We start from the raw sequence: 126,702 nt of genomic DNA on the forward strand, positions 1-126,702 counted from the left end.
ATGAATCACGACAAAAGGCGTCGGTTCAATGCCTTTCTCACGACAAGAATTGAAGCATTTGGCCAATATTAAAAGAGACACGGACACCGTCTTCAGCCATTTAGCTGCACAGACTGTAACTTAACACTAGACAACGGACAAGCATGCTCCAGTGGCACAGCCGCGAAACATTTCTGACGAAAGGTTTCAATGGCTGAAGTGGGAATCGAACCCATACCCCGTGACACGATGCGTTCACTGCCTGACGACACTAACCGCTCGGCCACGAAGCCCACAAATATTGTCCGTAGTTCCGTCAAACTATCAATCTGGATTATCACGCTATCACGAGACTCTACGATTGACGGCTCCCAACGTCGCTTTTGTGACAACGTCAAAACAGGACTTGGGAGTATGTGGGCCAACAATAATACTGTTATGAAGCCTTGACCATCTAGAAAAATATGTTATTTGCATTTGTTGTTAGTCGAATGTTCATAAAATATATCACAAGTCGTTTCCGGAGTTTTCAGCTGATTGATGAGCGCCTTCCCCTCTGAATCGTTGACTTCAATCTCCAGTATTGGAAGAAGACCCGAAACGAACTGCTCCCAACGATCAAAGAGTAATTTTTCCTTGTCTGGATATCGTTGCTGGAAGTCTATCTGTACCAGCTGATAAGCTTGTTGATTACGGAATACAGAATAATCCGAAAGAATAGATGCTGTAGTCTTACTGTTGTTCTTTGATAGTTCAAATGCTCTCAATCTGGATGTTTGCTTCCACTTATTTTTCAGCTCCTCCCATTCATCCTGATTATGAACGATCCACTTTTTGATCTGCTGATAATCTGCAACTAAAATAAAACTATTTAATATTAGTTTGTTTTAACAAATGAAGCCACGTACTATGTTCGTCAGATATATCTGCTGCAGATTGAGTCGCTACGCTTCCGGATGCTGTTGGTTGAAGATCATATACAACCGCCGGTTTGTAATTGATGTTACGATCGTACAATTTTCCTCTAGCCTGCTTCCTGAGCTTGATCTTTTGTCCAACGCTATTAGTACTCCACGGTGATTGATACCATACTTCCTGTTGAAAAATGAAATCGTATCTATCGTATATTCCGCGCTGTATTGAAAATAACTACCTTCGGCTCACTTGGAAATAACTTGGACAACTCGATCGATCTTTGTTCCAATTCCGATGAGGTTAGTTTCGAAAATCGGTCTTTAAACTATCTATCTGCGTGATAGTTTTTTTGTCAGTTCTGGTCAGAAACGGCGTTTTATCGTATTTATTCAATATCGCTTGGCCTTGGGCTGACCCCTGAAGCAAGTACGTGGCTGTACACTTGTCTCTAGATATTTCGACGAAACTGGCTGGTTGAGCTAGCGCTGGGGAACTTTCAGTTGTCGACAAGAGTGGGAGATTCTGTGAAGGAAAAATTTAGTTAGTATTATTAAAAATTTACAAGACACCGAGGAAATTACCTGCTGTTTTCCCCAAATGTTCAAACCGTGGATGAATTTCGTCCTTTCTGCTAGGAATGGCTGGGGAATCAGCTCTTCCACCTCCTTCCGCTCAATAATTTGTAGCGTTTCTATCGTATACTGATTAGCTGAAAAACACTTAAATGTGAGGTAAAACCTAATTTAAATACTCTAAGCTTACCTAAAAACGCGTTAATAACTGCATCCGATAATCCAAAACTCTCAAGAATTCGCAAAAACTCGGCTGTTTCCTCGTCGAGGCTTTCAACCTCCAGCTCTTCAATTTTTTCTTCCGCGTTCGACATTTCTCATTTATTTCGCAAACACAAAATGGCTGCTCTCGTGAGTTAGTCAGACACACCGAAACAAAATTTTAGATTCAATGCATCAACATTTTTGGAACAAAAAAGGAATTTGTAGAATCTACAATATTATATTGTAGAAGCGATTTTTTTTTCGATAAAGGAATTTGTTGATTCAAAAATATTATTATATAGAAGTTAATAAATATTTAGTTTGATTCAATATGGATAAAAAAGGTTGATTCTAATCTTCGCGTTTTTTATTTCGACCTAGCATAATTATTCTGCGTGTTTTCTAAACTGAAGTCAAACATATTCAACCAATCTGTCCACCAATGTCTCTGTTTATTTTATCCTCATTCAGATCTATCTGTTGTCTCTCTTGCTCTGCCTTTTTCTAGCCACACAAGTTTAAGGGGGCAGGATCCGTCATTGATTTTGGAATTTTCAAAAGCAGTTTTCTCGTTCAAAATCAAGAAAATTTACAGGAAAATGCGTTCACTGCATTCTATTCTCCAACCGAAACACAGTGAACACATTTTCATAGCATAATTTTCAGTTTTGAAAAGAAAAACTGCTTTTGAAGTTTCGATGATGACGATGATTACGATGACAGAGCGTTGATCGTTAACGTAGCTCAATCCGTGTCCACCAACGTCTCTTCTGTTTCTTTTCGCTCCATTCACGTCCATCTGTTGTCTCTCTTGTTCTGCCTTTTTCTAGCCATCCGAATTTGAGGAAGCTCAATGAACTAATTTACAATGACATCACACTGCTTCTTCCATCGGGAAGAACACCTTTTACTGCGGGCCGTGTTTACAAAAAATGAACGATTTCGTTGTGCATTCATCCACTTCATGTTCATCCGGTAAACATTCGTCGTCCGGATGTTGGTCCGGATGTCATTTTATGTAAACATTGCCCGCATTTAGAGAAGAAAAGAAAAAGAAAGTCGAGGATAAAAGAAGACCGTGGATAAGTCCATCCGTGTCGTCACGCCGCATCATCATTATCTGCAGAATCCTACTCTTTGTTCGTTTCGTAAATCCTGTAAATACTGTCATAAATTTTCATTCACGGTTTTCAACATTTTATTTTATTTTATTTAAATTCAACATTTATTCCTACACCCACGACTTCCTATTTCCTATTGTGCACAAAATAAAGTGTTTGTTAGAGACTCAGAAAATGTTCCAAGTGTTTCTAAAGGAATCTGCTGAACACTACCCAGGTAACCAATAAGCATTGAGATTAGCCTCGCAGTGGACTGCTTACAGCATTAGATCTGCTTGCTGTCCTATGAAAGCAAGTTCATAGCTTAGCTGACATAAACCAGCACAACCACTGCTATTTAATTCCTTTCGGCTCTTAATAAGCATTTCCACTGCACGTGCTATTTTCGATTCTTAGCAAACGAAATGCTTTTTCATTGCAGTAAGAATGCAACGAAAGAGCAGTACAGGTTGAACGTTACATATCTGACTCTATGTTTTGTCTCTTTCACACCTATGTCTCGATTCTTGCATCTGATGGAAACGATCTCAAAGGCAATTACTATCAAACATGATTGCCGGGGGAGAAACCAATTATCGCAAATTTCGAATGCTTGTTTAATTGGAATGATAGCACTTGTTCCAAAATATCACCAGATAATCCTTCCTGCATGAGGATAATAATTTACCTACCCTTATTAGCTTCAATAAAATCCAATTGCATCCATGCATTCTTGCACTACAAATCAAGAATCATTACCTCCTATTGAGACATTTATAATTAGCTCGTAGATAATTGAATGTACCTTCGAGCAAAGCGTGCCTTATATTGGGCAAAAAATCAATGCCCGACCAACATCAACTGCAGCATACTCTGTAGCGTGGAGCATCACCATCGTTCACAATCACCAGACTGTCAGTTCGTATCGCAAAACGTCAAAAATCAGCAAAATATTATCCGCAACGAGAAATATCCATAACAATACAAGCAGCCACCATCATTGGAGAGATGCGAGAGAGGGTGGAAAAATATTTTGTTTTGGTTTGCTCTTCGCTGAGGCGTTACGTTTTGACGTAGAAGTACGTCTCTCTTCTCTATACAGGAGTGAAATTGGAATTTCAAAACCAAGAGCGTTACGTTGGCATGAAATATTTTAAACGTTTATAACTTTTCGCTGGCTTAACGAAATTTCTTGATTAGCATCTCAATCGAAAGCCAAGACATCAAAGCTTCATGTCGTTTACTTACTGAATCCCACATACCTGTCCAAATAGTTTAATAACTGTTTTAAAAGAGAACGTTGATTTCAAGCAAATCTATAAATAGGGGTGGCTAGAGAAAATTTGACGTCATTTGCTTTTCACTCTCCGATTGGCTCGCATCTCAGCAGGCGACAGATCGGCTTGTTCTGACCGGGCGTGCTTCTCAGGCACAGACATCGATAGCGAAGGACGCCCCCGTTTGTCTTGCTTCGCTCAAATCAAACTGTCGAGCGAGCGAGAGAAGATGCCGTCCGAAGATAAAACCATCACCGCTGCCGCCGCCAAGAAGAAGAAGAGGAAGCAGTCCACAGGAGAAATTGCGGTCGAACTGTGAACACGGTCGGGCGAGTCATTCTCGCTTTGTGGTTCACCGCTTGTTTGCGTTCACCCAGCCATCGTCATCGCCGCCGCAAATTTCATCGGCCGAGGAGCTGTTGACTCGCGCTTCAAAATTTCGACTCGTGATGAAATCATCATTGGTGGTCAAGAAGCAATCCCGTTAGGAGCAAATACCAGAAGCCCCCTGAGTTTTGCTGGTCCGAGCAGTGTTATTTATCCGTAACAACATCGAAGCTAACAAAGCCATCGGTTCTTTTCAGAGCCATCAAATTTGTGGAAAAGAGTTAAAAGAGAAATATTTGCGACTTTATTTATAACTTCTAGTATTCCTAAATCAATTTCACGGCCTCATACAAAATTTCATTTGTCGTGAATAATTTATGACTCAACCATTTGAGATTGTACTCGCGGACGCTGCTGCAGTGCTGTCGGGGTGAGTGCACAACATTTCACAACGATTGCAAAATAGAGTGGCTTTTCCAACAGCGCCTTTTATGTTCCATATTTTATGGGAACACTTTGATTAGGAAAATTATCCCATGTGACAAAATTGCGACATATTTAGAATGCTTTTGAAAAGACATTCTCATTGAACAATTGTAATAATTTTGGCACCCATGGATCAGAAATTTACCGTCATAATAAAGAAAACTATTAATTATCAATAGCTCGTATTGAATATTTAGGGAATGCCAATCATTCCAACAATTCATGTTCGACCAATTTCTCACGTATTAGTATTCTCCGCAATTTTCAAATAATTCCAAGCAAAACACATTATTGGCACATACCCATTTCCCAGATTGGTCGATCAGAAAGCGAAGAGCACAAAAGGGAGGAGCATCATCTGCTATTCCAAGGTTATAAAACATGCTGCCTTCGTTGGATTCAGTTTCATTCCATTTCCGCTTTCGAGCTGGTAAGAGCTCTTGCTTAGCGAGAAGTACCTCGCTGCTAGAAGCCTGCTGAGCTGTTAATCCAGAATCTGGTTTGTGAAATCGCTCAAGATTTCAAAATTGAGCTACGTTTCCAGATTTCAACTAAATCCCTGTGATCCGCTACCCTGTTGCTGTTGTGCACCCATGAAATATTTAGCTGGTTTGTCGAATAAACTGAGAACTTATTCACATTTTTTTCTTCTTCTTGGCATTAACGTCCTCACTGGGACAGAGCCTGCTTCTTAGCTTAGTGTTCTTATGACACTTCCACAGTTATTAACTGAAAGCTTTCTTTGCCAAAGTTTCCATTTTTGCATTCGTATATCGTGTGGCAGGTACGATTATACTCTATGCCCAGGGAAGTAAAGAAAATTTCCATTACGAAAAGATCCTGGACCGACCCGGAATCGAACCCAGACACCTTCAGCATGGCTTTGCTTTGTAGCCGCGGACTCTAACCACTCGGCTAAGGAAGGCCCCAACTTATTCGCATGCATTTGCAACTTTTTCGATTTTCCATACAAAATGACCAACTTTGGAAAGTTAGATCTCAGTTATTTATGGAAATATTTTCGAATGAAACATTCACAGAACATCAGATGTAACTTGAATTTTAACATATATTTTTGAAATTTTTTCCAATCACAAATTTATAAGTAATAACGGTTTGACTAAACTGTAATTTTCGACGAAAAATTCAAAACTTTTTATCTTAAAATCTGATAGCCTTACACAAAAACTGTCTCCAACAAACTTATTCATCTCGTCAAAATCTACAACGTTTCTGAAGATTCCATGAAGCTATTCCTTCAATATGTTTAGTTATGTCAACCATAAAAAATCGTCAAAAAATTCTTTTTAGTCAAACCGTTATTGCTTTTCAACGTGTGATTGGAAAAATCACTCAAAAACATATGTTAAAATTTAAGTTATTTCTGATATTCTGTGAAAATTTCATTCAAATCGGTCCATAAATAACTGACATATAGTTTATCAAAGTCGGTCATTTTGCATGAAAAATCAATAGAGTTGCCTTTTTTTCTCAGCGAAGAATCACACCATCAACGAAAATAGCGCGAAAGCAATAACCAATCGCGTGCGAGTAGCGAACGAAGTGACGAAACAACCAAGCGAGAGCCCCACCACTCGCCATCGGTGAACGGAGCTCGAGCAAATAAAACCACTGGTTGTTCTGTTCCCAGCTCATTCACAAATCGAACGGCATAACGAACGGATCAAGCAGCGGAGCAGCAAAGAAGAGCGCGTGAAAGCCACAGCAGTGTGCGAGTAGCGAACGGAACCAGAGAGCAAAAGCAACAACTGAAAATCATTCAGTGGACGGATTAGTAGTCAGCGCCAACCGGCGACCTGTTGGAAAGTAACGCCAGCAAAATATACACCATCTGCCTCTCCTTACCATTCATATTCTTGTACTTGATGAATTCAATGAAATGGTTTGGTTTGGCGATGGAGCAAAGAGTTATTTAGGATGATTTTACTTAACAAAGAGTTGTTGATTAATATTCCAATCAATAAGAGTTGTTTTGAAAAAGTTCACTTTTATCAGAAATTTCTGCTTTACCAAAGAGTTGTTAATGAAATTCCAGCAGCAAAGGGTCGAGTTTCTCCCCACGAATATTTCCAGCCAGGACCAGTCATGGAGGACAATCCATCCCGAGCATCACGGCCCCCGCTTCTAAAATTCTCGAGTACGGAAATTGGAAAATTAATGCATAATGCTCATCTTGTACATCCCTTGCCAAGACATCAATTTCATATAGCCTATTTCTCATATTAACGCAATAGACTAACATGTAGAAAAATTTCAGATCAATAGTTGCTTATTACAATTGGTCAGGAAACAGTTTATTGAACAGTATTTAAACTCTGTCGCAATTTTAATACATTTTCCAATATAATACTCGAGAATTTAGGAAGTGTTCCCCCATTATATGATAAATCAACGATGCTGTTAGAAATATTGCTGTTTGCGTTTGACGTGCAAATCCAGTCTAGCTGAACTTAAAATGCGGTAACACCAAGTAACCAAAGGATTCTTAGCAACCATGATGCATATCACCGCCAACCTAGCAAAGAAAATCAAATTTTGACTTCGCCTTCCTTGTTGAAAATCTTACCGCATTTGGTGTTCCCGCATTTGGTATTTGCATTTCAAATGCACACAGCAATACCATACAATGCTGAGTAGCATGATGTTATTACGGTCCGACGGCGCTGCAGTGGTAAATTCTCAAATTCATATAATTATGTGGGGTAAATTATGTGAAACAAATTATAGTATACCGCGATATTTAGATCATTATAGATAAATCAGTAAATATCATCCAATAAACCCTTTTATGAACGTATGTTGGCCCAGAAAAGGGCCGATTGAGCTTGGATGCTGTGACCACGAGTTTACCACGAGGCGAAATCTAGAAGCGCGGATCGGTCAACCTAGAAATCTTGAGCGATTTCACAGACCAGATGCTGGATTGGCAGCTTAAAGAATGACAGCTCAGCAGATTTCTAGCAGCGAGGTATTTCTCGCTGAGCAAGTTCGGAGGAGCTCTTACCAGCTCGAAAGCGGAATTAGAATGAAACTGAATCCGACGAAGGAAGCATGTTTTATAACCTCAGAATAGCAGATGATGCTCCTCCCTTTTGTGCTCTTCGCTTTCTGATCGACCAATCTGGGAAATGGGTATGTGCCAATAATGAGTTGGGCTTAGAAATTGCGCAAACCACAGAACGACAAATGGTTCTTTTCAGGACTACCAAAATGAGTCCAAAAAGAGTTAACTTCTGAAAACTTCATCCGATCAATAACAACACAAAACTAGTACACTTACAAATTCATACACATGACAAATCAAATTATTAATCATCGTAGTTCTACGTCAACCCCGCGGTAATGTAATAGACATTACCCACCCCAAATTTTTTTGACAGTGAAATGCGACGTTCCTGAAGGCGCAGCATTGAAGCAGCCCGATATTTCGCCAAAACCAGCTTTTAAGAAGCACTACTGGCAGCTATACGTTCAATAAACATTTATTGCTCTGTCGTACTAACGCATATAATGCTAATTGAATGCTGTTTTAAGTGCTTACCGGTTACTTGGGTATTGAATGATTAATTTTTGCGTTATATTTTAGTCTGTTTCTACAATTTGCCAGTAGAAATCATCAGTTGATCCTATCAATAAAATTCTCGGCATAAATTTATTCATTGAGTAAAATACGAGGCTCTGAAAATTTTAATGAAAGTAATCTCTTTTTTAATAGAATCGCCAAGATTCACACAAATCAATTTAATAAAGTTGTTGGAAGGTCCTATTAGAAAATAGCATTAATTTGAAAACATTGTCGGGCAGAAACGAAAAGAAACTTGTTAGTCATTTGAATTAAATTTTGGTTTAGTTAAACAAAACCATTCTTCCTATTCTAAAAACTGTTTGTCAGTTAATATAAAATATTTTGCTTTTGATTCTAAGAGCTATTATGTAACAAATGTATCTAGGATTCCGTAAGAATCTATCAGAAATTAATATTTCATTAAGTTTATTTATTTGTAGTCAAACGAATTTGCAAAAATAAAAATATTTTTGCACAAAAGTCTATTTTTGAATCAAACATAAGGAGACTTTACCTGCAAAGACTAGCATTACTAAGAGGAAAAAAACTGCCTGAAATTCAGACGTTTTCCTATGTCCTGGATTGTGCGCGAATCCACTCTATAAATCTGTGGAATCCTACTGAGCATCTCGCGAAAATACTTTCAAAAATTTTGTAGGAGTGTTGCGTAAGATAATGTAAGATTTATGCTCAATATTTTGCCAACTATGCCCAAGGTACGATTACATTTCTTTCCGTCTAGGATTGCATGAGATCATCAAATTTTGGTAATTGTTTTCATAACTATAAAGGAACATATTGTGATACTCAAATGGAAAATATGTTTTGTCGTTTCTATATAAACCAGGGGTGGCACACCTGCCCCAAATTCTGCTACCCCTTTTTATGGTATTGTCGCACCGCCACCAAACCGGATCACGCTAGGAGACTCGCGACGCGCCTCAACTCGCCGCATTTTGAAATCAGTTTTTTAGTGTGGCGCTGCATTCTTACGATTTTTATGAACACAGCGACGCACGGAGCCCGAGAAAACAATAATTAAAAATAAATGTTGGTCTTGATTTCTACCGGATACATAATAATTAAAAGCAAGCGGACACTTTGTTTTGGTAGCAGAAACGGCTTAAGAAAACACGCCTGAATGTATGTAGAAAAATTATGATAATGCACATCCCTCCATATTTCAATAAGACTCACTTCTCATCTCATCCGTGAGAAACCAGCGATTTTCCTCACAAGGACTCACACCGAGGGAAAACTCGAAAAATTCCTTCCCCCAAACAGTGAGAAGGAAAAGTCTCGCTTTCCGCACGCGAAGCGATTCGACGACCGTGGTCTGGTTTCTGCTACTGGTCTGGTCGTCATTCTTCTTTCTTTCGGCGTTTCGGGTGGTGTTGTGTGGTGTGTATGTGGAAAATTCGATCCCGCTGCAATTTTCGTGAAAAGTGTTCAATTCCGGCGGCCAGAACTGGACTGGAAAATTGTTCTCGGATTCGCGGATCGATTGAGGAAGTCACTTTTCGGATACTCACTGACGGAATGCTGAATTGGTGAATCCCCTGACCCAATCGTGGTGGCGTGATCCTAATCCATTAGGATTAGGATTAGGACGAAAGGAGCAGCAGAAAATACCCGCAGTGTCCTTTTTTTCCCCGAAGAAAATCGGATTGGATTCTGTGCGAAGAACTGTGGGGGTGGACAAGGATTCCAAAGTCCAACCCTTCATTAAGTGCCATCGCGCGGAAGTTCAGAATCAGCAGCAGCAGTTGATTGGAATTTATTGCATTTTTTCGTGCAACGAAAGGTTGACACACAAAAAGGTGGAAGAAAATTGTGACCCGTTTTCCTGCGAGCTGAAAAGCGAAGAAAAAAAGTGCCCTAATCGCGCAATAGTATTTGCCTGCCTGCCTACACGGAGGGAATAGAGAAGGCGAGCGGAGGAAGGCATCATCGCGTGTGTGTGAATCGAACGACGACTAGTGAGTGAGTGTCAGAGAGTGGGTGGGTGGCGTCGCGACGCGAAGTGGAGGAACATTTTCCTCGTTCATTTTCGCACACTGTGCATGAGCAAGCGGACGAAGTGAAGGAACAAACGACGCACACACGCTTATCCTCTCATCTCGTAGCTCTAGGTAAGGGTATGCGATATGCATAACGATTTTCTAGCATTATTAAAGACGAAACGAAATGCAACAAATTTTTCGTGATAGATGGACTACAATTTCCACAATTTTTAATCAATTTTAAAATAACTTTTTGATACAACACTACAAAATTATACAACTTTTGTAAACTGTACTGAGATTAGGCACGTAATCAAAACTAAAATGGCAACAAATTGCTCCTTTTCAGTGGTAGTTAAATCGAGAATTGGAAGCAAAGAATGCACTATGTAAGGTTAAACAAACACACAATGTTAATGTCTGCACTTCTTGACATATGGACCGAATTATTTCACTTATCAAAACTCAAAATCAAAAGATCCTGAAAACCAATAATCAAACGTGCCTTTCTTGAACCAATGCGTGGTTAGCGCGTTGTATGTTCAGATCTTCGTTTCTTTATCTTAATCTTAAATGTATTGACTCATATATTGAGATGTTCGGTAATCCAATCCGCATGGTTATAAAATGAATTAACTCATTACTCGTGGTAAAGATGGATAAATTATGAAAAAAAAAAAAAAAAATCAACGAGCTCGGCTGGGATTCGAACCCAGGACTCTTGTATGCTAGACGAGCGCTTAATCAACTAAGCTACCGAGCCACTTGGCGACCCATCAACTCAGAAGCAGTGTTGTAAGCAATCACGGTAGTCGACACGTTTTCGCTGATATTCGGCAATGCTTCTCCTAAACATGCACAATACGAGCGATCAAACGAATGTCGAAAAGAAAAATGTCAATAGAATGGCGCTTCGCTAGGAAATATACGGTTTTGTTTGTTTCTGTTCTGTTTTCATTGTATGTGTGTCATATTCAACATAACAGGCAAGATCAAACTATTCATGTTGTTTATGATCCAATGTCTGAATTCTATGTAAAACTTATGATTTCTGCGAGTGTCATCGTGTCAGACGACATTCAATTGACTGTTTAACGATAAACTTGCGACGATCGACGCGCCACCATATTTCATATAACGGAGGTTATTAGAACTAACTTGAAGGTGATGTTTTGGAGGTTATTTGGCAATTTGGAGGTTAAAATCACTTCCAAACACTAGCGATTTTGCGGTGGGATGTTGACGTTTGATCACGAATTGACACTTTTTGTGTTTGTCGACGTTCATTCTGAAGCTCTTGCTGTGACTGCCAACCATGGCAACGAAACGAACGTCGCGCAAAGTGTCGAATGTTTACAGCACTGCTCAGAAGGTTACAAGTTTCGAATTCAAATCCCCACAGATTACGCATACTTTTTTCATAACCCATGTCCATTCATCTCTCGCGTAACAATTTTAAAGGGCCAATGATCAAATTGTAAACAAATCGGGTTTTTATATCATTCGATAGCATCTCCCAACACCCACAAACTATGCAAAAATTGTCAACATAATCGTAAAATTTACCGTTAGAAACTCGATTTTCAAAACGACCAATAACCACTTTTTTTTCCAAATCATTCATTGGCCCCCTGCATGAAACGGCCAATGATCGGTTCTCGCTCTATCAAGAGGGCCTACAACCGGAAAATTTCGCAAACTGTCATTGGGCTTAGCATGGTGAGAGGCCAATGACTCTCTCTTGCTCATTCATTGAAAATCGAAAAGGTCTAGCCTTGGGTCAAGCACGCTAATAAAATTCCATTTTGGCCAATAAAAAAGGCCCATGCCTTGTTGAAAATCTAAAATGGGCCAAGCATTTAAACTCATCATTTTTTCCACATTTTTGTCAGTTTTCAAAATAAAATCGATTATTAGCGTGTAGTAATAGTAAGTCGTAACTTAACTAGCAAGAAATCACATTGATTGATTTGATTGTGCGATGATGAAATAAAAAAAGACATCATCATCCAGTATAATAACTCTGGCAGGTCGTCGTCTCGTCATCGACGAAAGAATGCACGACGAACGTCAGTCCAAAATCGTCAACGAACAACTTTGTCTTCATTCCGTTCGCTCCCCTTTCTCAAACAAAGGAGTTTATTGTATATTCGCTTGCTATCCACAAAACGGCGAATGCCATCCAAGAATTGGTTGTATTAGCAATTTAACCCGTACTCCTCAAGTTTCAACAATAGCTCTGTCGGTAAGTTCGTGACGTTGACGATTCAGAGATCGTTTGTTCAATTCCGTACACGTTTTGTTTCTTTTATTTTTTCAAAAAAGGCTCATAATCTATCGACGCCACGGTTTATATTTTTAATCAGCTCAGAGCTCCCGAACGAAGATTCGACCATAACGAAGGAGGCTTATTTGTTCGTCATGACGCCGAGCCTTTGTGGCTGACCACTGCAGCAAATCGTCATCCAACGCTGGTTGAGTGACTATGACGTTTCTTTTTTTAGTTTCGTCGACGACTTTTTCCATTTGATGGTGACGATTGTCCACCCTGAATTAGATGATGCATTACAGAGTCAGAATTAGGGCAAATGTGAAAACTAATATATTCTCTGTAAAATCAATTTGAAATTTAGTGGATATAATTTCAATTCTTTATTATTTTCCCGATCGATTTAATTGCATGATGCATTTTTGTAGGAACCATTATAATATTACTTTTGTAGCAAAACATTTAATTTATTTTTATATTATGAACAACATGTTAAAATAAATAAACATTCATCATACGCCATTCATCAACATTTAGAACTGTTGCGCCCCCCGATGTTTTATCTCCTTCAGTTTGACAGCAGCCATTATGACCTCGTCCTTCTGGTTTGACTATCATCAGCTTCGCCGTTTTGCTACGCTCTTTCACAAGAACCTTCATCACTATCGCCCTTCTGTCACACTCTGTTTCAAATGCGCCCGGTTACCGAAAGGGGGACGATGGGTGAAATTGACATCATAGTCCGTATCGAAAGAGAATATTTGCCTTTATGTTTTTCTTACTTACATAGGGGAACTTACGTATTGTCGGCAGTCTAAGCAGCTGAGCTTTTAAGAGGGCAATTTCACGCAACAATAGAGCACAACAATTAGCAGCAGACGCCTTAACTACACTTGAGCACTCTTTATTTGTTAATTATAATACACAAAACACTATTTTATTCTCTTAATCTTCTATTTTTCCTCACCAAAGTCGCGAGGCACTTGTTCTTTTATCGGCAATGCAATTACTATTGTCGGCAACAAAAATGTTCACTTCGGCAATCCAAAACTGCGCTAAAACTAGTTTATGTATTGGTAACATTTTGTTTTTGTTGACAAATCCTGAAATTAAACGTCACTCATCATGTTCGACTCGTTGAAAGGGCCAATGCAGAAAAAATACAGACTACACTGAGAACAGAATTGCAGTTATAAATAGAATAGCAGAGAGTCAAGTTGAATATACAACGCCATTAAATTTATGGAGACTAAGGCACCGTCCACAAATTGCGTAACGCTCTAGGGGGAGGGGAAGTAGGCTCAAACGTTGCGGCTCAAACATAAAATTTATTTTTTTCATGCAAGGACCGTTGCGGAGGGGGTAATGGTCGAAAATTGTACATTTTAACGTTATGTCATAAATGGACGCTGCCTAATTTCGTTTTCATTTATTTTATCGAATATTTTTTGTATTCAATCTCACTATGGCAGCATTTCGACTGTAAAAATTACTTTGTGATGGTCTTGCAGCAAGTGCGAATCAAGCCTAGAAGTTGCAGCGTGACGTCATAGTTAATTGATTCATAATATTGTGCTCTGCAAGAAAAATCCACGGAACATGTTTATCGGATTTCAGACTTGCGTTTGAATGGGTTACATGTATGCCCCTATTCGCTACTCACACCACTGTTTATTAAGGTGCGGCTTATTTTTCAAAAGCCCTTAAAACCAAAAATTCTTGTACTCTTATGAACTCGAATCATATTAGAAGAGAAACCTCTAAGTTTGAGCCAAAAATATTAAGATTTAGAGGGGGGGGGGGGGTGCTCAGCGTCTTGCAGGCAAATTTTCAAGTTATAAAAAATAGCCTTCAGTGACGTCACCATAATTTATGAAAACTTTGTAGAATATCAAATTTGTGTAAAATCAAAATTAGTTTCAATAAAAAGTAGTTTACTCCAAACGTTTCCTCATTTTACTAAAATAATATCTTTGTTTGACCATAACTTCATGACTACTCAACCGATTCCAAATCTGTCTGCATGGTTAAGAAGCTTACTTACATTTCATACGCCATATTCCACTAAAAAAATATTTGACAAAGTTATTCAACAAAAACTGCACAAAACCATGATTTTTTAACGAAAAACGCCAGTTTTTTATTTAATTTTTGTCAGTTAAACAATATTTTTAAAGCTCAAACTGGTTTTCGTCATTTGTTAAACCTTTGAAGAAGACTTGTCAACAATTTTTTAAATAATTTTGAAGCAATAATATTTTTCCTCATGTTAAAAAATATATGCCCCATTCAACTCGTAATTAAAACAAAATGCTTTATAATCACAAGTTTTATAGGAAAAATGTAATTTTTGGCAAAAAAAAACATAAATAATCCAAATAAATAATAAAATGTTTTTGGGTAGTTTTTGTTACAAAACTAAGCCAAAACCATTTTTTAGAAAAATGTGTTGCATGAACAGGATGGTAACAACTATTTTTTGTTTCAAAAACATGTACAGTCGAAGCTCGTTATAACGACCTTTTTTATAGCGACATTCTCTATAGTCACATTTTTCGGTCCCTTGAAAAAGATTTTAATGTTATCACTATTCTCTATAACGAAATTTCTCTATTACGACGGTCCCTTGCCATGCACTGTGGTTTTTTTTTCTCGTTTTCACGCGCTTTTTGAATAGCGCCCTAACCGCTGATTCTTGCGATATAGTTTGTTCGGAGAAGTTTCTTGGTATATTAAAGCGCAACTTTTGACGAAAAAAGTTTTGTGATCAATCCACCTAGCAGTGAGATAGAAAAACTATTTTTTCAAAACATTTAGATAGACATATGGTGTCTTCGGCAAAGTTGTAGAATTGGCAATTAGAAACAACATTGTCGAAGACACAATTTTTCTATCTTTTATACTTTTTGAGATATATGCCGTTGTATGTGAATGACCCCTAAAAATCATATTTTTTTTCATAACTTGTTTCCAAGATTTTTAACATTTTTTGTGTTTCCTACAAAGTTGTTTGTCATAGAAAAACCCGTGTTTTTGCTGAACATCTATCTTTTGAAATAACTAAGTTATTCATGAATTACTCTTTTTCAAGGGGTAGTTTAGGCCTCTATAGTGGCTTCGGCGGAAAATGGCGCAGACAACCCTTACAAATCATGAAAGTACCATATCTCCCCTTTCGGCAGTTGATAAAAACTTTTGTCTATAAGCGTCTTTGCATGGGTTTTTACTATCAAACAAATAAGCCTTATTAAAACGAATTCGACTGATAATTCTTTAACTTTAAGAGATAGAGAGGTGCAATGTTCAGCAAAAACACGCGTTTTAAGATGTTTAACAATTTTGTAGAAGACATGAAAAATGTTAAAAATCTTGTAAAAGAGTTACGAATTTTTTAACACAAAGTACACAAATTTGTATGAAAAAAATCGTTTAAAATCATTTTCGTTTACAACTTTTTACTTAAATTTTTAACATTTTCCATGTCTTCTACAAACACAGTGCCATGTCGTTATAACAAGCTTCAACTGTACTAATATTTGAAATAGGTTGAGTATTTATGAAGTTATGGTCAAACAAATATGAATTTTCCAGTCAAATGAAGAAAAATTTCGAGAAAACTACTTTAACAAAGACCTGTTTCGATTTAAGACAAATTTGATGTTCTACAAAGTTTTCATAAAATTAATTTTGAAAATAATGATGCTAAAAGTTTTAAAATTGGTAAGAAATAATCGAAGTTATGGTGACTTCACTGAAGGCCATTTTTTATAACTTGGAAATTCACCGTCAAGACGCATGCGCCACCCCTAAATTCTTAATAGGATAAGAAATAGAATTTAAGTAAAGTACATAATATTAAGTTTTCAGTCTGTGTGACCTATAGTCAAAGACGGCAAATAAATAAATAAATAAATCTTAATATTTTTGGCTCAAACTTTGAGGTTTCTCTTTTTATATGATTTGAATTCATAGGAGCACACGAGTTTTTGGTTTTGAGAACTTTTTGAAAATAAGCCGCACCCTAGTGTCTATGCGCAAAAAATCGCTAAAAGGTAACGCGAAATTGAAAATTCTACAGGCTATTTTTACATTTTTTTACGTTCATATTACCCGGTCAACCATCCTATGCGCTACTTTAAATATCTTTATCCAACAATATAGATTTCTGTCGTTTTTACTTTACTGTTAATTCTGTTACGTATACTTATGTATCTTCATCGATCCATAAAACTTCATAAGTAACTTCATTTATCAAGCATACGATATAAATCTTCAACGAAATGGTAATAAATTTCGTTCAATCATCTTTTATCGGTAGAACTTTAGTTACCTTTATTAATATTCATCGGAAAATGTGTCACGAATGATGCCAAAATAACGTTATATATTGACAACGAAAAATGAAGCTTGGTATCGAGGCACCTTTATCACTCTTTTCAATATCATTTCGTAAAGCAGCGTAAAGATATTCTAGTACATCGTATGACAGGTTTCGATGTTTTGATTTTGCAAAGATCAAACTATTTGAGACCAATAATGATTCTCCTCGACTCTTTTGAATCATTCTCTTCAGATCCAAAGCATTACGGATTATCGCCTTTCGCAGGACAAGAAGGATGTTATTTAACCAGTAGGTATTATTACAAATATTTTTCGGCAGTAACCATGCCTGCAGCTAGAGTTCTGGCTATTCTTGAGGCCAACTCTTCCCCTGTATTGAACTGCAAATGAATCACAATAGTTTATGAATACTTTTTGCCACCCTTAATTATATAAGGAAGCATGGCTTATTTGGTAAGTATCCTCCGATTTCCCATATCATTAGAGTTCAAATCCCAATTTAAAAAAGTGACAAAAGAGTTCATGATAAACATAAACAAATTGACAAGGTGCGTATAGAACCCCACAAATGTTTTGGTTCACGATCGATTTTATTGCAAGTCGATAAAGTAGGAGATTTTGGTTTCGAAATTTTGATAAAAATCTGTATCAACATTTCACGATACTACTTAATGAGCGTTGAATTTCTTTATGAATCGATGACGATCGCTATCGATTTGTTATATGAGCGTCTTTAAAGCTCGACATAAAGAAATGTGAAGAAAATTGAAGAAATGGTTGACCGGGATTCTCAGTGTATGAGAAAATCAGAATAGGCCCTTTGCAAATCAATGCACTTATGACTTGACACAAAAACATCATCTTCTGATTGCCTGTAGAACAACAGGAGTGTTGCCAAAATAGTTAACCTATTGAAAGACGTATATTTTATATGTTTCTCAGTATATTGAAGATTATGCACTACAATCTTCAAGTAAGAAAGTATTAAAAGGCTCAATTGTTACCAGTGCATGCTATGTTGCCTGATTGCAATAAATTAATTAGTCATGTTCGTTTTTTTTTTCTGTCAATTTAAATCGTGAATAATAAATACACCGCAATTGAATATGGTTTTCTGGCAACCTGGTCCCGTAATAAAAAGTGATTGCCGCGGAAATCAAAGTACATTAATTTTAATTTGTGATTTAAAGCATAAAAATTAAGTATTTTCGAGTGCTTTATGAACAAATCAAAAGTACAATAGTGCATTAAGTGATCGGTGTGAAGCTTTTGTGAAAAAATTGGCATTGGAGCGGAGAATTGAACCTATTAAAGTGGTGAGTTTTTGTAAGCTGTTCTTGTGTTGCTTTATTCGGCAGCTCACGAATGACGATAATTTCGTAAGCATTTATTTTATTTAATGATAAAACCCATGTTATATAATATTTTTTTGTGAAAAATGTGATTTACATGGAAGATTGTAGTTCAAGGAATATGTTGAGTACATTGAAGTTAACTCTGGCTCCGTAGATAAATTCAAACAAGGACGATAAGTTAGTGCTGCCGAAAACACCCTCACTGTGCCGAAGCCATCATTTACCCTATATGGTGAAAAACGTTATTGTTAATAGGGTCCTAAAGCCCTGTCCCAATTTTGATACCAAACGCTTAAATTTAGGCCAAAAACACATGTTTAAACTCAAATTTTCGGATATATTTTGTTTTCCGTGTCCTTTCCGAAATGTCAGATAGGAACAACCAGAGAATATGATTATAGTAGAGAAACGCGGAGAGGGTTTTGACTTTGTTTATAAACAATATTTGCAATGACTAGCAATAATTGAGGTCATTCAAACAATATTTGAGTATGCGTGGCATCCTGTTAGTCGCCATTAGAAACCAAGCTTATCAATGACGTCACATACGTATCGCTTTTCACTAACACACATCCATCGTCTCTTTTGCATAACATCTTTTTGAGTCTCATTGATTTTGCTCGATTGGAACCATGTTTGACGGTTCAATTGGAACCTTTGGTTTCAGAATTCGTTCTTCTCTATATAAACAAATTCTCTGGGAACAACCCCAGTGTTGAAACTAAAAGCTCTGTGGCATTTTTGTCGACAAAGTGAACGTCAAACATGATCAAAAGTGTCAAGGTTCATGTTTGGAACAATTTTTAAAATTAAATTTTAAATATGTTATAGCCGTTATTTGAGCTGGAAAAATTGCTAAAATAGTTACAAGAACACGCTCTTCCGTAGTATTTAATGAAAACAAAAATTTATTAAACATTTTAGGACTCAATTGAGTTATTGTGCATTAAAGGGTCCAAAATGTATTGGTGTGTCCAAAATAATGAAAAATGGTGCTTCATAATTACATTATTTTCGACTTTTTTTTATGGATCTTAAATGACCGTATGCGCATTTTATTCTCGTAGAGGAAGTTTTTCTCTACATTTTGGCATGTTATTTGACTTGGTTACGCTGTGCAATTAATTAATTGGAACAAAACACTAAAAAAACTTCATTTGAGGGTCTAAAATACGACCGTTACCCTATCATCTGCCTGTATGAGCCTCTGTACATGCCATGCATTATTTTGTTCTTTTGACTTTTACTGTCCGCCTTGTGTTGGTGCTCTCTCGTTTTCTCTCATGGCTAACTTGAAAACAGGGCGCACAGTAAGAGTCATACGTTTTATAGCATGCAATGGCTCATGCAAGTGAATGGAGAAAATTTGTCTGTCTATGCTGTGAGTACGGAGCAGCAGAAAACTGTACTTACATGGGTGGTGTTGCGCGCAAAGTGAGGCACGTGACAAGCGTCATAATAAACCGAAAAACGAAAGAAGGAGGATAGGGGAATGAAGCGGTTCATGCTTTTTCCGGGTCATTTTTTATCTGATCCGTGCTGATCAAATGAACCCACTCTCGCCAAGAGTCATCTTTATGCACTAAAAAAGGTGAACTTTCATTCTTTGGATAAATTCCCCATCCTTGTCGCCAATATGTGGTATGATCTGCCTGCACTTCTTGACAAATAAATCGAATTACTTTACTTATCAAAACAGCGCCTATTCGGTTAACACTTCAGTCGTCGCGCTGTTGTGTTTTGTACAACACTGTTGAAAAAAGCTCGCTTTTCGCTCACAACAGCAGCGTGATGGCTCTGACGGTATCAAACCGCGCGACGACTGGAAGGTTAAATATAATTTACCACAACTACATATTTGTAAATGAACTATGAATTAGTTTATTCCGACTCTTTCCAATCATTTCAAGGTTCTTTGAACCGGTTCCAGGGGCATCAATTGGAGATCAAAATTATCATCAGACACATAAATCTTCAAGTTATTTTTTCCACCGGAAGTAAAATATGATGCAAACTGAGTAACTGAATGAAACATATGATCATCATATATGATCATATGTACTGCACATAAATCTTCAAGTTTCCAGTCCTATAGTATAATATGATGCATGTTGATTTACTGTACCTTTTCAAGGTCCAGGAATCATCTCTGGAAGTACTTGTGAATATTGTATAGTATTGTATATATATTTATTTGGTTACTCGAAATGCATAATGCCATATTCTTGGTGCAAAAACTTTATGATTTATGTATCTCGTCATCATCTGATTGATGTCCTTTTCCAGGGTCTAGGAATCGCCTCAAAGACATCACGTAACGAATGATGAATTATCATATACCGGGTACCCCCGTTAGTTTGACCACATTTAATTTGAACAAATTTTAATTTGCACCCTGCTAATTTGCACATCGTTCAAAATAAAAGTAATTCAAACGTCATTTAGCTCATGGAATAAAGCTAAATGGTACACCGCGAAATGAAACGCAGAATCAAAACAAAACAGGCAAAGGGGTGATAGAAACACGGCGCTAGGGTGACTAAAAGTTCAAATTGAAAAAGGTTTGCATGAGGTATCGTTCAAATTAGCGGGGGTGCACTGTATTGCATTTAGTATCTCAATATGCAGCATGTTACACTATCGTTCATGAAATCTTGTGGAGTGATAAGGTTTGCCTTTATTGAATCGATGTCCACAATCGATACCCCTGGATGAGATTCCAGAAAATCCGGAAAAATTCGAAATATACTATAAATTTTAAATTCAGTTATAAACAATGTAGTATTGTTTGACCCTGCAAAATAATTATAGAAATGTATCAAATGATTATCCTACATGAGCCTTAATTTCAGCCCATTTATACGCCTGCATTCATACAACACATATGATATTTATCGATCGTGGAAGGTATTGTGAATTTTCTTGGAAGATGGATTTAAAGGGATATTGCTTCAGCTGGTTTGAAATCAGCGGTAAATTTCAAGGGGCACTCCAATACATTCAGGCGGTATGAATATCCTCTAACTCAATAGGATTGTGGATCGCAGTTACTCACAATTCACATAAAACATCTGTGAATAAACGATTCTAGATATATCCATTACATTGAAGTCCAGTTTCGAACACATTTCTAAATATTTGATTGAAATTTAAGTAATCCAGCTTGTAGCATAAGCAACATAAAAAAATTGTCAAAAGGAATCAAAACAAACCACACAAAAATCGTGGTAGTGAAAAGGCAATCTAACGTACGTGTTGCACCAACGGCAACGGTGTATACAAAAATGTCAGTGAATCAGTCGATTTCGAATACATCTCTCTCTTTCATCGACCGACAATTTGGACGGCGATTTGAGGAACGGCGGTTTAGAACCGCCGTGTCCAATCTGGAAATCTCCGTACAATAATGAGCCATGAACTAAAACAAGACAGACACACACCACCCACTGTTTGGCCGCGATTTCTGTGTGTCAATACTTGTAACATTCGCTGACCCACTCTCATTCTGATCAAGAAACAGAGGCAAAATTTTTTTTAATTTCTGTGCTATGTTTGCAACCAAAGGGGTGTTCAATGGTCCAATAGATTATAGTTAGGTTGTTAAAGGCTGCATTATCAGAAAATATGAAAGTTATCGATCGAACGTCACGTCCCTGGAATTGCTCCTGACTGAGTTGAAGATTTCGATTGTTTTTTAAGTTGTTTGTACGATGTGAATTAACCCGTTCAACCGTTTGAAAACATTGATCTGTATATTTCGGTGAAGTTTGTCTTGGCGTCGGAGTATTCCTTAGTAATTGATATTAGTGTCGGTTAAAATTAAAGTGGACTCTATTGGCATTCTAAAATGGATCAACAAAGAGTTTGCAAAAAGTGCTCTCTGAGTATTGACTTCAAAGCCGACCCCTATACGGTTTGTGAAGGTGCATGTGCCGGCTTCTTCCATGCGAGCTGTGTTGGAGTGAGCGAAGATGCGTTGTGCATGTTGTCGTGCAACATTATCTGGATGTGTAACGAATGTTTGAACAATTTTCGAAGATGGAGAGACAATATTCATTGCGACAGTGCCGATGCGATCAATACGCAAAAGTGTTTAGACGAAGAAGTGAACCTGCTGAAAAAAGCCGTCTTTGAAATTCAGCAAAGATTATCCAATGTCGTTAGGGTAACTCCCACGAAAAACGCGTTACTATTGCATTCAACTCCAATACCAATCTCACCACGCATACTTTTCGATGGAACTGGTGCAAACGGTCTACATGCGGAGAGTGATGAAAATGGAAGCACAACAAACGAGGATGAGTTCTCGTTATTTCTAACGAACATCGATATGAGTGCTACCGAACGGGATATTCGTTTGATGGTTTGTCGCGCGTTGGATGCTCCCGAACCCGAGCACATCGAAGTTGTAAAGCTAGTGTCAAAATGGAATCAACGTTCACGAGACTATGTTTCGTTTAAAGTGATTTTAAACGGAAAATGGAAATCCCGAGTTTTGGATCCGGTTACCTGGCCGAAAAAAAATTAAATTCAGAGAATTTGTAAATACGAGTCAAAACGTAACTTGGAAACCCGTTTGATTATAATTCTATAAATGTTTAAGATTTGTGTTCACTCTTTGGTAATGTTTTTAAGTTATTTATTGTTTGATTTAGATTGATGTGGAAATATAAAGAACTGCAAAGTGAGACAAATTGTTCAACCCAATGTTCCTTTTTTTTTACTTTGAATGCTTGTTTTTTTCGATGATTGTGAAATTTCTGAATTGATTTGTAATGTATGTGTTATTGTTCACTTAGTATTAAGCCATTCAATGAGACTAAGATAGTCAGTTGAATTACACAAGAAATAAATAAATAAATAAATAAATAAATTACCAATTTTATGCAAAACATAAATCACCCGAATGGCTCGATACTGTTGCAGTCTGTGAGAGTTGCTGCTCTTGAACGCTCTCGTGCCGCGTACCAAATGAGAGAGTAAATGCGATGTGCCACGAACTGCTATGGTTCGCGAACTGTTACACTCTCCGAATATGGTTCGATCGGCTTATTCTGATCGAAATCCAAACACTGCTACAGACTTTACGGGACATGCGCATAAATCCGAATCCAAACGTCCAAACGACGTATATTACAACCTCTTAAGGGCTCGTTATGAACTACATGCACCTTTTGGAGAACTGCCTAGGGTTCTAAACTATACCTATAATTCGTTTCATTTTTCGAATTTTTTACTCCGGAAACTTACGGAATAAATACGGAGGTTCGTAAAGTGAATCCATTCGAGGACATTAGGTTCATTTAAGAAGGGTTGAAATAATATGTCGAAATGGCCTAATGATTAAAAGTGTTACCATTAACTTCCAAAAGGTTTACATGGGATCCCAAGGTTAAACAACAGATCCTCGAATATTATCATGGATTCCTGAGGGCTTCTCAAGCGTCCCCTACAAAATCAATGAAACCAACTCAGAAATATGAACCTCGGATAACTGACATACAGGAAAAATGTTGAAAGACACTTTGAAACTCCAGAAACCTCTAGTATCCTGTGATGGCCAACTTCTAGGAAACTTGAAAACCTCATTTGGAAGCCTAAAAAACTGTATCTTGGGAAGCTCTCCGAAATATAATGGATCAGGAACCTTGAAAAACATCCACTATAAGCCCTTGGAACCTCTTGGCAATTTTTCAGAAACCTTTGGGAACTTCTGTGAATACTTTACTGCAGGCCCGCAATTGGGGGGGTGCCGAGGGGGCAAATGCCCCGGTCCCCCCGATTAAGGGGCCCCCCCGAGGAATCAAAATTATGAACAAATAACATTTCGAAATTGGTACCTTTCAATATTTTCTCTTTAGACATTTGAACATATAACTAACACGTGTTAGCCAACTTTCTAATATTAAAGTAAATTGTTTTTCTTCACCTAATATCTGAATCACACAGTTTGATTTGATCAATAAATATATTTCAAGAAAATACGAATATTAAGCCAAAATCTTCAAAATTCTTCTCCAAGTAGTTTAAAAAAATATTGGAATTTAAAATACGCTCAAAGTTTTTGTATGATCTTAAAAAATACGGCTAAACCTGTAAATCACTGTTCAATTCAAATAGTTTATTAGGTTCCTATCAGAAATTTAAAATTTAAACATATTTGCAATTCTATCAGAAACTTGAAGTGTAAGAGAAATTCGTTTGTAACGCAGTAGTCAGTATTTTTAAATATCTATTCTATTTTTAATTTATGAATTCAGTATAAGCTTCAATAATATATAGTTTATAATTCATAGAATATACATACGATGTTCATACAAAATGTTAAAGTTTAGGGAGCTGTATAACAGCTTCTAACGAATCGACTGACCTGAAATTTGCCAGAAAGTTTAAATTGGAATGTTTTTGTTTTGATTTGATATTTAGAAGTAGGCATGCTTTTGCATTTTTTTTTCACTTAGATGAAGTGCAAAACTTGGTAGAAAATTATACTTATCGTAAATTGTTTTTTTTTCCAAAATAACTGAGTATCAAAATATGAGCATTTTTCGGCAAAATGTTTAAAAACCTAAGAACTTAGACGCTTTTGCATATAATTTGATGATTTATTCACAGATCAAATTTGAAGTTATTTCCAATATACAGTTCAAATTTCAGGTCAATCAGTTTGCTACAAGCAGAAGTCTCCAGACTTGACCTCCCTTGAAAATCAGCCTAAAGTACACAATGTATACTTGCCAGTACTGTAAATACTTTTTTTTCAACCGGATACAAACTTTTTTTACTATTTTGTTTATTTGAGGCTCAATTGCGTTTAACGCTTTACGGAGCCGAAATTCATTTTAAGTGTATACAATTCATTGACTTTTGCAGTATGCAATTAATATGGGATGGAGCCATGGTACTCGTGGCAACTCGAGGTAAGTGGTCACAATTTTTGAAGGAAGAACTTGGTAGGGATTGGGATCAGGCTTCTTTGCTGCCATCCGGGAGGTATATTGTGGTAGCTCAATTTCCGTTTAATGGCGCTGGTAACGGAATCAAATTGGCACTTTTCATTTGGGCTCCTCATAGTTTTGGACCGACCATCTCGTTCAAAACTCAAATTCAATAGGTTGGTTTGTGGAATTACAAAACGTGCTGAATTTTGTATAAAAGGGCCCCCTTTATGAGATCTGACCCGGGCCCCCCGAAGGCCAAATCTGGCACTGCTTTACTGCCCATACTCGTGATACAGTCCCATTAGGAAAATCATAATGTTCAGAAAAACGCATCTGAACCATATCGCAAAAGTTTTTGTTATGCCACTAGCGGCAACAGAACATTCTGGTGGCATTACTCAACACATTATCGTTACAGTGTTACATAATACTTCGCAACTTAAATATTTTAATGTACAAATCAAAAATAATACCGTGATGAATCAAAATCCGGACGGGACCAATATCCGGACACTCTAGTGAAATTCATTTATTTCAATGTTAAATATCTGTATGAAGGAAAGAATATTATTTCTACGATGAATTTTAACAACCGTTGTCGATTGTAACGTGGAATACCATCAAGTTAGCCTTGTGAAATACTGTTAAATACGAAAACAGAAGTCAGTTTCACTCAGACGCGTTTGTTTCGTAAATTATCAAAAACCGGAAGAATTCTACGCACTATACTATCGCAATTTAGCAATGCATTAGATATTTGTTACGTAATAATTTAATGTGAAACATGCTTTGATGTGAAATGTTGGAGTTTACTGCTCGTTTAATGGAATAGTTTTGTGAAAATAATGAAAAAACCACCTTTCTCAATTAAAACAAGACTGTCCGGCTACTGATACGTGTGGTTTAATATCCGGACACAGTACTCAAGCATCAAATTTAACTAGTTTTAACAAGAGAAACAGCACTTTAATTACTGGAAAAGCTAGAAGGAATGTTTAAAAGTGATATTATTGTGATTTTGAAATGATGAACTATAAATGAGTGTAAATTATGTGTTATCAATGGGGGAACGATGCGCACATCATATTATCTTTTGAAGGCTTCAAAAAACAGTGTATAATGCTGTTGCAGGACCCTTTAACAAATGAGCAACAATTGTTATCACAAATCCATTAATTTATGTCTTGTAACATCAAGGTAAGTTTCATTATTTATGGTTTTATGTAAAATAAAGCTTAGGAAGTGAACCCTTCCTAAGCTGACTGTAGCTGCCGGTGATGGACCGTGAGTTACAACCTTGACGATTTATAGCATAAATCAGAGTGTTCGAGTTGATACGTAGGTCAATTGAAGTGAAAATATCAACGAAAACTAAGATTTTGGAAAATCACGTTTGAAAATTAGAACTGACGTAACTTTTAGCTCGGAAGACTTGAGGTTTTTCAGTGAGGTAAATATCGTTATGATATGAGGTCAAATCTGATACCTTTAGAATTCTTTTTGAATGGGTTACAATCATTAATGGATATATTTTCTGTAAGGCAATACAAATTTTCAGAAATATTTGTTTTACTCACGTTTTTTGCATGATGTTCATTTTACCACCAACAGCTGTTCATTTTACCCACATAGTGCAGCTAAAATGAACATTTACATCGTTTTTTGCTAGCGACAAAAATGTGTGAAAATTCAGTTATTTTAGTCTGAATTCATGTCGCTACTATACATAACATCCCTGTTTTTGATGTTGTGGTATAGAACTATACAAATTCCTCATTTTTCCAACAGAAACAAGATGATTTCCTTAAGGTGTTCATTTTACCACCCTTTCCCCTACATCAAAGAATCTCACTGTTTCTCCATAGGCTTCTTTCCCCAAAACATCTGATTGCTAGAACTATGGAATAATATCTCGCGGAACATTACTAAAGGACCTATCTAACATTGAGAGGCTCTCTTTGTTTACTTTCTCTTTCATTAATAACTGAGTCACATTAACCTCTTCTGTTGCGTTTTTTGTATGAAACGCTAGTCAAGGAAATTGACTTTCGATCTATAGTGAAAAACTTCCAAAAATCTTTAGTATTCCACTGTTATTATGGAAAGAGAACGAGAGAGAAGAGAATCTCTCATTTGTACATTGGTCCTTTAGTAATGTTCCGCGAGATATCCTTAGTACCTGAGAGAGACTCGCGAAGAGGAAAAATATCAACGTCATATGCAGCCCAGATTCCCCTCTCACGAAACGTCAAATGCAGCCCACCGTTTTTATGGCTGAAAAAGTCGAAAGTATTGTGCTCAAAGTTAACTGTTATTAAAAACCTCAGTCAGCGGAGCAGTTTTTTCCAAAGTTGCTGATAAATCCAAGCAGAAGATTAATTATTTCTAATGTCTGCTACGTTTGCTGGCATGAAGTTTCACTCAAACGGCTATTTATGATTCGATGTGATGCAAACTCAATCATTTTTTGCTGAGAGGTTCATGTGAGGGATTGAACGGCTTGTGCATAATTGGTATAAACACAAAGTGGAATAAGAAAAAAAAAAACTCAGCAATCACAGAAAAAGAAGACCGTTTTCGCGAGTCTCGTCTCCGCTTAGTACCATTCGAGGGATCGAAGCAAACCAATCCTGCAGAAGAACGAATTAGTCTTGAACCGTTTTAGTTACTGTCAAAAGCTGACTACAAACGCAATGCTGACAGCTATTACCGCTATCAGAGAAGTGAAAATTGCTGACATTTAGGAAGTTCTCCTTTTAACCATGACTGTTTCTTGAATTAACACTAAATAAACTAAACTATTTATAAATCAATGATGATTTATCCTTCTTCAAGAATAAGCTGATTTAGTTCTATGAAATTCAGCTTTGAAATTAATTACAAATGCATACTAACTATAGTTAACTATTGTTTTAAATTTCGGCCAAACGGCATTCGACCAAATGAAAGGGTCAAATGACCCGGAACCATACTGGATTGAATCATTCTAAATATCGCATACCCTTACCTATAGGAAAGAAACAGTCAGTCAGTCGCACTGGAAGCTTGAAGGGAACATCGAGTGAGGAAGAGTGAAGTGAGAGCAGTGCTCACTGGTGAGAGCGGTCCGGTGGAAACGGTGAGGAAGGTAAGAAATTAAAACTCACTCGCGTGTGGCTTTTTCACAGGCTACTTGATGGATGGAAAATGTTGATTGAGTATTCGGGGGGATGATATCAATGTGTGGAAAACCTAGGGCAACGTGTTTTTGGGTACGAGCATCTTCGTTGAAGCGTTCATTGCATACATTCGTTAAGAATGTTTTTTTCGGTTGATTATATGAACCCTCTACAATAAATGGTAAACTAACTTTGATGCCCATGCATAATCAAATAGGTACCAAATGATCTAATTCGAGAGAAAGAATTCCGTTGACAACAGGCGATGATACGATTTATAACACGAGTTCTACATTCAACGAAACATGACAATCTGATTTTTTTTAATTGGCGTTGAAAGTGGAAAACGTATAGTAGTGATACGTGTACATGTTATCTCTGACATTCATATTTGTTGGTGCAATAGGATTCATGGACTATATATATGATTCGGATGTACTTTGTAAAAGTCAACGTCTATTTTAAAGTAAATTCTTCGTCGGTACAATGTAATGATTCTAACCCAACAGCAACTAAAATGTCACTTGGATTCAGTGACGTTATTTCCAGTTATGAATATCAGATTGATGGCCCAAATTATCGTGGTAGTAAACGCGCTGGTATTCAGGAACTGTGTGAGTTCAAATCCCGCCGGTCGTGGATCTTGTAGAGGAGGAAATTTTATCAACTTCCCAGAACATAGAGTGTTTTGTGCTTGAAACACGAAATATAAACACAAATGGCAAAAAAACATAGTTCCTGGCCATCCGGATGTCGAAAATCCTCAAGAAGTAAGTATACGCCACGATACAATAAACGAGCTACCACGTATAGGTCTACTTGTTCCCGCATTTATATCTAAATTAGGTTGTGCCCCTGTTAATTCAATCGACAGGAAATAAATTTGGAATCGAATCGATGAAGTCATTGAAATTTCCACGTGATGGCATTTCCTATTCCTTCTTAAAATTTACATCAATAAGTACATATCTGCTTCCACCGACTTCCACCCAACAGAACTGTGTGTCTTGAAAAACATTTCCTATTGACATAGAAAACTTGGCAGCACGCGACACGATAAAGCAACGACGTGACGACAGTTGTAAGACATAGACATATCCATAATAGAACTCTGGTAGCATCCCAAAGAGTTATTAGAATTCCACATCTGCTCCCCTCAAAATTGATTATCGATTGTGGCCCGTCCGTCTGAAGTTGACCTTTTGCACCATCAATAATTCCGTTTCAGACGCGGTTGTGGGACGACGACGACGACACCGCAGATGGAATCCGTCAGCATGGTTGACGCCAACGGTGCCGGACCCGATTCCGATGGGACACCCCTGTTGATAAAGGTGGCCCGAACCGATCCGCAGTTGCCACAGCCACAGCCGCCACCTGTTCCGGGACCGAGACCGGATCCGGTGGAGCAGCAGACGGTAGACGGTGAATCCAACCACTCGGATAAGGTGAGTCATGGTGGGTGGTGGGGTGGATGACGATTCCCGGATAAAAAATACAATACAAAAACAATATAACGTATTGAAACAGTACCATTCAATATATTGGAAATACAATACAGTGTTTTGTGAAATGACAATACAATTACAGTACAATATATTGTTTTCAACAGTTCACTGTATGGTATATGAGATTTTTGCAATATAATGTATGGGTGGTTAAGTATCGTAACAATACAAATATAGATATTTTCTCATACAAATATTTTGAAAACACAATATGATATATTGTTCATGTATTGTCTTGATAAGCAATTCGTGTATTGTTGTACAATACAAAAACAATTCAACAAACTGTATCATGGTTGCATGTCAGCTAATGTCAAGTGACTTCTAAAAAACTACTTATTTTGACTTTTTGAATATTTTCCACCCAACATTTCTTGCTTTTTGAACTAGTTTTGTTTATTTCTTTCAGCAAAGCTACATAGAAAAAAGCAACAGTTGTTTTACGCGAAAATAGGAATTTGACCAAAATTGTAAGGTATAAAACCAATTAAAAGCAATACAATGTTCTGTTACAACATATTATATTGTTTTTGAATTGTATATCCAAACATGAATAATATTGCTTCGACATTCAATTACAATACACTGTATTGTATCCAATACGTTATATTGTACATTAATGGTTTATTCCATTCACTGAATGATACGTTTTTATCCGGGTTAGGGTGGCCCATAATGATTGAACTACAACTAATCTTAGGTTACACCCAATTTAAAAGACCTGCGGAAGCTATTGTGAAAAATTTTAGCGGGATCCGTTAAAAATAAGGAGGGCTCAACAAGCTTGAAGTTTGTATGGAGAAAATCGACCAAATATTTGGGACAAACAATTCTATTAGGGGTCATCCAAATATGGCGTCCATCATTTGGGGAAAGGGGGTGTCTATGAAAGTGTGACAGTGCATGTATTAGATATTGGGAAAACGTAACATAGGGATAGGGGGTGAGTGTGGTGTATCAAATGTGCATTATAAAAATATGTTTAAAAATTGCACACACAATTCTCTCAGTGTATCTTCACAAGGCAGAATGCGCACGCACAAGCTTGTACGCATGCGCGCGAGCTTTTCTTTTGACATTCAAGCTGACAAAAGCTTTATCCCTTGCACGATGGTAGCCTTCGGTTGTGTTGGTGAATGTGAGAATAGGATAAGCGTTTGATGAAACGCTCAATCACAGACACATCGAGACATCATCGAAGGGGATGCGTTCTTGATAGAAGAAAGATGATGCCTTGAATGAAAGAAAGAGTGAGAAAGAGATAAAATTTGAGCACAATACGCGAATTGAATGATGAAGATGAGCGGAACCATCGGAAGTTTGCTTCAGTTTGTCAACGGCTTTTGGGGTGAACGATCACCTTAAATTTAATTTTGCAATTTCTTGCAAAATTGAGTTCGGCTAGTGCCGGTTACCACAATGGCGCTTATCGGTAGGTATGTAGTGATGGAAACTAGGGAATGTGCTTTTGTTGAAGACTTCCGGATCAATAGTTTTCAATAATTACAAGGACGCTGCTGGCTGCTTGGTCGTTCATAGAAGTTAATATTCAATGTTATCTTCTTTTCCAAGCAGCCTAGATAGCCGTGTAGTGTCGGTAGTGGTTGTCTCAACTGGCTAAGAATAACACTACGGATTGCCTGATCCTGTAGTAAAAATCTACTAATCAGGTAACCCCAATCCCAAGGTGTGATGCGACCCGTGCTGATGGATGAATGGTTGAGGGGGTTTAAAATATGCTCAATCGCTAACGGAGCCTGGAGAGCACCAGGGCGAACTCTCCAGTATGTAGCTCTTACTGCATTAGGGCGGGGCAATGATGCAGCGGACCGTCTTTCCCCAGCGACTCGTGGGACCAAAAAATGAGTGCAAATAATCAAACCAAAATAAAAGGTGTCGACTGCCTCCCTCAGTTCGAAAAAGGTGACGACTGCCTCTCCCAGTCGGACGAAACGGAAACAGAGAATGCTTTTGGTAAGCTTGGACTGACCGAAGATGAGCTTCTCAGTAGTTCGCATGAAAACATGGAAACCGACCTCCCTCTGACACTCCCGAACGACCCAGGACTCCATCCTTCGGTTGAACCAATGGACGACGAAGAGGATGGAATTACAGTCACAATAAACTTGTCAGGATCGCAGCCATCAATCACAGGATCGAACGTCACCTCGGGTCCTATTGATGGGAAGACCGATCAACATCCAACAGATGACGCGAACAAACAAAAACCTACTGGCACCAAAAAGATCACTCGGAGCCAAAGGAAGCAGCTAAAAGCACTCCGACAAAGTGGCTTAAGCCGCCCTGAGGCCCTATCCAGAATCACGGGGGGTGAGACTATGGTGTCAACTCCTTCGAAACGCACTCGGCAGGACCTTGACAAGTCTACAAATGCTGAAGAAGAACATAAGCAGAAACGGATGAAACAACACCTGAATCCGAGAAAGCGCGTTGGGCAACAGGAAACCAACAGCTCAACAGCCTCGACGATCAACAAACCCCCACCAGAAGATAAAAAACAGACTAGTCTAAGCTACGGTGAAATTACCAGTCGCAGGAGAGTCGGAATAATCCCAAAAGACTTCCCCACGACCCAACTTTCAACGACTCAGCTGGACGTTCTCCAGGAGGCACTGCTGCTTCGGGTTGAACAACAACGGAACGCGACAATGAAGCCCAAGTTCTCTAACCTTATCTACAAGTCTGGCCATATGGTTCTTATTTGTAAGGATCAGGAGACTGCGGAATGGGTAAAGGAGATAACACCTGCATTAAATCCCCTGGAAGGCGTTGAGGTGGTTGCAATGGATGAGGATAAGATTCAACGTCCAGAACTGATTCGAGCCTTCTTCCCTCAAAGCGCACAATACACCGATGATCGTATCAAAGCTCTCATCGAGAGTCAGAACGATCTGATAACCAACAACTGGCGTGTCATGCAACGGCTCACTCCTAACAACAAGCATGTGGTGTGGGTCTTTAATGTAGATGGACCGTCCATGGAAAAACTCGTTCAATCCAAGTTCATCCTCAACTTCCGCTTTGGAGAAATACAGTTGAGGAAAGTAAAGAGCACAACCCCAAACTCCAATGACAATCCAACTGGACAGCCGACCCAAGAGAAATCTGAGGAGGCCTCTAGTAGCATCCCACAACCAACTCCCACCATACAGGCTAGCTTGTCTTCCTCTGATGGAAAAGATGCATATTTGACCTCACTTCCTGGCCCAAGCGGTGTCACCTCAATGGCTCCCAATAAGGGCAGTGGAAATGTCAAAAGTGTAAAATTGACCACAGGGGATAAGCCAGCAGGCCTAGGTAAGGGAAAGGACAAAAACCAAAATCTAAGACATCCCCCAAAATCAAAAGTTGATGATCCGCAACATCCAAAGAAGGACGGCAAACGTCCGGAAAATGCGGAACGCCTCAGCAATGATTAAAATCCTCCAAGTGAATCTCCATCATGCTCAGTGCGCAACAGATGTGCTTTGCAGGAGATTCACAAAAGAACACCTTTCCGTGGCACTGATTCAAGAGCCATGGGTCAACAAAACTCGAATACAAGGTATTCAACTAAACTCGTGTAGGTTGGTATATGATGACAGCCAGCTCTCTCCCAGAGCAGCTATTCTAATACGCAATGATACTAAATGTTTTCCAATTACAGAATTCATCAAAAGGGACATCGTAGCGGTCAGGATGGAGGTTTCTACTGCTAGGGGCAGTACTGAGATCATTATGGTTTCGGCGTATTTCCCTGGCGACGCAGAAGACATTCCTCCTCCAGAGATGGCTGCTCTTGTCTCTTACAGTCAAAAACACAACATCCCCTTCGTCATCGGTTGTGACGCCAATGCTCATCACCTTGTATGGGGAAGTACAAACACAAATATCAGAGGTGAGCATCTTTTGCAGTTTCTTTCCTCCAAAAATATTGACATATGCAATGTCGGTGATAAGCCTACATTTGAAAACATCTTACGACAAGAAGTCCTTGATCTGACTTTATGCAGTCAATCCATCTCGGATAAAATAAAAAACTGGCATGTTTCTAATGAAATATCTATGTCAGACCATAAACATATAGTCTTCGAGTGGGAAGGGGGTCTAATGATTCAAAAGTCGTTTAAAGATCCCAAGAAAACTGATTGGGAAACCTACTCAGCTATTCTCCGTTCTGAAGACTATATAATAGAGCCGAATATTCAGACTATTATACAGTTAGAAGCAGCTTCGGATTCTATTAAAAACAAAATTCTAAATGCTTATCAAGAGAGCTGTCCGATCAAAACAGTTAGTTCGAACAGAGATGTTCCATGGTGGAACTTCAACCTTGATAAACTCAGGAAAACTGCTCGGAAGGAATTCAACCGAGCCAAACGCACTTCTGATTGGAGTCTATACCGAAAGGCTCTGACAGAGTATAACAAAGAAATGAGACGAGCAAAACGGAAATCATGGGTTCTCATGTGTGAAAGCATTGAGAAAACTCCCGTGGCTGCTCGACTTCATAAAACTCTTTCGAAGGATCACTCCAATGGTTTGGGAAGTCTTCAAAGGACTGACGGTTCACTCACTGTGGAACCTCGTGAAACACTGAGTGAAATGCTAAGAGTTCACTTTCCTGATTCAATCCCACAAACGAGTCTAAATGCTGAAGGTGCCAGACTTGACGTCTCAGTTCCACACGGGTTCCTATCAGGGGACTCAGGAGCAAAAAGGGACGCAATAAAGGTTGCCAAAGAAGCTTTTACTCGCGATAGGGTTGTTAGGGCAGTGAGATCTTTCGAGCCATTCAAATCTGCTGGCATGGATGGAATCTTCCCAGCGCTTATCCAAAAAGAGGAAGAGACACTGATTCCACACATGGTAGAGATTTTTAAGGCAAGTTTAGTTCTGGGACACATTCCAAATGATTGGCGTCAAGTTCGAGTTGTCTTTATTCCAAAAGCAGGAAAAAAGGACAAAACCAACCCTAAAGCATTCCGACCGATAAGCCTATCCTCGGTAATGCTTAAAATCATGGAGAAGGTATTATGCGAGTATATAGATTCTAAATTTATGAAAACTATGCCTCTTTCTAAATCCCAATTTGCTTATCAAAGCGGAAAATCAACGGTCTCAGCACTGCACACGCTAGTGAACAAGATCGAGAAAACTTTTAATGCAAAAGAAATCGCTCTTATAGCATTTCTTGATATTGAGGGCGCGTTCGATAACGCTTCTTATTCGTCTATAGGTTCGGCAATGTTGAGGAGAAACTTCGACCCATGCATTGCAACCTGGGTACATGCTATGCTAGCAAATCGACAGATCTCATCTGAGCTGAGTGATTCGCGCATTACTGTAATAGCTACAAGGGGATGCCCTCAAGGGGGAGTACTATCTCCCTTATTGTGGTCATTAGTGGTGGACGAACTGCTAGATAGCTTAGAAAGAAGGGGTTTTGAAGTTGTTGGATACGCAGATGACGTAGTCATTATTGTACGAGGCAAATTTGACAGCGTTATTTCATCAAGGATGCAAATTGCTCTCAATCACACACTCTCCTGGTGTCAAAAAGAGAAACTAGGAATAAACCCTTCAAAAACAACAATTGTACCGTTCACAAAAAGACGAAAGGTACAACTCCACCCTCTTTTCTTGAACCAAATACAATTAGTTTACTCAAATGAGGTCAAGTATCTTGGCATCACACTTGACGCAAAACTAAATTGGAACACCCATCTTCAAACAATCATAAATAAAGGTCTCAATTCACTCTGGGTTTGCTCAAAGACCTGTGGTAAAACATGGGGTCTAAAACCCAGTATGATCATGTGGATCTATAAAACAATCGTTCGGCCTAGAATAACCTATGCGTCCCTTGTTTGGTGGCCTAAGACAAAGGAAGCTACGGCTAGAGCTAAGCTGAACAAAATTCAACGTACTGCCTGTATTGCCATAACCGGTGCAGTTCGTAGTACCCCCTCGTTTGCCCTAGATGCTATACTCAATCTGCCCCGGCTGGATCAATTCATAAAGCTGGATGCTGAGAAAAGTGCCCTTCGGCTAAAACGATCAACAGTCCTACTGTCAGGGGACTTAACAGGTCACCTCAGTATATTAAACGAATTTTCGATAAATCCTATTGTTGAAAAATGTAGTGACTGGATGGAAAAAGTGGTAAACTATGACTCGCCATTCACGGTGGTCTTTCCTTCTCGTGAGGAATGGGAAGGAGGTGGACCCACCATTTCACCGGGATCTATTAAATTCTACACAGATGGTTCAAAAATGAATAATTTGACAGGGTCTGGAGTATACGGACCGAAAACCAAAATCTCTGTCTCTCTTGGACAGTGGCCTACAGTATTTCAAGCAGAAGTCTATGCAATCAAGGAATGTGCGCAGCTGTGTCTGAAAAGAAATTACAGACATGCCACCATATGTATTTTCTCTGATAGTCAAGCAGCGCTTCAATCTTTGAAGGCTTTCACTTGCAACTCAAAACTTGTGTGGGAATGCATTCTTGCACTGAAATCCCTAGCTGAACGCAATCGAGTTAAACTATATTGGATCCCAGGACATACGGGTCTAGAGGGTAACGAAATTGCCGATCAGCTAGCAAGGAATGGATCAACCAATATGTTCATTGGTCCAGAGCCATTCCTTGGCATTTCAAACTCTGCACTAAACACGGAATTGAACAACTGGTTGTTCGGTCAAATTCAATCAAATTGGAATACAGTTTCCAATGCGAATCAGTCCAAAAGGTTCGTAACAATAAACACGACACAAACACAAAAACTTATAGGTCTCAACAAAAGGGATTTCAGAACATACATCGGTCTAATAACTGGTCACTGCCCAAGCAGATACCACTTATACAAGATCGGTGTCGTCCAAAACACAAATTGCCGTTTCTGTGACGAGACGGACGAAACCTCACAACACCTTCTCTGCTCTTGCAGTGCACACATCCATCGTAGGTTCAAAATATTTGGCAAGCACTACTTACAGCCAGCTGATATTTGGAACGTATCCCCCACGGAGGTGGTTAGCTTTATTAGGCTGATTACGCCAGATTGGGGGAACTACAACACTGCAACCTAGGACTTCTGCCCATCAATGGCAGATGGTTCAAAGTTCAGTCAAATGCGCAAAGTATTCCGGAGGCACATTTGCTACTGGAAAACATTGTGTACATAGAGTAATAGGGTATATCACAATAGTCCTAAAAAATGGACGCAGTGATCCCACACCCGACAGAAGAAGAAGAAGGACGATAAGTTCTTGCAATTACGGATTTTGAAGCGACAGGTCTTCAACACTATATTTTGTGGAGCGACAGGTCTCCTTGTTTGTATTCCGGAGCGACAAGATTCCGATACTATATTTCCCAGAGCGACAGGTCTCTGAGAACAAATTATAAGGAGCGACAGGTCTTCAACGGAATGCTTTGTGGAGCGACAGGTCTCCTTGCCTATTTTGCGGAACGACAGGATTCCGCTGCTGAATTTTCCAGAGCGAGAGGTCTCTGAGAACATATTATAAGGAGCGACAGGTCTTCAACGGAATGCTTTGTGGAGCGTCAGGGCTCCTTGCCTATTTTCCGGAACGACAAGTTTCCGCTGTTGAATTTTCTAGAGCGACAGGTCTCTGAGAACGTATTTGAGGAGCGACAGATCTCCAACGGAAAGTTTTCTGGAGCGACAGTTCTTCTAGTTTACTTTCAACTGAACGGCAGGTCTCTGAGATTATAATCTCCAGAGTAACAGGTCTCCGAAGTAGGATTGTCCGGGGCGACAGGCCTCCAAGTTTATGTTTTGTGATGATTCTGAATAGAAGTGATTGATTTTGAAGTTTTTTTTTCTGTCGATTGTTCCCAAAAAAAAGTTTCTGAAAAATTATGTCAAAAGAATCTTCCGAAACTTGGAAAAATATCAGAACAGAAAATCCCAAGATTAGAAAAAATTAGCATGAAAAAAAAACTGATTTTACTTATTAAGTTCAATGAACACTTTTCCCATTCATTGATGGTTGAGTAGAAATCGGTCCAATCAAACAATGAAATATCTGTGTATGAATAGAAAACGTTAATATATCCATTGAAGATTCGAAGATAGTTTGGTCAAAAACAAAGATAGTATTCAGAGGATTGTATTTTTGGATTTGAAATGAATTGAAACGGATTTGATACTTTTTCGGTTTACATGGTATTGCATTTAAATTGTAATTGTTTTGTATTTAAATCGGATTTTGATTGCGTTTGAATTGGAACATGATTGATTTTGAATGTGAATTGAATTAAATTTGATACAGATTTGACCCAAATTTGGTTTGGAACTGTATTTGATTTGTTTTTGGATCGGATTGAATTTGGATTTTGATCAGATTAAATTGTATTGAGTGTGGGTTGAACTAAAATTTAGATGAGTTCTGAACAGTATTTTGATTGGATTTGATAAGATTTCTATTGGATTTGAATTAAATGTTGATTACATTTAGGTTCGACTTCAATTTTATTTGGATTTGGATTGCATTGGATTCAAACTGATTTGGATATTGATTGAGTTGGATTTGGATCGGAATTAGATCGAAATCGGGTCAGATTTGAATTGCATTTAAATTGAAATTGGATTGGGTTTTTATTGGATTGGATTTGAATTAGATTGGGTTGGATTGGATCAGGATTGGAGTTGGATTTGATTCGAGTTTAGATTGTACTGGATTTGGATTGGATTTGAATTTGAATTGGAATTGAATCAATTTGGATTTGAATTGGAGTTGGATTATATTTAGATTGGAATTGGATCGTATTTGTATAGGATTTGCATTGGCTTTGAATTGGATTGGATTTTATTTGTATTCCGATTGGATGTGAAATAGGTTTGAATTGAACTTGCATTAGATTTGGATTAGATTTGGAATGTATTGGAAAGCATTGAATTTGATTTGGAATGGATATGATTTGGACTGGAGAATTGGATTCGATTTTAATTGGATAGAATTTTATATTGGATTTTGATTTTAATTGGATTGGAATTGGTTTGGATTTGATATGGATTGGATTTGAGTTGAAGTTTATTGAATTTGGATTTGATTCAGATTTGGATTGGGTTGGATATATATTGAATTTGGATTGGATTTGATTTGGAGTTCATTTGCATTATACTTGAATAGATTTGGATTGGATTTAATTTGGATAGAATTGTATATTGGATTTTGATTTGATTGGATTTTAATTGGTTTGGAAAAGGTTTGGATTCGATATGGATTGGATTGGATTTGTATTGAAATTTGATTGGATTTAGATAGCATTTGGATTTGAATCGGAGTTGATTCGAATTTGGATTGGTTAAGATTTAGATTGGATTTGGATTAGTTTGGGATTGGATATGATTTGTATTTGATTTGGATTATATTTGAATTGGATTTCGAATGGATATGGTTTGGACTGGATTTGGATCGGTTTGAATTGGATTTAGATCGAATTTGGATTGGATTTGGATTGCATATTGATTGGATAAAATTTTATATTGCATTTGATTTGATTGGAATTCAATAGGATTGGAATGGGTTTGAATTGAAATTTTATTGATTTAGATTTGGATTTGATTCGAATTTGGATTGGATTGGATTTGGATTTGGACTTGTTTTGAATTGGATTTGATAGGATGTGGATTTGATTGGATGTGGACTATATTTGGATTTGAATTGGATCTGTTTGGATTTGGATTGGACTCGGGTTGGATTTGGTTTGGATTGGATTTATTTTGAATTGGATTGAATTGAACCAAATTTAATTTGGATTGGATTTAAATTTGGATTCGCATTGGAATCAAAAGGGATTTGGATCTAATTAGATTTGAATTGGACTGGATTTGATTTTAGATTGATAATTGATTTGATTTGAATTTAAATTGATAATGGACTGGATTTGGATTTGATTATATTAGATTTGGATCGGATTGGAATGGATTTGGATTGGATGTCGATTGAATTTGGATTGTTTTGCATTTGAATTGAATGGAATTAGACGCATTTGAGAATGGATTGGATAAAATTGTATTAAATTTGGATTGGATTTGAATTGAACTAGGATTGTACTTTTATTGACATTAGGATTAGGCTCGGATTGGATTGCATTGGGTTCGAATGACACTTAGCATGGGTTTGAATATGTTTAAATTGGATTCAGAACGGTTTTACGTTGGGTTTGAATGAGATTTGATTTAAACTGATTTAAGATTGAATTTAAATTATACTGGGTAGTACTGTACGGTGTTGTGTTTGATTTTGATATGAATTGAATTTTGTCTATATTTGATTTGAATTTGATACGGAATGGTTTTGGATTATATTTGTAATTGAATTGTATTGGAATTGGAGTGAAATAGATTTAGAATAAATTTAAATGACATTAGAGAGGATATTAATTTATAAGGATTGCAATCCAAAACGGGTTTGGATTTGATTTGTAATTGAATTTTGTTCAGATTCAAGAGTAGTGAGTAGCATTGTATATTGAGTTTGGATGGCATTAGATGTGAATTGGATTTGGATTAGATTTGATTTAGATATGGTTTAGATTTATTCAAGATTTTGAATCGAATTTGGATTAGATTCGATTGGACTTGAATATGATTTTGGACCATCTTCAAATAATCAGTTTCGACATTGAAGTTTTAGTAATGATCTCTTACGGAATTTGATCCGAGATGAACTAGCTAAAAATCACGTTAAGAAAGATAAAAAAGACTTTGGAGTAGTTATTATTTCAAAAAAAAAATGGATTGTATTTATGTGAGGCTTGATTTTAATTTGATATGGAACGGTTTTGGATTTTATTTGAAATTTGAATAATATATGGAATGAATGGGATTTGGCTCTTGTTTGAATTTAACTTGTTTTTAGGTAATGAGTATCCCAAAGGTACATAGACGACTAAATCCTGAAATAATTTGCTTTTCCAGAGTAGAGAAGGGAGCGATTGTGGTGTATCAAATGTGCATTATAAAAATATGTTTAAAAATTGCAGTTCTGAAATACGTTGGACGTCATATTTGAATCTTCCCTTATCATTTTTAAGCATTGGGTGCGTTTTATTTTAAGAATTTCTTCCACAATCGATTTGATTTTTTAAATCTTTATAGAAGAGAGCCTCTAATTGAATTCTCAGGATTGAGTTCTGAGAAAATTGAGAGAATCTTTCAAGTATCGCTCTCTGCAACTATCATAATATGCAGCACATTATAAGAGACTGTTTATCGTATACTGTTACAACTTTGATAAGATCGGGAGGATAGCAGCGCATGATAAAACCCCTCTAAACAAGCTCCAAATCTGAGAGACACTATTGCTATCAAATGTTCGGGGATTGTTTATCGTGTCAGTAAAATAAAACGCCTACCCCTAATGGTAAACAAGCGAGAAAAAACGATTTTATCATCGTTCTCTTTTAGAGGCTCTCGGTTGGCTGCTCTTATTTATCAAACTTGTTACAACTTGCGATACATTGCCGATCATTAACCCCTATAGATGGGATGTTTTTAATCGTTTGCTTTGATCGTGCTACAAAATCAAACGAGAAATAATTGTACAATGCTTGGAGCAGACTGAAATAAATCCGAAGTCTTTGCGATAACCTTCCTTGTCCAAATCAGCACCATAGATCCACATAGGCATTATAATAGCACTGAAATTGCAGATATGCCTCATAACAGCACTTTCATCGCATAGAAAACCCTATCACTGCATCATTAATGCTTCTATGCCTGATGCAATGATGCATACAGGCGTTAAAAAAGCACTATATTGGCTCTATATTCGTATAAGTTCCAATGGTTCCAATGCAATGTCGTATATGACAGGTCTGGGTTTTAGTACGAGTTTGCTTGTATTTGTCACGAAAAAGATGTAAACAAAACGATCAGTTCATGGTGAAGACAAGCCTGCCAAAAATTTTGTTTGCGGCTTGCCATACATGACATCATCTTCAGCATCATCCTGAACTTTCGGCTCGCCGATGTTTGCATTGCACAACTACCACTTCTAATCTGAAGTTATCACAAATACCAATTTTATGCTTCGACCGCACCTCTCAAAGCCCCACATCGATTTTAATGCTATCCAGTGTTTTGACTGATATACCACGTAGGGTAAATGATGGCTTCGGCACCCTGAGGGTATTTTCGGCAACACTAACTTATCGTCCTTGTTTAAATTTATCTATGGAACAAGAGTTAGCTTCAATGTACTCAACATATTCCTTGAACTATAATTATATAACATGGGTTTTATCATTAAATCAAATAAATGCTTACGAAATTATCGTCATTCGTGAGCTGCCGAATAAAACAACACAAGAACAGCTTACAAAAACTCACCACTTTAAAAGGTCCAATTCTCAGCTCCAATGCCATTTTTTTCACACAAACTACGCACCGATCACTTATGCACTATTGAACTTTTGATTTGTATATAAACCACTCAAAAATACTTAATTTTTATGCTTTAAATCACAAATTGAAATTAATGCACTTTGATTTCCTCGGCAATCAATTTTTATTGCTGGACTAGGTTGCCAGAAAACCATATTCAATTGCGGTGTATTTATTATTCACGATTTAAATTCACCGAAAAAATAGAACACAACTAATTCATATTTTTGAATTAGCCAACAAAGCATGCATTGGTAACAATTGGGCCTTTTAATACTATCTTAGGATATAAAACTTATTAGTAGATTGTAGGGCATAATCTTCAATATACTGAGAAACATTTAAAAGATACGTCTTCTAATAGTTGAACTATTTTGGCAACACTCCTGTTGTTCTACAGGCAATCAGAGGATGATGTTTTTGTGTCAAGTCATAAGTGAATTGATTTGCAAAGGGCCAATTCTGATTTTCTCATACACTGAGAATAATAGGAACGCAAATCAATTTTACTGGCAAAGTTGATCCGAATGGATCGAACAATATTCATAAACCAGAAGAAAATCGTGGAACATTGAAAACAAATGTGCAAGTATCGACGCCAAAAATGCGTAAGTCCTCATTTATTTTTGAACAAATTTCGCAATTTGACTTGATGTGTTCGGCTAAAAAAAATGTATTCTCATTGCAAAAATATATTTCACGGGCAGGCATCAAAATTATCAGATAGACGATGAAACTATCATCTATCTGATAGACAACTGATTCTACCAGTTCAGCCAGATGATACTATCACTTCTTGTCCATCCTGAGAGAATGGTTCTTATCAGAGAAAGAGGATAGAGTGAGTATCCCTATCCCAAAAAAATCTTGTGATGATACTATCAGTACAACATCTCTCAAATAACAATGATAGAGGTTCTATCTTTATCAATTGATAAAAATAGAATAAAAATTGTTGGACGATGGGTATAGAAAATTAACTAAATTCCATATTTAGCAATCCAATGTGGCGGCTTCAGGAGTGTAAGAATTGTTGGAAACCCATGCAATATGGGTATTTTCGGAACGGGCACGATGAGGGGATGACGAAAATCGATGCTCGACGCCATTTTGAAATCCAAGATGGCGGCATCTGGTCAAGGAAAATTGTTGAAAACCCATGCAATATGGGTATTTTCGTAACGGGCACGACGAGGGGATGATGAAAATCGATGTTCGACGCCATTTTGAAATCCAAGATAACGGCCTCCGGCTTGATCCAACAGTGATAAAAATGCTGATAGTATCTCCACAGACAAACAGACGTCACACTCTGATCATTGCCCATCGATCACCTTTTTAACGGTCGATTCAAAAATATAGTAGGTGGCCAATCCGCCACCCACAGCGCTCGCATCGTTTTTGTTCGTGTTTGACGTTTACACACTACAAGGCAAAATGTATGAATTTCTATAGTCCAGATCGCCGCATGTATAATTGATATGCAATTGACTGTTTAACGATAAACTTGCGACGAGCGACGCGCCACCATATTTCATATAACGGAGGTTATTGGAACTAACTTGGAGGTGATGTTTTGGAGGTTATTTGGAAATTTGGAGGTTAAAATCACCTCCAAACACTAGCGATTTTGCGGTGGGATGTTGACGTTTGATCACAAATAAGAACAAATCAAGAGAACCGTGGTCGACCATTCTTTCTCCGCAACGGTCCTTGTATGAAAAAGTTGATTTTGTGTTTGAGCCGCAACGTTTGAGCCTACTCCCCCTCCCCCTAAAGCGTTACGTAATTTGAGGACGGCGCCTTAGTCTGCACAAATTTAGTGACTGTGGGGTGTCAGTGTAACAACGTCCTACCCCTGGTGTTATTGGATTGACAACTCGTAACTCGAGATCGATTAACCAGTCGAGCGTCATGATCGATTCAGCGTCCGGATATATCGACAGCCGGTACGTGTGAGCACATCGACCGGACTCGGCCTCTTTCCTCAGTCAGCAGTGAACGAAGCAAGTCGCGTAGAGCTCCCGCTTGCGAGTAGGACGGCAAATAGTCAGATTCCACAATGGCGATCCATGCCACGAGTTATTTTTCTTCGCGTTTATTTGAATGCCATCTGACTCGCAAGCGGGAGACTTTGCAAAGTGAGATTTGTGTGCGTAGTTTAGTGCTAAATAGAAGATTATTTATATCCTTAGGTAACAAGTGTGACAGACATTTCGTTGAAACTATTTTTGTGACCGCGTGTGAAGTGAGTGGTGGTTCGAGCAAGTGAAACCGGCGTCAGGAGCCGGATAGTGATTGCCTTGGGGATCCGTCGGCGCAGAAACCTTGTGGTTTCGAGGTTAGTAAAAATTGAAAAAAATTGAAAGATTTGGTGGATTGATGGCCGTTAAACGTAAAGCAATCAAAGGAATTTAATTTGGCTCAATTTTTTTTAGTATATTAACGCCGTAAAGAACAGGTGTTTTTGGGTAAAATTTGAGGCTGTTTTTATGAAAGATCAACGATTTCTTCATACATAATCATTAGCAATATCGTATATGGACGGTTCGAAACCGCCATTCCTTAAATTGCCGTCGGAATCGGCAGTCCATGAAAGAGATAGATATATGAGCCTCTCAACGTGCCATAAATTCTCGTTGCCTTTCAATTCTACTGTGCGCCGTGTGTTGGTGCTGTATCGCTCTCTCTCTTTTCGTTCGCTCATGCAGAGAACAGCGGATACACTAATACTTCTGATATACCTCCACCATTGATGCGAGAGATTCAATCTTCTGTGGAAAAACACGATTTGTGTGGTTTGTTTGATTCATTTGACATTTGTTTTATGCTAGCAGCTGATGGCGCACATGGCGAAGCATACACGGGGGGCGTTTTGATGCATGTTTGGATAAGCTTTCGACAACTGAGATTAATAGTAGAATTATATTGGATTTCGTGAATTGTTTGAAAATTAGCTTCGTACCGTTTTTTCGTGAAAATAAAATCCGGAATCGTTGGTTTATTATATACAATAAACGCATTGAGTCAAACGATATTGATGACAACGGAGTGTCCTTTGATATTGAGCGCTGAGTTCGAACCAGCCCAAGCCAAATTGCTTGGAATTCATCTTTTATGAAAATCAACACTACCCAACATTCGCACTAGGAGCTAGTGGAAATCTAATCATCCAGTGTTTATTTTGTTTGGCCGGATTAATCGATTCATTGATTATTAGTTCAAATTACTTATTTCATGAAACAGCTTGATTTGGGAATTTATACAGCGTTATTTAATTTATTTTCACAACCGTTTGATAGTCTACAAAATACTGGTTTGCCCCGAATTGAGCAAGACGTGGCCTACAATTTTCTTGGTTATTTTTTAGTTAAGGTATACGGCGTTATCGATACTACGATTTATGTGTCAATTTTAATTATTGCAAACAACAGTTTCAAGTCCAGATTTTTGTTTGACTGTACTACACATTGTGAGAAATTGTCTTTAACAATAGATTACTTATTTTTAAGTTGAATTACCAAATTTACAGAAGCCGAATAAAACAGAGAACATAGTGTCTATTCAAAATCAGTTTTCCAATCCCATTTTTCACAAATACCCAAGAATATGAAACTGATTGTCAGTTATGATTCATTGGCTCGATATTTTCTAGACGTTCATGAAAATTTTGTAACATCAGTTACATAAGCATTGAATTAAATAGATTACAGGATTTATAAGTTAGGAATCTTATAACTAATTCTTGTAGATGTGTTGTGAATTCTTCAGCAGCTTGTATTTTGGTGTCATTTTCTAAGTAAAACAAAATGAATCAAGACATTTCTTGTCCAACGATCTCAAAGATGAGATCTCCGACTCTGCACGACAAGACAACCTGAGAGAGAGAGAAATCAACGTTTCGGCTATGGTTTTTGTTCAGTTAGCCTGTATACGCTATCTAATTCGAATTAGGGTCGTACAATGCGCCCAGATTGAAAAGATTGATCAAGAATAATAACAGATAAATTTAGTGTCAGATTAGCTACTGTTAGATCTTAACGAAGCCCCGTAGAAGAAGCTTTCATTTCAGATATTTTATGCGCTGGTTCAGGATGGCCAGTAGGATGATTGTTCAATTTGGATAATTATCAATATAATACTAGCTCGAGATGTCTAGTCGTTCATATTGTGGAACGAATCCTTTAACTATGCTTGGTAGGGACTGCCAATTCGAACATTTGTAGGCGCTGGATCAGGATGACCAGTAGGATGATTGTTCATGTTGAATAATTATAAATATAATACTAGATCGAGACGACTAGTAACTAGTAATTTGGAATGAATCCATTAATTGAGTTTGGTAGGGACTGCCAACTCAAACATTTGTATGCGCTGGAACAGGATGACCAGTAGGATGATTGTTCATGTTGAATAATTACAAATATAATACTAGCTCGAGACGACTAGTAACTCGTAAATTGGAATGAATCCATTAAATGAGTTTGGTAGGGACTGCCAACTCAAACATTTGTAGGCGCTGGATCAGGATGACCAGTAGGATGATTGTTCATGTTGAATAATTACAAATATAATACTAGCTCGAGACGACTAGTAACTCGTAAATTGGAATGAATCCATTAATTGAGTTTGGTAGGGTCTGCCAACTCAAACATTTGTATGCGCTGGATCAGGATGACCAATAGGACGATTGTTCATGTTGAATAATTATAAATATAATACTAGCTCGAGACGACTAGTAACTCGTAATTTGGAATGAATCCATTAATTGAGCTTGGTAGGGACTGCCAACTCAAACATTTGTATGCGCTGGATCAGGTTGACCAGTAGGATGATTGTTCATGTTGAATAATTATAAATATATTACTAGTTCGAGACGACTAGTAGTTCGTATTTTGGAACGAATCCATCTACTGAGTAAGGTAGGGACTACTAACTCAGATATTTTTTTCGCTGGATTAGGATGACCAGTAGGATGATTGTTCAAGTTGAATGATAATAAAAAAATTGCAAGGCTTGCTCGATACGGCTAGCAATTGGTATTTCGGAACGGATGCCGTACACCAAACATGGTAGGGACTACTAATTAATATGTCTTATGCCCTGAATCAGGATAGTTAGTAGGTTAATTATTCAAATTGTTTAAAAATAGGTATAATAATAGTTTGAGATGATCAGTAGTCTGATATTTTGAGCCAAATGCTTATTTTTTTGACGCATATTAATAGTTTGTTTAGCCAAGCTACCGCCGTTGGGTAGAGACAACTCTCTCTATTTTCTATTTTTATCAACATTTGTAGAGAAGCGATATAATATCGAGAGTTTTGTAACAGAAGAACAAGCGCTCTATTCAATTGTGAGTATAATAAATTCAAACTAAAAATAAAAAAAAAAGTTCTCCTTGTGCAATCAATTTCGAATCTAATGAGAACATAAACTCGGCGGTATTAAGTAAAGGAAATTGATTTTGGTCATTTAATCGTAATATGGTATAAGGATATTCGTCGCATTTTACGATTCATAATGGTAAAAAAAAAATAAAAATAAATAAATAAACAACTCGGCTACATTATATTTTGAAAGCATTTATCAAGTTTTCTAGATAAAAAGGGAAACTTATGGTAACATATATTATTTACTATATATCAATCATTCTTCTGTCGAGCAGTGTTGGTTAGGAAAATAAGAGAATTCATACGGTAGGCTACATAAGTCTGAGATTCGCGTTTATCGATTGTTTTCAGATGGCTGGCCAATATGTACGCATGCCTCTTCAAGATAACCCGGATGATATGGAGGATTCACGATCAGAAAGTGGATTGAGTATTACGGGTCCCGAATCCACCCAGGATGCAGCACAAGCTTCAGAGCCTACGGTACAGGAATTCCCCGTACAACTGCCAAACCAAGAACAATCGTCAACATGGCCAACGGATCACCGTTTGAAAGTACTGGAAAAGGCCATAGTAGATATGGCCCAAATCATGATAGAGAAGGAAGCGTTAAGTAGAAAGCCACAACAATGCGACCCAAACTGGGGGTACATTAGGGGAGATGCGAATGAGAATGGAACATCCCAGCCTGTGTGCTCAACAATCAGACTGGAACAACTTCGTCCATTTCCAAAGAACGTACCTTCCAACCGGTTGTGGCAGGAATGGAGGAAGTACTTAGAGAACTTTGAGATCGCCGCATCCTTACAGCCTATTCTTGAACCTGACAAGTTGGCAAAAGTTCTGTTCTTGGCGGTAGGGGAAGATATGCAGGCTATAATAAGGGCGGCGAAACTTCGTCCTAGCCTAGAGGGTCCGGACTGCTACAACGTTTTTGTCAATAACGTTGATGCCCATTTGCGTACTATGTCGGACACCACAACGGAGCACGACATGTTTCTGGCTATGCGCCAGGAAGTCGGAGAATCGGCCGTGGATTTTCACGCCCGTTTGGTCGATCGTGCAGGAGCGTGTGATTATGGGCAGGGATATGAGGAGCGTTTCGTGCGATCTCAGTTGATTAAAGGATTACGAGATCAGGAGCTAGCAAAATCAGCAATAATTCACAGCTACGATACGAATACCATAGTCCAAGCAGCAACGCGGAGTGAAACATACGAACCTGTAGCCGGACCATCAAGAGTTGAAGCCGGGCCATCAAGAGCTGAAGCCGTGTTGGCGATTGATCGCGGAGCTTCTTCACAGCAAGGAAGTCGTAAGAGACCACACAACCAGAATACAGAATGGAACAGCCTGAGGCGAGCCGTCAAATACCACGGGGCCGACACTCGCACATTTACTGGTATCAGAAACAACCAAACCAACAAACAGCGCGGTTTTGGTCGCGGGAAACGCTTCAAATGCTCGCGCTGTAACCGTTGGCGTCACGAAAATCCCCAGCAATGTCCAGCGCTGAAAGCAAAGTGTTATGAATGCGGTGCGTCAGGTCATTTCGCTACAACATGCCGCAAAAAGGGACGAGGTTCACTGAGGGCCAACAACAACGAGGGAAAGGTATCAGAAGATCAGGTATGAGACTGTCGCTCCTAGATACTGCTCGTTCTTTCCTTGTTTATAACGTTTGTTTAATAAAATTGAATTCGTTTGTTTCATTTTAATCACAGCAATTAACAATTCGTACATTGACCCTGGAAGACGTATTGATAGACTGCAGCGTTGGCTCCTCTAGCCCCATTAAATTCTTAATCGACTCGGGTGCGGATGTTAATATTATTGGTGGTGCCGATTGGATAGTTCTCGAGTCCGAACTGGCGAAAGGTCTAGTTCATTTAGTCCCGACAGAGTTTAGCGACGGAAATACTCTTACAGCTTATGCGTCTGACGAACCGATGAGTGTTATGTATTCATTCGAATCTGAGATTCTCGTGTGTGATACACAAACACTACCACTCAAAGCCAAGTTTTTAGTTGTTCCCAGTGGCCGAAGGTCGATTTTGGGAAGGTCGACAGCTAGTAACATGGGTTTACTACAAGTAGGGCTATCCGTCAATGCATGCGATGCAAGCAAAGCACTCTTTCCAAAAATGCCCGGTGTCAAGGTCAAATTTAATATCGATCGATCAGTCACACCTTCCAGAAACGCTTACTATAATGTACCTGCAGCATTCCGTGATGCTGCGAGGAAGCGACTCAAAGAAATGGAATCTCAGGGCATCATTGAGAGGGTCCAAGAAGCTCCCAAGTGGATCAGCGGAATGTCCGCCGTTCCCAAGGGGCAAAATGACTTCCGCCTGGTCGTCAACATGAGGGCTCCCAATAAGGCGATAAAGAGAGAATATTATAGATTTCCACTAATACAAGAGATGAAGATAAAATTGCATGGAGCTAAATATTTTGCAAAACTGGACTTGACCAATGCATATTACCATCTGGAGCTAAGTAAAGATTCTCGTGAATTGACAACATTCCTAGCCGAGAATGGAATGTTCCGCTTTACCCGGCTCATGTTTGGAGTCAACTGCGCGCCAGAAATATTTCAGCGCGAAATGTGTCGAATTTTGGAAGGTATACCAAACGTTATTGTATACATGGATGACATTCTCATTTTCGCTGACACTCTGGTGAAATTGAGAGCTACAGTAGCTCAGGTCATGAAAATTTTCAAGAATAATAACCTGACATTGAACCTATCAAAATGTCAGCTTGATCAAGAACGAATCATCTTTTTGGGTCATGAGCTGGATGCTGACGGTTTCCACATTGAAGCGTCCAAAGTAAAACACATCAAACAATTTCGACAACCTGCGACACATTCCGAGCTTCGAAGTTTTCTGGGTCTTGCTTCCTTTGTCAGTCCCTATATCAAGGATTATGCAAATATAGCCGGCCCTCTTTGGAGCGTAGCGACAGCAAAGACATTTGACTGGGGAGAATCTCAAACAAAGGCTTTTGATCTGATCAAAGCAAGGATCACGCACTGTACTTCAGCCTTAGGATTTTTCTCAGATTCGGATAAGACTGTCTTGTTTTCCGATGCATCACCAACCGCGCTAGGAGCTGTCCTAGTGCAAGAGAACAGTCAAGGAGCTTCAAGAGTTATAAGTTTTGCTTCCAAGGGTCTAACGCCCACAGAGAGAAGATATCCGCAAAATCAAAGAGAAGCCTTAAGCGCGGTTTGGGCGGTAGAATATTTCTCTTTTTATCTCTTGGGAAGACATTTTACATTGAAAACGGATGCGAAAGGTGTTGCCTTCATGCTTGATAGGACCCGCGAAAATTCGAAACGTGCCCTCACAAGAGCGGACGGATGGGCACTTCGTCTTAGTCCCTACGACTACGATATCGAATACGTGAAGGGTCGTGAAAATATCGCAGATCCATCTTCTCGTCTGTACGAGGGGAAGGATGCTCCTTTTGACGAATTTAAAAGTCCGTGGGAAATCGCGTGCCTGGAGGCTAAATCTGTGGAATTTCTGACAGAGGAGGAGATCCGCAAAGAAACGGCTCGGGATGAGACTCTGCAACAAGTTGAAACAGCCTTGAAAGACAATGAATGGCCAATGAGTTTGAAAAAATTCCAGGCGGTGGAAAGCGATCTGCATTTCGACAGAGGGATTCTAACAAAAAAAGGTTGCGCAGTGATACCTTTTGTCCTTAGAGCAAAGGCTTTAGAAGTAGCCCATAAAGGACACCCACAAGCAGCAAAGTTAAAAAGCATCTTGAGAGAACGGATTTGGTGGCCGGGCATGTCTAGCGAAGCGGAGAACTGGGTTCGGTCGTGTTCAGTATGCTCATTGAATGGTATGTAATAACTTTTATATTTCATATCAGAATTGTACCATTCTATTTTTTTCATAGGGATACCTGAAAAGCCAACTCCTATGCGACGCATTTTAACGCCGAAGTCGGTATGGGAGACAATTGCGATGGACTTTAACGGTCCGTATTTGAAGTTTGGCGGTATTTCAATTTTAGTAATCATAGACTATAGATCACGGTATATAATCGCGCAGCCAGTCAAGTCTACGAGCTTCGAATTTACAAGAAAGGTTCTTGAAGATGTATTTTCTAAGGAAGGTTTTCCACGTTTCGTAAAAACTGATAATGGTCCTCCTTTCAACGGAGAAGATTTCAAGCTATATTGTGCCGAACGGGGTATCCAAACCGTTTATTCGACGCCTCTATTCCCTCAACAGAATGGACTTGTGGAGAATAGTATGAAGCTGATAAACAGGGCCATGTCAGCAGCTGTAACTGACAAATCTAACTACTCAAACGAACTTCAGCAAGCTGTACAAGCTCACAACGCCGCAGCTCATTCAGTCACGAGGGTTCCACCCGAAGAGCTTCTTTCAGGTCGCAGGATTAGGCGTAGACTGCCGCTACTGAAGAAATCCCAAGTAAAACACGATGATAATGCGATCAACACTCGAGACTTCAATGCAAAAACGAAAGGTAAGGAACATGAAGACTTGAAACGGGGCGCCCGAGAATGTCGTGTTCAGCCGGGAGATACAGTAGTTGTCACTCGACAATCACGGATGAAAGGTGACTCCAGATTCTTGCCCACCAGATATACGGTTGTTGAACAGTGTAACGGTAATCTGACTCTAGTGGATAATTTAGGAGTACAAATAAGGAGGCACGTTACTCAGAAAGTCCACGAATGGAGAGAACGATCACGGATTCTGGAAAATTCGGGACGTCAGCCAACACCGTCATCCAACGAGCTGACCACAGCGGAGCAAGCCATCAATCCACAGCGACCGATGAGACAGAAGCAGATTCCAAGTCACCTTAAAGACTACATACACTATGTAGATCAGAAGTAACATAAGATGTTCGGGTTCGGTTTGACGATCAACATTGAGGAATTTAAACCATTATCACTATTACATTATTGTTATTCATTAACTAGCGTTACGTCTTGATCATTTCCTTGAGCAAATAAATCTTCATAATCGAGATTTTCAATTTTATAACAGGCATCTCGAAACAGACTTCGGGATACATTTACTTGAAACTACCCCATTTAATATTGCTAAATTTGATTATTACTTTTTCTTTTAATGAGAAGAAGGGAGATGTGGGGTGTCAGTGTAACAACGTCCTACCCCTGGTGTTATTGGATTGACAACTCGTAACTCGAGATCGATTAACCAGTCGAGCGTCATGATCGATTCAGCGTCCGGATATATCGACAGCCGGTACGTGTGAGCACATCGACCGGACTCGGCCTCTTTCCTCAGTCAGCAGTGAACGAAGCAAGTCGCGTAGAGCTCCCGCTTGCGAGTAGGACGGCAAATAGTCAGATTCCACAGTGACGTTGTGTATACAATATGACTCTCAGCTATTCTATTTATAACTGCAATGCTGTTCTCAGTGTAGTCTGTATTTTTCTGCATTGGCCCTTTCAACGAGTAGAACATAATTAGTGACGTTCAATTTCAGGCATTGTCAACAAATACGAAAAGTTACCAATACATAACCTAGTTTTTGTACTTTTTTGGATTGCCGAAGAGAACAATTTTGTTGCCGACAATAGTAATTGCATTGCCGATAAAACAACAAGTGCCTCGTGACTTTGGTGAGGAAAAATAGACGATTTAGAGAACAAAATAGTGTTTTGTGCATAATAATTAATAAATTAAGTGTGCTCAAGTGTAGTTTAGGTGTCTCCTGTTAATTGTTGTGCTTTGTTGTTGTGTATAATTGCCTTCCTAAAAGTTCAACTGCTTAGGCTGCCGACAATACGTAAGTTCCCCTACTTAGTGTTTGCATGTAATGAGTGAGCAAAAAAATAAATCTTCTCACTACCACAATTTTCTGGAGGGGAAAAGTGATGGTTTAAGGCTCAAGAATCCATCATCCGATCATCAGCAATCATCAAAACTTAAAAATCTATCATCGCATTACTGATAGCAAAGACGGTGCAATGATAGTTTTTCATGAAAATTGCTTCAATTTTGAGCAAAAAATGTTTATTTTCCTCTTAAATTTGTCTCTTTTCTCCACAATAATATTCATGCTTCTGTCATCTCTGTCGCTCACCTTTACTCACGCTTCAAAAGAACTCTTGAGCGTCCCGCCCAAACTAATCAGTGTTCGGGGAGTTGTGATGGCCCTCTTTTTTGATGGAGTTTTATTCTGTTGTGTTTTGTGCTGCATCTTCCTCGCTCATTTTTCGTTGCCTCTCTGCTCAGCCTTTTTTCGCTCCCTTACAAAGAGGCAAAGGCAGCACGCTGCTCTAGACTATGTCACCAAACTCTGATGATGTTGAGGAGTATTATCGAGCCTGATTGTAACTTTTGACCGCCACCACATTTTTGGACCCGGTTCAGATAGGGCTCCAGGAAAACCTTCAGGGATTCTTTCAGAACTTTCTCCACAGATTCTTCCAGGGATTTCCCCAAAAATTCCTCCTGAAATTTCTTCAGGAATTATTCCAGAAGTTTTTCCAGGGATCAGGGATCAATAAAGGGTTTTCTTCAGAAAATTCTTCACATAGATTCTTCTAGAGAGTTTTCTAGAAATTTGTCCAAGGATACCTCCAAAGATTTCTCCAGGAGAATATAGGAATTCCTTGAGCGATTTCTCCAGGTTTACTTTAAAGATTTCTCCAGGAATTCTTCCAGAAACGCCTTCAGGTATTCATCTAGGATACTGTTAAGAGGAATTCTTCTAATGATGTCTCCGTGGATTTTTACAAGAAAGTCTTTTATGAATTTCTTCATAGATTTTTACAAGGAATCTTGTTAACAATTTCTACAGGAATGCTTCCAGGGATTTCTCCAGGTAGTCCTCTAGAGCTCTTTCTTCTACAAGAGATTGCTTTAGAAATTTCTCCATCGATTCCTCCAGGAATACTTCCACGAATCCCTCCAGGGATTTCTTCTGGAAAACCTGTACAGAGGGGGATGCATGCAGGGATCATGCAGGGATTTCTACTGATATTTTTCTAGGGAATCATTTAAGTATTCCTCCATAAAAATTCCAGGTGACTTTAGAAATTCCTCTGGGATATCGTCTAGCGATCCCTTGAGAAATTCCACAAAGGATTCTTCCATGAACTCCTTCAGTAATTATATGAAAATATCCCAGAGATTCCTCCAAGAATTCTTCCCGAAATTGCTCAAAGAATGTCTTTCTTTACTAAATTTCCTGGAGGAATCCCTTTAGGACTTCCTGGTAGAATCTCTAGAAAGCCCATAGGAAAATGTATGGGGAAATCCATTTAGGAATTCATGCAGCAATTCTTGCATGAATCCCGGGAGGATTTGCTGGATAATTTCCTGAAAAAATCCGTGCAGGATTTTCTTGAAGAGTTCCGGAAGAAATCACTGAAGCAATACCTGGGCTAATCTCTGAAGAAACTTGGAGAAATCCCTTGAAGAATTCCTTGAGGAATCTGGAAGAACTTTTGAAGCAATTCTGGGAAATAATATTGAATTCGTTTGCGATCAAAGGTATTTTCTGGGGGAATCCCATAAAAAAACTTGAGACAATTTCTGGAGGAATATCTAGAGGAATACGTGGATAGCTCTTTGGAGGAATCTCTGGAGAAAACTCCAAAAGAATTGAAAGTAGAAATTATCCTGAAGCAAACTCTGGAGTAATCTCTAGAAGAATCCACGAAAGAGTCTTTGAAGAATTCGCTGGAGAAGGCGATTAACGAATCCCTGGAGAAATTTGTGGAGGAATTCCAGGAGGAATACTTCCAGGAATCCTTAGAGAAATCTTTGGACAAATCCATGAAGGTATTCATCGAGGAAATCCTGGAGGAATCTCTGTAGAGATTTGTCTGAAGAATCCCTAGGGGGATTCGTGGAGAAATCCTTGAAGAAATCGCAGGAAGAAGGCATCGGTCCCAAAAATACGACTGCGGTGGTTCTAATAGGTCAGCGATAAAATATTTATAGACAAACATTCATAAATTTTACTCCGTCGAAAGAGACGGATTCGCTATATAAGCAAATTGTCCTAATTTGACCAAACCGAAACCGGTTCCGGGAGTAATCGTTGAAGGAATCCTTGGAGAAACTTCTCGATGAATCTTTGGAGAAACAGTATGAATCCCTGAAGAAATCCTTGGGAAAATATATGGAGGAATCTCTGTAGAGCTTTTCCGAAATGAAACCCTAGGGGAATTTCTGAAAAAAAAATCTCTGAAGGAATCTATGTAGAGATTTTCTTGAAGAAATTCCTGGAGAAATCTCTGAAAGAAACGATGTTGAGATCATTGTAGGAGTTTCTGGAAGAATCCCTAGAAGAATCACTGACGAAATATTTGGATTCCGTTGCAGGAATCTCTGAAGGAATCATTGGAGAAATCTTTAAAGGAATCTTTATAAAGAATTTCTCTATAGAGAAATCCTTAGAATAATTTCTGGTAGAATCCCTGGAGGAACTTCTTGAAGAATTCCTGAAAAAACTGCAACAGGTATTCCTGGAGCCCTCTTGAAACCGATCTAAAAAAATCGGTGGCAGTCAAAACTTCTACTTAAAAAAATCTCTGGAGATATCAATAGAAGAATTCTTGGAGAAATTCCTGGAAAGATTACTATGGATTTTGTTTCTGCTGATAAAAAAAACCAATGAGGAATTTCTGAAGGAATCCCTGAAGCCATTTCTGGACAAATCTCTGGTTTTCCTGGAGCTCTATATGATCCAGACCCAAAAAAGCTGTGGCGATCAGAAGTTCTAAAAAGGGATTCGTTATATTACATAATAGTCCTATTTTGGCCATATCAGTATCGGTTCCCGATAACCAGATATATTTATTTTATGTTTGGTAGATGTTTAGCCTGGCGTCTATTTAGATCTGCTTGAAAATGAATAAGATATCCTTGTTTAGGTTCGGGAAGTCAAAAACTGTTTTTTCCGTTCGACCTCAGTTCAGTTTCCCTAGGTTAATTTTTTGCAGTCCCTTCTCTATTTATAGGAGAACAAACCATTTTACGAAGCTGGTCAAATGACAGATGACCTGGGATTAAAGTTCACCTTTTCAATCATCGTCATCAGCATTCGCGACGATGATGGTTGATGACGCGTATTTCTAGCGTAGATTTTCATACAGGCGGAAACCTAAATGGAAAATAATCAATAAAATATTTCTGATCATAAAAGTGCCTTTTTATCTTAAACAGTGGTAGCTTATACAATACCTAGGTGTAATGTTGCAATGGGGCCTTCCTTAGCCGAGTGGTTAGAGTCCGCGGCTACAAAGCAAAGCCATGCTGAAGGTGTCTGGGTTCGATTCCCGGTCGGTCCAGGATCTTTTCGCAATGGAAATTTCCTTGACTTTCCTGGGCATAGAGTATCATCGTACCTGCCACACGATATACGAATGAAAAAATGGCAACTTTGGCATAGAAAGCTCTCAGTTAATAACTGTGGAAGTGCTCATAAGAACAGTTGAGAAGCAGGCTTTGTCCCGGAGGGGACGTTAATGCCAAGAAGAAGAAGAAAAAGTGTAATGTTTCAGTAACGAACATTTTTGGATCTCTTTTTTTTTGTCAGTTTTCTCCATGTCCCCATTTGGTAAGATGAGGCGTTGTTAAAAATCACGCTGGATTTTATCAAAACAAAATCCCAGGTCTCCTGTCAATTGACGCCGTTTCGGCGATCAGCTGTTCCGAAACGTCTCGTAAAATGGCTTATAGTCTATTTTACGAAACGTTTTTGAACAGCTGATCGCTTATTTTATGAATGAAATTTTGACGTGTGAATGTAACAGCAATATCATCAGTGCTGTCGTTTCGTAAAGTGGACTATGTTCAAGTTACTAACGAATGTATTTTATTAATACTATACACACTTAAATTATTCCACCTACCTCGGAAAAACGAATCGCCGAGAATTCAGCAGCTGAAAATTCGGTTATTTTTAATTCCGAATCTCGGTACTTATTATACCGAGATGTCGGCAAACCAAATTTATTACCAGGAGCGGTATTTTACCGAGATCCGTCAAATAATTACCGAGTTCTCAGCTGTTGGATTGTCGGAAAAAAATTATTTGGAGCTGCTCTCGCTGAACTTCACTAAAGGATCTATGCAACAACAATGATAACTCACAGTAGCTTAGAGGAGTTCAAAAGGACAAATTTGAGGGTTGTTACTTAAGATTTATAAACTTCGATCGTTATGGACCACCCTAGTGTAGATCTTAGAAAGACATCGCACGTTGCTTTATCAATAAAATATTCACGGATACGAAACGAGAGGATGACGGACGGTTATCTATAGAAGACCATTGACGTCACACCCATCCGGCGCGAGTGGTGGTGTTCTTGCCGGTCCTAATGTTTCTTTTGTGTCCTTTCTTCCTCCATTTCCGCCACAGCTCGCCGTGCATCTGATTGTTAGTTTTCGCGATATCTGTGTCTTTACGTTGGTCCTCCCACTGGGAACGCTGTTTGTGTGCTTCGTGTCGGCTTACGTCTTCCAGCCAGAGGAAATCCACGAAACCCACTGTCGGGTGAGGAAACTTTTCCGATTGAGGCATTGTTCTTTGAAGGCTGACAGTTTTTTTTTCTTACGTTTTTAGGTTTACAATGTTATCCCTTCGATCAGTGCCATCACCGGTGTCAGCCCCCAGAGGTACTTGTGGAGGATCTCAATAGCGTTGCACATCGGGCCGAGGATAATCATTGCCTTCGTGTACAAGAACTATTACCGGGCGCTGATTCGGGAGCTCAACGATTTGGCGGTGAGTAATAGCGTAATGTATATTGAATAGCAATTAAGGTTGTTCGCACATCATCAAGCTTATAGAGTAGAGTGGGACAAGAATTAGATTTTTTCAAATAATGCCCGCATTTACATAATATTTTTCTATTTCCTAAATATTCTTGGCATCTTGGCACCAACAAGATTCAATACAATATGTACTAACATGTTTGCAACTGAACTTGGGGAAGAATTGTTGATAAAACTCCAAGAAGACTTTTGACGTTAACTACGTCTTACGGCAATATACTGGGTGTCAATTGAAAATCTAAAAATTTGCGACCGTCACGAAATTATGAAAGATTTTGAACGCTAATAACTCAGTCATTTATCTATAGATTTTAAAAATTTTCCCACCAATCGGTCGGAAATGTATACAGCAATTTCCTCGAATGGAGAAAGATACTGAATATCGACAATAAACTATTGAAAATTTGGAAAATGTCGACCCCTTTCTTACGCAACCAATCACGTGCAAGCAGTTTTCCACGCTTCTTTTGCGTTCCGCTTCGCACTATAAAACCAGACCGATTCCTGCTTCTTCGCTCATTCTTCTTTTTGCCGTCAGACTGTGAACATGGTCGGCGAGCAAGTCTCGAGTGCCTTTCGCATTCTCAGCTCAGTTTTCAATGGAACGCGAATGGAACAACAACACGCCGCCACGACTGAAGCCGCTTGTTGAAGCGCACATCGTCATCGCCACCACAAACCTCATCGGGCGAGGAGGAGTCTACCAGTGCGCCGTCAAAATGTGTCCGTGTTACGCAAATTCAACAATTCAATCGGCACTTTTCAGAGCCAACAAATGTGTTTTAAAGAGTTGATTGTGTAATATTCTTTAATTTGTTCGAGATGGCTGAAGAAAATCGACCAAAGCCGCCAAAATGTGTCCGTGTTACGCAAATTCAACAATTCAATCGGCCCTTTCCGGAGCCAACAAATGTGTTTTAAAGAGTTAATTGTGTAATATTCCCTAATGTGTTTACCACATACTTGCTATAATTTCTTAATTCATCTCATAGCAGCATACAATAGTTGATTTATTACGAATAATTGACAATACGGCAATTTGAGGATGTTTCCGAGGACGCTGCTGCAGTGCCGTCGGGATGCAATAACAGCATAATGCTAATCTTGTACATCCCTTACCTAGACATCAGTTTCATATAGCCTATTTCCCAGATAAGAAAACGAAGAATTTGAAAGGAGGAGCATCACCTGCTATTCTAAGGGTATAAAGCATCCCTCCTTCGTTGAATTCGGTTTCATTCTGTTTTCGCTTTCGAGCTGGTAAGAGCTCCTCCAAACCTGCTCAGCTCCTCGCTTCCAGAGGCAAGCTGTTGATCACCAAGCGGCGGCAAGTTTGTACGAGATGGCTGAAGAAAATCGACCAAAGCCGCTTGTTGAAGCGCACATCGTCATCCGCACCGCAAATCTCATCGGGCGAGGAGGATTGCAACCAGTGCGCTGTCAAAATGTGTCCGTGTTACGCAAATTCAACAATTCAATCGGCCCTTTTTAGAGCCAACAAATGTGTTTTAAAGAGTTATTTGTGTAATATTCCCTAATGTGTTTACCACATACTTGCTATAATCTCTTAATTCATCTCATAGCATCATACAATAATTGATTTATACGGCAATTTGAGGATGTTTCCGAGGACGCTGCTGCTGTGCCGTTGAGATGCAATATATTTTCTATTTGCCAGCTTTGGTTCCCCTTCTTTCCCCACGTAATGAAAGATTTAAATTTTGACGTTAACTACTGTCAATTGAAAATCTATAATGTTGCGACCGTTACGATATTTAGTTTGAACTAAAGGAAGGCTGCAACTATGACAATCGACTTAAATTCAAATGCAGAAAATCACTTGGCGTAGTTAACGTCATGCGGTCGTGTCTTGTACACAACCCCCTCTGATTTTTTTGTAGAATTGTTACTAACATTAGTGTAGACATTTCTTATTCAACTATAACAGGAGGTATTTTAAAGGAAAGTTCGTTTGGAAGAATTCCTACGATATTATATAAACGATATACATATATTGAATTCTTCCAATTTCATACAGACAATTTTTGAAAGATTTCACAAAGAGTTTTTTATTTTGTGATTCCAAAACCGTCATGGATCTCCTTTAACGATGCTTCAAAAATGCGACAAAATTTTGGGAGTGAGAGCACAGAAATCAGTTCTTAGGTGTGTTCAGAGACGAACCAGCTCAGGGCTAAAAGTCTCTATAATAATAAAACAAAATAAATGTTCTTAGGCACTGTTTGGTGAAAAGGTGAAGTTGGTTATGCTTTCGTTTTGAAAATATACTGATGGTTTGGGAAAGTATTGTACATGGCTACACTGAGGCAAAAATCTCGCATGATTTTCATAAGATCACACTAATGAACGCGTTTTTTATTATTTTTTTGTTGGTTCATAAGACACTTGTGTATTTCATTCGACGAGATTGAGATTCATAAGACAAGTGTAATTTTTTCATAACAATCAATTGTCAATGTCATAAGAACGCTTATGAACCCCATTGCTCATCATTGTGAAGAACCACGTGAGGCAAATTTTCTCATTTCACTATCAGAAATTCAATATGGCTTCCGAAATGGACGTGTTTGCTGATTTGTCGTTGGCTGACTCCGTTTCTAATGCATCAAAGGGTAAATATTTTCTATTTATCATCAATTCCGCTGTAACTAACACTTTCTTTCGGACAGATTAAGGAATTGGATCCAAACAATAAGATTTGGGAATGAAAATTCAAAACAATTTGTATGACGCGTAAGAAATCACAAACCCCCCTCATCCATTAATCCGCCCCTAACGTAAACCTGCAACAATTCAGGCGTTCTTCACAACTTTTCTCAATAATGTTTCGCTGCTATGATATACTTCTTTGCGTTCAAAATAGGTTAGCCAACTAGAGAAAATCGAATTTTCATCCATTTTGTTGTATCGCAAATCGATTCTAATGCTTACAGTAAAGTGCTTTGATCGAATTGCGGCGTGACAAAATGGATGAAAATTTGATTTTCCCAAGTTGGTTAACCTATTTTTCAACGCGGATTAGTATTATTCATTCATTGAAATTTATAATCTAAAGCTCAAATTACACAAGACAGTCTTATGGAACCAAGAATGGTTCAGAACGTAATTCATAAGACTATCTATGGATTTTGTTATCAAGTCAATGATGGTTCATAAGATCATCTTACGAAATTCCTTCGAAGTGTATTATGGAAACAACATCTGCCGAAAACCATACGATGGTCTTATGAATTTCAAAGATTTTTCTTGTGTCGTAATTCCATAAGCAAATCTTATGACAGTCTTACGTTTGCTTTCCTCAGTGTATGTAACGGAAACGACACAATTAGTATCGAGGACGAATGTATGTTCAAATATTCGATAAAATCGATATTCATTCGTCCGATTTGAATCAAACTACCGTCAACGTACCAGTACCCACTCATGTTCCAGTAGCCCGCTCACGAGTTTAAAAAGTAATGTAATTTGAGTAAATACACAAAACGATGTCCTCAGAGTCTATGAATGGAGAGTTGCGCGAAGACTGAAACCTATTGAACCGTCAAATCATCTACCTATCGAGCCAAATAAACAAACACGTTTTGGGACAAGAGCAGTATTGTTATCGTGATGAAATTAATTTTTTTATTGCTACGGTATAAGTTGCGGAGTACCTAATACGATGATGTAACAAAATAATTGCTCTTTAGGGCTTATAATTTGTGAATAAACCCCTACAATGTAATGTAACGGTAATGTAAGTAATCTCCCTCCATCAGTGGGAATATATGATTCCGTTTATAGTTGAAATGCAAATGAAATTTAATAAACTATATAAAATTAGATATTTTGAAAACTGTATAATAGTTATTCAACCCAGACTTACGCTACAGTTGCCGCTGTTTTCGGTCAAATCCCAGAGGGACAGCAAATGACTAAAAAAAAAACACTTTCTCGGCGCGCGGAAACCGATAAAGATCAAGTTTTTGAGTTTATGCTGTTTGTCGTATGTGTTGTTGCAATTCTCTATTAAACACTTCATTGTTATTACTTTATAATTACAAAACCAGAGACCAATTTCAATTTTGTTCTTTGCGAATTTGCAAAAAAAAACATTCGAATTGGAAGTGCATTTGAGTGAAGTCACTGGAAAGCGCACACAGTAAAATAGGTGGCCAGAATAATTAAATGATTTATGATGGGAGAACTTGTTGCCAGTTCTCTTTGCGCAACTCTCCATTCATAGACTCTGAATGTCCTCAGAATGATTCAATTAGTCGATTTGAACATATAGTGGCTACTGGAACATGAGCGGATACTGGTGCACTGATAGTATATCTCATACAAACACTTAAGATCAAATGGGAATGCTCGGTGGTTCTAATTACCCCATGTTTAATAAATCATGGTTACATATCATTTTAAAATCGATACCATCATAATTGTGATTCGGTAACTCCAAATTTACTGGAGCCACATAATTTGATCTTTGAGACAAGCGAACAGGTCATTTTTGTTCCGCTGTACATATTATCTTAACGCGGCCAAAATATCATCTCGTCCTGTCTGTCTGAACACCGACCAATTACATTTAGTATTTGCTTAGACGGGATCAAGATATTTATCATCAGATAATTGAATACTTGCCCCTAAAATCCAAAATTCAACGTTTTTCAGAAAATGGGGTAGACATTTTGAAAAAGTCCTTATTATAAGAGTTTACGGAATCTTTTGGATCCAAATCGAAAACGATGATTTATTCTATGAGAAGCCGTTAACTTTCTTTTTTTTTTGGTTTCTTAATACACTTATTTATAAACTACTCTAGCAGGCCATATATCTACCTTAGGATTTTTCTCTTCAATTGATATTTTTCCATAAATTTGTTTCTTCATTAATTCTTTAAAGGTATTAAACAGGGATATACATCAGGATATTTGTAATGAATTCTGGCGAGATACTTATTTATTTCATGGATCCCCGCAAGAATGATTAATGGGATGCCAGATGTGCAGACAAATTTTTATTTAATAGCCATTGGATTGTTTGATTATGGAAAGAATTCAAAAAAAAACCTGCGTGACTTTTGCCAGAACTGTTTTCAACTATCCAGCATTGGCGTAGCTAGGATTTTTTCCTGGAGGGGGCCTAGGGGGGGCCTAGAAAATTCTTAATTTACCGAAGTAATAATCATGATTTTCGCAAATTTCGTAGTTTGCGAAAATTTGCGTTGAATTTATCTGTTTGTGTTTTTGTCTGATATCAGCTATTATCTCTGAATAACAGTAATGCTTGTAAATTACAATTTTAAATGGCGAAAAATGGCGGAGATGAACCAGCCTAGGGCTGAAAATCTCCTTAATAAAGCTATAATAATAATAATAATAATTACGAAAAATTCGACACGAATGCCACACGTATGGTAAAGTGTTCTAAATAAATATTAATAAAAATAATAATAATAATAATAATAATAATAATAATAATAAATACGGAAAATATCAATTCTTTGTCTAATCCAGTAAAAAAATCCTTCAAGAATTTTTCCAAAGAACTCACGAAGAATATCCCTTTGAAGTTCTTGCACAAACTTTTCAAGTATCGGGGATCTCTTCATGAACTATTTCCGCACTATTCTAGTGCAAGAACGCCTTTACCAGTTTTCACTCAGTTTCTGCTGGGACTCCCATGGAATTATTATTATTAAACAGATTTTTCCCGGAGTTTCTTTAGGCTTTATAATATGGAATTTATCGAAGAAACTGTATCAAATTGCTCAAAAGGAGACATCATAATTTTAAACATTTCTCCATGAAGCTAAACTACGTACTTATCACACATAGATTTTAATTGTTGAAAATATCGTTAAGTTGTTCATTAGTAATGTATTAAGGATTTTCTGGAAATACTTAGGATTTCTCCAAGAAATATTACAATAAATACTACCAAAATTGTGTTCAAAAATCTCTCTGAAATTCTTAAAGTCAGGGTGTGGAAAGTCAAGGAATTTCACTACAGGTCAGGGAAAATTATCTATGAATACTATATTACAACATCAAACGAGTTGATTATCTACAAATTATTGAATACGATAAATTTGTTGGACGAAATTGGTAATCAATCTTAGCTATTAACCATTGATAAAGCGCTGTTATGTATGGTAAAGTAAACTATTAGACTGGCCCTTAAACAAAAAAGTTGTAAAACTCAACGGGGCACCCCCTTGATATGTGCCTTAGGGTAAGAAAAAGGCTCTCTCAAAATTTCAACTCAATTGGTTGCTCCACCAGCTGGCGCATTCAATCCGAAGTTTGTATGGGATATTCGTTTCAAATATATTGAAAATTGACCCTATGTCACTGTTTCGTTCCGTATACTAGTTGATCGAATTCAATCGAGCCCAGAATGTCAAACACACTAGTTGATACCCTAATGAACATAATTGTAAAAGGTTGTATCTCAATTGAAGCTCATTTTCATTAACATTTCAGTTGTTGAAAATTAGGCTTATGTCAGAACTCACGTATAATCTCATATATGCATGCGCCTTGTGCAGCAGCTCTCCCTGCGTCATAGGTGGCTATGATGCGCCTGATGGCTGCCACCATGCGGTGTTGAAGAAATACAAAGCAATATTGCTTGTACTTAACAAATCTGCTTGAGATAGTTAAAACATCAACTTTTTCAATTTTAATCATGATACAACCTTCTTCAATTTTGTTCGCTATTGTATCAAGTAGTGTTTTTGATATTCTGGGTTAAATTGAATGCGATCAACAATTTGCCTGACCCAAAGAGTAGACGATGTTTTGTTTCCCATATGTTTGAGCTGGAAATCTCATATTAACTTCAATTCAAATGCGCCAACTCATGGAATGACCAAATTAGCTGAAATTTTTAGGAAGTCACCCTCTAACACTAAGGAACAAACGTGGGGGGTGCCCCGTGGAATTATACAACTTTATTTTTCTCCCATACTAAGCTGGGCCAGTCTAGTAAACTATATTTTACTATCTATAAAAAATCCTCGGAATTTCGAATTTTGAAAATGTTTTGAATAAGGTTCTAAGCGCTACTTTAGGATTTTCATTAGGAGCTTGCCTATACTGATGTTTAGAATCGCAGAATGAACACAAAAAATTCCTCAGATATTCTGGAGACTCTTCTGAAATTCTCCTTAAGTGTTCAATCTGCGATTCTTTGCAATTTGTTATGTCTGGATCATCCCCGCTATCATAAATTTAATTTTATTGACAATTTCATCGGCCTTTTCCGGTGAAAATAAAATTGTAACATTTATCGAACGTTTACCGAATTCTTGTGGGTCGAATTTTTAGTGCTTTTCCCCTGCTCCAAGATTTTTAAGAATCCAGAAATTCTCTAAATAGAATTTCTGCTATGATAGATTGAAATTTTGTGAGATTTCTTGAAGATACTTTTAGAAGAATCGTTCCTACGCCAATGCTATCCAGAGATTCGTAAATTAAATTTATCAAAATTTGAAGAATAAAAATGATGGATAAAAAAGAGCGAGATTTGTGGAGGTTTGTAATAGTGTTTTGATGGAAATTTCTTTGACTTCGCTCCAAGTAATTTTTCTGCCATTCATCCATCAAAAACTCCATGCATTGCTTTAACAAATCTTTTGAGGATGCCGGAAAGGAACTGTTGTTAGATTACTCCAGTTTCTCCAGAGTTTGTTCAAGCGTTTCCCCACTGTTTTAGCCATAAAATTCTTTAGAAAATTACATGTTTTGTTTATGGTTAATGTAAGTTATATGTCCAGAATTTGTTTAGTGTTATTACGAGAAAACGTTGTGAATTAATTCTTCAGAGAATTTCTCCAGATATTTTCTAAGGCACCCCTTATATTTTTTGGAGATTGTTTATGTGACCACTATAAGACTACTACTATTTTTCCAAGACTTCCTCGAAAAATACCCCAGAAAATATTCCGGACAAAGTTTCCTTCAAGTATTGCTTCTGATATTTCTTCAAAATTATTTCTCCTAGCAATTCTTGCAAGATTATTGTTTAGTATATCTCCAAGAAATCAACACTCAAGAATTTCTCCAGAAATTCTTCAAAATAGTTCCCACAGGATTTCTGCAGCAGTCACAGCAGGGATTTTTCAATGAAATCCCTTCGCAATTTGGGGAGAAATTACTAGATGGATTTACGAAGCTGTATAATAGAGACATTTTTGGACTCCAATCAGAACCTCTGTAAGGAACCTTGAATAAACTTCCTGAAAAAGTCTTTGATTGTTGCCTGAAAAAAATGCTGAAAGATACATTAAAAAAAGGGGCTCAAACAAAAACAACTGCTCTACATATTCCTACAAAGAATTACTGACCTGTAATTATTCCGCATGGAGAAGTCTCTGGAGTAATGTTTTTGAGAAATACTGCAGAAACTCCTGAACCTACCTTGTACCTTGCTGGCTGCAGCGTAGCGTCACGCCATTGCCGGGCGTATTGTAGAGCTTCATCTTCGTCGTTCTTGGACAATACTTCTCCAGTTGCCCAGAACATTTTGGGTCGCCAGGTTCTCTTCCACCACATACAGATAGCGTATTCGAAGTCGCCGACATCTACCTGTTCCCCTGCTGAAGGTCAACAAATTCTTCAACAACTTCAAACATATCGCCATAAAACACTACCTCAGTACCTACACCAGCATCTCTACTTGCAATCATGTACTTCGTTTTGGTAGAATTAATGGTCAGGCCGGACCTCGCTCTCTTCCTCTTAAGAGGCACAAAGGCCTCCTCCATTGACTTGCGATCGATTCCAATAAGGTCGATATCAGCCAAAGCAACATACAAACAATTCGAATCCTTGATTTCGAAGCATCCTGCGTATCACGTATCAGCCTGATTAGTTTCACCGGAAAACCATGTTCAGACATTATCTGCCACATCTCATTTTTTGTTACTGGATCATACGCAGCCTTCAAAACAAATAAACAGATGGTAAGTCTGCAAGTTATACTCGTGGAATTCAACTAGGATCATTTGCAAGGTGAACATCTGGTCCGTTGTCAAGCGGCCTTCAGGAAACCAACTGTGTATTCGCCGACAAAGGACTCCTCGAGCAGTCTCAGTCTGTTGAACAGGAAACGCGTCTGTATTTTGTACGCCGAATCCAGCATGGTAATTCCTCTGTAATTGGCGCACTTCAGTATGTACTTTTTCTTGTAGATTAGGCGTATAAGGCCATCCAACCAGCTGGTGGGCATTTCTTCGTCCTACCATGCCTTCAGAAGTACACGGTGGGTCGACTAATGAAGCTGCTCACTTACGTGCTCTAGAAGCTCGACCGAGATCTCGTCCTTCCCAGCAGCCTTACAGTTATTCAGCTCGCTGAGAGCCTTTTTAACCTCTCCTCAGTCCACAGCTTGTCATCATTAATTTTCATCCTGTTTCTCGCTATATTTCCGTTTTCACCGTTCAACAATTGCTGAAAGTGCTCCTTCCGCATATCGTTCCGGTTCATGGTATCTTGAGTTTCAGCTACCACACTTTCTTCGAGCTGCCTTTTTTCTGCGGTGAATTTGCCTCTTGATTCTTGACATTCTTGATGTCTGTTACTCTCTGACACTCTTCATCGAACCAGTCGTTTCATCTTCGTCGTTGACCAGTGCCAACCATTTCCCGCGCCGTTGTTGTCACAGTTTCGTGGAGAGGGTCCGAAGCTGTCAACATCTCCAGCAACGTTAATTCTTCCTAACTGCTCGTCTAGCTGCTGGCAGTACTTTGCAACTACCCCATCAGTCGACAAGTATTCGTTATCGAAGCGTCGCGTTCGGTTAGTTCCGGAACTCGTAACGCTGGATAACCGCACCGCAGTTTTAGGCACAACGAGATTATGATCCTGCAGGAATAAAATAGACCTCATTGCCCAGCCCAGCAACTCCTATCCGTACATCCTCGTGGTACTGGCCGGGGTACGAGTAACCTCAGGGAAGATCGGGTAAACAACCTCTGTGGGAACTTTGGTCGTATACTGACAGAGAAGGGCGGGTTTGCTTCTGCAAACCTGTACTCCATGTTAGGAGTGACTCACAACAGCGCCTGTTCCTCATGTCCGAGTGCCAGAGAAGGACTCTAAGCTAAACTGCGCACTATGGTCCTCCGAATATTTAGGGGGAATGATCCTTCGGAAATCTAGGGGTTTGGTGTCAGGCCCTGCAAGCCAACCGTAGAAACACATCGGCACAGGAACGTCAACGAGAGAATACGGACCAGAAAAATCAGCAAAGACCACAGCGACGGAAATGGACTGGCGATTGGAAACTCGGTACGTGGAACTGCAAATCTCTCAACTTCATCGGAAGTACTCGTATACTCTCTCATGTACGCTGCAGGTTTGCTGGACAGGTTCGGTGGTATGAACGTTTAGAGATAACCATACCATCTACCAGAGCTGCGGCAACACACACGAGCTGGGAACAGCTTTTATAGTGATATGCAAAGGTGCGTGGTGGCCGATCAATGAACGAATGTGCAAGTTAAGAATCAAAGGCCGATTCTTTAACTCCAACATAATCAACGTGCATAGCCCACACTCCGGAAGCACTGATGATGACAAGGACGCATTTTACGCGCAGCTCGAACGCGAGTACGACCACTGCCCAAGCCAGGACATCAAGATCATCATAGGAGATTTGAACGCTCAGGTTGGCCAGGAGGAGGAGTTCAGACCGACGATTGGAAAGTTCAGCGCCCACCGGCTGACGAACGAGAACGGCCTACGACTACGATTTTATCGCCTCCAAGAATATGCCTCATGATGCTGCGCGGACAGGACCGCTGGATGACAGTCAAAGCAGCCATTACCGACGCTGCCGAAAGCATTGTCGGATACGTGGAATGGAGATTGGTTCGACGAGATGTACCAGGAGGTTTTGGAGGAGAAGAATGCAGCGCGGGCTGCAAAGCACCGCCTGGAAGAGGTGGAATGCCCATCTGTTGATGGTCCGTTCTCAAGAAACGCGGAAGTTCTATCAGAAGCACATCCCGCAAAGGTTTTGTGCCACGAGCTGAAATATACTGGGATAAGAATGGGAGCATCTTGACGGACGGACGCGAGGTGATTGAAAGGTGGAAGCAGCACTACGATGAACAGCTGAATGGCGTAGAGAACACAGGCACAGAAGGTCAGAGCAGCGAAGACGTCAGTACAGCAGACAGTGGAAACCATTCAACAGCCAAAAACAACAAGGCCGCTGGCAAGGATGGTATCGGAGCCGAACTTATCAAGATGGGCCCAGACAGTTCCGCAGTTTGTCTGCATCGGGAAACGGAACAGCTACAGGAGGAGTGGAAGCAAGGCGTTATATGCCCTATGTACAAAAAGGGCGACAAACTGGAGTGTGAAAATTATCGTACAATCACTATCCTAAACGCCGCCCACAAAGTGCTATCCCAGATTCTCTTCCGTCGTCTATCACCTATAGCAAACGAGTTCGTGGGAAGTTATCAAGCAGGTTTCATCGACGGCCGCTCGACAACGGACCAGACCTTTTTCGTGTGGCAAATCCTCCAGAAATGCCGTGAGTTCCAGGTCCCTACGCACCATTCATCGATTTCAAGGCGGCATACGACAGTATTGACCGTGTAGAGCTATGGAAGATCATGAACGAGAACAGCTTTCCCGGGAAGCTCACAAGATTGATTAGAGCAACGATGGACGGTGTGCAAAACTGCGTGAATATCCCGGGTGAACACTCCAGTTGGTGCGAGTCTCGGCGGGAACTACGACAGGGCGACGGACTTTCGTGCCTGTTGTTCAATATTGCGCTTGAAGGTGTCATGCGAAGAGCCGGACTTAACAGTAGAAGCACGATTTTTACGAGATCCGGACAATTGCTTCGCGAACGACATGGATATTATTGGTAGACAATTTGAAAAGATACCTTCGAGGTGGTGGACGAGTTCGTCTACCTTGGATCTTTGCTGATGGCTGACAACAATGTTAGTCGGGGAATACGAAGGCGCCTCATCAGTGGAGGTCGTGCCTACTATGGGCTCCAGAAGAAACTGCGGTCAAGAAAGATTCACTCCCGCACCAAATGCACGATGTAAAAAATGCTCATAAGACCGGTAGTTCTCTACGGGCATGAGGCGTGGAATATGCTCGAGGAGGACGTGCAAGCTCTTCGAACGCCTCGGGTGTGGCGGCGAAGTCTACGGCAAACCCAGTATCCAGAAGGATACGCTGGGCTGGGCATGTTGCAAGAATACCGGACAACAGCCTTGTAAAGATGGTGTCCGCCACAAATCCGGTCGGAACAAGAAGGCGTGGTGGCGCAGCGAGCTAGGTGGATTGACCAGGTGCACCAGGATCTGGAGAGCGTGAGTCGCAGTCGAGGATGGAGAAAAGCGGCCATAAACCGAGTGAATTGGCGAAATATTGTTGGCGGTGTTTTATCAAGCTAATTGATGTGCAACCAAATAAATAATTATTATCTGGTTACCCTATGAACAATAGAAAATCGTACTTCTGGTTACCCTTTTAGCTGTTTGGTTTTCATTCTGCGTTCTGTTTCACAATGTTCCATTCCTCTTTCCTTTGTTCCAAGAGCTGGATGACGTTTAAACCGTTTTTAATTTGAAATATGTGGAAATCAGCGAGGTACAAATTAAAAAATGTTCTGATTAATTGTGGTCAAACCAACGGGGGTTCCCCTTGTTTTAAAAATATAAATCGTAAAAGTAAACCGCGTGGCATTTTCATACTCTGGGATTCATGTCCTGGGAAGTCGAGAAAATTGCCTCTATGAAAAAATATCTCGAATTGAGGGATTCGAAGCTACCATTTTTAGCATGGTCTTGCTGAATAGCTGCGCGTTTACCGTTACCGCTTGCTGCGCTCCAAAAGGTGCCTCGGGGTATGAGATGTTGTCCAAAACTGTGTTTCCGTTAATTACGTGTAAAATAAGATAAATTAAAAAAAAATCATATATTTTAAAGTACATCGTAGAAACTTAAATTTGTATTTTCAAAGATTCTGATTTGAAAAAAGGATAGCGATTTAAAATATACATTAGAACCAAAAAAAATCAATAAATTTGCGGAGAACAATAAATCATTGACCAAAACGTGCTTGGATCTATTTTAGATTGCCAAAAATGATAGTCAGATCGGTGATATGAGTTTTAGAAGGTTAAACCTAGGACAGGACATGACAGCTCAATTGTGACTGCCCCGTTGTTTTTCAGTCGATAACCTTGACGATACTAAATCCAGTGTTACCAGTATCGTTTTTTAACAAATCTTGAGAACAAATTTAAATATCAAGGCTCATAATTTGATTGTTTTTTTGCATTCATTTAGTACAATGAAGGATGCTCTATATTTTTTAAAATTAGGATAAATTTCGAAACTGACGATATTCTAGAGAGAATTGACATTATTTCCATTATTTTGGTTACAATTACTTATTTTTTATTAATTGTTCAATGTAGGAGCACATGCTTTGAACTTAACATCGAATATAAAAAGATTTGAAACAAAAAGATTTCATGAAAATTTTCCAAACTTTTGATATAAACTCTAATCTATGAACTAGCAACACGGCCGGGCTAGCAACAAAGTGCCCTGTTGCAATCCAACTCAACGATGTGAAAGTAGGCCTTTGCCAAAACGACCAATGAGAAGTGGTCTTTTTTGACAGGCAATTGGTTTCGTTTTTGCACTGTGACCTGTCACGTCTTGTCTTAGGGTTAAACTATTCTCTATCTCTTCTTACAGCAAATCAAGAAGGCGACCAGCCTACTTAGGATTGTTCACGGTTTGAACATAGTGGAAATCAGCGCCCTCTGCTGCGTTACCTACGTATCCAATAAGGAAAATTATCGTAAGCACTTGTTATTTATGTGTCAAGTTCCTACATAACACTGTCATCTTTATATTCCCTCCAACAGCCGTTCACGAGAAGGTCTTCATCCTGTTCATGACGTCGTCTCTCTCGTACATGCTGGCGACGCTAAAGCTCCTCAAGGTGCTCCAGCCGAACGGGCCCCAAACGACGCAGGAAGAGACCTCCCTCCGGTACAAGAGGGCCTTCTTCGCCCTGTCGATCGCCTCCACCATCGGGTTGATCTTGTTTTTCCTGAAGCACCGCTTCCTGTGTCACGATCTGGGTAAGGCTTCCAGGGAAGTATTATAATTGGTTGGAATTTAATGTTTGATTGTATTTTTTAGCCTTCAGTTGGTTTGCCCTGTGCGAGTACATCGTGGCATCGGCCAACATGGGCTTTCACTGCACCACCATGTTGGACTTTCCGACGGAGGACTTCATGATTGCCAAAAATGCCAACCGGTACCGGAAGAAGCACGCCACGATCAGCTGGAAGCTGGATTGAGGTGCAGCAGCAGCATAAGTGGTGCGCAGGGTCGCACCAGTGTTGCCAATCGGTACGGGCCGTCAGCCTCACATCGTGTTGCCGTTGTTGTCGTCGTTCGGCAGTACCACATGGGCTGCCGGATTGATATACATAGTGAATTCTCTTAAGTTAAGTAGGTGCAATAGTAGGCGGGGGAATCAACCATACCGAATCGGTATAGCACAATTGGCAAACGTTTCGGAGCGCAATCGGTGCTTCCACGGGGTTTTTTGGAGATTTTCCTTTATCAACTGTCAGAAAGAAAATGTTAATGTAGGTTAGACGTAGGGTAGTTTAGACATTCCTTAACTTCTATTCTGTGAATTTAGTTTACCTTTTTGTTTGTGACATCGCATATTTTTCTGCGAGAATACCTTATAAGTTACCTGTCATATTCAATCACAATATAGTTTTTACATTCCTTCCTCTTTCCATGATTTATTTTATAGAACATTTACTTCTCATTACCAAACTGCACTCTCAGAACAGGAAGCACACGCGTCAAAATAGTAATCAACACTCTAAATTGATATTCAAAAGAAAAAAAAATCGTAATCAATATAGGACTCCTCTGAAAGAATAACTCAAAACGAAGATTAGAAACGCAATTAGCAGCAGAAGAAGAACAGTGATTTTAAGATATTATTGAACATAACCAATTGAAACACGTATAGTCAGAATCTGTGAATAGGGTGATGCCACCCTTGTAGAGAATGGTTGAGCAAACGATTCTAGTCCTGATTGTATTTAGAGAAGAGATAAGAAGAGATGCTAAGCAAAATCTTTAACAAAAATTGGTACCTAAATATTGTACGTACATATAGAGTTATTATTTTTCACTTTGCTCTTTAATGAAACTAGAAAACGGAAACAAAGAAAGTAAATGAAAATGGATACCACTTCAATTCAAACAGAATGAACTCTCGCGACGATTAGCTCATAAGATTTGTCTCTCTCACACACAACTTCAACAAAACCATGCGCCCATATTGGAAAATGCAATCTATCGGTAAATCCTGCCATCAAAAGTTAACTGTCAAGTTGACATGTAATGAGCATCGTTTGTTTATGTTATCTTTCACGCTCGAATCGAATCCTTTTGCCTTTCCATCGTATACCGACTAGTCAATTTGCATGTGTGATATTTTCTACATTGTGATTATCAGTGTTTTTGGTTAGGAAAGTATTAGCAAGCTGTCATGTCACCTGTACTGTCAGTGTGACAATCGTTATCCATTGTTTCCCGAAAAAAAATGCGCTTGCTTAGATTCGATCGACTCGTTCTTAATCTACTGTTGTTAAATTCGATAACTCGTTATAACGACTTAACACACGCGCGTTAATCGACTCAACTCCATTGCGGATGGCAACTACATATCATCGGACGGAATCACAACGGAACTATTGGTTTAAAATGAGTTACAAAATACGCCCTTTCCATAGTCCGCTACGCACAAAATGTTTTCCCACCCCGTGTAAATTTATGTTCGCCTACTTGAGTTCATATAAACAACCTCAAAGTCTGATCAAACTCTGTGTCTCCGTTTGAAAACCCCTATTACACTGTGTATAATATGTAAAAAGTCACCCACCGTGTATCGCGCTCTCGACAGCAGCAGCTTCCCGTACCTATTTCGCGTTGACGCCTTGTTTGGACGTTCGGATTGTTAAATGCTATAAACTATTGACTTTTATCGCTCTAAAACAAAAGTGTCTGTTTTAATATACTCGAAACAAATGCAGTGCATGCGCCTAAAAGGTCGTTTTTTGTGGTCAAGTCAAAGGGTGAAATATGTAAACGTGTCTTCTGTTTTCTATTCCAAACTCATACGAATCATAAAGTAAATTGAATATAAATTGGTCAAACCTTCCTCGTTTGGTTGTTGGCATGACAACTCCAACTGTCAAAGCACAGAAACAAATGCAAGCAACAACTGATTAACTTCATCCATTTTGACAGATATTACCCGACGCACATCACAAAACAACTTTTCCGATTTACAGTGTCAGATCATGGTTAAATAGACTACATTCAGGATGATAACAACAACAACAACCAAACAGAAAGTTACATGAAACAGAAATAAATACACGAATCGAAATAAAAAGTAAAACAGCATGGCGAATAGAGAGTTGGTCGACCGTGACGTGAGTAAATGAGTGAATACATATAGTTGCGCCACCACACCACCCTTGTAGATGAGAAACTTTGAAAGGAAATAAATGAGGATTAAAAAATTAAACCAACTAAACTTGAGTATAAATTTGTTATGGTAGTGTTGTGTAGAATTCTTCGAAATCATAATAAGGGGATTTCAATCAAAGCAGTCATTGAAGAAAGTTTCAAGGGTACACATCTGAAGAATCAGATATCTGTTTATGCTGAAAGCTTGTTCAATTGATTACTGCCTGGTGATGAGCAACCGATCAAATTTTTAGAGCATGGTGCTTTTTGGTTCTCCAGATTTGTGCTCTTGGAAATTCAACGTGTGACTTCGTTTTTTCATTACTCTAAGGTGAAACATGTAGGAATCTAAACATTGTAATCCATCAAAACTTCAGGTTTCCATCAATCATCTCTCAATAGATTTTTTCGGAATTGCTAAGATTTTTCAAAGAATTCCACCAATGTTTCTTCCTGGTGATAATCTAGGAGGTTTTAAACTATTCTTGGGGTACCAACATTGGTCATATCATCCATTCAACGGATATTTCAAGCCCCTGATGAGTAGGAAGGTTCGAAGCGAATGAATTCTCAATCAGATTTGTCACCGAGTGATATCCCTTGATTAGCTGAATAACGAAGACACCAACCTGATAGCTCTTCAGGGTCTTGAGTTTAAAGGGAAGGACTCGAAAAATAGAAGAATTGATCATATTGTGATAAAATTTACTGGGTTTCCTAAAATATCGCTATAAAAAGTAGAGTGTTCGAAGTTAGAGTCATGTTCGAAATTTGAGACAAAACGGTAAGCTGCGATTTTTGTCAGTGCTCACCGCATCGAAACAAAGGCGGCACTGTAAATGGGATTTATCATTGTGACAGCATTGCTATTCTGTCAAACACACAAGGCTACGGTGGCGATATCTATGCTTTCCATAGCGATCAATTGTCAAAAAAAATCTTATCAAAAACTCAACTTGAAAATTCCGAACAAGACTTGTAATGTAGAGGAGTTTAATAATGGAAAAATTGTTCATCTTGTGAAAAAAATTGAGCGGTTTTCTAGAAAACTGAATTTGGAATATATGTTTGAAATGTGAAAAAAATAAAAATAAAAAAACAAAATTTATCTTAGGGAACGTCCATAAGTTACGTCACGCAAGATTTGGCTATTTTTGACCTCGTCCCCCCTGTAGACTTAAACAATATTTTCTGAACACTCTTAGAGGGAAGGCTAAGAGCGTGGCTTAATTTATAAATGACCGCTTAAATGATTTTTGTGTACACATCTGTCTAAAAAAAATTTCTTGAAGAAATGTGTTAAATTTCTCTGGAATATTTCTTGTCTGAGAATCAGAAAAATGTTAAAAAAGAGGAGTATGGATGAATTTTCAGCGGCAAAAATGAATTGTTCGCTGATATTGAGAAAAATGTTATGAATAAATTAGAAACAATCTTCCATGATAAAGAATCAAGAGATCTTCCATGAGATGGATCAGTAAGTTCAAGGTAGAAATTCTGGCGATATCTTACCAGACTTTACAAAGTAAAAACTGACGAATTATGGGCACCTAGCTACATAAGAATAGTTTATAGAAGGAATTTCTGAGAGCTTTTGATTGAACTTCTTATGAAGACTGTAGCACAACAAAGCGAAACAATATTAACGTATTTGTGTGTTTCAAAGATCAAATAATGCATATTTAATGAATTAATCAAGAGCAACTCGACGCTTAATTCAATGTTTTGAATAGGAATATTAGGCAATTTAGAAGTTTGGTATGAAATACGTTAGGCACAATAGACGTTTGGCATAAAATAACATTTGGGTGTACCAAATTGGGAATAATATTGATACAGAAATTTGATACTTGCGGAAACATTCAATAATAGCACTCATCATTTGGGAAGGATGAACGTGTTACAGTTCATGTTTGGGTGTTCAATAAAAAATGGGATTTTCTACAGTCAAATAGCAAAAAAAAAAATCAACGAATTCAGTATTGTATTTATCAAAAACGTGTTTATTCTTTAAAAAACGTCAATGGATATTGGAGAAGGGCCCTGATCAGAGCCATACGACGCAACTTAGTCACGATATTCTCACAAGAGGACTGTACGGCACTGACGTCCATCTTCCGGATACTCGTGATCAACTGCTTCGTATCACTGGTTTGCCAATTATTTTTGTACACTAGGGCACTCAGGGTGTCGAAAAAATCCTCAATGGGACGGCACTGGGGCAAGTTGGTCGGATTCCTTTCTTTCGACACGTACGGTTTTTTTTCTGATCAAGATACTCCAGCGCCTTTTTGGCGTAAAGGGTAAAGGAAAACGCTTTGTCCGGCCAGAAGACGTAGGGTGCAGATCTACTTGGGCACTTCCATGAATCATGCCAAGTATGCGCTCGGTAGCTTTCAAAACCCCCACTGCCGAAGTGAATCAAAAGTGTCAAGAATAGAATCCGGCTGTCTACGGAGCATGATGCTCATTTAAGAACGGCAGAAGAATTTTCTCAAGACACTCCTTATGGTACACTTGTTGGTTGATGGTCAAACCAAAGACAAAATAAAGACCTCCATGTTGCTTGCAGTTACCCACAATTTTATGGCACATGAGGCAATGGAGCAAAATATAGAATGAGCCTCTGTACGTACCATAAATTCTTTTGTTCTTTTGACTTTTAAGCCTGATTCGCTGCTGACAAGTAATTTCTTGATGGATGGTAAATTTCTGCAAGGAATCGATCAAGAATGCCCTTTTTTCTGATCGCAGTACGCAGTTGAAAACAAATGTCAGTTCAAATGGATGTCGCTGTAGAAAATTTCTGGAAGGAATCGGCGAGAAATTTCTTTAGTGATTCCTTTTCAGTAGCAAATCAGGCTTTACTGTGCGCCGTGTGTTGGTGCTGTCTCGCTCTCTCTCACCGGCGACTTGAAAACAGGGCGCACAGTAAAAGTCAAACGTTTTATAGCATGCATCTGAGAGAGACTCGCGAAGAGGAAAAATATCAACGTCATATGCAGCCCAGATCCCGCTGTCACGAAACGTCAAATGCAGCCCGCCGTTTTTATGGCTGCAAAAGTGAAAAGTATTGTATTCACAATAAACTCAAGCCAAACTTTTCAATCCGACGTATCTGCAAAAATAAACAAATCGAGATTTGCTTTGCATGGGCTTGACAAACGCATAATCTACCTATTATGTCTATAAAAGTATTCCTACATCCATTTTTTGATTTTTAAAAATAAATTAAAATTATGCCCTATGTGCACTTTACTCAGTGTTTTTAATTTGGCTACATACACCCTTCGTTTGCAAAGCGACTCAACTGTCAACATTTTTCATGCTAGCACATACACCGTACATATGCTCATAGTAAAGCGACCTATATGTAGAATCAAAACATAAAATTTCGAACACCAGATACGTCATACTGCTTCCAAATCACTAAACATGTTGGAAATCGAGAGAATTGGATTTCCACAGTTGAGCGAGCTGACGGGTCGGCAAACTGATGTGGAACATCATCAGTATTAGGTTTAAGACAATATTTCTCACCAAATTTCGCACAAGAACTGTTCTCCTCCTGCTTTTGTTATTTACGGCTCCGTCCGGTGCTCCTCTTAGTCGAGTTGAAATTGGAAACATTCGGAAACTAATATTCGTTGTCGTTGAAAGTTGAAACTGACGAATTGACTAAGTTTAATAAGTTTTATGGGAATTTGCAAACCGGTGTATGTGCAACTTCAAAACAATACTGGTGTATATGACGTGACGGATGTGCAAAACGAACTGTCAAACCGACGCATCAAGCAAGGTGTATGTATCAATCAAGGTATGGTATCGACGAATCATCCATGGTGTATGTGAGCAGCACAAAGCAAAAGGGTTTATTCTCTAATTTTACCTGTTCTTCAATTAAATTCAAAACAAATCGGATTTGTTTAATAGTGGTTAGAAACAGTGTTCTTTTTTTCAACTTATAGTAGACATCGCAATAGAAAAAATGCAAAACATTTTAAACAGGATTTAAAATGCTTTACAATATTTTGCATCGCATTTTTCTCGAAACCATCCGAGTGTTAGATACGCCGATTTGAAAAATCATGCTTGAACTGTTATAAAAAACGTCAGTCGACGGAGCAGTTTTTTCATAAGTTGCTGATAAATCTAAACACATGATTAGTGATTTCTAATGTCTGCTACGTTTGCTGGCATGAAATTTCACTCAAAAGGCTATTTATGATTCGATGTGATGCAAACGCAATCATTTTTTTGCTGAGAGGTTCATGTGAGAGTTTGAACGGCTTACGTATGGTTGGCATAAACACAAAGTGGAATAAGAAAAAACACAGCAATCACAGAAAAAGAAGACCGTCTTCGCGAGTCTCGTCTCAGGCATGCATAGGCTCAGGCCGTGATAAGTGAACTGCGATTTATCAAACTTCGGCTTTAAAATCCCTCTGTCCGATATGGCGGTGTTTTTTTTTTTTAAACGTGTATTTTTCTTCGGGGAGTGTGGCCGACTTGTCACTTGTCTTTTCCTGGAATGCGGGTCTCTGAGAGCGGAAAGTAATGGCGTTTTCGTTTATTGCTGGGGCGAACCTAGTTTCGCTCTGGAACCGCTCTAACAGCTGTCACCATGTTTTTTTTTTTATTTGGTCGGGTCGAACCCGGATCCGCCCCAGGTTCGACCCATACTCAACGAGGTTCGCTCTGCCGATTTTTTGCGATCCAACCTGAGCGGGGTTCAACTGATTATCAAAATTACCGATTAAAGCAACATTTTAATAACAGGAGATGTTTACGAGAGCATTCGGCAATATTTGTTGCGAGACTCTATTTTGTGATTTTGCACTCAGAGAAGCGAAATTTCATGAAACTGTGGCTGACAATTCGAATGAAAGTATGACACATTCGATTTGACTCGAAACTGGATCCGTTTTCGTTCGTTTATTGTGAGTCGGGTCAGCTCTGACCCCAGGTTTAAAACCGAAAACGCCATAACTTTCGTCGTCCTGCACGTCTCGCGGTAGTTCTTCGTCATCCAATTCGATGCGATTTAACGATCGCTATCTGCTCACGTAAACTCGCTCCTTCCTTGTTGTCGAACAGTTTTTTCAATGTTCCTTTCTTCTTCTTAGTCATTATCTTCGTCCGGACGGTGCTACCGGCCACGATCCGGTAAACTGTAATCACGGGATTTTCGTCTCGATAGTGGTCTACCGTAAACATTTTTCCACGATGACCAAGCGTTTCGTAAAACCGTACAACACGCTCGCGGAATGCTTGCTGTTTTGACGCCATCTTCGATTGAAATGACAGCATCTGAGCGAAAAAAATTCCACCCATTTTTAGGGAGTCCAGAGAGCAATTCTCTTGGAGAGAAACAAATTTCGCTCTTTAGTTTAATTATAGAAAGGTATTGAAATCATTATCATTTTTTACTGAAAACTCGTTATTTATTTTCGACTGTTATTCTTGTTTCAGTACGAAGTTGTAATTGACCTTCTTAGTACCAAAGACGTAATAAAGACCTCTACGTTCCTTACAGTTGCCCAACATTCTATGGCACAATCTAGAATGCCGTGAAAAGTGGACTGCGATCTGTCAAACTTGGGTACCTTTTGCAGCACCAAGGGACCAAATGTAGTACTAGAAGTAATACCAATTCTGAGCCCGGATACTTTGGTTTTTTACGTCTTTGTTCATACTGTATTGTAAAATCACGGAATTTCACAAAACAGTCTTGAAAGAAAATCGTTCACTGTAGATAAGTCGTTTTGATACTGAACGCGAGAATTTTTAGGAACAAATTTGGTACACTGATAAAAATCCACACGCTCGATCTGTGTGTTTAAAATTATGGATTGATTCATGAACGTCCATATAGATTTGCTATGATATTCTTGCAAACTTCGTGTGTGTTACACATTAAATTCCTGTGTTTTGCTTCATGGATTGATCCATCAACTGACAACAGGGATTCCATATTTTTTTCCACATAAGTTCCCGAAGCTTTCTCTTCAGATTCGTATGTGTCAACCTATGGACGCATAGATCATCACCCCAACACGGATTCAGTGTGTTTTGCTTATGGTTATCTTGTGTCATAATCATCATATTCAAGTTGGTCGATTCATTGATTTGCGCAATGAGATTGTTATGATGAAATCCATGAGCTATGCTATCGATTTCCATGTTCAAAGCTTCTAAATTGTTTGTGATCAACCCATGGGATGCATAGTGAACTGAATTGCGGTTGGACCTCGTGTCGAACGACAGTCATCATCATGCTTTCAAAGAGAAGAAGCAAATTTTGAAGCTGAAAGTGTTAGATGAAAATTTGTGAATTCGATTTTTCTTTTATTAGTGAAGTTGACCGATATACGAGAATTCTACCTTTCTATAAGAAAACATTGATTATAATGTATAGTTTAGTAAAAAAATCGGATTCCACTAACAGATTTTCCTAGCTTTCAGTTTCGAAAAAAATGGAATATGCTTATCCCTGGCTTCCCAAATTATGGATTTGCGGCGCCCCGCTTGTTGCTGGCTCACGGGTTTGAAAAAAAAATCAAGAGAGCTTGCGACAAGCAGAGGAGCCTCGGATCCATATTTTGGGGAGCAAAAGTTTTTCTACCAAATTTCTTCTTTCAGTCCCATGACATTTATGTTCTATCACACATGACTATCTAAAGCTACTACATTTCGAATTCAATAAGCAAATCAGTTGGTTTTCATGATTTAATATTTGGAAATTCATGTTTGTTTCACATGACAACCTAATGTTGATACACATGTTATTATACCGTGAAATCAATGATGAAATCCATATGGCTACTACACTCAAATCATGTGGTTTTCCTCATTGCGCAAATCTATAAGTAAAACACACGACCTTGACGTGTAGATTTTTCTCAGTGTATTTGAGAGACAAGTTTGAGAAACATTTCTCACGTTCATTATCATAAAGACGTAACTACGGTGATCGATTTCTCTTCGTCAATTTTACCTTTTTTCAGATTACTTGGCCGTGCGACTTTTTCGGACTGCTAATTTTTATTTGCTAGAAAGAACTCATCGTCCTTCGTCATACTGCATCGTCAAATGTTGAGAAATTTGACTGTATTACGTATACGAAGAGAAATCGCCCACTGCTGAAACGGCTGATGATATTAACGCGGGATTTATCAAAATTTGAAGGTTTTCAGAGAACTACTTACAGTGATTCAAACACAGGGAACTGTTTTCACATCAAACTATCAAATGATACATCGATTTCGGAATACTTTATCAAGAATGAAGGTCATAGGTGTCATCTATTCGCTATGGGCGATCAGGTGGCCAATAACCGACAAACTGACTGTTTCTGAGAAGTTTTTTTTCTATAAACACTTCTATTAACCCTCGTTCTTCTTCTTCTTCTTCTTCTTGACATTTACATCCTAACTGGGACAGAGCCTGCTACTCAGCTTAGTGTTCTTATGAGCACTTCCACAGTTATTAACTGAGAGCTATCTTTGCCAAAGTTGCCATTTTCGCATTCGTATATCGTGTGGCAGGTACGATGACACTCTATGCCCAGGGAAGTCAAGGAAATTTCTATTACGATCCATTAAAGATTTTGGGCCGATCGGGATTCGAGCCCAGAAACCTAGAGCATGGCTTTGCTTTGTAGCCGCGGACTCTAACCACTCGGCTAAAGAAGGCTTATCTCAGACTTTTTAGAATTCAAAAAGTGTTTTCTATGGTTTAACGGTATTGAAGTTTATTGCTTTTCATCGTCAAGCCTTTACATTTCGTAATTTTTGATTGGCGTTGTAGAACGTATAATTCATAATTATATATCTTGAATATTCCAATGACGTTGGCATCACTCCTACCAATACACATCAGTGTACATTTATACTGACATTTGTACTAGGGTAACTCGGTGTTATACGACCCACCCGGGCAATACGCTCTTTTTGATATTTAACGAACCTAATTCAATATAAAATTGAAAATAACTGGGAATCCTTACTATGCATGGGACTGCCTCACTATGGAAATTTGACAGTTGAAATCGCAGCTAAATAGAGATAATGCAAAAAGTATCAAAAGTCAAATTTTTCACGCAGCTTGTTTAAGCATTTTTTTGAGTTAATTAGCAACAAAATCAAATCAATCAATGCACTATGGGCCAGGGACGCAATCTGGTGGGACAAAATTAATAACTCGGTAACGAAGCGTTTCCGGTATTTGGTGTCTTCGGCAAAGTTTGTAACAACGAGGACCATCTACTGACATAAACGGATAGTTCGTAAATCGTCCGCATAGGTGGCGCCGCAATCTAACTTTTTACTTTGACGTTCTAGAGACTTTGCATGATCGACAAAGATGTTCATTTTGATAAAATAAACAACTCTCTGGAAGACGTCAAAATTCCACAGCCTACTGTTTTCGAGTTATTGGCGAAATTAGAGAAAATTAGTGAAAAACGATTTTTTTTCACTGAATTCGACATTTTTCCAAAGAATCATGTCATATAATATTTTTTGCTGATAAATGTACAACGAACGCAAGCTCTGGTGGAAAAAATTTAATAATACGACGCATAAAACCTAAGAAATTATGAAAAAACTTGAAAAATTTAGCAATTTTTAAACATTAATATCTCCAAAAGCGCAAAAAATCGCAAGCTCAAATTTTCAGGCAACATAGAGCAATACTTGACGAAACGGATGTCAAAATTCCAGAGAGGTATATTTTGGTGTTCTTGAGATTTTTTATTTTTTTTACGGTTTTCTTTCCATTATGCGATTAATATTGTCATGGCAAATGTTTAAGTGTATGTTTAAATTATCGGAAAAATATATTTTATTATTTCATGAAATTATTATATCTGCTCACAGTACAAGCTGGTTTTGGATTACATCTCGAATTCGTTGTCACAGTTTTCCGGAAGCTCAAAATTAAAGCAAATCCGGTGATTAAACACATATTTAAGGTTAAACAACCTAACAGTTCTCAAAATCGAAGGAATCTCCAAATTGATACCTTTGACCTGTATCCTCTGTTTCGAAACATCCAAGAATCAACGCTCTTTCCGCTTTAAAACAATTCTACAAGCTCCGGACAAGAGATCGTGCGCTCTGAAGTTTTAGTATTTAGAGATATCGACATGAATATGATTTAAAATTTGATTTTCCGTGTTAAAAGTAACACATTTGTAAAATAAATTGCTCACCTCGAACCATGATGACAACAATTAACTGACACATGATCAAGTCTTTGATGGCATACTATATCATTTGAATTATTGAAGAAAAACAATTATGTACCCAGTTTTAATCTACACTTTCATCTACATTATTCGATATCAACTCAAGGAACTGCTCTTAAACTGAAATTAATGGCTACTATGATGGCTTTTTCAAACAGTTTTCTGAAAGTTTTTGTTCCAGGACTCGTTATTTCTTGAAGTCGATCGTCCCTTCAGATTCCTCATGGAAATTAACTGTATTGGAGAAATATAATCATTCTAAAAAAAAAATAATAGATCTCAAAAACACCAAAATATACCTCTCTGGAATTTTGACATCCGTTTCATTAAGTATTGCTCTATGTTGCCTGAAAATTTGAGCTTGCGATTTTTTGCGCTTTTGGAGATATTAAGGTTCAAAAAATGCTCTATTTTTCAGGTTTTTTTTTTCAAAATTTCTTAATTTTTGTGCGTCGTATTATTAAAATTTTTCCACCAGAGCTTGCGTTTGTTATATATTTAGCAGCAAAAATATTATATGACATGGTTCTTAGAAAAAATGTCAAATTCGGTGAAAAAAATCGTTTTTTCACTAATTTTCTCTAATTTCGCCAATAACTCGAAAACAGTAGGCTGTGAAATTTTAACGTCCTCGAGAGAGTTGTTTATTTTATCAAAATGAACATCTTTGTAGAACATACCAAGTTTCTAGAACGTCACAGTAAAAAGTTAGATTATGGCGTCACCTATGCGGACGATTTACGAACTATCCGTTTATGTCAGTAGATGGTCCTCGTTGTAACAAAAAACTTTGCCGAAGACACCAAATACCGGAAACGCTTCGTTACCGAGTTATCAATTTTGTCCCGCCAGATTGCGTCCCTGGCCCATAGTGCAATGGTGAAACGGCGACGCTGTAACTAATGAACGAGTTAGAATGACCAAAAAGAGTGGCATTTCACTGAAATATTCATTTCCCAACAACTTCTCATTTCTGGGCAATATGCCCCAAAACGGGCCGAACAATTTGCCCCACTATTGATGCCATCTATTCCCGAGCAAGCTCTTTAGCATTTTATTAGCGTGCATAAGCAGCTGATAGTCCTGAGGCATATAGCCCCTATGTTGTGAGGCATAATGTCCATTTGTCATGTGTCGTATTATTCGTTTGTTGTGGGGCATATAATACTGATGGTGGGGCATATTGTCCAGGCTCTTCTTGAAGTGCGAGATTTAGATGATTGTAAAAAGATGTTATTTTCAGATAATTGAGTAGATTTTGCGGAAAAACTTTCATTTTTTCAACAACTAGTAAGATAATAATCCTATTTATGTGGTTTTTCCATTTGGGATAGTGCTTTTGACAAAGATATTTCCTTTTTTTCTTAAGGGGGTGGGGATGGCGTATGGGTGTAGGTTTTGCATATTATGCCGGGTTACCCTACTTCTCCTTCTTGGTATACCGTTTTGATTCGAATCCCGGACAGCTTCAAATTCCGGACACTCTACTTTGTACGGGAAATATTTCTCTCGAAATGTTTCAAAATGTGTAATCAAAAAGTTCCCAATTTGAAAGATGATCCATGAAATTTTACAATGTTCAACTAGTTTTGACGTCTTTCTAACCGCTAAGTGTGTTTAATTAATGATTCGAGTATTCTAATTGTGTTTTTAAGAGCTGTCCGCAATTCGAATCGAAGTGTCCGGAATATGAAGCAAAAGTGTGGTCGTGTCCGGAATAAAAATCATGAAGAGGCCGATCATTTTCATTGATTAAAGTGAATTAAAAATGTGGAATCTGAATCTTCACCCACCATTTAAAATTTAAGTTATGTACAGATATATGTGTTTACATGTGTTTCGATTAGTTGTACTTGGTGATGGTAGACCAATAAACAAAAAAGTTATGACATTTCAAACATGTCACAATTTTCACATTTAGTAGAAAAAAAAATTTTTTTTTTGGTGTAAATTATTACGGGAACCGCAGTTTTTTGCTGATTTTATTGTTAAAGGGCCTTGCGTGAATTAAACAAGTCGTTTTCATGTATTCATTAGTATTATGTATATTATATGTATTACAGTTAAACCTCCATGAGTCGATGTTCCATGACTCGATATCGACTCATGGAACCATACTAGAAACAAAATTTCATGGCTACTATGCTGGTCCCTTCAAACGACTTTCCAAGGCATTCGTTTCCATGACTCGATATTTCCATGAGTCGATGGTCCCTTCATATATCGACTCATGGAGGTTTTACTGTAATATTATGTATATGTATAAATATTATATGTATATGTATATATGTATAAATTAAAATAAATTAACAGATTACACGAAAATAAATTTTTTTTTACCAGGATATTTTTTTTTAGAGTATGATCGATGAGTTTCTAAATATTATATATAAACTTTAAAAGTTTTGGATTTGGGTATGCGTTATGAGATCATGAAAACATTTTATTAATACTTATTTATTTATTTATTGTTATTCAATTTTTTTACAATATCGAACACTTTTGCATCATTATCAGTACAGTTCGAGTATAGTTTTGCTTTAATTTTGTTTTCTGACAATGGAATGAAACAGTGAAATTTTCGGGTTCCTTGGATCGTTTTCGCGTTATTATATTGCTCGCTGAGCTCTGATGCCGTTAATTCGTACTCTTCAGTAGTAGTAAAACAAAATGATAATTTTGTTAAATCTTCTTCTTTTCTGCGATTCGCCCAATCAAATAGTTCTTTTGCAGTTTTAATTGGATGCTCACGTTCTTTGGCTAAACTTGCTCTTGTGGCCATGCGCTTTATGGTTCCTCCAATAGCATCACAAGGACCTTTGCCATATGACGTAGCAAAGAAATGCCATTCTGCATCAATTCCGTACTTTGATTTAAATTGACATAGGCTCGAAAAATTCTTACGGTTTTTGTACTGCGATGCTGCTCTATTAGACATGAAATATATCTTTCTGATTTCTTTATCCTTATCAACGCGTAAAAAGTTAATCATTTTGGCAATGAACAAATTTACAGATACTGAGTCGTGTCTTAAATCTTCGGAAATTACAATAAAACTAAAATGTTCAATTTGCGTACTTCCATTGAAATAAATAACGAATGGATGAATTGTAGCTTGTTGTACGTTCCAGTGATGGGACTGCACTTCATCTTGCAATACAAAGCTATAGTTTTCAGAAAAATCACAAATGACTAAAAATTCACTATCTTGTAATGTATTTTTCGTATTTTTTAAAAAGCGGGATTGCTCTGTTTTAAAAAAGTCGTGAGGAATTAAACTTTCTAATTTCAAGCAAAAAAATGACACAAACTCATCTACAGGTTTTACAATAGTTTCTAGGTCACACCTATCCGTGGTCACCCATTGCTCAAATGATAACTGATCAATATAATTTTCTTCAAACTCAGCGAATAAAGTATTTTCCAATGATGAAGAATCTGGACAATCCGAACAAGATCGTAGATAGCAATTTGATGTTGTATTTTCACACAAAAGACTACCAGTTAACATTTTAATATCCTTTGATAAATTGATTCTTTTCAAACTATGTAAGATTATCTTAATATTTTCTTGTGTTGTGCACACACAAACATTATGTGTTCCTGAATTAGATAGAAGCTTGCATTGCCTTGGACGAAGGCTTGTAAATGAGGAAAAACCTACCTTAATATTTTCGTTAATTTCCTTGAAGCGTGTATACGCTTCTTTCAAAGTAGTCATCATTAATCGTTTTTGGATTGCTTGACGCTTTCCATCTTTTTTTACAGATACATAATCTTTTTGGCCAGGCATAGCTCTACTTACTTCATCGTCTACAAAATATTGAATTATTTTTTCTTTTGTCTCATCTGTTAATGAAGTACTCGACCTAGCATTTTTGGTTGCGAGACAGTTATTTTTGAATTGTTTTGCCTCTTTTGCTGTATTTCTATTGGTTTTGAACTCATCAATGGCGTCTTGAATAGACCACGAGCTTGGCAGCATCGACAAAATCAATAATTTTTCTTTCCTTGTCGTGGCTAGATTCGAGAACCTTTCCTTCATATTCATAATTACCTCATCGTAGTCTGTATTTTCCACATCCTCAGGTCCTAATTTAATACAGCTTCGTTGATTTCACGGTATTTTTTCTCGGGATAATTGACGTAACCCATCTTCGTCCATTTAATCGGAGTCACTTTTATTCCAGCTATCCCTTCGTTGAAGCGTTCGATGTTGACCTTCTGGATGCACTCATCTTCTGATTGATTTGTTGAAACAGATGTCGCTGATGGTACCGTGGCAAGACTATCTGCACTTGGTACTTCTGGTAACTCCTCAGTTGTTGTCGGTGCATCTAGTAATTCCTCAGTTGTTGTTGTTTTCGAACTTCCTGCAACCTGATCCACCGATGATGTACAGATTGCCCGTTTGTCAACGTTTAAACGGCAGGACGTACAAATGCGTAAATTTGTATTCAATGTAGACATTGGCGCATAACCAGCCGCTTTCAGTTTATCTATGGTGCTTTCGGTGAGATTTCGTAGCTCTTTCGAACACTTTTTTTCTGCAAACGGCCTGCAACAGTTGAGAAAGCGACTACTCATGTTGCTCGTTAGATTTTAATAAACAAAATCACTTTTAAGTTTTTACTGACTAGTTTGGTGTCGTTTGCTTGACTGAACAAAAATTTTACAATTAAATCTTTTATAATCATAGTGGTAGTATATTTTTAGCTTTTTCGTGAGTATGTTAATGGTATGTACCTATCATGTTTTTGATGTTGTTGAAGTTACTCGCTTTCTCCCAAATATGATTAACAAAGTCTATTCTCTACCAAGGCGGGTCTATACCCAGGTGTAATCAGATTTTAACTTTGTGGAGAAAACCAGCGCCGAGAAAACCGACCTGCTTTACGTATACTAGATCACCTGGGTATAGACCCGCCTTGTTCTCTACGAGGTAAACTTTTTGCAGGTAAACTAGTCGTATACCTGTATAGAAAACTTTTTTTGTAGCTTTTGTCTTCAATATTAGATTTCTTATAGGTTTCTTTTATCAAAAGGTTTCAACACTATTGAGAGAATTTTTCTTCAGTTACGTACAATAAAAAATATGACACTATCAAGACTTTAGATCACAACACTGGATCGCGTCTAACTTTCTAATAGATGCTATAATAGTTATGAATAATTCAATAAAATATCATGAAAACAACTTGTTAACCTCATGTGGTACCCTTAACAAAAAATTCAGCAACAAACTGCGGTCCTAAAAAAAAAATAACAATGAAAAAAAAAAAATCACTAAGTGTCAAATTTGTGAAATAATTGAAATGTCATAACTTTTTTGTTTATTGGCTTACCATCACCAAATTTTTATGGTAGATAGCTAATATAATGGACCGTTTTCCCTCAAAAAATTACGTTGGTATTCCGATAGGGTTTTGAGATATTTGAGTTTTTGTGACAAAAATGATGTTTTTTAATGCAAAAAAAAAAAAAAAATTTTACCGTGTGTATTTTTTTTGGAATCTTTATTTAGTTGTCTAACTTTGTTTCTTTAGTTGTCTAACAATCGAACGAACCGTTTTTGCTGTGCAGCTTTTTGAATATTTTTGAACCATTTTCACATACACCCTTTTGAAAAGTTAGTCGTGACTCAACTTGAAGATTTGATATCGGAAAATGACGATTTAGATGGAACTGAAAAACTGTGCAAAGTTTCAGATATTTTTGAAATGGTCGATCAGAATCGACTTGCATGCCTCCGTGGAATCCCTCAACTCTGATATTGATACGTTTCAAAAACAGGTGGATCAAATTCATATATTCCAATTCAAGGCCGACCAACACTTCCCTTACAGGTTTCTGCTGTTTTCCTTGGATTCAGAGAGTTTCAGTCAGTTCAGATCTGATGCCACGATGCTCACCGCATGCCAATCAAACCGTGTTTTTTTCGACGCCTGTGGAAATATGAAATGCAGCCATCTACCCATATCTCCGTCTCTCCATTTATGTTGTCAGCTGATCAAAGTCTCCCGACGGGCCAATGAAATCATTGCAGGCGATTTGACGCTCGTAAACATCGCTTTCTTTAGCGCCTACCTTAGCCAGAAAGTCCGCTTTCTCATTGCCCGGAATGGAGTAATGGGAAGGGACCCAAGCTAGGGTAATAGTGTAAGAGCGATTTGACAAAGCACCCAATGCTAAGGCGTATTCCATTCAGGAAGTACGCTGAGTCCTTCATCGACTTCATTGACCGAACAGCCTCCAGAGAACTTAGCTGCTAGCTCATATACTGAAGCATGAAGAAGGCGCTATGAGAAACGTTGTAAACACCGAAACCAGTGATATCATCGATTTTTGACCCATTAGTGAAGAACTGTCGGTTCTCGGCCATTGCGGTTTAGTGGCCATTGCGGTTTAGTGGCCATTGCGAATAACTGGCTTCTTTCAATATCAGGTGTCCGTGTGCTGAAGACGTGGTTGTAAAGTGAAGTGCAGTGCCCACCTGGTCCTGCAACGCTCGCTGGTCGTCAACGGACCTGTGTACCCGTCCGTACATCCGCCCGCTTTGCCATTCCGGCGAGAGGCCGCACAGTAGGATTGGTGTCGCTGTGTCGGCCATTCGTCCATCAACAATTAACGGCAGCGGTATGTACAGTAGACTGATGCAAATTTTGAAGTTTTTGCTCCCCTATGCTTAAACGATGTCAATTATGATGAAAATGATCCTCCCAAAATTTGAAGTGATTCGGAAGAAATTTGGTTGTGCACACGCTATTTGAAGTTTATATGGAAAATACTACGGGAAAGGCAAACCTTTTGTGTTCAATCCTCTAGCTGCTCGTCATAATAATCTATGGAAAAGTGAACACACTCATCTCATGTGAAAACTTTCCAGCTACAACTTTGCCGAAGACCACATTTCGATGGGACGTAAAGATAATTTGTTATTATTGATAACAAAGTCTAAATCATGCTGAGATGATCATTCAATTACATTCAGAGCAACACTGCTTTTTTGCTGTAGAACATAGTAGCCTGGATTACTTTGATCTATTCTTCCCGCCAGGAGCACCACTGTTGCCTGCCGTACAGTTGGTGAAGCATGTTACATGCAAACTAACTTTATGATGATAAACAACAATTTATCCTGACGTTCAATCAAAAAGTGGTCTTCGGCAAAGTTGTAGCTGGGAGGATTTCACATTAGAAGAATTTGTTCACTTTTCCATAAAACATCATGACGGAGAGATAGAGAGCTGAACACAAAAGATTGGCGTTTTCCATAGTAATCTCCATATAAACTACAAATGGCGTGTGCACAGTCAAATTTCATCCGAATCTCTTCAAACTTTGAGAGGATGCTATTTACCATAATTAAAATCGTTTAAGCATAGGGGAGCAAACATTTCAAAATTTGCATCACTCTAATGTACAGGTACCCAACTAGAATAGGTTACACATAACAAATTTACACTAAATTGAAACACAGAAAGACACGCACATGCCACAATTAGGAATTTTATAATAAAGTGCAAGTATTGTGAAAGTTCCATTTTGTTAGTTTTTGTGCCGCGAAAAGCCCTTGATTACCCAGTAGCTAGCCGACTCTGGGATTGCCGGAGAGATCTTGCGTCTTGAGTTGGCCTGGCACTGTATAATTTTCCCTCTTAGTTTCAAAAGTATCACACATCGGCTCCCTTACAGTTGCTCAAACTGTGGGTTGTGACCCCCTGGGGCTCTCAGGATTTTTTTTTCAGGAAAAAATTTAAGTTCGAAAATTCTAGTTGGCTGAAATATTCTGTGAGAGACCTCTAGTGTTCGTCGATTTCAAGTAACATTTGATTTGTTTCTTCAATAGTGTTTTCGACACTTCGAATAACATTTGTAGATTTTTGAATATTTTCCAAACATTTCAGTTGGATGAAATGGTCGAAATTGTTTTTTGAACAGTTTTCAACAGTTTGTCCATAAAGCATGTCTATAACATGTTAGTTGACTTGATCATTCTCCAGGAAATCCCAAGAATTCATAGGTATTCAAAACAATACTGTGCACCCCCGCTAATTTGAACGGCACTTCATGCAAACCATTTCATTTTCGGGGTTCATTTTTAATTTGAACATCTAGTCACCCTGGAAACGTGTTTCTGGTTACCTCTTTCACTGTTTCGTTTTGATTTTGCGTTCCGTTCCAAAGCGTTACATTTCACTTAACTCCGTCCCATGAACTAAATGACGTTTGAACCATTTTTAATCTGAACGATGTGCAAATTAACGGAGTACAAATTGAAAAGTGTTCAGATTAAATGTGGTCAAACCAACGGGGTAACCGGTACTCAAAAATTGGTCAACAACTTTCGAGCAATAAATTCAATGTTGCCAGCAATGTTCTCAAAAAATCTTCAGTTTTCATCTCTAAACCAAAGTTTTCTTCGAAACATAAAATATGTTAAAATTGTCTAGATATACATTGCGATCTTTTTTCTTCTAATATATATAATTCTTGAATTATTTTGAGAAAGCATCAACGTCAATCATTGAAATTTGAAGAAATGGAAAACCACAGCTTTGTGCCACATGAAACATTTATTTCACTGGTCGGTCGCGAATAATGATCATAACGGTTAGGTAAGCCGTGCATTAGGAAAGTTTGGGATCCTGTGCAATAGATGATTGGACGTTAAAAAAGATTGCAAACTAATGGGACGGAAGGGCATAAAAAGTTGCGAGTAACTGCTGTAATCCAGAGAACTTTTCGGTGATGACTCGGACAGATCGATGTTTTCGAGTCTAATCCTTATATTAGTTGGCAACAAAAAGTGGTTACAAACTCTAGTGGAATTAAATGGTACTAAATTCGGGTTTTTCATCTACTTTTTTTAAATTTTAAATTAACAGTTTTAATATCTATAATTATTGTTACATCATGTTTCAAAATAACATTCAGTGTTTGAAGGAAGGTTGAAGTTGTGCTAAATATATCGAAAGCTTCAATGCCAAAATATATTCCAATATTACAACTGTTAACTGATATATGAAAAAAGGGTAATTTTTGAGTAAATAATAAAATACTTTTGGGAATATTTTTTTTGAAATATGCCTTAGTTTAACAACAGCATTAGGTTGTTAATAAAAGTGTCATTTTTGTTACAAATGATTCCAAAATAAGTCTGATGCCGTCAGTGGGATTCAATAGAAACGAAAAAAAAACGAATGTCACCTTAAGAAATCCTTGGTTTCAGACTCGTTATACCAAACGATCATTATGTCAAATGACTTTATGTCAAATAACTTTATGTCAAATGACTTTATGTCAAATGACCGTTATGCCAATCGGCTTTATGCCAAACGACTTTATGCCAAATGACCTACCACCATATTGAGCATTTCAAATTTTAGAGTTATGTAATGAATTATTTTAAGAGTCATAGATTGCATTTCAAAGCATTTAGGAAGGCATTTTTGGGAAGGATTGTACACGCAATGCATGGAATTATTTAATGCAGAAACTTAACAGAATCACACAAGAAGCAATTTAAAACATATCTTAGCGATTTCTCAACATATAGTCAACATATTGATGATTTTTTTATTTAAATGTTTTCTAGACGAGTTTGAATGGTCATGCCTGAATGAATGTATTGAATAATTTGTGAAGAATTGCTTTGACGTGCCATTTGTGGAAATGGTAAATGATTACTTGGATGAATCCCTTGAAAATGTATGTGTTTTGAAAGAATTTAAAAAAATACCGTTTTGCTTCAAATTGCCGGACGCTTCGAAAGCCGGACACTGCGGCTATTTTTACATTTTTAACAATATGAATTCAAAGTTTTATGTAATACTCATGTCCAAAACTATTCTTTAAGTTTAATTGTACTTTTTAGAAATTAATGTATCGCAGTACGCTGCAATATATTAAAAACAAAAATAAAAAACGAAATGTATATCAATACTCTTCACTTTTCAGTGTTTGTTGAACTGAACCTTACAGTTGCAGTTAAAGAAAGATAGGGTAGGTGTACCAGTTATGACCATAGTGGTTCCCTATTTCGCTATACGTGTTAACTTGATTTTTTTTCACATTTTGAAAAGTTTTGTGTGCTTTAGCAGTAAGATGAAGGATGTATCTAGATGTTAGAACATTCAAAAATATAAAAAATGTGAAAGTTATCGAAATGTCACATATGGCCAAATAGGGAACCAAATTACAGGTGATACATTCACGGTGCTTCCCTGACCGTTATTATCAGAAAAAATCTCCATCAAATCTGTGCCCACCCGTCGTTTTCTATAGTTAAGGCGAAACTGGATTGGATTTCCATGTTCAGCTTTCACGATTTTTCATATTTTTTTGGTTCATCATTTTCAAAATCGGTTTTCGTCGAAAGATAGAGGAAGGTTCAGGGTATCTTCTGATTTTTTTTCTTAGTGGAAAATGTTTTCCGTTTTTGAGATTACCATTTTCTTGTGAAATTTTTTTGATTTCCCCTGAGCCAACTTTTGCCTTTGCACGCCGATATCTCGCAAAGTTGATATGGAAACGCAAAATTTGGAACTCGTCGAAAGATGGGAAATTTTACAAGGAAAATAATCGCCGAAGACACTATATGTGGAAAATGCGTTTTTCGCGAGATTACCATTTTTCTAAGGAGCGTTCCACGGAAATTTTCATCACCCGGTAGTATCATACGCATGCGTGTATGTGTAAAACAAGAAACCAGCAGCAGATGACCGGTTTGCTCGGTCGATTACGGACGGCACAAAACGGAGAACGAAAATCATCAAGGACGGGTGGGATATTTGAACAGATTTCTGCAGCAGCAAACACATTTTAGCCATAGACTGGCGGATTGATGCAATGAGAGAGTTGGCATCATTCCTTCTGTCCTCGTTTGCCTGTTGCAACCGTACAACCGTTGTCAATTTGTTTGCCTCTACAAAATCATCATTCGCAAGTCTATAGAAATAGTGGCTATACTCGCTATTTGCATTGCGTTGAAGCGTGAGTGTAACTTCTATTTTGAGCAAATCGATTTACTCTGTAAAGGATTTATTAATGTGAATATCAATAATTTGCAACAAGGTTGTTCATGGTGGATCAGATTAGATTATATTCTTAGAAATTCAATGGCTATAAATTCAAAACTGCTAGTTTTGAGTACAACCAAGAAATACATACGAGAAGCAAATTGTTTCTAAAAATGGAGAAACTGTTGAGGACAACGAAAAATACTGAGATTTCCTTTCCACTTTTGGTCGATTTACAAATAATGGGGATAATTATCGATTTTCTATGTTGTTTATGGATTATTAGTGAATGCTCAGGAATACTTAACGAATGATTCTGGCAGTGACATATATGATTTTTGCAAATATGAAGAAATACTGGAATAGTTTATTGATGAATTTTTATCACGTAATATTTAATATGTGCAGCATGGGAATACTTCAGATTCACTGTGAGTTTCTTCAATAATTTTCAAACTATTCGTTATTGTTTCGAGCTGCTGGAATAATATTTAAGTAAATCGGTAGTTCCTAAACTTTCTGCGGACCTCTTAAAGTGATTGAGAGATCATCAGCACCGAAAGCTTTTGAAAACTTTTGAAATATTCATGATTCCATCTCTGCAAGCTGCTTCGAATATACTAAAATACTTATCTAATGAACTTTTAAGGAACCAGATAACAGCCATTGGAAAAAATCGTAAAACTTTTCATCATTAACTCTACGAAAATCTTGTCCGATATCCGTCAAGAATGATCCTGATGGAAATAGAGAAGAATCTCATTTTGTTTTTTTTTAATCCCGTCAATATTTCGCTGAGGAACTGCTCAGAAGCTTTTCGAGGATCTCATCAAGAAGTTGGTGAAATCTGATAAGGATTAGGCCAAGGAAAATATATCAGGAATTTTCCAATAACAATGCTATAGAAATGATGTTCATTCTGTTTTCTAGTTAGCTCTAAAAAACATGCAAATTTTTAGCATGAGCATGAGCATAAATGACCGTACAATTCATAGTTGCTACTCCATGATTGACCAGAGCAATCGAAGTTGCACAGAGATTTAGTGAATGGGGCTTGGGATTAGCTTACCATTCTTCATTGTGACTAAAAAAACATGCAAATTTTGTGAGGTAACGTTATACTGCACATCCCGCTAATTTGAACGATACTCCATGCAAACCATCGGGGCTTATTTTTAATTTGAACTTGTAGTTACCCTAAGCACATAAAAAACGTGTTTGTTTTGGATTCTGTGTCCTGTTTCACAACGTTTCATTTCTCTTCAACCATTTTCAATTTGAACGATTGATGGGGTCTTCCTTAGCCGAGTGGTTAGAGTGCACGGCTACAAAGCAAAGCCATGCTTAAGGTGTCTGAGTTCGATACCCGGTCGGTCCAGGTTCTTTTCGTAAAGGAAATTTCCTTGACTTCCCTGGGCTTATTCTTCTTTCTGGCATTACGTCCCCACTGGGACAGAGCCTGCTTCTCAGCTTAGTGTTCTTATGAGCACTTCCACAGTTATTAACTGAAAGCTTACTGTGCCAATGACCATTTTTGCATGCGTATATCGTGTGGCAGGTACGAAGATACTCTATGCCCTGGGAAGTCGAGAAAATTTCCAACCCGAAAAGATCCTCGACCGGTGGGATTCGAACCCACGACCCTCAGCTTGGTCTTGCTGAATAGCTGCTCGTTTACCGCTATCTGGGCCCCGCCACACGATACACAAATGGGAAAATGACAACTTTGGCAAAGAAAGCCCTCAGTAAATATCGGTGAAAGTGCTCATGAAAACACTAAGCTGAGCAGCAGGCTTTGTCCCAGTGAGGACGTAATGCCAAGCAGAAAAATGTGATCGAGTCCTTTTAAATAACGATCACTTGGTTGGTTGGTTTGACTTTATTAACGAGATTTTTAGCCCTGGGCTAGTTCATCTCGGGACCAACGGCTTTACTTCCCTTCCGAAGGAAGTCGTCACTATAACTTTTTACGTCATAAGTGACTATGTCGGGGATGGGATTTGATCCCAGGTCCTCGGCGTGAGAGGCGAGTGTTCTAACCACTACACCAGGTCCGTCCCCAACGATCACTTGCAAAACATCGCAAAACATGTGATCGAGTCCTTTTAAATAACCATCACTAGCAAAACAAGCGATGTTAAAGATTCCTCTTATTTCTTATCAATTCAAAACTGACACTTATTTAAAACAGCTTCGCGGGCCCCCTGAGAAATCTGCACGGCCCCCTAAGGGTCCACGGACCACCGGTTGGGAAACTCTGAAGTTAATAGGAAGGATAATTTTGACATTATTTTTAAATGTTTCAATAAATTACAATATTTTCAAATTCTTGGTACCTTATAAAATCTTCTGAGAGTAATATTGAGAGAAATAAATATGGAAGTGTTGAGATTATTTCAGAGTTATTCGAGGAATACGAGATTATCTTTATTTTTTTATGGATGATCAAAACTATAGATTAGATATTTGGGGGATATAAGAATGTTTAAGGCTTATGACAAATTTTTGGATAATTTTTAAGTTGTTTGTAAATAACGTGGTATTTTTGGGATATTTTCGGATGATATATGAATGATAACAACTCTTAGGATAATATTTACAAGATATGGGAACGCTTGAGAATTACATGGGACTCTCCGATTCTTGAATTTTTCGAGGAATACAGGTATTTAGATGTTTTTTAATTGGTGAGAGGACGAAAAATCTAGGAGAGTATTTGAAAGGAATGAGAACATTTGAAAATATTTTTCAAGTTATTTAAAGAAAGCGGTGTATTCTGACAATACATCTAAAGATTTGGTGAGTGATCAACAGTGCTGGGAATGGTAATAGTAGTAGGCTTGAGTTTTTTGCGAAAACCACGTGGCTCTCCTAATACAGCAGTTCAAAATTTTGAAACTCATCAAGTAGCCTATGTTGGGTACATGAATTTTCTAAATCAGGAGTGTCATTGAAGGCTGCAAATGCGGTAAATGCAACGGGAAATAGAATATTTTTCTACAGTAGTTTTGACCTTAACAACGGGTGTTTTGCTATTTTCAAGGCATTTTGCCTACAGCAGCGATACGCGTGAGTTTCACTGGCTCCGGTAACTGTGATTCGCTACGCTTGCCTACTGTAGTGTGAATCTCAGAACTTTTCCCAACTCTGGTGATCAATACTTCTGGAATAGTAGTTTACGGAACAAGTTGCACAATGGTGATTTTTACAGCACGAGTAGTAAATTTATCCTACGAGGCTTGCCGAGTAGGATAATTAAGACGAGTGCTGTAAAAATCGAATTCTGCAACGAGTTACGTACAACATTTTTTGCAATTTTGTAGAAGACCACTCGAGGGTATCAGAAATTATATCGGAATGCATTCACCATCATTTTAAAATTTCTGAAAAATTTTTGTGTAATGATTCATTACGCAACTCAAAACAGTTGCCTAATGAGAAAGCGTTGCGTAATGAATCATTACAGCACTGGTTTCAGTTAGGTAACGACTATTCCCGCACTGCATACTTCAGTGCAGGAAAAGTAGGCCGTTTCATGACAGATTGACGTGATGGAAAACAGCCTATTAAACCCTTTAAAAATAATCAAGACATTTGTTTTTAACATTCAACTTTGACCAAATGTATCCAAAGAACCTTTTAGAATTAGGACTCATCAAATATTGAAAAATATTCTTAAGGTTGTATTTAATCCTCAATTTGCTCAGAAGTATTTTCTGAATTTCTCATCAACATTCGAATTTGTTGGGAAATCCTTCCAGAAATCCAAAGCAGTAACCAATAATTCATAAACAAAGGAATAATATACTATAATCTTAAACTACAGTGAAACCTCCATGAGTCGATATTGAAGGGACCATCGACTCATGGAAATATCGAGTCATGGAACAGCAATTCTTTGGAAAGCTGCTTCTAGGGACCATCATAGTAACCATGAAATTATGTTTTTAGTATGGTTCCATGAGTCGATATCGAGTCATGGAACATCGACTCATGGAGGTATCACTGTAATTCTGAATATCTAGAATACTCGAAATCTTTTATTATATGATAACCAAATCATTAATAAATAATGAGTTGTCTGTAATGCTTAGAATGCAATGTTCAGAAGTAATCTCCATTCACATTCCCAGTTTATTCAAACATTCTCTCAGAAATATTAAAGCATTCACCAACTATTCTGGATTTACAACAATTTTCTATCATCCTTCAAAAATTTTGAAATAATAGTTAACGTTCAGCGTTCATATATGCATTTCTCAAATATTCCGAAGTGTTCATCAAAAAATCAATAGCAATCCTTGTAAGCTTCAACAAATTCACAGATCTATATAAATAAAAATAGAATGGTGTTTGTATGTCACGAAATAGCTTACGAAAGGGTCAACGGATTTGAATGTTTTTTTCTGCGTTTTGTCCGTCAAGGGTTCCGAAGTGTTTGTGTGTATAAAAAATACAGGATATTCACCGGGAAAATCGGAAAAACTCGAGTAAACGGAATTGTCATTTTGTATGGGATGATGCATAACATTTTTCAACAGCCTACTTGATGGCAAAACGAAGTTTGCCCGGACCACTAGTATTTTATATAAAATCTCATTCTCCTTCAACATTCCCAGATTGTCCAAACATTTTACCAGAATTCCAAAGAATTCACCAATAATTTAGATGCAATTCAAGTATATTCTGTAACCTTCAATAAGTTCAAACATTAAATTAAAAAAAAAAAAACTATTTATGATAACACTTCTTCATTCCCAATTTGTCTCGAAATTTCTTCAGAATTTCAAAGTATTAACGAACTATTCATAAACTTTCTGTCATCCTTAATTTATTAGGAAAACAAAATTCAAAAATCTCGTAAGCATTTCAAATATGTCCAGACATATTTCAAGAATTACAAAATATTTTCAAATAATTCGCAAATAATCTTAGGGTTCCAAGTGATAATCAGTTATTTCAAATATATTCTAGGAATAATGTTCTTCAATACTTATTTCTGATTCATTGGTGAATAGTTTGGAATTCTGAAAAAAATGTCTGGACTAATTTGTAATGATGACGCATAACGAGGGATTCTTAGGTTATTTCTGAACTAATTGAGGATTACAGAGAACTTTTAGGCCATTTTTGAATTTTTTTAAAATGTAGATGAATACTCTGGATTACTGAGAGAATCTCAGAACGAATTGGGAATGTTAAAGAATAACCAGAAATTGCTAGATTAGTTCGTTACCAAATAAAGATCACATTAAACATTTCTGAATCGTTAGTAAATACTTTTGAATTCTATGATAATTTCTGCACAAATTGGAAATGCGGAGAACAAGAAATCCTAACATATTTCAGAACCTATTGAGAATCACCAAGAATTTTAAAAATATGTTTGAATTGTTATTGCATTCCTTGCTATTCTTAGAGAATGTCTGGACAAAATTTGGATGTAGACAGATAACGACAAATTCCTGGAATAAATCTGAATCGATCATAGATCACGAAAATATTCTTTCTGAAAGTATTTCAAAATATAAAGACGAAAAAACAGCGGCTGAAAGCTTGTTTTTCCTTAAAATAATCAGTTAATTTTTATTTTTTTATTTTTCAATATATGGTGATAAATTTAAAATTATTATAGATTGTCTGAGCAATTTGGAAGTGTTGATAGCAACGAAAAATTTCTTAACTAATTGAGAATCACAGAGAATTGGCAACTTATTTCAGAATTGTTGTTGAATATTTTGGTATTCTGCGGGAATGCCTGGATATTTTTGGAATGTTAACGATTAACAAGAGATTCCTAGGTTGTTTTTCAACTAATTTAGGACTCCTAAATTAGGAGTACAGAAATTGAATTTGCAAGATTATTTTTAAGATCAACAATTTACTTTGGAAATCCTGGGAGAATGTTTCAACGAATTAGGAATTTTCAAGGATAACTGTATAATAACTGTAGGAGAATTTCTGAACTGTTTGTAATACTTTGAAATTCCCAAAGAATGCCCAGGCAAATCGGGATTGTTGATGATAACGAAAAATTGCTTCTTGACGATCTCAGAGAACAATAAAATTATTTTTACATTATACACATTTTTTCAATTGCTGTTGAATAATTTGAAGATTTGAGATAATTTTCAATTGAGAATGTTGAAGAATAACGATCAATTCATAGAATATTTCTGAACCATTTGAAGATCACCGAGATCCCTGAGAGTATTTTTGAATTTTTGAATATACTTTGAAATTACGAGAGAATGTCTGGACAAATTGTAAATGTTGAAGGGTAACCTGAAGGTAAACATAGACCTCTAAGATCTTTTACGAAAAGTTGGTGAATACTCTGATAAGAATAACGAGAACTGCTCAAAATAGTTCTGAATATTTTTTTTCTAAATTGTGGAAAAATAATATGTAACTCTCGCTTTAGACTAATCGTATGTGTTGAAAAATAACAAGAATTACCTAGAATATTTATGAACTAAATGAAAATCACAGAAAATTATTATTTATGAATGATTATTTCTGAATTTTAAGTGAATATTTTGGAATTCATTAAGAATGCCTGTACAAATTTTGAACTATCGCGGATTCAAGAGATTCCTAGGATATTTCTTAGCTAGTTGAAAATTGCAGAAAACTTCAAAATTATGTTTAAACATGCAATATTGATATGGATTGTTCGTAAATACTTTGGAGGATTGAGAGAACGTCTGAAAAATTGAGAATGTTGAAACAATGCCAGAAATTCATAGAATAGTTCTGAAATTATTAAGGATGCGTAATTCTGAAATGTATTCACCAACAGTACCTTAAAATTATGAGAGAATGACTGCGCCATTTGGTATTGTTGAAAGATATTAGAAAAAATCAAATTATGATTAAGCTAATTGAGAACCACATAGATCTTTGAGTATTTATGAATTGTGGGTTAACACTTTGAAATTCAGACAAATTTAAAATGTCAGATTCTTAGGTTATTTCAGAACAAAATATAAAAACAAAGAATTCCAGGGATATTTTTGAATATTTAAGATGATTGTTTAAATGTTGATAAATACTTTGGAATTCTAAGAGAAAGTCTGAACTTATTTGAAAAGTTGTACGTAACGAGATATTCTAAGAATATTTCTTAACCAAGGATGATGATACCGAGAAATTCGTAGAATATATTCAAACTTATTATGTTACACAGTGATCTAAAGAAGTATATCTAAATTGTTAATGAATAATTATTATGAAATTATGAAATAATGTCTGCGCACTTAGGGAATGTGACCCAAAAGACAGTAAGTTAAAAGGTCACTCATATTAAGATTTTCTATCTAGCTAACTAAGGGAATGTTGAGAATAACGAAAACTTTGTAGTATATTTTTGAACGTATTGAGCATCACAAAGAACTCTTGGATTATTTCTGAATTGTTGTTCCATATTTTGGAACCCTGGAAGAAAAACAAATTAGCAATACTGATGATAACAAGCAATTCCTAGAACATATCTGAACTCACCAAAGATTTCAGAGAATTCCTGGATTATTATTAAATTGTTGTTGGATACTTTGAGAATCTGAGAGAACGTCTGGTAAAAAATGTTAAATGGAAAGATAACGAGGGATTCTCATGTAGATTCTAAACTCATTGAAAATAACAAAGATTGCTTAGATTATTTTTGAATTTGCAAGATAATTATTCAATTGTCGATGAATACCTTGGAATTCTGAGAGGATATCTGAAAAAATTAGGCGTATAACGAAAAAACCCTGAAATATTTTTTAATGAATTAAAACGCAGAAAAACCTCATAACGTATTTCTGAGTTGATGATGAATGCTTTGAGAATTCTAAGAGAACATCTGAATAAATTTGGGGACGTTAAGGAATTACCATAAATACTTAGAATATATCTGAACTAATTGAGGACCACAGAAACCTCTAAGCGAATTTTGGAATTGTTTTTGAATATATTAAAATCCTGAAAACATGTCTGGGAACATAGGAAATGCTTACGATGACGAGAAATTTCTAGTATCTTACTAAAATTATTCAAGATCATAAAGAACTCTTGGACTGTTTCTGAATTGATGGTCAATTCCTTAGGAACTCTGAATGAAATTTTGGACAATTTGGATATGTTAATGATCTTAGACTATTTGTAAATTTATAGAGGATTTCAGATAATGCTGAATTATTTTTAAATTGTTGTTGAATACTTTGATAACCACAGAAATAAATTAAAGTATTTCTGAATTGTTGATGAATAATTTGGAATCCTGGGAGAATGTCTGAATAAATTTGGAATATATACGCTTCGTGGCCGTGCGGTTAGCGGCGTCAGTCGTTTAGGCGTATTGTGTCATTAAGTGTGGGTTCGATTCCCGCTCCAGTCGGTGGAAATTTCTCGTCAAACGAAAAATTCATCATTGGGCTACTGGGTGTTTCATGTTGTCAGTTGCCTAATGTTTGTGATCGTTCAGTCTGTGCAGCCTAGAGCTAAAGACGGTGTAAATTGTCTTTTTTTATATACAAGCTTTATCAGAAATGTTTGGGCACGTTTGGATTTTAAATAGTAATTAAAAATTTCCGATTTATTTCTGAACCTATTGAGGATCACAAAGAACACTTTGATTATTATTGAATTGTTGTTAAATAACTTAGGCATTTTTTGGACAAACTGGCAATGCAGATGATAACGAGAAATTTTTAGAAAAATTTTAAACTGATCGTAGATTTTAGAGAATTTTAAAATTATTATTAAACTGTTGTTGGATACTTTGAAAATCAGAGAGAACGTCTGAAAAAAATTGGTATATTGAAGAATAACTAGAATTTCCCAAGAAATCTGAGCTGATTGAGCAGAAATCTATGACAATATTTCTGAATCGTTATTAATTACTTTAGAATTCTGGGAGAATGTCTGAATAATTTGAAGTGTTGAAGGATGACCAGAAATTTTCAGCATATTTCTAAATAATTGAAAGGCTATACAGAACTATAAGATTACTTCTGTGTTATTGGCGAATATATTGGAATGCTTGGAGAATGTATGGACAAATCTATATAAATAAAAATGGAATGGTGTTTGTATGTCACGAAATGGCTTACGAACGGGTCAACGGATTTGAATGATTCTTTCTCAGTTTTGTTCGTGTATGTAAAACCCAGGATATTCACCGGGAAAGTTGAAAATACGAGCGCGATCGGAACTGTCATTTTATATGGCACGATCAAAATCCTTTTTCAACAGCCTACTTGATGGCAAAACGAAGTTTGTCGGGACCACTTGTTTGAAATATTTACGGATAACATGATTCCTAAGTTGTTTCTAAATACAAGAAAGATTACAGAGAACTTCAAGTGCTCTTGGAGTTCTGAATGTCTGAACTTATTTGAAATGTTGAACATAACGAGACTTTCCAAGAATATTTATGAACTTATTAAGGATTGCAGAAATGTTCAAAGATATTTCTAAATTGTTGGTAATTTGAAAATCTGAGAGAAAATCCGGACAAAATGTGAATGTTGAAGGAAAATTTCAGATCCTATTGAGGAGTATAGAGAACCCTGAGGGTATATATGAATTGTAGTTTAATATTTTTGGATTATGTGAAAATGTCTAGATAAATTGAGAATGTTGATGATACCATAAAATTCCTAGAATATATTCAAACAAATTGCGTACAACCGAGATCCCTAAAAGAACATCTAAATCTTTAGTGAATACTTTGAAATTCTGAAAGAATGTATGGGCACATATGGAGTATTGCTGTTTAGGAATGTTGAAAATAACGAGAAAATTGTACTATATTCTTGAATTTAGTGAGGATCACAAAGAACTCTTTGATTATTTCTGAATTGTTGATCAATATTTTGGAACTCTGGAAGAAGTTTTGTACAAATTGGGAATGCTGATAATAACGAGAAATTCCTAGAATATTCCTTAACTAATTGCGGATCGCACAGAATTAAAGTATCATTTCTGAATTGTTGGTAAATATTTTGAAAATATTGAAAAATGCTTAGACAAATGTGGCATGATGACTGTTTTTTTTTAATTGTTGTTGAATACATTGAATTCTGAGAGTGAAATCGCTGAAGCTATAAATAATTTTTGTCAAATATTTTGAGATTATGAGAGAATTTGTGGACAAATGTTAAACTTATTTTGCAACACAGAGATCTGTGAGAGTGTATCTAAATTGTTTTTGAATACTTTGGAAATCTGTGCAAATCTGGACAAATTTGAAATTTTTAAGGATTTTAATGGATTCCTAGAATACTGCTTAACTAATTGAGGATCACAGAGAGCTATAAGAATAATTTGGAATTTTCAGATAGATGGATGGAATTTTTAGAACTTACAGATAAGTTCTCTTTGATTCTCAATAATTTTAAAAATAAACTAAGAATATCTCAACATTCATCATCATTGCAAACATGTCCCGACATTCTTCCAGAATTTCAAGCTATTCATCAGTAAATCACAAATAATTTAAGAAGTCTCTATAAATCTTAATTAGTTCAGAAATATTTTAAGTATTCCTTCAACAGTCCTAATTGGTTCAAACATTTCCTCTATATTTCTCCAACGTATTTACCAACAATTTAGAAATTCTGTCAGAGTCTCTTTGACCATCTAGTTATTAACATTCCATAAGTGCCCAAACATTTTTGCAGAATTCTAAATTATTTACTAGCAGTTCAGAAAATACATTGTAGATTTCTGTAGTCCTTATCAAGCTACGAAATATTCTAGGTATTTTCGATAATTCTTTAACATTCCAAATTTATTCAAACATTTTCTCAGAATTCCAAAGTATCCATCAACAAAACATAAATAATTTCATTTATATCTGTGATTTTAAAATAATTCCACAATTTTCTAGGAAATTCTAGTAAAACTTCAATATTTAAAAAAAATCTTTTTTGTTCACATATTTTCTCGAAATTCCATAAGTATTCATCAAAAATTCTTAAAAAATCTAGTACATAAATAATTTAAAATTTTCTACTTAGTTCTGAATTAACATACGAATCTCTAGTTACCCGTCCAGACATTCTTCAAGAATTACAAAATATTCAACAAAAATTCATAAGTTATATTTTAGTTCTCTTTAATTCTCAAATGGTTCAGAAATATTCTAGGATTTTCTGATTATCCTTCTTTCAAATTTGTCCAGTTGTACTTTAAGAATTGAATGTATTCAACAACAATTAAAAAAAACCGTCATCATGCCACATTTGTCTAAGCTTTTATCAATATTTTCAAAATATTTACCAACAATTCAGAAATTATCTTTGAGTTCTCTGCGATCCTCAATTAGTTAAGGAATATCCTAGGAATTTCTTGTTATCATCAGCATTCCAAATTTGTACAAAACTTCTTCCAGAGTTCCAAAATATTGATCAACAATTCAGAAATAATCAAAGAGTTCTTTGTGATCCTCACTAAATTCAAGAATATACTACAATTTTCTCGTTATTTTCAACATTTACTAACAGCAACACTCCATATGTGCCCATACATTTTTTTCAGAATTTCAAAGTATTGACCAAAGATTAAGATGTACTTTTAGGGATCTCTGTTCTACGCAATTTGTTTGAATATATTCTAGGAATTTCTTGTTATCATCATTTATCTAGACATTTTCACATAACTACAATTCATATATACCCTCAGGGTTGTCTATTCTCCTTAAAAGGATCAGAAATTTTCCTTCAACATTCTCATTTTGCCTGGATATACTCCTCGAACATTTCTGCAATCCTTAATTAAATCAGAAATATTATTGAAATGTCTCGTTTTGTTCAACATTCCAAATTAATTCAGACTTTCAGAATTCCAAAAATTTTCACCAACAATTTAAAAATATACTTAGAGATCTCTGTGATGCTGAATTTGTTCAGATATATTCTAGGAATTTCTCGTTATCCATCTACTATCAAATTACTTTTAGGCAATCTCTCAGAATTCTGAAGTATTCACCAACAATTAAAAAATAATCTTGCAAATTCAAAAATAATCTTGAAGTTCTGTTCTGTCTTTCAACTTAGGAATCTCGTTACCCGTAGATATTCCAAATTTTGTCCATACATTCTCCAATAATTCCAATATATTTGTCAATCATTAACAAGTAATCTTATAGTTCTCTTTAATGCTCAGATAATCTAGAAATATTTTCAAAGTATCCAACAATAATATAATAGAAATTTTAAAATTCTCTAAAATCTTCGATCAGTTAAGAAATTTTCTAAAAATTTATCGTTATCATCTGCATTCCTAATTTATCCAAAAATTCCTAAAGTTATTAGATAACAATTCAAAAAAAAAATCGAAGAGTTCTTTGTGATCCTCAATAAGTTCAGAAAAAATCGGAAATTCTTAGTTTCCATTAACATTCCATCCGTGCCCAGACATTCTTGCAGAAATACCAACAATTCAGAAATTCTCTCAGATGATACTAAATAAGTTAAGAAATATTGTAGGTATTTTTGATAATGTTTATATATTCCAAATTTATTCAGAATTCTCCCAGGATTCCAAATTATTCATCAACAATTCAGAAATACTTTAATTCATTTCTGTGATTATCAAAGTATTCAACAACAATTTAAAAATAATTCACCATTATCTTAAATCCTCCATAAGTTTACAAATAATCTTGGATCATCAGCATTTCCAAATTGTCCAAAATTTCATTCAGAGTTCCTAAGGAATTGAACAACAATTCATAAACAGTCCAAGAGTTCTTTAGATCTTGAATAAGTTTAGAAAGTTACTAGAAATTTTCGTTATCATCAACATTTTCCATGTTCCCAGACATGTTTTCAGAATTTTATTGTATTCAACAATAATTCCGAAATTCGCTTAGAGATTTCAGTGGTCCTCAATTAGTTCAAATATTTTCTAAGTATTTCTGGTAATCCTTTAACATTCAAAATTAATTCAGATATTCTCCTAAGATTATCAAAGCATTCATCATCAACTCAGAAATACCCTATGAGATTTATCTGCGTTTTAATTCATTAAAAAATATTCTAGATTTTTTTTCGTTATACTTCAAAACAAGTATTTCTTTCAGACATTCGATCAGCAATTGAAAAATCATCTTGCAAATTCAAAAATAATCTTAGCGATCTCTGTTATTTTCAATGAGTTTAGAATCTACATGAGAATCCCTCGTTATCTTTCCATTTAACATTTTTTACCAGACGTTCTCTCAGATTCTCAAAGTATCCAACAACAATTTAATAATAATCCAGGAATTCTCTGAAATCTTTGGTGAGTTCAGATATGTTCTAGGAATTGCTTGTTATCATCAGTATTGCTAATTTGTTTTTCTTCCAGGGTTCCAAAATATGGAACAACAATTCAGAAATAATCCAAGAGTTCTTTGTGATGCTTAATACATTCAAAAATATACTTCAAAGTTTTCGTTATTCTCAGCATTCCCTAAGTGCCCAGACATTATTTCATAATTTCATAATAATTATTCATTAACAATTTAGATATACTCCTAGAGATCACTGTGTATCGTAATTAGTTTGAAAATATATTCTAGGAATTTCTCGTTATCATCAATATTCTAAATTTGTCTAGACATTTTAAAATAAAACCAAAGTATTCAACTACAATTCAAATATACTCTCAGAGTTCTCTATAATCCTCAATAGAAGCCTTCCTTAGCCGAGAGATTAAAGTCCGCGGCTACAAAGCAAAGCCATGCTGAAGGTGTCTGGGTTCGATTTCCGCTCGGTTCATTATCTTTTCGTAATGGAAATTTCATTGAATTCCCTGGGCATAGAGTATCATCGTACCTACCACGCGATATACGAATGCAAAAATGGCAACTTTGTCAGAGAAAGCTCTCAAATAATAACTGTGGAAGTGCTTTTAGAACACTAAGCAGAGCAGTCGGCTCTGTCCCAGTGGGGACGTTAATGCCAAGAAGAAGAATAAAAGATCTTTGAGGTCTATGTAAACAGTTCTTTCATAATTTCAATGTATTTTCAATTCAGAAATACTCTCAGGGATCTCGGTGATCCTCAAATAATTCAGAAATAGTCTATGAATTGATCGTTATCCTTCTACATTCTCAATTTGTTTAAACATTTTCTCAAAATTCTAAATTATTCAACAGCAATTGAAAAAATGTGGATAATGCAAAAATAATTTTATTGTTCTATGGGATCCTCAAGAAGCAATTTCTCTTTATCATCATATTCTTCTTCTTTCTGGCGTTACGTCCCAACTGGGACAATGCCTGCTTCTCAGTTTAGTGTTTTTATGAACACTTCTTCAGTTATTAACTGAGAGTTTTCTCTGCCAATTAATCATTTTTGCATTTGTGTATCGTGTGGCAGGTACGATGGTACTATATGCCATGGGAGTTGAGAAAAATTCCAACCCGAAAAAAATCTCGATCGGTGGGATTCGAACCCACGACCCTCAGCTTGGTCTTGCTGAATAGCTGCGCGTTTAACGCTACGGCTAGCTGGGCCCCTTGTTATCATAAACAATCTCGATTTGCCTGGGCACTCTTTGGGAATTTAAAAGTATTACAAACAGTTCAGAAATTCTCCTACAGTTATTATACAGTTATCCTCGAAAATTCCTAATTCGTTGAAACATTCTCCCAGAATTTCCAAAGGTAATTGTTGATCTTAAAAATAATCCTGCAAATCCAATTTCTGTACTCCTAAATTAGTTGAGAAACAACCTAGGGATCTGGAAAGTTATTTTCTGAATTGGTAGTAAATAATTTAGAATTCTGCAGAAATGTTTGAGCACTTATGAAATGCTGCTGATAACGAAAAATTTCCAGTATATATCTGAACTTATTGAGGATCACAAAGAACTCTTTGATTATTTCTGGAACTCTGGAAGAAATTTTGGACAAATTGGGAATGCAGTTGATAACGCGAAATTTCTAGAATATTTCTGAACTAATCGAAGATTTTAGGGAAGTCTTAGATTATTTTTAAATATTTTAAGAATCTGAGAAAACGTCGGGATACATTTGGAAGGATAACGAGATTTTCTTAAAAAAAATCTTAACTTATTCAACAGAGATCTATAAGAATTTTTCTGTTTTTTTTTTATTGAATACTTTGAAATTCTGAGAGGATGTCTGAATAAATTTGGAGTGTTGAAGGATTACCAGAAATTCCCAGAATATTTCTGAACCATTTGAAGATCACAGAGAACTAATTGTTGGAAAATGTCTGGACAAATTTGTAAAATAAACGAATAACGAGATTCCTAATTCGCTCTGAAATCATTGAGGAATACAGAGTTCTTCAAGATAACCTTTGAGTTCGCAAGATTGTAATTGAATTGTTTGTAAATATATCCGAATTCTGAGAGAATGTATGAAAATGATTTGAATGTCGAAGGATAACGAGAAAATCCTACGATATATCTGAACAAATTAGGATCACAGAGATCTTTCAGAATATTTCTTAGTTGCTGATGAATACTTTGGAATTTAGAGAGAATATCTGAATAAAATTTAAAGTGATAAAAGATAATCAAAAAAATTTGAATGTATCTGATTTATTTGAGGCTTACAGAGAGCAACATAGTTACTTCTGAATTGTTGATATATAGTTTGGAATTTTGAAACAATGTCTGAATAAATTGAGAATGTTTAATTCCCCTGGAATTTACTGGAATATTTTTGAATCAATTGAGGATAACAAAGATCTTAAGCAAATAGTAAATCTCTTAGGCTTTAAATATTTTTTGGAAAATATTTTGAAATTATGAGAAAATTTGTGGACAAACGTTAAACTAACTGAGCAACACAGAGATCTGTGAGAGTATTTCTAAAATTATTTTTGAATACATTGGATTTCTGAAAGAATATCTGAACGAATTACGAATTTTCAAGAAATATCATGAATTTCTAGAATATTGCTTAAATAATTGAGGATCAGAGAACTATAAGAATATGTTGGTATTTTCAAGATTGTTTTTTCATTCGAGAGAATGCGTAAACAAAATTAGTTTTAAGAAGGATAACGAGAAACTTCCAAGATATATCAAAACAAATTGGGGCAATATAAAATATGTTTTACCCAATTGAGGATCACAGTGATCTCTGAGGGTATATATGATTTTTAGAAAAATACTTTGAAATTATGAGGAAATGTATGGACAAATTGGGAATGTGGAAGGATGTCCAGAAATTTCTTGAATTTATTTCAAAAGCATTGAGGATCACATAGACCTCTGGGAGTATTTATGAATTGTTGGTAGTTTCTTTGTTTTACTGATGGAATATCTGGACAATTTGGGAAAGTTGCGAATAACTAGATGGTCAAAGAGACTCTGACAGAATTTCTAAATTGTTGGTAAACACGTTGGAGGAATATAGAGGAAATGTTTGAACAAATTAGGACTGTTGAAGGAATACTTAAAATATATCTGAACTAATTAAGATTTAAAGAGACTTCTTAAATTATTTCTGATTTATTGATGAATAGCTGGAAATTCTGAAAAAATGTCGGCACATGTTTGCAATGATGATGAATGTTGATATATTCTTAGTTTATTTTTAAAATTATTGAGAATCAAAGAGAACTTATCTGTAAGTTCCAAAAATTCCATCCATCTATCTGAAAATTCCAAATTATTCTTATAGCTCTCTGTGATCCTCAATTAGTTAAGCAGTATTCTAGGAATCCATTATAATCCTTAAAAATTTCAAATTTGTCCAGACATTCGCTCAGATTTCCAAAGTATTCAAAAACAATTTAGAAACACTCTCACAGATCCCTGTGTTGCAAAATAAGTTTAACATTTGTCCACAAATTCTCTCATAATCTCAAAATATTTGACAAAAATTATTTATAGCTTCAGAGATTTCTATTGTCCTCAATTAGTTCAGAAATATTTCAAGAATTTCCAGGAGAAATCAACATTTTCAAATTATTCACACATTGTTTCAAAATTCCAAACTATATATCAACAACTCAGAAGTAATTTTGTTGCTCTCTGTAAGCCTAAAATAAATCAGATAACTTCTAAATTTTTTTGGTTATCTTTCCACACTTAAAATTTATTCAGATATTTTCTCTAAATTTCAAAGTTTTCATCAACAACTAAGAAATATTCTCAGAGATCTGTGTAATCCTTATTTGTTCAGATATATCCTAGAAATATCTAGTTATCCTTCGACATTCAAATCATTTTCAAGCATTCTCTCAGAATTCGGAAACATTCGCAAACAATTCAGATATAATTCTAGCGAATTCAAAGGTTATCTTGAAGAACTCTGTAATCCGCAATGATTTCAGAAACAAATTAGTAATCTCGTTATTCGTTTATTTTCTAAATTTGTCAAGACATTTTCTGAGAATTTTTATATATTCACCAATAATTCATAAGTAATATTTTAGTTCTCTGTACTCCTCAAATAGTTCAGAAGTATTCTAGAAATTTCTGGTTATCCTTCAACACTCCAAATTTATTCAGGCATTCTCTCAGAATTCCAAAGTATTCAACATTAATTCATAAATACTCAAAGATCTCTGATCAATTAGCCCCGATTTTTTTTTTTTTGAATTTTTCGTTATTTTCCAAATTTATCCCGACGTTTTCTTAGATTATCAAAATATTTTATAATAATCTAAAATATTTAATAGCGAGAACGCTATCATCTGCTTTCCCAATTTGTACAAAATTCCTTCCAGAGTTTCTTAGTTATTCAACAACAATTAAGAAATAATCAAAGAGTTCTTTAAGATCATCAATAAGTTCAGAAATATACTGTAAATTTTTCAGCAACATTCCATAAGTGTCCAAACATTCTTGCATAATTTTAATTTTTTTGCTAACAAATCAGAAAATAACTCGGAAATTTCTGTAGTCCTAATTAAGCTTAGAAATATTTTAGGTAACTCTCTACTAAGTTCAGAATTAACATACAAATCTCTAGTTATCCGTCCAGGCTTTCTTCAAGAATTACAAAATATTCACAAATAACTCAGAAAAAAGCATGTAGTACTCTACAATCCTCAAATGGTTCAGAAATATTCTAGGAATTTCTGATTACTCTTAAACATTTCAATTTTTTCCCGTTGAACTCTCAGAATTCAATGTATTCAACAACAATTCTAAAACAAACCGTCATCATGCCACATTTGTCTAAGCATTTTTCAATATTTTCAAAATATTTACCAACAATTCAGAAATAATACTTTAATTCTGTGCGATCCGCAATTAGTTAAGGATTATTCTAGGAATTTCTCGTTATCATCAGCATTCCCAATTTGTACAAAACTTCTTCCAGAGTTCCAAAATATTGATCAACAATTCAGAAATAATCAAAGAATTTTTTGTGATCCTCACTAAATTCAAGAATATACTACAATTTTCTCGTTATTTTCAACATTCCCTAACAGCAACACTCCATATTTGCCCATACATTCTTTCAGAATTTCAAAGTATTCACTAGTTCTTTTAGGGATCTCAGTTGTACGCAATTTGTTTGAATATATTCTAGGAATTTCTTGGTATCATCAACATTCTCAATTTATCTAAACATTTTAACATAATCCAAAAATATTAAACTACAATTCATATATACCCTCAGGGTTCTCTATACTCTTCAATAGGATCTGAAATTTTCCTTCAACATTTCCATATTTTCCAGATATTCTCTCAGATTTTCAAATTACCAACAATTTAGAAATATCCTTGAACATTTCTGCAATCCTTAATAAGTTCATAAATATTCTTGGAAAGTCTCGTTATGTTCAACATTTCAAATAAGTTCAGACATTCAGAACTCCAAGAGAACTTGAAGTTCTCTGTAATCTTTCTTGTGTTTAGAAACAACTTAGGAATCATATTATCCGTAAATATTCCAAATTTGTCCATGCTGCATTCTCCAAGCATTCCAATATATTCGCCAATAATGCAGAAGTAATCTTATACTTCTGTATAGTCTTCCAATTATTTAGAAATATGCTGAAAATTTATGATCATCCTTCAACACTTCAAATTATTCTGACATTCTCCCAGAATTCTAAAGTAATCAACAAAGATTCAGAAATATTGTCATAGATTTCTGCTCAATCAGCTCAGATTTCTTGGGAAATTCTAGTTATCTTTCAATATACCTATTTTTTTCAGACGTTCTCTCTGATTCTCAAAGTATCCAACAACAATTTAATAATAATTTTAAAATTCTCTAAAATCTTCGATCAGTTTAGTAATTTTCTAAAAATTTCTCGTTATCATCTGCATTCCCAGTTTGTCCGAAAAATGCCTAAGTTATTAAACAACAATTCAATAATAATCAAAGTGTTCTTTGTAATCCTCAATAGGTTCAGAAATATATCGGAGATTTTTAACTACCATTAAAGCAATACCAACAATTCAGAAATTCTCTCAGAGAGTTATGTGATACTGAATAAGCTAAGAAGTATTCTTTGTATTTCTGATAATGCTTATATATTCCAAATTTTTTCAGATATTCTCCTAGGATTCCAAATTATTCATCAACAATTCAGAAATACTTTAATTTATTTCTGTGATAATCAAAGTATTCAACAACAATTTAAAAATAATTCAGCATTATCTGAAATCCTCTATAAATTTACAAATAGTCTAAGATCATTAACATTTCCAAATTGTCCAATATCTCATTCAGAGTTCCTAAGGAATTGACCAGCAATTCAGAAACAGTCTAAGAGTTCTTTATGATCTTGAATAAGTTCAGCAAGATACTAGAAATTTCTCGTCATCATAAGCATTTCCTATGTTCCCAGACATGTTTTCAGGATTTTAATGTATTCAAAAACAATTCCAAAATTCGCTTAGAGGTTTCTGTGGTCCTCAATTAGTTCAGATATATTCTAAGTATTTATGGTAATTCCTTAACGTCCCCAAGTTTATTCAGATATTCTCTTAGGATTTTCAAAGCATTTATCAACTCAGAAATACGTTATGAGGTTTTTCTGCGTTTTAATTAATTAAAAAATATTTTAGGGTTTTTTCGTTATACTTCAATATGACTAATTTTTTCAGATATCCTCTCAGAATTCCAAGGTATTCATCGACAATTGAAAAATCATCTTGCAAATTCAAAAACAATCTTAGCAATCTTTGTTATTTTCAATGAGTTTAGAATCTACATGAGAATCCCTCGTTATCTTTCCATTTAACATTTTTTACCAGACGTTCTCTCAGATTCTCAATCCAACAACAATTTGATAATAATCCAGGAATCCTCTGAAATCCTTGGTGAGTTCAGATATGTTCTAGGAATTGCTTGTTATCATCAGTATTGCTAATTTGTTTTTCTCCCAGGATTCCAAAATATGGAACAACAATTCAGAAATAATCCAAGAGTTCTTTGTGATGCTTAATACATTCAGAAATATACTACAAAGTTTTCGTTATCCTCAACATTCCCTAAGTGCCCAGACATTATTTCAGAATTCCATAAAAATTATTCATGAACAATTTAGATATTCTCTTAGAGATCACTGTGTAACATAATTAGTTTGAATATATTCTACGAATTTCTCGTTATCATCAATATTCTACATTTGTCTGGACATTTTCACATAAAACCAAAGTCTTCAACTACAATTCAAATATACACTCAGGGTTCTCTAAAATCCTCAATAGGAACAAAAATGTTCAAAACAATTTCCTCTCAGCATTCCCATTTTGTACGGATATTCTCTCAGATTACCAAAGTTTGTGAACACAATTCAGAAATATGCTTTAACATTTCTGCAATCTTTGAATACTTGGTTAAGAAATATTCTTAGAATATCTCGTTATGTACAACTTTTCAAATAAGTTCAGACTTTCTCTTAGAATTCCAAAGTATATATCAACATTTAAACAATCATCTTAAATATTCAAAAATATCCCTGGAATTCTTTGTTTTTATATTTTGTTCTGAAATAACCTAAGAATCTGACATTTTAAATTTGTCTGAATTTCAAAGTATTAACCAACAATTCATAAATACTCAAAGATCTATGTGGTTCTCAATAAGCTTAAACATATTTGCAGATATTCTTCTATAATTTTAAGGTAATGTTGGTGAATACATTTCAGAATTACACATCCTTGATAATTTCAGAACTATTCTATGAATTTCTGGTTATGTTTCGACATTCTCAATTTTTCAGACGTTCTCTCAATCCGCCAAAGTATTTACGAACAATCCATATCAATATTGCATGTTTAAACATAATTTTAAAGTTTCCTGTAATCCTCAACTAGCTAAGAAATATCCTAGGAATCTCTTGAATCCGCGATAGTTCAAAATTTGTACAGGCATTCTTCATGAATTCCAAAATATTCACTTAAAATTCAGAAATAATCATTCATAAATAATTATTTTCTGTGATTTTCATTTAGTTCATAAATATTCTAGGTAATTCTTGTTATTTTTCAACATTTACGACTAGCCCAAAGCGAGAGTCACATATTATTTTTCAACAATTTAGAAAAAAATATTCAGAAATATTTTGAGAAGTTCTCGTTATTCTTATCAGAGTTTTTACCAACTTTTCATAAAAGATCTTAGATGTCTAAGTTAACCTTCAGGTTACCCTTCAACATTTCCAATTAGTCCAGACATTCTCTCGTAATTTCAATGTATTTTCCAAAAATTCAGAAATACTCTTAGGGATCTCGGTGTTCTTTATCGTTCTCTGAGATCGTCAAGAAGCAATTTTTCGTTATCATCAATAATCCCGATTTGCCTGGGCATTCTTTGGGAATTTCATAGTATTACAAACAATTCAGAAATTCTCCTATAGATGTCTATGTTGCTCAATAAGTTGAGAAATATTACAGGTATTTCTGGTTATCTTTGAAAAATCCTAATTCGTTGAAACACTCTCCCCGGATTTCGAAAGTAAATTTTTGATCTCAAAAATAAACTTGCAAATTCAATACTGATCTTAGAGTATTCTGTACTCCTCAATTTGTTGAGAAACAACCTAGGATTCTCTCGTTAATTGTTAACATTCCAAAGTTGCCCAAACATTCTCTCAGAATAACAAAATATTCAACAACAATTCTGAAATAATTTACCAATTCTCCGTGATTCTCAATTAGTTAAGAAATTTTAAAGAAATTTCTCGTTGCTATCAACACTTCCTAATTACTCAGACAATCTATAATAATTTTAAATTATTCGCCATCTATTCAGAAATAAAAAAAAAATAATAATTAACTAATTATCTTTAGAAAAAAAAAAACTTTCGGCCGCTGTTTATCCGTCTTTATATACATAATTCTTGGCGATCCTCAGGATTTCTTGTCATTATCCGCATTCCCAATTTGTGCAGAAATTATCATTGAATGCAAAAGTATTTACCAACGATTCCGAAATATTCGAAGAGTTTAATGTGATCTTCATTTGGTTACGAACTAATCTTTCAATTTCTGGTTATTCTTTAACATCCCCAATTCATTCTGAGATTCTCTCAGTATTCCAGAGTATTCATCAACAAATATGAAACATTAAAAAATATCAAAAATGACCTAAAAGTTCTCTGTAATCCTCAATTAGAAATAACCTAAGAATCCATAGTTATGCGTCATCATTCCAAATTAGTCCAGACATTTTTTCAGAATTCCAAACTATTCACCAATGAATCAAAAGTAAGTATTAAGAAACAACTTAGAAATATATTGTCATTTATATTGAGGTGTTCGGTAACCAAATCCCACTCGCTCTACGCGCGTGTGTGTAAATGAATTTGATAAATATGGGTTGTGAGAAGCGTAGGGCAAATTTGATCTCAACATCGATGTTACTGAATCGATTCAAATTCAACATGTCGAACCAATTGACCGATGTTTGCTCCTAAAATACGACCAAATGCAATTACGCACGATTTCTTAATTCTTTCCATTGAATAACGATTGAAATAAAAAATTATATATGAAACACTTACAGGCTAATTCAAAACTAGGTTTATGATTTATCAAGTCATTAAAAAATACTTATCAATTTCTTCCACTTGAATCGAAACAAAAAAACAAATGAAAAAAATCGATTCAATAGATTTGGAAAATGGATTTTCGGAACATCTATTCAAAAACTCCAAAATTATAAAACTTCAATATAATCTAACAGTGCTCTGTAAAGTTCAGAGCTTTTCTTCCCTTTATTATTATCCTCCAACATTCAAATATGTCCACAAATTCTCTCAGATTTCCTAAGCATTTGCCAATATTTCAGAAATACTCAACGAAATCTGCTTTGAAAAATCAGAGCAGATTGAGGTTCAGAAATATCACATATTTCCAATATGTCCAGGCAATCTCCAACAATGCAAAAAAATCTGAGAGTTGCCTTTGATTCTCAATTGATTCATTTTATGCTTCAACAATCTGATACTGATGGAGAATGAATGGACTTCCCCGCTATGTGGATTCTTTTGATGGCAAAACGAAGTATTTTGTGGAGGTGCTGAAAATTGAACCCATGATCACTAAAATTTTATGCAATAGATATAAAAAAAATGTTGCTCACATTTTGTTTGCCCACAAATTGTAATTGTATTTTTTTCAATTTTTATCAAACGTTTTGTAATACTTCTTACAATTTATTCGATACTATTGAAATGGAAAACTAGCCTATATGATTTCAAAACCATGTAGATCGAATTTTCGATTCACAAAATATAGTTCATATCTATGCTATATAGTTCGTCGGAGATAACAATTCTCAAAAACGCATATCTATGACTATAGAGAAATTGACTGAAAATTATGATATTTTGCCCCACTGTGACAGGCTACCAAGGTCGTTCAGCCTAAAGTAAGTTATTTCAGTTCCTTGAGTAATTGTTTTGTTAATGTCCACCCGATTATGGCATTCTTACATTTTCCGTTGTTTGAATTACACGCGATTACAATACTCCGCATAGCGGTACTTGGATGAGCTCACTACTACCAAGAAAATTTGAATTTGAAAGCTGGCTATGTTAATCCCAACGGAAAAGCCTCCAGTTTCGCCTTAAGTTTCATGTCTGGGCAAAATTTAAAAAAAATCGTAGGGCCCGTTTTGAAGTTACGCTTTTTGATTGTATAACTCTACTATAATTCAAAGGAAATCTGAGATTTTTAAACGGATTTTCATTGGCCCTGATTATCATAAGAAAAATATTAACAAAATTTGGTGCAAAGTTGGTTTCTTTAGTTATTTGTAACCTCTTAGTGGAGTTTTGAACAAGAAAATAAACAAAATATAGAATTACGCCCATTTTGAGGTGTAAGTATTGAAAACACTAATTTTAGATAAATAATTAGGCACTCTAATACCGTTGAGCATGTTCAAATGTTTTCAATGATACATTGCCATAAAAGTCTTCCACTATTAACTGATTCTTCATGGCTCATAGGCTCAAGTGCTTTAAGGCATTACGGAGCTAATTTCATCATGTAACCAAATAAGTTATTGTAGCACAATATTCTGGCTAGGTTGGTAAACCAATGTACTCATGATTCAGATTATTGTACATGCTGTCGATTGCCATCTGTTGTATGTTGAAGCGAAGTATACGTCAAGCAGTACTTTACGATTTGAGTGTTCGGTTATGAGTAGCATTCACACAGTTGAAAACCGGAATTTTAGACACGCGAAAAACGGATTTTCTGCAAATCTATGCGTCGTAGCTACGTCGGGCATGATGCGCTGGGTAGTAGACTGGCCCTTAAACAAAAAAGTTTTAAAATTCAACGGGGCACCCCCTAGATATGTGCCTTAGGGTAAGAAAAAAGGTCTCTCAAAATTTCAACTCATTTGGTTGCTCCCCCAGCTGGCGCATTCAATTCAAAGTTTGTATGGAATATTCGTCTCAAATATATTGAAAATTGACCCTATGTCACTGTTTCGTCTCGTACACTAGTTAATCGCTTTCAATTGAGCCCAGAATGACAAATTCACTAGTTGATACGCTAATGAACATAGTTGCCGAAGGTTGTATCTGGATTTAAGCTCATTTTCATTAAGCTTTCAGTTGTTGAAAGTTAGGCTTGGATCAGCACTCCCGTACAATCACACAGATGATGTGCTGTTTCCTATATGTTGGAGCTGAAAATCCCATATTAACTTCAATTCAATTGCGCCAGCTCATGGAACGACCAAATGAGCTGAAACTTTCAGGAAGTCTTCCTCTAACCCTAAAAAATAATCCTGGCGAGTGTCCCGTGGAATTATACAACTTTATTTTTCTCCCATACTAAGGTAGGCCAGTCTACTGGGTAGTCCACCAGATCCGCTGTCCAGCATGCCTTATTAATCTATTTGAAATTAGTGTTTTCAATGCTTACACTTCAAAAAGGGCGTAACTCCAAATTTCGTGTATTTTTTCATTCTAATCTCCACCAAGAGGTTGAAAATAGTTAAATAAACCAACTTTGAACTAAATTTTAATGGTATATTCTGATAATCACGGCCAATAAAAATCCGTTTAAAGATCTCAGATTTCCTTTGAATTAGTAGACTTATACAATCAAAAAGGCGTAACTTCAAAACAGGCCCTAAGATTTTTTTTAAAAGTTTGTCCAGACATGCAGCTTAGCTATAGAAAATGACTGGTGTGCTCAGATTTGATGGAGATTTTTTTTCTGATAATAACGGTCAGGGGAGCACCGTGACATTGCATTGTGAATCCAGGCACAAAATATACAAATATTTAGCCAAAAGCAAGTGTCCGGAATTTGAAGCAACCTAATAATAGTGTCTGGATTGCGAAGCAAGACACATCTCTATTTTTCACATATTTAAACGTTTTTCATCTAATAAATCACTATTTATATTGCATCATGCTAAATAATAAACATTTTACTTCATAATAAATTAAAATAACTTATGAAAATAGTTATAATAAATCATAAAAATTGTGTTTGAAGTTCATCCGGTGCTTAAGTGTCCGGATTTCGAGTCAAAACGGTTACGAGACCGTATGTAGCGTTTTCATAAGATTCATGAAGTAATTTCGTTGTATCCTATAGAACATAATCTCCAGGGATTGCGAGATGAACTTTTGAAGGACACTGTTGCTTTGTAAGAACTTATATGACTTAATCGATTTCTAACCATCGATCCTCTCTTTCACTAATATCTTCGTCAAAATAAATACATCTGCAATCTTTATAGATTACGATGCAAGATCTAAAGATCTTTTAATGTAAAACACTAAAAAAGTGTTTCAAAAAGTGAATCTGTTTTCAATGATAATGCGAAGAGAGCAACGACGAAAGAAAAATTGATCTTTTTAAGAAAGCTCTGAAAAAATCAATGTCGAAAAATTTGCCTCCTCTCGTTTTCTAGAAAACAAATAGGAAAAAAATCCTGTGAAAATATTCAGAGGAATTGTTAAGGACTCTCTGAAGAAAACCGAAATACATCTTGAAAAAATAATTAAAAAGTAATAATTCAATTATTGAAGAAACTCTTGGAGAAATGCCTGGATATATCATATTAATTGCATAATATCGTACGTGCATAATCTTTAGATTTTATCTTATTTTCCATGCAGCTGCATATCGTCCTCTCATTTCGCTTTCCCGTCAGAACAAACCACGGTAGGGGGTGGATGGTGCAAGCAGAAAACTCATTCGCCTTCACTCACTCACTCACCCGCCTCGGCATGATTCGCACGGAGCGGAAAAACCGACGCCGATGCACTCGCTCTAGAACTGCATTCGGTGAGAAACCGAGTGACTGACCACCATGCTTGTTTCACGCTTGTTCGATTCCACGCAGAGATGGATTCGGTCGGATCCGTTTTGACGGGATTTTGATACAAAATTCCTCCAAAAATGCCATATTATGATGTTCAACGAAAATCAAAAATAGTGTTTTTCCATGTTCCAGTTGATTTATTGCCGGAAAAGTAACAAATCAACGAAAGAGTTTAACCGGGAAGAGAAGCGCAAATTTGTGTGAGCGTTGCCAACCGTGCACGGTAGGCGAGCGCGCGCGAGAGAGAATCCGATCGTCCACGCCGCTCGCCCACTTCGTCCATGTGGTGTTCTCGGCGTCGTCGACGACGTCGCTCGGTCGAGACGAAGCGGGAGACTCCCTACATATACTGAAAAGAGTTCTCGCGTAACATTACTAAAGGACCTATCTAACATTGAGAGGCTCTCTTTGTTTACTTTCTCTTTCATTAATAACTGAGTCACATTAATCTCTTCTGTTGCGTTTTTTGTATGAAACGCTAGTCAAGGAAATTGGCTTTCGATCTATAGTGAAAAACTTTCCAAAATCTTTAGTGTTCCACTGTTATAATCGAAAGAGAACGAGAGAGGAGAGAATCTCTCATTTGTACATAGGTCCTTTAGTAATGTTACGCGAGAGTTATTACCGACGACCGATCTCGCTTTGGGGGCTATATTGCGCTATCCGCCAGTTTCCGATATAGAGCTCTTGCACTGTGCTCTGTGCGACTCGGGTCGTGTGTTGTTTTGTAATAATTTAAATTTCGCTTGCCATTCTAGATCTGCCATTTGTCGGGAATCGCCGCGCGGTACGACGCGCGTGTCTTTCATCTCTCACGCTGTTTGAAGCTTTGGGGGTTTGGCGATTTATCGAGCATTTGCGAGCGGTCAATAAGTGTGCGTTTCTTTCGGGAAGCTTGAAGACACCAGAGTGTCCACGTGCGAAGTTTGGAGCGTGGGTTTTGCGGTCGTTGGTTGAGTCGCACGCGGAAGTGTTTGCACGTCGTCCAATCGAAAGCGCGCGCGAAGTGCGAGTGTCATTGCCTACTGAGTGTGGCGACGGCCGGCGGCGACGCTGCGGTTATGTCATAAAGAAGGGCGACGGAGCGACGGCTACTTTGATCGGAACAACAGGTTGAATCGTGCGGTTCGTCCGAAATTTGTGACCTGGCTCTTGCGATACTAGGCATTACGGAGCCGAAACCATAGTTTGTGACTTGCGGGGCAATTGGTGATGAAAACTTGACTTCTAAACGAGTGTTCTCAACAGTATAGATTACAAATAGTGAAGTGTCGTAGAAACCCAGTCGGAAAACCTCGCTCCCGGTCTGTGGCTATAAAATACGAGAAAAAAGGAAAACATTCAGAAGGAAGTGAAAATAGATTTTCCCATGTGTGTGGTTGGCAGCCGGTCGGTTCGTCGGTTAGTTCGGAGGTCGGTCTCGGATTCGGTTCGCGTTCGCTGAGAAATACTGTTTGTTTTGTCCGGTGCGTGGTTCGGAAAGCCTAGCCAAGTCTACCGCCGGTTCAAGTTTGGGGGTTTTGTGTGTTTTTATTTTCTTCTCGGCTTCGGATGCTCGTTTGCGTGCCGTCGGGAGCCGCGTGGTTTCGTTCCGTTTCGTCCCGTCGGGGGTAAGGGTATTGTTTGAGTTTCAATTTAAATCCAAAACACGATAAGCGCGCGCGTTCGGCCATGGATAATCCCCGGTGAAGTTGACCACTGAAACAGAGTGAAGAAGTGCTAAGGCGGCAACACAGGAGGTAACACCTCTGAATCAACAACAATTACACCTTTCGGGCTTTGATGGGCTTCAGCGCCGCGGCCACAATCCGAAACTAATGTGTGGATGATTTCTAGCGCCGAAGAGAGGTGGTTATCTTAAAAGAAAAGTGTTTTGCGTTTGAAAATAGATGCAAGAGGCGTGCCCTATCTCGACCTGCATCTTCGCATTCAACGGGAAGAGGTGTAAAACGATAAGCCTTAATTGAAATTGTTTGTTGCCTGAAATCGCGGCCTCCGATAAAAGGCTCCGCAGAAAGAAATCGAAGCAAAGCTAAAGGTGTTTGTGTCCGTCCGGCGTGTGAAGAAAGTGCGAATCTGGTAGTAATCAAGGAGAAGTGCGCGAATCGGTCGGATTGATCTCTCGACCGGAAGTGCGCCCCTGAAAGCCGTCAAAATTGAAAAAGGAAACTATCCCTTTTTGAACCCCCTCGCGTATCCCTCGTCTGGCCCTGGTGGCAGCGGCAGCGTCGGTCAGAGTGGTGGAGGCATCGGCGGCGGCAGTGGACCATCCGTGTCGGCAGTGGCCGCAGCAGTAGCGGCTGCAGCAGCGTCCACCAGTGGTAGCCTCGGTAGCGGCGCCGGCACCAATCCGGTCGCGGTGCATCATCATCACGCGGCAGCGGCAGCGGCGGCGGCAGCTGCAGCACACCATCCGCACTTCCCATCGCTGGCGGCGGCGGCGGCCGCGGTCAACACCGTCGGCGGCAGCACCAGCGATCACCACCATCATCACCCCCATCATCATCCGCATCATCACCCCCACGCCACCGGAATACCAATCAGGATGGACTGCGACTACTCGAAGCTGTTCTATGCGAAACGTAAGTCACCGCGCGCGGTTGAGGTTTCTTTTATTTCGGAAATGACCATTCCCGGTTTTTTTTCGTTTGTGTGTTTGTGGTTCCTCTAGTAAGTAAGTAGGTACCATAGTCAATGAACTTTGGAGGATGTGTGGTTGTTGATATGCAAATGGGCAGTCTGTTTGGGGTTCGCTTGGAATGTTAATGTTAGTTAGTTCAGCTGAAATTTTGAGAGGTCGTGTTCTAATGCTTGCCGGAGATTTACGGGGCTTTGCCGACGGATTGTTTTTAATGGATAGAAGCAACGTAAGATACGTCGTAAATCGCAATCTCTTATGTATCAGAGCAGTTTTTATGGCATGCTGACAAACGTCTAATGTTTCATTCTATTAAAATTGACTCAAAGTAAGTCAATTTGGAACAGTCCCATTTGCTGTTCAGGGAATTTCTCAATTCAATATCCTGATAGCCCTACTTATTTTTCTCTTCTATAAATTCTTCTACGATTAATTTGGTCTTAACGGATTCTAGTCAGCTTTGTAATTACTCACGATTACTTTGATCCTGATCATGTTTAAAATTTCCCATGAAGCGATCCTCAATGCTATCGGCTCTTCTTGCCATTATTTTACAGTTGACTAGAATACATGTAAAATATAGATCAATAGTAATCTTGACGTCAACATTTGTTTGCAAACGAAGTTTGATATTGACCCAGTTTGAGCAAGCAAGCATTAAATAATTGTTATTTTCCTAGAAATTGTTCAGTCAGAGTGGACCAAGTACACGTAGTCCATCAAAAAATCGTTCTATCAGAGGTTTTGACTATGATTTTTCATCATTATCCCTTCACATTATATTGTTTGGAAGTAACACAAAGATGTGTAGAAATATTGAACCAAAATTTAAACGAGTTCAAAAATTACAGAGCGTTAGACTTTAAACACATTTTTCTCAAAATATGGTCCACTCTGACTTAACGCCGACCAATTGAAAATCGAGGCTGTGCATTTCTGCATTTTTGGAAAAGGGATCAACTAGGACCAATGATTAACTTCAGGCTGCAATGTTTCTTTCTTGTATGCACACTGTCAAGTCCGGAAACGAAGAGGAACTGTTTCTATGATGCTATGTTGACCGCAGCCTACTTATGTGATATTTGAATATCTGTTGGTCAAGATTACCATGTGCGTTGACTACGTTCGGAGCGTGCGGTCAATAAAGCAGATGCTTTCATATTCGGCGAGCTTCTTCTTCTTCTTTCTGGCATTACGTCCCCACTGGGACAGAGCCTGCTTCTCAGCTTAGTGTTCTTATGGGTACTTTCACAGTTATTAACTGAGAGCTTACTGTGCCAATGACCATTTTTGCGTGTGGCAGGTACGAAGATACTCTATGCCCTGGGAAGTCGAGAAAATTTCCAACCCGACCGGTGGGATTCGAACCCACGACCCTCAGCTTGGTTTTGCTGAATAGCTGCGCGTTTACCGCTACGGCTATCTGGGCCCCTACACACAGTTAATCAATGCTGCACAGAAACTGTTATTAAAGACGATGATCCTAAAATCCTAATTCGTCTTAAAAACATGAGTAACAGGGAATTTCAACTTACTTGCGATCCTGCTGTGCAACAATCTTGAAAAAAAAAATCAAATGCTTGGAAATAATGCATTTTTTTGAAAAAACTCTAGAGCCATACCGGCATTGAAACTAAATGTTGTATAATTGCGAAAACGCTCAAAAACTTGCTATGCTCTTTGGAAGCGCGTACAATTTCAATTTGAGACCTACTAGTCCAAATGAAAATTAATGTACTCAAGACTCCAAAAGCGAATGTTTTTGACAATTATATGGAGACTGTTGAGTGAGAAGTGCGAACTATTATTCAAAAATATGAAAGACCT

At 37.1% G+C, this 126,702-nt stretch overlaps 1 protein-coding gene and 2 long non-coding RNA genes across 5 annotated transcripts; 2 read left to right on the forward strand and 1 right to left on the reverse strand.

Moving 5' to 3' along the window:
• The first annotated feature begins 9,714 nt into the window (after positions 1-9,714).
• On the forward strand, positions 9,715-75,302 carry LOC5568336 (post-GPI attachment to proteins factor 2-like). 3 transcript variants are annotated; one of them, XM_021839259.1, is made up of 8 exons: positions 9,715-10,429; positions 28,369-28,482; positions 29,742-29,961; positions 58,244-58,378; positions 58,448-58,609; positions 72,416-72,521; positions 72,589-72,807; positions 72,869-75,302. In XM_021839259.1, the coding sequence occupies exons 3-8, from the start codon at positions 29,776-29,778 to the stop codon at positions 73,027-73,029; spliced, it is 969 nt and encodes a 322-aa protein (XP_021694951.1). In that variant the 5' UTR covers positions 9,715-10,429; positions 28,369-28,482; positions 29,742-29,775; the 3' UTR covers positions 73,030-75,302. The 3 variants fall into 3 exon arrangements, with proteins under 3 accessions (XP_021694951.1, XP_021694950.1, XP_021694952.1); XM_021839258.1 differs by lacking the exons at positions 9,715-10,429; positions 28,369-28,482 and adding an exon at positions 10,487-10,578 and having other exon boundaries at positions 72,869-75,297; XM_021839260.1 differs by lacking the exons at positions 9,715-10,429; positions 28,369-28,482; positions 29,742-29,961 and adding an exon at positions 52,319-52,354.
• On the reverse strand, positions 10,051-28,444 carry LOC110674819. Its single transcript, XR_002499226.1, has 2 exons — positions 28,363-28,444; positions 10,051-10,572 (listed from the first exon to the last, which is right to left on the reverse strand). It is a non-coding gene; the product is annotated as an uncharacterized LOC110674819 (long non-coding RNA).
• On the forward strand, positions 44,280-48,351 carry LOC110674820. Its single transcript, XR_002499227.1, has 2 exons — positions 44,280-44,787; positions 48,191-48,351. It is a non-coding gene; the product is annotated as an uncharacterized LOC110674820 (long non-coding RNA).
• Positions 75,303-126,702: the final 51,400 nt, after the last annotated feature.

The sequence above is a fragment of the Aedes aegypti genome, chromosome 1 (genome assembly GCF_002204515.2).
Source record: "Aedes aegypti strain LVP_AGWG chromosome 1, AaegL5.0 Primary Assembly, whole genome shotgun sequence".
Taxonomy (NCBI): Eukaryota; Metazoa; Arthropoda; class Insecta; order Diptera; family Culicidae; genus Aedes; species Aedes aegypti.

Coding starts and splice junctions, on each gene's coding strand:
- LOC5568336 (XM_021839259.1), top strand. CDS start 29,776: ATGGAATCCGTCAGCATGGTTGACGCCAACGGTGCCGGACCCGATTCC. Junction 58,379..58,447: donor TCCACGAAACCCACTGTCGG/GTGAGGAAACTT, acceptor TTACGTTTTTAG/GTTTACAATGTTATCCCTTC. Junction 58,610..72,415: donor GGGAGCTCAACGATTTGGCG/GTGAGTAATAGC, acceptor CTCTTCTTACAG/CAAATCAAGAAGGCGACCAG.